Raw genomic sequence first — 119,867 nt, 5'->3', positions numbered from 1 at the left:
AAGAGAAAAAATTAAGCCAGAGCTCTTTTTTTTTTTTGTTTGTTTGGTTTTTTCTTTTTTTTTTCTTACTCAGTATAGTGCGTGCAATGGATTCATGTCATAGTATCTTATTGTGGCTAAACTGACTTTCACAGGTTCATGTCTCTGTTTAATCCCAGGCCCTCAGTCTGAGCCTTCACCTCTGCACCGCCACTCTGTGGTGGCATCTCAATGAAAACCACATCATGCTATCTCATCCCCTCACAGGTTCCTCTGGCTCCAGAGCTCTAACCACAGCGTGACAGCCCCCTCCCTCTCTCTTTAAACTATCTCCGTCCCTTTCTCTCCAGCTACAATCTGATTTCAGTCCTTTTCCTCAAGTTTAACTGCACGCAGGAGTGGCCGACCGAATCTCACCAACCTCTCGGCTGGCCCCAACTGCAGCCACCAGATAGGGGCCGAGTGTGAACACAATGAATGATTTACTGGACACTGATGACCGCAGCACAGTTCTTCTTTCACACACGGGGGCCACAAATGCCATTTATTTCATGCCCACTCTCATTTCAAATCGTGTCATCCTGCAGCAGTAGTTTGTGTCTGTGTTTCTGTACATTGATTTGATTTATGTTAATGGTGTACTTGTTAGGATGTTTATTCTGATCTAACCCTGACTATTGTTGTACGATCACGTCGCCTAAAGATTCTCAAAACTTGGGCCCAGAGTCAGAACAGCAACGATTTCCAAGAAAAAAAGCTTGAAAGTGTGAAAAACGGAAGAAAGTCTCACTTTACACTAAACAAATGCTTTGATTTATGCTATAAACACTCCACAAATCACCTCCATCATCCATCACTGTGATCAGCAGCTCCCCTTGTTTGCAACCAGCCCATTTCTGGTTGTAAATTTCCTTCTCAGATACTGAGAATCTCTCTGGGCATGTCGGTGTATGGGTGTGAAGAAACCTGCCTGGTGCTTCCTGGTCATTGTGTGTCTGTGCATGTCTGTGGGGGTGAAGCAGCAGTTGGAAAGGTCAGAGGTCAACAGTCAACAAATTAAGTCTAGATAAGCCTGCAGTTCATGTGTGTGTCGATGCTTTTATTTATTTCCTCTGGTGGATGTTTGTGATGCTTTTTGTATCTTTTACGCTGCTTTCAATGGGAGAAATATCTCATTATTTTTACAAATGTAACCCCTGAATGAACCCAGTTTCTCACCCATTCCTGCACTGCTACCAGTTCTTTTAGCTGATGCTGCGAAATCTATAATTTGTCATTTGTCATATTTTCACACTGAAAACACCTCTCATGGGATGTACAACTCTGGGTGGAGAGAAATGGTGGGCTGGGCTTTCACACAGTAACTTCATCACTGCACCATCTCTGCTGAAATATTCTGTCTGGTGTTAAAGTTAGCAGAACTTAATTTAGCTTCTGCAGAACTGATTTGGTTTTGCTGAGTACTCAGTATGTGTGACTCCGTCATGCAGCACAAAGGACTTAACTGTACAGTGCGTCCATATTCTAACTCGTGTGGGAAGTCAAAAAATCGTGATAGGTCAATGAAGTATATTCATGATGCAAGTATAATGTTTCTTGCTCTTCAAAATGTCTCTTCATGCAAATTAAAATGAAAGCAATCAGCAGTGAGAAAAAAAGGAAAGACATGAGTGTGTTGCTTGCTAACAGACTGCAGTCTTCTTATCTGTGGTGTGCCTGTCAACACATTTGTTGAGGTGTGACTTTCTGCAAGTCATTTCTTGTCCACTGTAACCTCAAGGTCATCTTGTTTCAATTTTATTTTGTGACTTTTCAGATGAAAACACAAATCGGCAGCACACAAAACAAACACTGGCTGAGCTCCTTGTGGATATTATGTCAGTTCCTGAAGCAAAAAAGATTTTTTAGGAGAGGGCGGCTTAATCTAGAGTGGACAAAGGTTGTACCAGTACTAGCCCTCTGTGTGACCACCACACCCTCCGCCTCCACTGTTAACCCTTATTAACTGCTGACCACTCCTGCCTACGGATGACTGGACAGTTGCTTTCTTTGTTGTGAAATCAGTTTTGCAGAAACACAGCTTAAACGGCTCTGCGGAAGCTGTCCACAAGAGTGACTTTGACTTTTCTTATCTTAAGCTGAGAACATCTGCACCGAGAGTGACAGTGAGGGATATTTCACTCGAACTGAAAAGCAGAAGATCCTCGTTCCTTTTTCAGTGGTTGTTCGTAGAAGTGACAGATAGACTGATGCACATCATTTGACAGAGCAATCGTTAAAGGATTTTTTTTCTACGCCACAAAACGTGTCAAATGGACCGTTAAACATTTCATAAAGCAGACTGAAGACGCTGAATGACAAACGTGTCGGTGAGACGCAGCCCTGCTTAAACTGGTCTTACTCAAACAAAACACATCATATCACACAATAGTATGAACTCCTAATTACACCCTGTCGTCCTCAAAAAAAGAAGAAAGAAATCAATGGTTTTAAAATCAGTGGTGACATACAGATAAGATATAACAATTAATTTGTAATGAATTAATAAAAACAATAAAAACTGGACTGTAGAAGTATAAATAATCATATATAGTGTTTTCTTTTCACAGTACAGATGAACAACCCAGAAAGTCAAGTTGCTTTGCTTTGATTTGATTTGCATCATGTTGCTCGTGGTGTCAGGTGTTCATTTTCTGGAAATTCTCTGATAGTATGTTTCTGATGTCTCTTATCTGTGCAGTCCTGTGTCATACATACATACAATGCATTCCTGTCCATGCACATGACCTCTGGGGCCTGTGGAGTAACACTGAGCCCTCTGAATGACACCACCAGTGTGAGGCTCACCGCTCGTATTCACGGCACGGCTTCAAGGGTGGGTCAGCAGCAGCACCAGTCCGCTGCCTGGAAATAGGTGGATCCACAGTGTAAAACACATATTTCTTTTACTGTTTATTTTTGTTACTCATGACGCTCTTACTAACTGCTGCTGAATGTCTGCTCACTTGAAACATGCTGTCATCTTATTAGTCATGCTGGTACATCATGGTAGTTTTCCAGTTTGTGCTTGTGCTATGATTGTGTTAGAAATAGAGATGTGTGACTGGATGTGGAAAATATAGCTGCTATTGTCATTGTTGTATCATATTCTACATTTCCCCTTGTATAACTCTATGTACTCTATGTGTCAGTTCTCTCTTTCTCTCTCGTGTCAATCTTCATTGCAGCATCTCAGTCTGACAAGACTTAATTTTGACTCACAGTTTTGTATTCATATAGGATCATCCCTGAAAGAAAAAAATGCCTGGCGCAGGCAGTAGGCCCTGAACATTATTAGGTTGTCTTTGCTGGCTTGCCACCTCAGTTTTATGAGGAGGACTGGGACAGTACCTGTGGCGTGGCAGAGCAGGGTGGTGCTTCACATTTTCAGAAAGGAGGACTGCAGGGTTTGCTCAAATTACCGGGGTATCACACCACTCAGCCTCCCTGAGACCCCAAATAAGTGGAAGAAAATTAATGAATGGAACACAAACAATTGTTGGCAAACCATTCTCACCAGAAGATGATTTGAGAGAAGGTGCACCTTGTAAATCGTAGGTGGAAAAATCTCACCACAGGGTTCATTTAGTAGTTTTCTGGAGCTTTTGACCATATCACACTTGTGTCAGCAACAACAATGCAAAGAGAAGCAGGGCCGCAACAACTCTACAGTGTGACATCATCAGGTTATATCTGTGTAAGTATGTCTGTATTGGTGATCATAGGTTTTTCCCAGCCTGTACATGGAGCCAAAATCATCTCAGGTACACATGCAAGAGAGTAAGAAGCAGAAAGAGGAGGAGGAGGAGGAGGAGGAGGAGCAGGAGAAAAAACATGGCTGGGCTGAGGGTGTCAATGTGTTGGTCATATCTAATTTGCAGACTTTTACATTAAAGTACCACAGATGAGCTGAGTCTGATGACAGTAATATATTCACTGTTGGACTGTTAACTCAAGAAGTGAACTCTAAAGACCCCGAGTAATCTTTACAGTTTAATGAATTACAGTGTTAAGCAAGGTACAAATATGTGTGCTTCCGTGCGTAGGTGGGCAGCTAACTCAGACAGAAATCTGTGTCAGATTCTGATTCAGTCATCAAACATTGTGACCTCTCTGTATTCAAAATCCACCCAAGCTTCAGGCGTTTCATCTCTAACACCTTTCCAGCTAAAATCATCATCATTTTGTTGAGTAGCTTTTGCGACAGGCAGGGGTGATACATCAACCGAGCTGACCTCTGAAACTATCACAGAGGTTGTCAAAGGACTTCATCGTCACTGTGCTACTGACATGTTTGACATGAGAGAATCCTCTTAGTTCATCTCTTAGTTTTGTTTCACTAACTATTGTTAAAGTAGTATCTTTACCTTAAAGTCCCTACAATGGCTTCCAGTTAGTTTTGTAATGGATTTTAAATTCTTATCGTTCTTGTTTATTTTAATTGTTTAGTGCTGTTATTATGTCCACATTTGTTGTCTGCTCTTATCGTTATTTTATTTGACTACTTATTAACTTTAATATTTGAGAATTTAACTCTAGAAGTGTAGCTGCTCTAAAGGAAACATTTCCTGTCAGCACTGTAAACATTTGTAGAGCACTTTGAGCTGCATTTCTTGTATAAATAGTTAATTGTTGATATTTCAGTACAGAATATAAACGTTATCAATAGAGAATTCAGCTCTAGATATACAGAAACTCTAAAGGAAAACATATTTTGTCAACATTTTCTTCATTGGGACAATTTCTGAACAGCTTGTTCCACGTCCTTTTTCCTTCCACCGGTATCAGCATTTCATCAAGATGAATAACAATGTGCATTATATCGCATTATATTGTAATAACAGTCACTGAATGAGTAAATCACTGTTGAAAAGACGAGCGAACCCTTGCTGTGTCTGCGTTGTTGCTGCCCCCTGGTGGTCCATGTGTCCGTGTCGTCCTCCGGTGCAGCAGGGGGCGCTGCTGCTCACGGACGTCCCGCTGGAGAAAATTCACAAAGTCAGCTTTCCGGTCCCTAGAGAGAGATCGTGATTCCAGGAGGAAGAGGAGCAAAATACCTTGAAAATGGTGAGTAAAATGTAGCGATATACATCCACTGCAGAGCATATGGGTGTTTAGAGATGTATTTGACAGGAGAAAAGTGTTTCCAGCGGTTTGAGAGATAGATGTTCGTGGATGTTTGCGGCTGCTCGGCCGGTGAACCGCTGAGGTCTAACGTGGCGTTTCAGCCATGGGGCTGATGAAACCTCAGCTGACCTGTATCACAGGACACTCTCACCGAGCGTTCAGTAACCTACAAAAATCTCCTTATATGACACTGTCAACACTGTGAAGCGAAGCGAAACAGCCTTCTCTGTTCTGGCTAGCAGGGTAACATCTTGACTCTGTTTTCCTCTCAGGGCTTCGTCAAAGTGGTGAAGAACAAGGCCTACTTCAAGAGATATGAAGTCAAATTCAGGAGAAGAAGAGGTGAGATCATGAGCTTTATACAACAGCTTCACAGGCTTCATAATGAGCACGGGACATTAAGCTAAACCTTTTAATTTGTTCAAACAGTGCTTCATTAATCATTGGCTTTTACAAACTCTTCAGAGGGGAAAACTGACTTCTACGCCCGTAAGCGGCTGGTTGTGCAGGACAAGAACAAGTACAACACGCCCAAGTACCGAATGATCGTCAGGTTCTCCAACAGGGACATCTGCTGCCAGGTCAGTGACTGAGAGACTGAGCCGAACTCATGTGGCAGCATGCTGAAAATACCCAGACTCACCTCTCTCTGTCTGTCTTGTCCAGATTGCCTATGCAAAGATCGAAGGAGACCAGATTGTGTGTGCTGCTTACTCTCACGAGCTGCCCAAATACGGTATCACTGTAGGCCTTACTAACTATGCTGCGGCCTACTGCACCGGGCTGCTGCTGGCTCGCAGGGTAAGGGCGCGCACACTCAAAGATACCAGCAGGCCACACATTTAAAAGGAAATAACAATTTCAGATTTGTTGAGTGCTTTTGTAATTTCCTCCTCCTTTGCTTCCTCCTTCACCTCTTCTTAGCTGCTGCACAAGTTTGGCATGGACCAGGTGTACGAGGGCCAGGTGGAGGTGACAGGAGATGAGTTCAATGTAGAGAGCGTCGACGGACAGCCGGGCGCTTTCACGTGTTACCTCGATGCAGGCCTGGCCAGAACCACCACAGGCAACAAGGTGTTTGGAGCGCTGAAGGGGGCAGTCGACGGAGGCCTGGCCATTCCTCACAGGTGAGCATCATATCAGTGTGAACGTAGCACCCACTGACTGGTTGGAGGAGGACATTACTTATCCAGTCATACTCTTTGCACAGTTGCTGGTCCTTCTTTGCTTCTTGATGATGATACAAAGCACGCTGAGCAAAATGTAGTTGGTCCTTCATTTGCATTAGCTGATGTTCACTGTCCTTTCAAGACGGGGCTGAGAGAAGCAAGATGAGTGTGTGTGTGTGTGTGTGTGTGTGTGTGTGTGTGTGTGTGTGTGTGTGTGTGTGTGTGTGTGTGTGTGTGTGTGTGTGTGTGTGTGTGTGTAAAAATGCTGGATAATCTCACTTAACCTGACTCTGGTCTTCGTTGTTCCCAGTATAAAACGCTTCCCGGGTTATGACGCAGAGAGTAAAGAGTTCAACGCGGAGGTGCATCGGAAACACATCATGGGCATGAACGTGGCCGACTACATGTCTTACCTGATGGAGGAAGACGAGGAGGCCTACAAAAAACAGTTCTCTCGCTTCATCAAGAACGGAATCACGCCAGACACAGTAAGATAGAGGCTCTTCACCATAAAAACACACCACACCAAGCACTTTAAACTACAGCGAAGCATCATGGTCATAGGTGCACATGCGGCCTCATCGTCCCATCTGTCGACCAGATTTGCCCAATATGAAATTCTCTAAATTTATGTAAAGCCAGTATCAGAATTGAAACTACTGCACTGTTTGTCCTTTGAAACACTTCCTCTCTTCAAGTGGGAGAGTGTTGAGTAATGGGAGGCAATGGAAGACGACAGCAGTCATGGATTAGTATGATGTTGTACTAATTAATTTAATTAAAAAGTTACTTGTAGTCAGGACAGAAATCTCAACTGGAAAAATGTTTGTTACATTTCCACATGCCTCCTTCCTGCTTCATTTAGAACTGAAAAGTTGTAATCTTTGAAACCCAATCGATAAATTTACGGCTGCCTGGTGTTTAGTTTATTACAAATGATTGCAAATGTTTGAGATAATTTACAAGAAGTGGCTCCATTTGTGGTCCCAACAAACACACACACACACACACACACACACACACACACACACAAATAGGCCGCGGTGGAGACAGTGCAGCGTATGAAGTGAAGTTAATGTTTACCAGACGATAACAGGACTAAAAAGTGTGGACAAGATAAGCTGTGAATTGTGAAAAAGTACAACCTGTGATTTTAATGGTGGACAATGCTTCACTTTGTCCACCAGAGAGCACTGACAAGTTCATTTAGAAACAAACATGTTCTGCTCAGAGCTCGTCTTGATCACATATGTAGTTTAAAGGAGCCTTACTGAAAACGTTTCTCATAGATTTATGTAGAGAAAAAGAAAAAAATATCAGTATTACAGTATTTATTTTAACTCTACAACACTGGTTGGTTCAGTATTATTGCAGTAGTAAAGGTTACACCTGCATGGTTCAAACACTGAGGCCCAGTGCTCAAAGCACGTTACGACTCCGCTGCAGCTGCATCCTTAGCACGCATTTCCCTAACCACAAGGACGATTAAAGAAGGCAAATGCCTCAGAATAATTTGTTTGGTTCTCTGCTTCTTGATGATGATACAAAGCACGCTGAGCAAAATGTAGTTGGTCCTTCATTTGCATTGGCTGATGTTCACTGTCCTTTCAAGACGGGGCTGAGAGAAGCAAGACCACAAGAACCGTCGTGCTCGGTGAAATGCAGAGATGTGGTGCATCAACATGCTGTCTTTGTTGTTCTTTTCAGGTCGAAGAAATGTACAAAAAGGCACACGCCAGCATCAGAGCAAATCCTGTACACGAAAAGAAACCCAAAAAAGACGTCAAGAAGAAGAGGTGGGTTCCTACTGTCTGTATCTTCCCCTCCTCCTTCTCTAAGCCAGTACTGATGAAGCTGGATCACAACATGAAACTCTTCTGGTTCTTTGGACCAGATTGTGACGTGTAACCCTTAAAGTACCCATGTCACATTATTGATATCTGACACTAACCATAAACCCGAGGGAATAATTGTCCTCATTCAACGACGCTTCCTTTCTAAGCACTGAAAAGCTGTACTGGGAAGATCCCAGTGCCGAGCGGACAAACATTGTGCTGAATGTTAATGGAGCCGTTGTTGTCGTCTCTTTTTCGGGCAGGTGGAATCGCGCCAAGTTATCTCTGGCACAGAGGAAGGACCGCGTCGCCCAGAAAAAGGCCAGCTTCTTACGAGCACAAGAACAAGAAGCAGGGGACGGTTAGGGGCCCGGCCCTGCGCTCTGCGGCCACAGCACAACACACAACACACACAAATAAATTTATTTCAAACTCAAGCTTGAGTCTCTGCGTCCGTACTTTCTTCAATGAGTTTTAGATACATACATAAATGACTCAAAGGTTGATGACGTGTTGGGTAAAGAATAGACGTGAAGCCATTTTTACAAGTTACAGTGAAGTGGTGTGTAGTTTATTTGTGCAAAATCATGCTGGTCTCTTCAAGAAGTAAACATTTTTTACATTTTTCAAAAATCAAACAGCAGCATTGACCACAAGCCCGACATGCTTTACAGGTCATGTCTGCTCTGAAATGCATTTAAAGTGGTTTAACAAGTCAGGTCGTCGACTCGGTCACAGTAAGTTCACAACACGCCTGGGAGGGACCATGGAAAGTACTCTTACACAGCATTCAAATATGACCACAAGATTCAGTAAAAGATTTCCACCGTCAGCGGCGGTAAACATTCAGACGAGTTCAGCATGATCTCTATGGCACTGAGACAAGATCCAAAAACAATGTGATACAGCACATTACCACGAATGCTCTTATCAGTGAGAAGTGCATGAAGACATTCACAAACCAAATTAAATACACTAATATTTCTCTTCATGTCGATGATGCAGCATTGACGACGTCACTAGCGTTACAGGTGGAGGATGTCCAGCAGGGTGAAGTACACTGACACAGTATCATCATCATCACTTTGTCCACTGGAGCTCATGAACAGCCTCGCTTTACCATGCAGATAAGTGACAGTTAAAGGAAAAGCTACCAGAGAGAGCTTTAAAGCTCCTTAATTCTCCAAGTCTCTGGATCCTGTGCAGCATTTTCACTTCTTAAAACTTCACTGATTTATTCAAGTTTTTTCCATTTAATCTGTCACTAACCTGCAGTGGTTAAAGGTGAAGTTCAGCGATGCTCTATATGTTTCCCATTGTCAACTATATGCCCAAAATACACCCAAATGAACAATGAATTCAGCTTTTTCATTTGATTTGCTGGAAATAGACAGACACAACATCACCAGCCTTTTCCTTCAAAGGAACACTTCCTTGGTTATGTTTCGCTGCTCTGTAGCAACCTTAAAGGACCAGTGTGTAGGATCTATTGGCAGAAATGAGACATAATAACCATACTTATGTTTGTGCACAATTACCAAAAATAAGAACAGCTGTGTTTCTGTTGACCTAGAACGGGTTCTTCACAGCTACAGAGAACAGGTCCTCTTGCACAGAGTCCAACATGTTGCCTCGCCATGTTTCTCCAGAAGCCCAGAACAAACAAACGCTGACTCTGACCCTGTGAGGCGAGAGCTTTTCACTTGACTGAAATCTGCAGCCTCGCCTGCAAATGCCACCAAATCCGACACACTGGTCCTTTAACATAAAATTAAGGAGCAGAGCTTAAAATAGTGCAGCTTCATTACACTTTAAACTGAAGTGTTGTACGTCATCGTCCCTAACAGAACAAACATCATGATGTGGTAAAAACAGCAATGTGGTCTCTCAGCTCTGGAGACTTCTTTCCTTTAGTGTTCTGGGAACATTCCTCTGGAGTGGACAATACAATACAATGTGGCTGCATGAGCTGTTTTAAGAGTGACTGATGGCAACATGCAATCATTCATTTTATTTTATTTTCTGTTTCAAAGTACTCGGATGTGTGTTCCAGGCCCCCGAGCGTCTGAAGCTTGGATAAGGGAGGTAGAGTCTCCTTCAGTCTGGCCGGTCTGATTAGTGTTAAGAGCTGGTAAAAACTGCTTCATCAAATCTGCAATTTCTATAATCACAGCATCTGTAACATTCAGCTCCCTGTGAGGAACCGACTGGCATGATTTGAGGACGTCCTCTCCTCGTCACGAGTCCTTGGTGTGTGAGATCTGTCTCCACAGCAGAGCTTTCAGGTTGTTGAGGATTAGTGAGTGCTCCATGTTCATCTGTCCGGCGTTACCCTTCAGAGCCATGCAAGCGTACAACTGCCTCTCCAGCTCCTCTCTCAGCCCTGACGGCGCCCCGCGCAGGAGGTAGTCCTTCAGTGTACTGCACGCCTTTGCCAAGTTTGGCTGAACCGGTTCCTCTTTGCACCGTTTCACTGACACATCACATGACGTCTGGCAGTCCGTCCCGTACACGCAGTCGGCATCCGTTTCGCACTTAAGCGCCCGCATAGTGCGCCTGAACTCGTCCTCAGGTACCACGGCTCGGGTGTTAGTCAGGCGGAGTTCGTGGCGGTCGGTGTAACCGAAGTGTGCCGCGGCGAGATCGCAGATCAGAAAGCTGCCGTAGGTGCCGTGGAAGATGTCCTCCACCAGCTCCAGCAGGCCCATGGAGATCTTCGCTTTGCGGGGCCATGAAGGGGTGAACCACTGGTCCATAGTGCGCTGCACGCCGCTGGGCACCCAGGACACCAGCGGCCACGGTAGGGACAAACCATACAGGGGCCCATAGGCGACTCGCTCCGTCATGTACAGGTCCCCGCAGTAGCCGAGGAGGCGGGGAGTGTGTCCACGGTCCTGGAGCAGCAGGCCCAGCAGCACCTCAAACAACAAAGCACAAATCTGAATGAATTGGCTGTGAGAGCATGAAAGTCACTTTATGTTTGCAAACAACAACACATTTTGTGCCACAGATAACTAATCAAAACTCTTTTTAATTTTCTTGTTCAGTGGCTTATTATACCTCGTCCATCTGCAGGAGGGCCCATGTGGAGCGGGCTTCTGGCAGGGACACCCGTCCATCTTTGTTGCCATCCGCAACAGAGAGGATCTGGCTGACGAGGCTGGCGAGGTTAGCCTGCTCTCCGAGCTTGGACTGGTGGAAAGAACGGGACAGAGGCTCATGCCAGGATCAGACTATACAACTTTTTTTGTCTTTGACGATGGTCACTGTGTCAGCTCTAATCAAAGTGCCATAAACTCTTGCCGTGTCTCGGCCGCGTGACTGGCAAGACTACACGTATGACCCCGGCTAATCAGAGCACATCTTATTTCACGACCACGCACGAGTTCAGAGGTCACTGGGGAGGGGAGGGATGCAGCTGTCAATCAAACTGACAGAGGCATGTGTGATGCTGGATGTCTTGTGTACCAAAAAAAAGAAAAGAAAGAGAAACCAGCTGTAGATGCTCTATAACATTAAAAGCAAATGCGAGAGACGGTGTGAACTTCGGCTCAATCTGTCATTATTTCTACATCTCCTGGGCAGCATCCAGGTAACGATTACAACAGAACAAGTTTCACATATTGTAATTTTATTTCCAGTTATTTATTCTACAAGGAGCAGGCTCGGCTGTGTTGGCCACATCAAACAGGCTACTTTAATGTTTGATCTGGAATTCGTAATGACAAGCATGTTCCTGCAGTCAGGACTGGAGATGATGTTATGACAGCACAGCAGCTACTCGCCAGGCTGATGAAGAGCTTCCGCTATTTCTCGACAATATTTGTCTTCTTTTGACTCGGTCCTCCTCCTTTGACGAAGCGTCAAATAGACAGGGGTACTGTTTCCACAGCTCAATGAATTTTTCCTCTCTTTTGTTGTCCCACCTGACAGCAGCAACCTCAGTATCCCTCCTCCTTCTCCTCCTCCTCCTTGTCACCATGGTTACCTGACTAAGCTCTGGAGAGAGCACCTGATTGGTCAACACTCAGGAACATGTCGTGGGAGATGGCACAATAGACAAGTGAAGTCAAAAAATTCTAACATGCTAGTTTTGGCGTCAGGGTGTGACGCTGCCCGACAGGTTGTTCAGCATGTCACACTACAGGAGTACAGACGCCCGACTGTCGTTCGCGATCAGCCACAACGTTGGTAATTGGTCAGCCATGAAAAAATTGTCTCAAACAGGGCTACAATCATGTATCTGATCCGGGCATTAAAGGGGGTCATTGTCGGCTTCAGTCCGTCATGTCATGGCTGTTCTGTGTGAACCTCTCTGACTCAGGTGCTTTACCTTGAGGTGATTAAAGACCATCTCTCTGAACTTCTCCACCGACGTGCCTCTGGTGGGTTTGTCGAACACGGGAGCTTCTCTCCTCGGCTCCGGCTCCTCACCCAGCTCATAGTGCACGACCTCCCCCAGCTTACAGCGGATGATCCCATCACGGTCTCCCCAGCTTCCCGTGTACACCTGCCCAACAGAAAGGCCAAACAAACACTGAACCACCTGAACGTTGTGAGTAGTTACACGTTTAACAGACATTAAGCTCTGTTCCCTGCCTGGTTATTGGGGAGTGTTGACAGACATCTGCTCATGTAGAGTGTTTCTTTGTCACACAGGCTGCTGCAGGCAGAGCCATCGATGATCCCCTTCCTGTATTTATCACACTAGGAGAAAACGCAGAGAAATGTGATTAAATGTTAAAACTCTTCATAATCATATTCATATGAGGTCTGATGTTCAGAACAAAGCAGGAATTTTACTTTTCAGAACACACAGAAATCAGATTATATCCTGATACACCCACAGGCCAGGTATTCGCCACACAGCAGCAATGTACAAAATAAAAATTCATTCCAAAAATCATTCAAAACAACAGGGTCAAAACAAATACACGAAATGAGTGAGGAAAACCAGTACTCACAATGGCGTTGGTGCACTCATGTCCTCTGCACAGCTCGGTGTAGGCTGAGTATTGCACATAGAGCACCCAGCTCCCCACCAGCACAGTCAGCCATGTAAGGAACAGGTACTTCACCCGCACAAAGGAGATCCGAGCCTACGAACGCACATTCATGATGTTATTAATTCAATAAAATTATGATTAATCTAATCCAGACTGATGTGCCTATATTTACATGCTATACAGTGCACCAAAAGGGTGTTAATCCAAGCAAGACATCTGCACTCCCTAATCAAAGCTCATCACATAATAGGTTACCATGGTGACAGCATGGGGGGGGGGTGTCCCATAACAAGGTACTGTCTGGCTGATTAGTCACCAGCCGTAGCTCAGTGTGCTGGAAGACTGTTTGGGGGTTGCAGATCCAGTTGTTCCAGCATGCCATTCTGGTCGTGGCCATGACTGTCAGTGTCACAAGATGCCCGCATCACATGCCTCTCAATGCACCTTTGAACAGAGCTCCTGTTGTCTGTGATTTCTTCATGCCTTCAGGAGAAACTTTATATAGGTGACACTCTGGGCACCAGAATGAAGTGAATTGAAAAGAAAAAAACAAGATATACACAATTATTATGATTTTTTTCCAGCCTGTTTATTCCACTTTTTAATTTAGTTAACAGGCATTTAGTCCACAGTGGCAAAAAAGATTGAAGTCTTCCACTTGTGTGACCAAACAGAAAAGCAAGCAAGTCTTGAAATGATGAAAGTGCACAACATTTGTGTCTGTTATCCTTGTAAAAGACTGACAAATCAGTTAATTAAATGATCTATTCAGCAATAAGTGACTACTGCTCTGCACACAAGTGAAAACCATGAAGAAAAGTCAGTTGTTGGAGGGTGCAGTGGAGCAGCAAAAAAGAATTTGGGTCAGATTTGCTCTGTAAGCCACAGTATGTGACTTCTGCAGCTAGTTTTTCTCCAGGGACTGTAACTGTACTTGGGAGGATAAAGTGAATTTGATTCTCACTCTGATCACATGGCAGGAACAGCTTATGTTGTGTGTATTTTGGCAGCATGCTGTTCCTCTCATTTCAGCTGCGGCACCGTTTCCAAATCCCAACAAAGTATGCACCCAGCGAGGCAGGGACCAAACACAAGCCTTTTTATCTTTGATGTACTGTGATTATTGTACTTGGTAAACAGCGCTGATCCGGACTGACGGTCTCTCTGTTTTGTCTCCAGACAAACTGCAGCAGAAATTAAAGCATCAGATCCACATTCATGTACACACGGGTCTAATTACTGTCATAAATTCTGATTCTTTGTGGGTTTTGAACATGATAAAAACCCTAATGAGGTGCGGGGCTCTTTTTGTGGAATTTGTTCACACAAAAATATGCAACAAAGCCCCACTGTGAGCTAAAGACTTCACAGGAAAGCAAAGGCAGCATACAGAACAACCTCCCATTCCCTTTGGTGCACTGACAGCAGCATCGTGTGGAGACGTTTCCCCTGCAGAGCAGAGATGAACAAACAGATAGTGGGCCCCCGGGGAAGGAACAGGGGGCACCATGGGAGTGCAAAGCAACTATGCATGTATGTAGGCGATGGATGTAGAAGTTGCTACGTGCATGAAACCCCCACAGACAACACAGCGGGGTAAAAGAGTCATGTGTGCGCTTGACGTCTGTCTGGTGGTGTGTCTCAACGCCTCTGTGTGAACAAATGACGAAGCCTCAAAGTTTAAGAAGTGAAACCTGAGCAGCAAAGAGTTTTATCCTTCACTCCTTCCCTGTTGTCCTCAGCACTGTCTCCTCTTCCATGCAGTGTTTGTCTTAGCTAAGATAACTTAAGACAACTGTGAATAAAGGAGATGAAATCGGCGCATAATACAAAGCATGGTATAGAGGTAATGTACATGTGGTAGTAGTAAGCGTACTGTGAATACCGTAACACTAATCTGCACATGGAAAGGTACAAAGATGTTGAACTGAGGGAGAAAAGTTCAGTAAAGCAAAGAAACACTAATATTACACATGAAGAAGAGCAAATAAAATAAGAAAAAAACAATGCACCAAAATGAAAAGGCACAACATGTCCTTAAAATATATGTAGTAATTCAGTTCAGCTGAGGTGGCAGCAGATAATGCAAATACTGATGAAAAAGAAGCTGATGATGTTTAGCGCCCGCAGGAAAACTGCTCAAACTGCAAAGACACATAATATAGAAACCCTGTGGTGCAAACTGTAGGGTTACCAGCTGTCAACGGTTAGATTCAGTTACCGACCATTAGCCCTCATGAAGCAGGGACAAAAGCCCTGCAGCGTCACATCTTCATGTACTGTGGACAGAGCAGCCTGGAGCTGTCCTCGGGGTCTCAAAGGAGGACTCGGAGGTGTTGCCCATTCCCTGTCGCTCCCATTTTCACTATGGAGTCCACAGAACTCCTCCGGAAAAACTGGCTGTCCTCATTGTGTCTTCCTGTCTGCAGTTGAGATGTCACTGCACAGAAACATGGCTGACACCATCCCAGAGAGGAAAATATCTGTATAGGCTGACTAATGCATTCCTGTGATCAACAGTAAGTCCCAGACAGGGCAAGGGTACTAAAGAACTGCAATGTTGGTTATCAAAGAGGCCCAACAATCTGATTCTGGCTTTCACGTGGCTTTCTGAACACGGGTGCTTCAAAAAGCTTTGAAATTCAAAAGTCAGGCAGAAGTTTAGATGTTATGTGGCTGCAGGGTTTAGACCAGGACTGCACCACATGGGATGTGATGGGATTGTGCTCCACGAAACATGTTTACAGAGGTAACTGGATAAGTCTGGTAAAGCAAAAACCTGGCCCACCTTCAGATCTGGGATGTGGACTGTTGGATTTTACTCTGCAAAGTGATCCAGATCACCTTGTAAACTTGCTTCTTGGAACAGCTCTGAGCACCTTGGTGCAAACCAGACACCATGTCCTGTAACAGACCTGGACGACATGCGTCTGCCAGCACATTTTGGTGTGTTGCCTCAAACCAGCAGGTCCCCTAACAAGACTCTTTTTAGATTCATTATCAGCCGGACTTGCATTACATTGATGTGTTGACATTTTACCTAATTATAAAAAGGTATTAATTGCTTTGGGAGCAAACTCAGCAAGCTACAAAATGCACAAATTTACAAAAATATCACACCAGCACTGAATGTACTTGCTAAAATCATCCCTCTCCTTACACAAATGAACTCTGTACCACAACAGGAACAGCACGTAACCTTGCAAATGACACGATGCAGTACACAAACACATTACAAGACCAGCACGGCCAAAAATGTGAGTAAAGTTTGTTCAACTCATGATAAAAAAAACAACAAAAAAAACCCCTGATTCTGCACAGTGTTGTGCGTGTGTGTGTGTGTGTGTGTGTGTGTGTGTGTGTGTGTGTGCGTGCGAGTGTAAAGTGACATGGGTCAGGAACCTTTCCATAAATGAAGGGGTGTGAGACAGACACTATCCTGACAAGTACAGGGTGAAACGTAGCCTACCATAACTGTGTCTGGTCTTATTCCATTAACCAGCCCGTGAGGCCAAACTCTGGCTCGTGTCGTTAAATACTGACTGAAGCCAGGCACGATCAGCTCTGTCAACACGTTTCACACCCTTGAGCGCATGTCTCAGCACTCAGATTGTGATCTGTGCCCAAAGTTGTGATAAACTGGCTGTATTGTATGCGGTCATGTGTTTACTCTAACAAAAGCAACCCTGTAATCCTCTTGCTTAAGGTCTTAACTGTACTGGAGGAAGATGCTGGCACCCGGCCACTGGTACCCAAATCAGAAGATTCAACCTGATCACAAAACTGAGCAGACCACTGGTGCTCTGGTACTACAGAGGGTGATGAAAACTTAAAATGAAGTGAGATGAGATGATATACCCGCACAGATTCCTCCCTGGGTGATCAGCCCTGGCATGGATGATCAATTTCTCTCACATATTATTCACACTCACTGTGGTGGGCCTGCACTCTGCTCTGCTCTAGATCAGCAGAAACACCGTCAGCGTGATTTTTCACGAGCACTCACATTCCTCAGGTCTTTGGAAACGATCCATTAAAGCATATCAAGGCAGCCCGGGCAGGTTCCTGTTTACTGGCAGCTGTCAGTCTGATGTGACACCACGACAAGCCCATTTTAGACAGGCTCACAGGCAATCTAAACCCGCAGTTTATAACGCTGATCCGCTTTACAGAGCATTCATCGAAGCGTGACATTACCTGGAAGTAGAAAGACTTTTTCACCCAGGCCCGTGGAAACAGACCCTTCGCCATCACAAAAATAGATCATCTCAATACGTGGACCTGGCTGTGGGAGATCATCCAGAATACACAGGAGAGCGTCTTCCACATGAAACGACTCGCCTCGTTTACGAAGCAGACAGGAATAACTGCATAATGTCCGATTTGAGCCCCTCTGTGATCCACGAGCCCAGGCTGTCGTTTCGATTTGTCCACGAGAATCGCTTTGATATTGCACTTTGCCTCTGCTCTTTGCAGCCGCTGCTGGTCTTCAACCAATGCAACATACCTCAAGCAGGGGGGGGGGACACAAAACGGATGTTCACAGCGCATGCGCAACATGCTTGCGAACACATAACACGTTTAAAAGTTTTTAGGCCATTCACCGAATTGACCCACATGTGTGTTAAAGCGAATTCACACAGTTTGCGTTAGTATTATGTGGTCATTCTTAGTGTTGAGTGACTGCTAAACGATGAAGCTGCCTACAGGTCAAGTTAGCGAACATGAGTAAAATAATCTTCCGCAACGGCTTTCATAATAAAAGCCTTATTGTTTAAGCGCTAGGCCAACACCTAACCCAACTTCCGGTTATAACATCCAAAATTAAACGTTAAATGACAACACATGATGTTGTAGCGCCAGCGAGTGGCCACAATTAGTACAAGTCTAAGTCCTCTTTGAAAGTTTTGAAAAAACATATCTGCGGAAATGTATGACTGCTAATTACTACTGCTGACAACGTTGCTTCGTATATTCACACCAACTCCGCAGAAAAGATGCTGTGCTCGACAACAAAAGTACATCTTATGGTACTTTAAAGGGCGGATGTGCTCTGCTTGGTAAATGCCCTGCCTACAATTTCAAATCTTTGAAAAAAAAGATGAACGTAGCTGCGACAAACAACCAGCAGTGGTGTAAGCGCTTCCCAGAATGCACTCCCCGGTCATCAGCGGGAAACCAAAATGGCGAACGTGTTGGGGGAAAATGAGCCGTTTGTTATTTTCTGAGGAAGGCACGAGCCCCGCAAGTTTTCGAGATACATTCCCGAAATAAATTAAACTTCAGAAAGAGCGGGACAAGAGCGGTCTCACGTATCCTGTTATTTTGTCTTACGAGTCGTTTGTCGAAGCGGAGGTGACCGAATGAGGTATTGTTGTCATGTTTTCCTCCTGTGGGGGGTGTGGGTCCGACGGTCAGCGACCTGTCGGGGGTTACGGCTCTGCATGTGGATTATTCACGCTAACAATCAGGCCTGGCTGCGAGCTATTTTATATACGACTCACTTCAGCATGCAGTATTATCTCAAACTGGCCATTTATTTGCTCCAGTGGCTCATATTGACCATGTTTCTCTCGGTATCCGAACAAAGGGAGTCTCGGACTGACGGACAGTGGGCAAAAGAAAATATAAAAATGAAATGTACGATTTTTAACATAGTGGATACTGTTTTACAGCAGATGGTTTTAAAATAGTCAAGCGCTCCAGACTTTAATTTAGACTGTCTCTGGCAATCAATTGTCAGTTAATATTTAATTGCTAAAAATTGATAATGAGCTTCTTTTTCTTTAGCGTGAAATGGTATAGAAATCCTCAGCAGTGTCCTGCAGCCATCTTACTGACTGCGTGGTCGTGGTTAATTACCAATTAGCACTAATGAGTCCAATCACCTGTTGTTTGTAGCCACTGGAGGGGAAATGGCATGTGTTTCATTTTCAGCCACGTTTTGTGAGCGCTTCTGTAACCACACACTATCTGCTCGTATTTCCATTAAAACTACACACACAGTAGCGTATTTTAGTCGGGTTTCAGATTAATCTGCCTACAGTTCCTGTTGGTTGACACAAAGAAATCTCACAGATGGTCCAAATTACAGTGTTCATTGCATGACTGCTATTTTCAGGTTTTTATTATTAAAAAACCCCAAACTCTGTGTGAAAAACCCATCTTGTATTTGCATTTTTACACTGACTCATGATGTGTTCCTGGTCCTTGAATGTGTCATTGTCGGCTGGTAATTGAATGAACTCCCTGTTGAAAATGCGTCTCCCTCCCTCTTCCACCCCTTCCCTTTGCAGAGACTCAGGGGTTGTGGATCACCTGTCTGTCCATCACAGAGCTCTCCCCCAGCGGCAGCAGCAGGCTGTGTCCTTGTCCCCCACAAGCCTTTCTGCTCGGGGGGAGTATGGAGAAGACGACATGTCTAACAGGTTTACAGAGGGACAGGACGTCTTGGCCCGCTGGTCAGATGGCTTGTTCTACTTGGGGACAATCAACAAGGTTAGTGTGAGGGAAGCACTCCTCTTGGTATGACAATGAGTTTTCTGTCACAGTTTTACCACATACTCCAGTACACCAGATACTCAAACTTGTGAAATTTAGCACCCTTGTTGCATTTTGGGCACATGGGAACAGCCCAGTGGAATAGTACCCTAAGGAGGCCTTCAGGTGCACATTTTCTGGCCACTTTATTTCACCTAATTGTAATGTTACTTAAATTATATAAAGCAGATTTTGTCATAGGACGCATAAAGTCAGCCTGATAAAATTAGGTGGATGTCACACTCATAACTTCTGGACTAGTGTCCCGTTGTGTCCCAAGTGTTGCCTGCAGCGTTATCTTGTATCTGTATCTCAGTGTGGTGTTTGGAAAGACATAAATATATTTTTGCTTCCTCCTTCAGATCGATCGGGACAAGCAGCGATGCTTTGTGGTCTTTGAGGATCAGTCAAAGTCTTGGGTTCTCTGGAAGGATATTCAGACAGGTAACTTCTTTCAACTTCAGGCTTTACATGTCTGTTAAATATTCAATAATTACTATTGCATAAAAATGCAATTGATGATAATTTACAAGTTTTTTTTATTGCCTGGTAGCATCTGTGCTTTAGATTCTGTCCAGGTTAATAGTTGTTTTGCTTGAGTTCTAGCAATTCTAGCACTTTGTCTTCTGTCTTACTTATCTCAGTACTCATGTTGCTGACAGTTAACTGTCCATGGTGTCTGGCATCAGCACAGCAGCAGTACACTGCCAGCGTGTGATGAGCACAGGGGAGGTGTACACTGGGGTCTATCTTCTTCCACATCAGTCAGTTAAAATGCAAATCTGACCCTCATATGCTTTGTATACAGATTAATGTGATTTGTGATGCATTAAAAATGTCAAATTTTGTCGAGTATCCACCATTTTGTCTGTTACTTTTTTCAGTCTTGACTTATTCCAAATTAATTTGCTCCACATGTTGCTGCACAGCTGTACGCACATAGTGTCACAAAGCTGACTTGAAATGTGAACGTAAGTCTTGTTTTCTGCTGACCTCCAGTGGTTGAAGTTCTCACTTTGCTGCAGTGATTGGTGATAGTGATGCAGTGTTTCACTACACCCTGACCTCATGGTTCATTGCCACCCCGGTAACATGATGTAATGGAACGGTTTTAATTACATTCGAAAATTGAAATTTGTGTTCACAATAATCCACAGACCTCACGGCAAATGGTTTCTGTTGGAACTACTTTCAAGCTAAGAAATAGTCAGTCAACTTAAAACACCATTTAAGGTCCTTGGCTAGTCTCCTCTCTTTCACAACTAGCCTGCATAACAGCTGCTGATGATAGAGTTGTGATTATTTACTCTGACTTCTTTTGTCCTTTTCAGGGGATGAAGATGATGAGGATGATGAGGACGATGACATTGTGTGCTCCATATGTCAGGATGAAACTTCAGAGGAGCCCAATGAGATTGTCATTTGTGACAAGTGTGGGCAAGGTACGGTTCATTGTCTTTCTGTTTTTCGTTCACCTACCATTTATTGAATCTCTGGTCGTCAGTGGAATTTGTCCTTCTTCAAGGAATGATCCAGTAGATGGCAGCTGCATGTAAATGTGCTCATTGTCTTTTAGGCTACCATCAGCTGTGCCACACCCCCATCATCGATGCCTCTGTTATTGACTCAGACGACAAGTGGCTTTGCTCAGAGTGTGAGCTCACTTCTATGCCTAAGGTACAGCTTTTTTTTTTTTGAGTGTGGATACACTCAAACTCTAGTTGAATGTTTAAGTTGTTTGATAAGATGCACATGTTTTTATATGACAAACCACTATTTTGTGAGACTGTTTGCTCTGCTTTAACTGTAAAATAAACTTAATATAAAAGACTGTGGAGGGCAGCTACAAGATAATCTATGGAGTAAAGTGTACACGTCGTTTTATGTTGGGGTAACCATACTTTTGTCTGTGGTTTACAGAGGGGGGTTGTGCACAGGAGGGGAGCGTCTGCTAAAGGCTTCCTGCAGCATGAGCAGCAGCAGCAGCACCAGCACAGGGAGCTGCATCTGTCCTTCCCATACGCTTTGGACGAACTCGTGTGGGACCAGGGCCACAAGACGAACATCCAGCAGTGCTACTGCTACTGTGGGGGTCCAGGAGAGTGAGTAACGCTTAGAATCTATCTATATTCTGTATATATAAATTATTATGCTATAATTATACCACCTAATGTGGTACAACTAAGCTCTGTATCCCCCCTCTCCTGGTAGTTGGTTCCTGAAGATGCTGCAGTGTAACAGGTGTCAGCAGTGGTTCCATGAGGCCTGTCTCCATTGCTTACAGATGCCCATGCTCTACGGAGATAGGTGCAAATACACTATGTGTATATATATGTCATACTTGTATGTATTTATACCACGGCTGTGGAAAAGAGTTCTGATTGGCTGGAAGGAATGACTTGACTCTTTGCTTGACTTTAGGTTTTACCTGTTTATTTGTTCTGTTTGCAATGGTGGACCCGAGTACCTCAGCCGACTGCCTCTCAGATGGTAAGCGAATCTCAACATGTAATTTCAACTTTGGCACAGACACTTAAAACACTGTGTCATTTAATAAAATACATAAGCATATGATTGCCCTTCTTTCCAAAGTAGTGTCCCTGTTATGGCTAATGCTAGCATGATGATAAAGTTCCAGCCTTACATGTATTCATTTATTTATTTTTTATACTTAAACAGTGCCACTGAGCCTAAACAACACATTTGTTTTTCTTCTTATGATATTCATTTGGACCCAGACAAAGTGAAGAAACACAACTTTTACTAAAATGTTTCAGGGGGGATGTCACACACCTGAGTCTGTACAACCTGAGTGTGATCCACAAGAAGAAATACTTTGACTCTGAGATGCACCTGATGACTTACATCAATGATAACTGGGAGCTGCTGCAGCTGGGGGAGGTCAGGACACTACCTACCAGCTCACATTTAACTATTTACGGATTTTCATTTGTAATGCACCAGTGCCCAGCTCTGGACACACACACACACACACACACACACACACACACACACACACACACACACACACACAGAACATTCTGTGTTCTACGGAGAGTTTCTACTGAACATAAAGACACACTGTGTTTGTGTAGCCTGATATTGGCATGTTTTGGATTTGGCACAGGATGTTTGGAATTGGCAACCTGTTACACGTTAGTGGTTTCATTAGTATGTAGCTGCTCAATGCACCAATACATCTCAAGTTGAGTGGAGACCAGAAAACCACATTGTTAGCCTGTCCTAGAGGGTTAATTATTTTGAAATTATCCCTGGCTGCCAGATTGGGGTTTTGAAACCATGTGGTGTTGATTATCTGAAATCGTACCTTTTTTTCCCTCTGCACCCTGTCTTTCCTGTTTGGTGACTCCCCTCCCCCGTGTCTGCAGCTCACCAACACTCCGAGATCAGAGCGATATGAATGTGTTCTGGAGGCATTAAACAGCAACAAGAGCATGTAAGTCATTCCTTTACTGATTAAGCTTTTTTTTTTTTAACCCTTTGTCTTTTTCTTAACTCCTGTCTGTCCCAGTGTTTGCTCTTAATGTTTCTACCTGTCACTACACTCTGTTCTTCCTTTCTCTTCCAGGTTCATGTCGGGGAAGGAGGTCAAGAAAAAGAAGCACTTGTTCGGGCTGAGGATCCGTTTCCCTCCTGCTCCCCCCAACTCTGATGAGCCAAGTAGCAAAGGGATGGAGAGGGCTTCTCACGAGATCACTATTAAGGGATGCAAGTCCACCAAAGCCCTACCTGGAATGAGGTAATACGACAGACTTACATTTGAGGTTATGAAGTTAAAGGGTTTGGTGTTTCTGGGTGGGACAAAATGGGTGGGAAAAGCTGTTTTGGACCAACATCTTTTAACCAGTTAACTTTGAGCTAAGGAGCACGCTGGATTATCTGTGATTATGGACCCTGTTTTCCCATGTTTTTGTGTCTAAATGATGAATTGGGACAACAGTTTTTGCAGTTGGTCCAGTATTGGTACCTTGTAATGAGTCTCGTAATGCTTGCCTGCTTAACTCTAAAGCGTTATTAATGCACAACTGTCGTTACTTGTGAAACTGTTGTGAAAGGTTGTTGTTATTGTTGCACTAGAACTTGCAGTACTCTAACCAATGGCACAGAGAAGAAGAAGAAGAAGAAAAAGAAGAAAAAGAGGAAGCAAGGAGCACGGTCTCTGGAGACTCTGGCTAAACGACAACGCTCCAGTGAACTCTTATCCCAGGTGTGTGTGCATGCGTTTGTATGCACGTATATCTTAGTGGGTGTGAGCGGGGCGTGCACATAGTTGTAGAAAGGGGTGTGTATTTTTGCATTATTCAGTATAGGCGCACACACAAACTCTCAAACTGTAACTTTTTCTGGGGCTATTGAGAAACTGTTAGATTAAAAGGAAACCCACTGAGAAGTGCTAACCATTATTTTCTTATCTTGGACAGGAAATAAGAAAGCCTCTACCACTAGAGACCCATACATTGGATCACTTAGCCTCCATCAAGTAAGTGAGCGATTGTGGTATTCCTAAACAATCATGAAGATACTGTACTGTTAGGGTTGCAATTAACAATTCTTTTTCTTTTCAATTAATCTATAGAGGAGAAAACATGAAAAAATAATGAGCATGAACATCTTCAAAGTGCTTGTTTTGTCCAACCAGCAGTCTAAAACTCAAAAGATTTTGAATCTACTATGATCTAACAAAGAAAAGCGCCAAATCCTCACATTTGAGAAGCTGAAACCAGATGATTATTTGAGTGTTTTTGCTTGATTATCGACTTAAACGATAATTGTTTTGCAGATTAATTTTCTCTTGATTGACTGATAGATGAATTGACTAATTGTTTGAGAACTATGTACAGTCACTATAACTGTGTCTGCTGCATTTTTTTTTAAATTCTGTGTCTAATTTTTTCATCCTCTGGTCTCTGTTTTCCTTTCACCATCCCCACACCATCAGGAGTGACAGGTCTCTGCTGTCCTCAGATGTGGAATCCATAGGAGCCCTGAGCACCACAGAAACTACCTCAACTAGCATTTCAAGACAGTCAAGGTATGCCTGCTATTCAGCTGCAACATCTACCACTTTCTCATTTTGACATCTACAACCCTGATTCCAAAAGAGTTGGGACGCTGTGTGAAACATAAATACAACAGAATGTGATCATTTGCTAATGACTTCTTACATACACTCACTTATTCACACTTATTCTGAATTGAAATTGATTTTATTAACCATTTTATCAACACATGCATAGTGCTTTGAAGGTGCAAAATAGTTGTTGTTGTGCCAAAAACAGTAATTGAAACAAAAAAGTCTGCTGGATGTGGAAAAGTCTCAGGAAAGTGAATACTTGTGTAAGGCACTTTGCCTGCATGACATCAGCATGTTGGCAATGCCACTATGATTATGTTAATGTGCTGAAGGTAGCATTTAGCCAGGGTTTCCACATGTCCTTAAAGACCTTGAAATGTAGAGACCTGGAAATTGATTGGAAATAATCTCAGTTGTCCTGGAAAATGTTCCTTGTATTCCTCACTCAGATCACCTATGTAAACCTAGGTGGGTATTTTGTTCGAAAAGCCCCCTTTTCATTGTGGCTCTCATGTCATTCAATCTTGCTGTTACACCAGACACAGAGCAGAGTGGACCTGCAGTGATCTTTTCAGTGTTGAGTCCTTTTTTTCTGGAGCTTTGAGCAGAACTCTCAGAGAAACCCAAATCCCAAAATTGGCCAGCTAGTTAGCTGATTAATGTTATGCTGGCACGCTTCCATTTGGTTTCATTTGGGCAAAATAGTTCACTGAAATTGGATTAATGGGCCAAATATGTGACTTCCTGACACTTAACTAGGCAGCGGAGGGAAAGAATAGTGTTGACCAGCATCATCAACATAAAGTAGCAAGTGGCTGCGGTGGCCAGGTGTGCTTAGAACAGCTTGATGCAGAGGAGTGAATTTTACAGTTGCTAGCAGCTAGCCGCAGAATGAATCGAGGTCGGACCTGGACTAGGGCAACATAGTACATTGTATTTGGTCAGAGGACCTGCTTCAAGACCTTCTTCCTGTGTTTACGTTCTTGCTCCCGCCCCTGACACATCTAACCAATGAGTGTTCTCACGTGGCTTGTAGTGCTCCATTTAGGCTTGCTTGGATTTGTGAAAAGAAACTGAACCAAGGGGCAAATGCACCAGATTTACCAAACTATAGGCAGGACAAGACCTTAGTCGTATTTTTTATTTGTTTTTATTTATTTTTTGTTATTGCCCTCAGAATTAAAATCAGTTGCTTGACTTCTTCTTTTCCCATCAAACACCATCCAGCCTCTGTAGCTCCAGCAAGACGCGCACGGCAGCCTGCATCATGCCTGTTTCCTCCCCACCCTTAAAAAGGAAACGTGGGCGGCCGCGACGAGCCCTGCAGCCCCCCAACCCAGAGATCCCTCCTCCCAGCCACGCAGACCCAAACCCCTCAGCTACAGAGGTGCTGAGCCCACTCCCAGGGCTTCACTCCACAGACATAGTTCACAGCATGGACCCCAACAGCCAGCTCTCCCACCTCAAGAGCTCAATCAGCAGCTATTTCGGAGCAGCAGGGCGGCTGGCTTGTGGGGAAAAGTACAAAGTCCTGGCACGACGGGTCACCCTCGATGGCAAGGTGCAGTACCTGGTGGAGTGGGAGGGAGTCACTGCCTCCTAGACTTGTCTTTGTCATCATCACTTCTAACCAGCACCTACAAGAGGTTTATGGCTGTGTTAAGGACATTGTGTACACAGCCTGTATTCAGAGCATTAATTGATATATGCCTTTGTTTAGTTTAGCCAGGAGCAAGTTTTGCCTGTTAAGCTTACTGTAAAGCCTACTGGTTCAGTGCTATCCAGTGTGATTACAGCACATTTAAACATGTCAGGTCCTCATGTTTAAAGACAAGGAGTTGTCATTATACCACACCATATTTGTGTTATTCTGCTTTTAACTTTCATTATCTGCTTTGAATGTTTACAGAATCCCCATTTATTCAGGGGCAAACAATTGATAAGTGCACTGCACCTGTAGGCTTTCAGTGAGTTGTTATTGTGCTTGATTTTTAATCCAGTGATATGCTTTTCATTTCCAGACCATTTAAATATGAAACTGTATTTTTTTTGTTTGACAGACTGTAGTTGGTCAGACATTAAATGGTGAATCTTGGAGGATAAGAGAAGAGGGGAAGTTTTGTTCAAACCTTCATGAGTTTCACTACCATTATCATGCAGTGAACATTTATTTTCTTTCCAGATTTGGTAAATAAATGCTTGTCCCTTTACAGCCATGTCCCCTCCTTCTCTAGTCCCAGCTAGAGAGTACCTCTCATTGCCTTGGGCAGACATATCCTAAAGTTGCATTTTGGAAAGTGTGCTCATTTGTGAGCAGTTCAGGAGGAACTCAAAAGAGATGTGCTGCTGCAAATGTTTATTATTTTATATAGACTTATGCTACATTTATTATTCCCTTTTCCACTAGTACTTTCTCATATGCCTTTTTCTGCTTTGCAGGGCAGATTTCTCTGATTTTCTTTTTTTTAATTATGGATTGCACATATCAGATTATGTCTGTTAGGTCATCATCTCATTTTGAACAGATAATTTGGCCTTTTTTTAGCTCATACCTGGCAGCATGTTTATCTATGGTAAAGTTCTTTAAATTCAGTTTTTGATGTTTGTTGTAAGTCTGGTTAAATTTAAATGTGAGCTTTTGAAAATAACATGCCCAAATAAAGTGTCATTTCAGTGCATAAATGATCAGAAGCCCAAACCCAGGAGGACTCCTAATAACCTTTAAAACATTTTGATTTGAAATTGATAAAGTGACTGTTGATGCTGAAATCTTTGAGGACCTATTTAGTTTTTACATTGCCTGATAGTTCAAGAAAAATAAAGTGGATGTTGTACACCCATTTCTCATACCAAGAGTTCAAAATTGTTCTGCTTTTTTTTCTGCAGCCTATGCAAGTAGTCCTGGATGAAGGTGTTCAGCCATATAGTTGGACAATGTAGCTTGACAAAGGGGAGCTCCAGCATTATTATTGTGATGATTTGACTTGGTCGTAAAGTTTTTCATGTGACAGGTCCAAAAACACACAAACGAATCAAAAGCTGCACTTGGATTGTTTGCTTTTACAGTCAAGATCACCTTGTAGTTAACACACTCAGGATATGCTCAGAAACTTCACTGTATTGTATAGGCTTGCATTTGCAGCTTGACAGGAGGTAAGGGTGTAAGTTATTCACATAGTGTTGTTGGTCAGTATTTTTATATCAGGTGCTCCTTTGTCACATTACTTTTGACAATATGTATGCATGTATGCTTTTTTTTTCTATGAGAAAAATAATTTGTGGTCTATTTCTACTGCTACACTCGCTTGTTTAGACTGAGTCAGAAAACAATCACTGGAAAACTAATATGCTGTATGTCATTGCAAGAGGTAAATATTCAGTTAGTATGGCTGTCTCTTTTTTTGAGATGTTTGTTTTTGTTGAAATGGACAGACCTTTTTGACATTGATACCTCTTCGTTGTGCAGATGTAGTCCGTGCATTTGAAGCTCCTCTCCTCTGTTCGGCCAGTGTCTCAGCCCACATGTTGCCACCACTGGCTTCCAGCAGGCTTCTGTAGCCAAAGAACATACATGTACCATCTGCTTTGTCTCTTGAGATTCTTCTTATTACATTTTTTATACATGATTATATAGGTTGACGTCTTACTTCTGAACTTGTTTAGTTAAATGATAAATAAAAGCTGATATTTTGAACTGTTGTGTTGCCTCTTCTGTCTTTAATTGCTGCCTGTAGTTGCTGCTTCATCTCAGCAACATCAGCCTCCTCAGTCAAAGCTAACACACTTTTGACAGTTTCAGTTCACGCGCCTGTGTTCGCGGCCACTGCCATGACAACCCTCTCTGCCAATCACGTCACAGACCGCTTTATCTTATCCAATCATAACACGCGTTGTTAGGATGTGGGTGGAGACTAAAATTACAAATTGGACTGCCACCATGTCTTTTACTAGGTCCACACTGGATAAGTAGGGAAGTTTTGTACAATTAGAAGTTCAAAATATATGTTTTTATGCTTTCATTGCGCGAGACGACAAAATTGATATTTCATTCAAAACGTAAACGTTGTCTGCCCGGTCGTTTGGTAGCGTTTGCTCTAAAAACAACGATAATGTTAACGTTAACTAGCTAGCCACCTGTTGATACAGCGAGCATCTTTGTTTACATGTAGCGAGCGTAACCATGCTAGCTAGTTTGCAGTGCTGTGCTGTAGTCAGAGTTTAAAAGGTAACGGTATAGCGATGAGTTAACTTAGTTCCGTGTTCTGTTTCTGTCCAAACATCCACACATGTTGGAAATGCTGGTTGAGCAACTTAAAGCTAACGTCAGCAAATCAAGACAAATTGCTGAAGTTAACACGTAGGTTAAGTTTGTCATCATAAGTTTAATGTTTGAGAACGAGAGGACATTGGTCGAAGATGTGGTCAGTTTAAGGAATCTACTTCGACTGACGGATATCAGAGTGCAGAGTGGGACAGAAGCTGAGGTGATCTAACGTTAATTGCATGATATGCATGATAATACGCAGTCTCCACCAGCTGTTGATAGCTACAACAGCAATCCTCATAACAGTTACTGCAGAGTTAACCTGCAGCCACCAGTTGAAGACATTACACAAAGTCAGTTGAATGCTGTATTTGACCCTTCATCCTCCTTTCCTGATTTCTTCTTCATTAACTTTCTTATGTCCACCTTCTACAGTCAGTCACAAGGACATGATGACATTGTTGAGAGTGAGCAGAAGAGACCCGATCACCTGACCTTACATGACCTGCAAGTACCTGATGTTTCTCCATCCCACTCAGGCTGCTTTGTCAGGAGAAGCCTCTCAGTGGAGCGGCTGAGAGACGTGTTGTTGATGGTAGTGTTAGCCCACCCTCCTCCAACTCTATGGTGAGCAACAAAAATGTGTGTCCTCTTGCGTAAAAAAAGTTAAGGGACAGCCAGTCAGGTTTGCTCGCTGTGTTTGTCTCATGCTACAGACTGTTATTTGTATTTGAGCCAGGGTACCATCATAGCTGAAATGTAAATAACAGACTACACCCCCCACTGCAAATGCACACCCCTTGTCCACACGTGTCCCACTGTCATATTCAGTCAGCCTCAGTCAAGGCTAGGTCAGTAGAGATGGAAGCTGTTTCTTCAAGGAGGAAGGCGGGCTGTGTGCGTCAGGAGAACGCCCGTCTGACCATGCAGGATGAGCAGCTCATCAGTGATGCTATGCAGTATGAATTGTCCACCTTCAAGTCTCAGGTATGACATCCCTACACAGGTGATGTGTGTGAACAAAGGTGCTGTAATCTTTAAGTACTGTATCTTGTGCCTCATCTTTGTGTGCTGCAAATGAGTATAATGTGAATTAAGTGCTTATTTCAGTGTTTTGTTGAGACTTGGGGCATTAGAGATTTTCTCACAACAATAAAATGATAATAGAAACTTAAGATATTTGATATAAACTGGGAGAAACTGCACTGGATGCATATGCTGTTTTTTCAATTTTTAGGTTGACCTCAGAGGCCCTAAGGTTGGCGTTAAGAGCAATGTGACAGTCATGAGTGAGCAGATTCATCAGCTTCAAGCAGACCTGGAGGCTCAAGCCGAAGAACTAAAGTAACCTCATGACCTGAACTTATGCCTCTGCAGATGTCAGGATTTGTGGATAAATAGTATATAAATTTGATACTAAATTGGTGTGAAGATGTTCTGTGCTATGGGGTACATTAGTAAACCTTTGCTGCTATTTCTCTTTCAGTGCTCCTACAGGGGAAGGCTTGTTTGGGGTTTTTAGTGATTTGCCTTTGACCTTTTTTTGCTTTAAACTTACACTAACTTCTATTTAACCTAGTGTTAATATCCTAACAACTTGTCATTGTCTGTTTGCCAGGGCAGCAGAGCTGAGGGCAGAGTGTAGCCGGGAAGCAGCAGCTCACAGTGACATTGTGGTGGCGACTCTCACTGAGGAGCTGAGCAGACTCAGAGATGAGCTGGACACTAAAACAGCACTGGGCAAACGGTGATGTCTTTATCTGGGTTTGACTTCCTCTCTTGATTTCATTTAATAACAGTACAGTTGTAAACTGTACTAACATTTTGAGAAACTGAAACTGAAATTCACCAACAGTGTCTTTTGTCGTATAATTGCATTTATTACCTGTCATGTTTAAATATTTTTAATTTAACCAAATGAAGGGATTGACTCAAGTTGAAACATAAATAGATATTTTATGTCTAATTTACTTTTACAACATGATGGAGCTATTGTTTGAGTACTAATGTTCTACCTCATCTCTTACAGGGCTGAGCAACAAAGAAATCAAGCACTTCAAAATGCAGAGAAACTCAAAGAAGCCTTCAAAGACTATAAGACTACCATTTCCATTAAACTTTCCAGGGTAGATGTAATTACATTATGTAATTTCATTATTTGAGTATATGTATATCCATTTTCTATAGCTCCTTTTTAGTTACATGTTGATGCCAAAAATGTGTAATTTGTGTTTTTAAGGTGATGGAGAGTGAGAGCAAACTCAAGGAGAGTCTTATTGAGTGTGACAGAGAAAAAGAAGAGTTGGAAATGAAGTGCACTGTGCTGGAGAGAGAAAAGGCTGAACAGAGCCAAACAATTCGGTAAGTGTCTGAGTTTGTCTCATTCCATGTTTTCTGGCCATGATTTCTTCATATTTGTATGTAGAAACAGAAATAAATTGGAGGATTCTTATTTATCATTTTCCATCAGATTTTTCAGAAGAAAAAGCTTTGATCTGCTGGTTAACACATTTTATCTCTGATCTCCCCCCTCGTCTGCCACCCAGCCAACTAAAGGAGGAGGTGAGCCAGGCCAAGTGTGCAGCTGCTGGTCTCCAGGGTCCGCTGGAGGAGGCTGGACGAAAGGCCTTACATCTGGAACGGCAGCTTATGGAGCGGGCAGCAGAGTGCAGGGAGCTGGCCTCTCTGCGCAAGGAGCTGGAAGACCTGCGAACTCTGACCCAGAGCCAGGAGCTGAGGCTCACCCAGAGCCACAGCGAGGCTCAGCAGAGCCAGGCGGAGCTCGCCAGCCTGGAGGCCATACTGGCCCTGCTCCATCTACGAGAGGTGGAGAGGAATATACACACACACAATCATGCTGCTGTTTGTGTTCCCACAGTTTTGTCAAGTCTCCCACCATGTCTTTACCCAGGGGATTGTTACATCATCAGTCTACTTTCCAAAACAAGTTACTATATTTATCACTCATCATGCATAGGGGATGACTTGTTTACTGTTGTCATATTTAATTTTTTTAATTTCAGGGTGCCTCGTCGTCACTGTGTGTCAGGCCCTGCATGTTGCCCCTTGTGGACTATTCAGGAACTGCACACCTACTGAAGCTAAAGCCAGGTGTGCTGACAAACTGTGCACTTCATTACAGCCTGTGTTATCTGTGCCTATTTGCAGAGATGTTCATGTTTGCTCTTGTTTGATATATAATAGAGGTATTCTTGCCCTCTCTTTACCTGTTGCTCAATCGTCCTCCTTGCCTTAAGGCGAAGGCTACCAGCAGCTGCTGCGAGTGCTGCAGTCGATGGAGGCTGAGCGGAGCAAACAGAACAGCCTGGTGGAGCGGCTTCAGGAGCATCTTAGCAGAGCCCAGGAGGAGATCTCCTCCCTGCAGAGCTCCATGGCCCAGAGAGCCTCCCACTACCAGAGCCTCCACACGGAGCTCCTAGACAAAGTCAGCCAAGCCACTGACACAGAGAAAGAGGTCACTGATCAGATCTTCTCCTCCATCATTCCCTTTCTTAAGTCTCTCTGTCTTTGTCTGTTTTGTTTTAACTTTTGCACATATCCTGATTTTCTGCTTGAAGTAGATTAACATTCCTTCTTTGCACTGAGCTGTTGTACTGTTTGGATCAAGCTGCACAAATCAAAATCAGATTTTCTTTTTGTTTACAGAGCATTGATAATTTATATAGCAGTTTCATGTTCAAGTGTATGTTTCTCAGCCATCAAAGGTGAAGATATATGTTGTAATTTTTGTAAAGGTTCTTGCTCCTGTATGAATATTTTTTTTTACCAAGCTTGAGGCTTTATTGATTCTTACAGACTGATGCACTTACAAGCTGTTTGGGCTTTTTAAAATCCCTGTTTCCCTTCAGTTGAAAAGAAAAAGTGCCCGTGTGGCTTCTCTGGAGAAACAGTTACAGGAGAAAACCTCGGCCTACAGTCAGGCTGCACTGACCAACACTGAGCTGGAGAATCAGCTGCTGGTACAACACACACAGACGCTCTCTTTTGGTTTTTTATCTTTTTGTCATGTTTCTTATTTGTTTCCTGATGGCATCAAGCCACTGACATGAAGAGCGGCGAGGTCATGATTCACAACTGCTTTGGACATGGCTCATAATTTATATGTACATTCTGAACATTGTCCTCTGTTTACTAACTGTTGCCTGCAAAGGCACAAATTACTTACAGAGTCCTTTTTCATTTTTTGTTTTCTTTTTACTAATTGCAGGAGAAAAACAGCACCATTCAGCATTACCAGTCACTGATGAGCAAAAAGCAAAGAGAGTACCAGCAGTCTCTGGAGAAGTGTAAAAAATCTCAATCTCAGCAACTCACAGAGCAACAGCACAGAATGGAAATGGTGATCTACTACTTCATCTTCATCTTGTTCACGTTCTGTCCACTGAACATCCACAGTCAAATTCTACCACACCTCCATGTTACAGTTCATTTCAATTCTATTCAACCAATCATTGTTTCCTCAGCTATAATGTACTTCATGTCCAGTATTGTTAAAGTCTATTTGCACCTAGAAATTGCTGTAGAAGAAGCTGGAGAGATTTTGTGCCCAGTGCTGTCAACTGTGATGTATGTTTAAAATGGCAAAAGTGATATTACCTGTAGTAAGTAACAGTTGTTCCTTTCTTCTGCAGTTGCAGTTGTCTCTGCAGGAGGCTCAGTCTCAGATGTTGGAGATGGAGCAGGAGCTGAGCTTGCTCCGCACAGAGCGAGACGAGGCTCAGAAAGCAGCTGTTGAGCTGCAGAGCTCTGTGGACCAACTCACACAGGTCAGGACACTTCTTGCAGTATGAAGGACTATATTAGTGTATCTTATTACCCTCACTGAGTAAAGCACAGGAAGCATTTCAGACCGAAAAGGTACAACAACTATAATTTAACCCAGGTATATACTGACTATTTGATTTTTGATTTAATTTCAGCAGACACAGGTTGAAGTAAGACACAGCGAGGAGTTGCTGCAGAGTTTCAAGGAACAAGTGGCTCAGTCTGCCACAAAGGTTTGTACAAGGACCTGGTTACCATAGAGAAACACAAATAAACGAGATTTACCTGGACAAAAACATCTGTCAGAATTCAGGAATTTCATCATAACCATTAGTCTGCACCATCCGTGACTTGTGCTTGTATATCAGGTGTGTGAACTGGAGTCGTCTCTGTCGGCGTGCAGAGCGGAGCTGAACTCATGCCTGCAGCAGATGGAGGAGGTGCAGAAGAACTGTGAGAGTGAGCTGCAGAAGAAGAATGACAAGGTACAGCGTTACACACAGTGAGGCTGTCTCAGCTTGCAGGAAAAGTTGGGCGAGAGGCGCTCTTCTCAGCTCATCTCCTCCCCTGTTCCTCCCTCCTCAGGTGTCATCTCTGCAGGAGAAGCTCTGCAGTGCCAGTCTGGTTTGTCAGAGCTCCAACGAGCAGAACCTGCAGCTGCAGCTTTCCCTCCAGCAGCAGCAGACCATGCTGACCGAAAGTACTGCTCACATCTCTGAACTGGAGGAGAGTCAGAGCCAGCTGCAGACACGGGTAAGTTAGAGACGTCAGACATCTGAAAATATATACAACACCAAGTGAGTATTTGTATTTTAGCGCACAAACGAACTGCAGCAATAAACTGCACCAGTTCAATTCAAAGGAGCTTTATTGGCAAATGCAGCAGTATTTGTTGCCAGGGCAAAAGAACACATCTCCTCTAAGAGTATTTATTACTAAAGATACATGCGGTCATGTGATGTGTGTTTGAGTGATTACTCGAAGAGTCAGATTCATTCACAGAGGCATCCCAGAGAATAATATACTCTGGGTTCCTACTGATGGCTGTTTATTCCACTTTCTGTGTGTATTAGTTAGTAATTAACTTGTGGTAATTGTACCATTAATACATTTATTTAGGAAAATACACCACATAAGCACAGTATAAATTGAGATACTAAAGCTCTCTAAAGGTATATTATGTAAGATTTTTCTAAAAAACGATGTATAAACATCAGTCAGTCATCACTCATGACCCAGCAGGCGCTGCATGCGTCTGGTCAGACCCTGCCCTCTGTATTTTCTTATTTTCTGATGTTGCTGTGTGTGGGACATTTCCAGGTGTCATCCTTTGGGCAACTCACAGGATGAAGCATGTGCTTTGGTTGCATTCACACAAAATCCAGCACTGTGGCACTTTCCTGCTGGAAGGCTTGATTTGGTCATAATGCAGGTGTCACCTTAAGGCTGTTTGTGTCATGCTTCAGTGGTGCACACAATATTTCCAAACACATTTTTAGTTAAACAGTTACCACAAATTTAATTTCCTCGTGGTGAATTCGAGGCCTTGGGGCAGTTTCTGCTTAATTTGGCTGTTGTGTCTTCTCTGTCCTTTGCATCAATGGTTCTCTCTGTCTCAATTTAACTCACAGTGTTGAGCAGCAGGGAAACACTCCCCTTCATCATCTATGAGGGTTTGTCTGAGTTTAGGCTCACTCTCAATTTTGGCTTAATCAGTTTTCACTTTCTTCCAATAAGTCTGATACGTACCTTTCTGTTTGCTAATGGTTTGCTCAGCTTTCGAGCAGCTTCTGGACAAACTTTGTCAATGGTCTCTTTCTAGCATTAAAGGGTCTCATAATAGTGAGAGTCAGGCTTACTGGGTTTATGTGGCAATAGAAACTTTGAAATATTTTTAGAATTGCTTCATAAAGTGATTATTTCTAAAAAAATTAGAGTCCAATTTATCGGTGCTTGAAATCAAAGCCCTTCTGCTTCTCTCTTTTAGCTCAGTTACAGTCAGGCATACGTTTGCTGTTGCACTGATTTAAGTTCATTTGTGTTTGGTCTGTCAGTATCTGTTTTTTTTTTAGGGTTTATAGTCAGAGCCCACATCTAACATATGTGTGTGATGTGGCTTCCAGTAAGCTGTGTTTACAGGGTAGCAGGAGAACCATATCAGGAGGATATTCATCTGTTTTTATAACACAGTCCATCTTCCATCCATCCTCTGTGATGGACTTTACTCATTCTTAATGTTGCGTCGCAGCTTCACTATAAACCATTTCTGCATTTTATTCTGCCAAGAAAATCAGTCTCACTTTTTATGTGTCATAAATTGGGGAGTAGCTTCTGATTAGCAATAGCACTGCATTAGCAAGCAGAAGAGCATAAAGAGCAGAAGATGAACCGACTGATACACCCTGCACATCTCACAAACTTGCAGTAAATCTGCCTCACTGCTTCGGGGAAAGAGCTGAATGTACTTGTGATTTGTTTTATAATTCAGCACATTTTAGCAGCCGGTTGTACTTTCTGTCCCCCACAACAAACAGCACAATGGTCTCCATTGAGTAGAGGAGCCATACAGGGACAGCAACGTACAGCCTCTCTGTACAAGACGGACTGAGCAGGCTGCCTGTAGGGATGCGCTGTCGAGAACTCTCGTTTCATTGTTTTATTGTAGTCTGTCAGAAAAATTAAATATGTGTCCTGTTTGTTTACATTTAGGAGGAATATGAAGATGGATGTTTATGTTGTGTCTTCTGCAGGTGTCCAGTCTGGAGCAGCAGCTGGAACGAGCCCGGGCCTCTCTGCAGGACGAGGTAAGGAACAGAGAGCAGGATGCCCGGGAGAAAGACAAGGACCTGCAGGAGATGAACCAGCAGAACACGCAACTCTCCCAGTCTGTCAGGTAAGAACACCTGTCCACACAGGGACACTCATGTTAAACTGAGGAGCAAAGGAAACCAGAGTTAGGGCACAGAATCTTTTCATTATGAGTTGACTTTGGGAGTTTTTATGTTTTGGGACCACAGTTATTTACTTTTCACCATTTTAAGACACAACACTGAGTGCCAAATATTTTGAGATCACATTAGTTCACACTTTCTTGATAGCAATGCAATATTTTCCTCTAACTTGTAGTAATGCACAGTTGCACATATGTAATGCATTTTGTATGGGGCTTTTATTCATGACTATTTTCTGACACAACACGTCAAGAAGCATGCTGTTCTTCTTGACCTGCAGCAAAGACAATCAAGTCTGTAAGAGTCTTGTGATTAGACCACATCCCATTTTTCTGTAGGCATGAAGCAGCCCTTCTCTCCCCACCCCCTGTCGCCCATGGATATGTGTATATAAATGGGGATCTTGCTCATACGAGAGTGGGAGATAGCAGTGTGATGTGTTCAGAATCCTTTTATTCTGCAGACCAGCTGCTTAGTTTCATTTTGTGACATTTTAAAAAGCTCCAAAGCAAAAGCTTGTTGGTTGTTTGAATATGCCATCAAAAGGCACATTTGCATAGCTCAGTTTACCTACTCTAACAGCTCTGGAAGAATTTCTTTCTCTCGAAGTCCACAATGGGATCCCTGCTTACATTGAGGTGAGGAAATAGACATGTTCTTGCCCCCAAACAATATGATGTGTCCACAGTGTGTTTTTGGCGTAACATTGCTTTTTTCTGTTCTCTTTATTGCAGCACATTGTCTAAAAGCCTATTTGATTGGTTCGTGTAAGACTTTTAATTGCTGTACAAATGTACTGTTTATTGTTTTGTGTTTTTCTCTGTGTGCCTTCTGCAGCCATCTGACATCAGAGATGACAAAGTATCAAGGGGAGCTGCTGTCTAAAGAGCTGGAGCTGCAGCGTCTGAAGAGGGGCGTCGCCATCAAGACGTCTCAGATCAGCCGTTTGGAGGAAAGTCTGAAACACATGAAGAGCCAGCTCGACAGCAAGACTGACATGGGTATGTCGCACAGTTTGTGTTCTTTTACTTCTTTTTTGCAGTGAAGAGATGATTTACGCCGTTACCACACATCCATCACTTGCTCTCTTTCCTTTAACTTTTTGTTTTCCTTACCGTCTTGCCCATCCCAGTTGTGGATCTGGAGGAGACGCTCCATCGCTGTGAGGCCAACAGGCTCAACTGTGTCCAGCGGGTCCAGATCCTGGAGGGACAGCTTCAGGCGGTGCGGGGAGAGTTGGCTGACACTCTGGAGCAACTACAGGAACTCAGAGATGTTCTGCAGAGAACCCAAACCATTGCAGATGAACGGCAAACCTCAGTGGACAAACTGACTGACCAACTTAGGTGAGGACACGCCCTCATGTAAAATATCCTTCTGCACACAGGGACAAGGGACAAACTCCAGATGGAGACAACGTCCATGTGCTGCTGCTCAGATAAAATCCTCTGCTGTATTGGACTCAGCTGTGCTTGAGACAGTATCCACAGTGTATCACAGACACAGACACACACACACACACACACAGACACACACACACACACACACACACACACACACACACACACACACACACACAGAGTTATGGAGCCTGTTCCAGGGTCACACTAAACATCTCTCACTCGGACTGTGTGTCTTCTAGATAATGTCATGGCTAATCTTTGCTCTCAGATGAAATAATGACTTTGTGTACATTTGTGCTGAGGAAATCTTTTACTGTTGTAAAAAGCTGAATTTCTGATCATTATTTTTAAGTTATTATTCAAGGTGGATCTTGTGTCATGTCATTTCTTGTGCCTGTTTTACGTGTATGCTCTGATTTGTGATGTGATATTTTCTATTTAAAACATGCCACTGCCACAAATCTGTGTTACTTTGAATCACATATGTTGTTTAACACACTGTGTGCAGCATTTGTACATCAAGCACTCCCCCAAAGTGGACACCCTCATGAATGATTGAACCATTTTCTGTGTAAAATGGGGAAAAACAAAAAAAAAAGGATGCTGCATGTTTCAGTTCATTAACTCTTTGTCACTCCATCCACCCCTATTAGTGTGTGAGCACAGACATTACATGCTTGACACAGTAAACGCCCTTTAAAGAAGAACATAGCCGTTTTAGTAACAGCTCTAGGCTACGGTCATGAGCCTGGTCACACACAAACAGGCACCAAAATGAGTTACACCCACAGGCACGTTGTAAGTGCTCAGATCAAAGGTCAGCCTAAAAACGTTCAACAATAAACTCCTGTAAAAGTCAGCGAATCGTGTTCCCTGAAAGAATCGCACACAGTTAGAGCTGCTATTCAGAACACACTCTGGTCTGGTTTCCTAAAGTTACTCAGCGTTTTTGTTGAATTAATAGGTATATCTGTTCATCTGTTCAATAAAAGTGTGTGTGTGTGTGTTGGTGTGTGTGTGTGTGTGGCTTCAACGCAGCGAGACGCAGAGGGAGTTGGAGGAGAGAACTCACGAGGTCTTAGACATGGACAATGCACTGAAGGAAAGACAGGGGGAGCTCCAACAGAGAGCAAATCTGGTACAGCACGCACACAAACACACATTTTTCAGTATATTTCATTTCATTTGCAGAATATGTTTTGCCGCTGTCGCTTTCTGCATTTTTTTGTGTTCTTAATGTTCTCTCTTTCTTTCCCCGGCCGTCCTCGTCGCCCTCAGCTGGGCCAGCTGGAGGTGGCCATCAGAGAGCACAAGCAGGAGATGGAGAGGAAGGTGGAGTCTGTGCAGCAGAGCCTGGAAGCCCGGGAGAGCGAGCTGAGGGACGCGCAGCGGGAGCTGGCAGACAGAAACATGAAGGTCAGGAGCAGCCACAGAGTAAGAGGGCAAAACATGTGAGAAACTGGCCTTCATAGACTTTTCAAGAAGAGCCACTGAGGAAACAACAATCAACAGGATGAAGTTCTGTCATTCATTTTACACTGCGCAGTGTCGGGCTGCAAAATGGCTTTTCATGATTTCTGTTGGTAAATGAATGAAATAAACGATCAAAAATATTTTTCTATAAAGTAAAAGTAAAACATCTTTAATGCTTCATAATGTCCATCATGATGTTTGTTATGCAGACTTTCTCAAACAGACATTATATTCAAATATTACTCTTGACAACACACACAGTAAAAAGAGACATGTCTCCTGCTTTCCCATTGCCCTCCATCTTTCACTCCATCTCCCCCTGTCCACACTGCTTTATGACCTCATCGTCCAGTCTGTTTATTTTATTTGTGTTCAGTGTCTTGTTTTACTGTGACCGCAGCAGTTTCTCCTCAGAGCTTTTCTCAAAGCTGCTGTGACTGAGAGGAGAGAAAGATGACATCATGTTTCATGAATTCATTTACTCACTATGTGCACAGTGATTGGTTGACACGTTACCAGTCTGTGTCTGTGATATAATCCAGTCAATACTGATTGGATTAGATTTGATGAAATTAGATGAAATGAAAAAAGCTGAAATTACACTAAAATGGAATTTAAGTGAAATTTATATCAATACATTTGAAATAAAATTAAGTTAATTGAATATTAAATGTCATATTATATTTATTATTGAAATGTCAATTAATTATCCAATAAATACTTTCAAAAATGAATAAAATTAAATTCTATTTAAGATTGCATTCAATTAAATTCTGAATGAACTTACATTTAAGTTCCATTTTAGATTGTATTTATATTTAATAAGAAATTTATTAAATTAGATAAAATTCAAAGAGCTGGAGAGATATTGTAGTGTTTTACATATCTTATAAATTGTCACTTTTCTTAAATGATGCAAAGAAAAATTTTGATTCTCTCTTTTGACTGAACAAGTCTTCATTCTTTGATGGGCTGATTCTGTATTTTGCACATATAGTGAAATACATATTAGTTTGCCATCTAATTTTCATACTGCTGGAATCTACTAGAAGTCATTATCTGGTGTCATGAAGGCAGTTTTGAAAACTCACTTTTAAACCCAGTCTGGCAAATTGTGACACCAAACTTAAGTGTTGCAGTGTAGATGTTCAAGCCGTGTGCTGATATCTCTGCGTGTGTGTCTGTGTTCATGCTGTTAGGAGTCGCAGCAGCTCGGCGTCTATCAACAGAAACTTCAGACTTCACTGCAAGAGCTTGAAGAAACTCGACAGCAGTGTGAGGCTTTGACCAGAGAGCTGGACGCTGCCAAGCTGCACGCCCAGGACGAGGTGAAGTCAGAGCACACTTACTTATTATTTCATGTTAAAACTGTGTGTGTAAAAGTATGTGGGATAAGTTAGACTTCATTAGAAGGAGCAGGAAGCACTTCACTCCATTGGCAGAATTCTTTGGTGTTGAGGGTAAATAAAAGACTGAAAGACTTGTTGAGATTAAATAATTTTTGTGTGTGTGTGTGTGTTTGTTTGTTTGTTTGTTTGCTTGCAGGAGGTCCGGCTGTGCCGCGTGGAGGAGGAGCTGGCACTGAAGGAGGCACGCTGGCTGCAGTTGGAGGCCGGGCTGCAGAGCACGGTTGCCTCTTTAGAGCTGGAGCTGGAGCTGGAGAGGGAGCAGCACAGCAAGGAGGTACTCTTAGGCTTCAACACCGCTGTCATGATCTCCATCTAATGCATTCAGTGCATCTATTAAAACAGTTAAACAAGTCGAACTTCAGTTTGAACTCTGTAAAGTAGATTTATTTTTGATTTGACAAGAGGGAAGCTGTGATGCTGCAGTGCAGGTTTCAGCTGTTCTATCAGACCCGCCACAGCTGTATATCCAATTTCTGACCATTGTGTTAAGCTTGTTATTAGAGACGGTGAATGTTATCACAGGAGTTGTTGTTCTGCAGAATTCCCATCAGTCAGTATGTTTTCTGTTTGTCTGCGTCACGTAAAGGTCTTGTGGTTTTTGGTCTTGGATCAGCCTCTCTGCTCATCGCTGTCTTTCCCTCTTTGTGTCTGTTTCTGTCTAATTTCCTTTCCTCTTTTTTTTTCCCATACACCAACACTGTGTGAGTTCCTTATTTTATTAAATCTTCTGAATACCTCATCTCTCCCACACGCTGCTGATAATGTCTTAATTCCTGCTGATATTTTTGATGGTGCATCCTGCTACAACCTGTGGGTTTACCTGGTAACATCAAAAGGAGGTGGATCATATATCAGAGCAACATACCGAGCTGCACATCAGCATTTAAAATCCAAAGTTGTCTCATCTGTCTCTTTTCCCTCCCCTGCCAGCTGGAGTCCCTGCAGCAAACTCGAGGCCAGCTCCTCAAAGTCTCCGAGCAGATCTCCTCCACCATGCGCTCCTCCCAGGAGCAGCTCGCCATTAAACTTCAGCAGAGCCAGAACCAGCTCAAGCAGGCCAAAGCCCAGCTGGACCAAACTAAGACTGAGCTGGATTGCACCCAGAAACAAGTAAGTCACCTCCAGACTCAGAGAGACCAGACTCAGACGCAGCTCCTTCAGAGTAAAGCCCAGCTGGAGCAAAGCAGGATTCTGTATGAGCAGACCAGAGCCCAGAACAGCCACCTCCACGCCCAGCTGGAACAGCTCAGCGCCCAGTTAAACCAAGCCAGAGCCCAGGCCGCTGAGCTCCAGACTCAGCTCCAGGCCTCTGAGAAGTCCATGGAGACTTCCAACGAGTCCCTGCTCATCAAGGTAGAGTTCTTCAGAAGTGTGAGTGTAATGAAAGTTGCATCATGGAAGTGTGTTGCTGAGTTTCTTCTTAATATTTGTGTCAAAGCTTGTGTCCTGATCTCCGTGCAGGAGTCTGAGGTGACCCGTCTCCAAACCAGGATCTCCAGTCTGGAGCGAGCTGCGGACCGGCAGCATCTGTACAATCACACACTCTCCCTCCCTGCTCTGCACCAGTTCACACACTCTCCACAGTACTCCCCTCCTTCCTCACCCAGAAAACCTCAGACAGCTGTCTCAAACCACGCTCACTCGACTCACCTTTTCTCCCCAACACACACACAAACATGCTCATTATCCCCTGCTCACACACACCTTCAGCCTACCTCAGCCCCTCATCTGTGTGACCAAACTGAGAGCCACAGCATGTGTGACTGGCTGCAGAGCAGCAGTATGGACTCCTCTCTGCATCTCCCTCTGAGCCTAAAGGCCAAACTGAGGGAGCCCCTGAGCAAGCAGGCTTGCGACTCCTCCTCCTCCTCCGTCTCCTCTCTCCTGGAAGTGGTGGACCACAGCTGGCAGGGCCTCAGCGCCGTGGAGACCACAGCAACCTCTGACCTCTCCTTCAACCCCCTCACATACATGGCGGACAGGCAAGGTGACATAAACCTCCACATGGAAGCTACCTCGATGCAGGAGGTGGACGACAAGCAAACGAGTGAGTCGAGGAGGGAGTCTGTGTGCACTCTGGTGGGTCAGGAGGAGGACCAGGTGGATATGAGTTCACTCACAGGGATGCTGAGGTTTGTTAATCAGACGCTAGCCATGCAGGAGGACCCTTCTTTATGGAGCTCCACGGGAATATCAGAGACCGGACGCAGCCAGGTAACAACCCCACTCCTTCTGATAGATACAGTAAAAGTTAATCAGTAAGTCGATCGACAGGAAGCTAATCTGCATTTATTTTAATGATTGAGGATCCAATGCCTTAAAAAGTACATTTGTTTTTATGTGCTTGAGCTGAACACTTTCACTATAATGGTGGTTCAGCCTCTAATTTGGTTCCATTCTGTCTGCTTTTAACATTTCATGGACTTCATGTCCCAGTGCTTTAAATACTACTACTAATAATAATTTCCCTGTTAATGTCACTCTGTTGGCACAAACTGAACAAAGCATGCGGGAGCTAAATAGCATCCACCATCTCAGAACAGAGTCAGTCACCGGTGTGACTGAATTATTTTTCACGCTTTCATATTCACTCGCACATGCAGTGAAGTGCTCGCAGTGTCCGGCTGTGGTAAAGCAGTTCAGCACTGCAACACTGGACAGCTGAGGCGGACAAAACACAGTAACATACAGATTGGATTTTGACTAGGTTTAGTTTAGCCGATACCGATCCATTTAAATGTCTGGATTGATCCTGAAAGGGGATCACAGAACCACGTTCAGCAGCCTCTCAGTGAACATGTGCTGGATCTCTGTATACACACTTATCTTGCAGGCACAAATTAACTGAAACGTGGGAACAAATTTGATCTTTTATGCACGCAATAGCTTTTTGAGTGCTAAACATAGCAAAACGTGGCCTTGATATACATTTTTTTCTCTCTATGGCCACTCCAGGGCTCTGTAAGATGTTATTATATCAGGTGAAAACATGGTTTCAAGTATTCTCTATAACTATCTATTAAACATTCGGTTTAACACTGAACACATAAGAAAACGACCCCACAACTGTCATCACATTCGGATTCAAGTGTTGATTGATGCACAAAAATACACATCATCTTTTTTTCCCCAACTTAACTCCACCGATGTTCAAACTAACTTCTAAGTTGAGCAGCTGACTGCAGAGCCTTTAGCGCAGAGATCAGTATGGACCATGCAGTAGCTCAGGGGTTCTTGTAGAGATGGTAGTCCTGGTGCAACACTGATGATGTTTCCGTTTCCACTTTTAGAGGGACGTCAAGGAGACGTGACGCTGCGTTGCCGAGGAGACATCAGAGAGGAGCAGAGTTGTGTAAATTGGTGACATTTTTGTGTGTCAGAGTACATGAAACATGATCCTTCATTCATGTCCGTCCCTCATTAAGTGTGTCCCTTTGGTGTGTCTCATTGAAATCAAGCTGCGGGGAAATGATCTCTTCAGATGACCACTACTTCCAAGTCTGTAAAGGATCTACTGTGATGTGATTTGTAGCATGTGCATTTCAAGTTGTGTCTTTTCCTAAACATTATCTATATTTTTTTACACAATTTTAATAAGCTAAGTGAATAAAAGATGTTTTTATATATACACAGTAAGTATTTTCCTTCCTTATTGTGCGTTTTGCTTGCCCACCACTGTGATTGGTAGTTTCTCTCCAGAGAAATGTAAAGTCCTGCTTTCACAAACATCTGTTTGGATGTTCCCATGCTGTTGGTGAGTGAGGGGTCGTGTTACCAGAACAACTGGCAGTGTGCTCCCCAGAAGAGGAATGTTTGGCTCAGGACCGGGAAGGGGGTCATGCTGAATCTAGTACAGACTCAAGCTGGTTAAATTGGATTTGGCACACTCATGTAGGCTTACATAACAAGAACAGCAGAAATTTTTGCACTCTACTGAGTTTTAGGATGAGTTTTATTCCTTTAGGCTCTTTTTACCCATCAGATTAAGTGCTGGTATGACTCTGAGTTCACAAGGTTTAAAGATGTAAGGAAGTAAACCTGTTTTGCTTGAAATCTTTAAAGATATGTGCAGGAATTGCTACATATGTAGCAACAACATTCACACTTGGCCCCTCTTCTCTGGCTCTTTGCCTCCAGAAGTACACTGCTTGTACATACACTGCAAGCCACTATCATAGGAGCTCTTCATCCTCATCCTCTCCTGGCTCCAGTTTCTCTAACCCTCAGCAACACAGAAAACAAGCATTATTCCCAAACTATTCCTTTAATATTGAGTATTTTTGTTGATATTTTCCAGCATACTTTCCCCCATTCAGCTGTGCTGCTAAGTAGGAGGGATGGGTTTTTTTTATGTGTCTCTGCTCAGGGGCCCCTTGTCTCATAATCAGCCTATGCTCTCTCAAGATCAGAGCCTGCTTCACTTCTTAAATCCCATCATAATAAAAAAATATCAAAATAATGGCTGCTTATTCCAATCACCAGTCCAGCCCTGATGTGTAATCATTTGTTGCAGATCAGAGAAAGTGTTTGGTTTGGCAGGCAGACCATCAGATGGCTGACTGAAGGCTGTAAATGTCACAGAGTGATTTCCTGCCTACATGTGAGGGGCACTGTTCATATTTACATTTCCTCACCACAGGCCTCACGAGTTACCTGATGTTTTCTCTTGTGTGTGTGTGTGTGTGTGTGTGTGTGTGTGTGTGTGTGTGTGTGTGTGTGTGTGTGTGTGTGTGTGTGTGTGTGTGTGTGTGTGTGTGTGTGTGTGTGTGTGTTACCAATGGAGACTGCAATCATTCCTGTCATCAAACCATCCTGTGTGTCCTACACTCTCATGCAGTGGGGCGTGCTGAGTGGACATGTAGCTCTACAGTATTACAGTGAAGTCTTAGGACCGTCTCTGTCTCTTTGCTCTCTGTCTTTTGCTGTTCACTGGAGAGGATGTGGTTCAATCAGCGGTGCATTGCGTGCCATGTAGCTCGGCTCAAGTTCCTCCATAGAACTTCCTGAATACAATATGTCTCCACAGCAGTCTGCATCGTATAAGCATTTATGTATTTTTACGCAAAAAATAGCTGTTCTCACTTCTGTGTGGAAGCGGCCCATGAGACTTGAGGCTGATGATTGCTGTGTTGTAACCCACTTTCCCTCTGACTAGGCCTTCCTGGAGATAAAATAGAAGTGTTCACACCTCTCCAGTCTGATTTAAAGCATTATGCTTTAAATGAGACTCAGTGACTTTGCACTGCTCCATACAAAATGGTGCACCGATCATTTGAAAAAAGAACTACAACAAATACACAAATTCAGCAGTGTTCAAAATAGTATGTGTAGAAGTGCAGAAAATGAGTGCAAAAATAATTGCAGTGCCACTTTCCTAATAAGCAAAATGACCACGTTCACATTTAGGAGTCTTATATTCAAATGTGCGCATAAAATGTCTCAGTCAATGTGTGCAGTGTCTTACTGAGATGTTCAGTTTTCAGCCCTCAGTCCAAATGAACGCACTTAAACGCTTGGCAGGATGCCAGACATTACATTACATTCACTTTGAAGTCACCTTTAAAGTTCTGAAACGATACATCTTAGTCCTCACATATATTACTGCAGGTTTCCAGGAAGACTCTTAACCATCACACAACAATAACAGCCTCCATTACAAGGACGAGGCTGGAGGTAAAACAGTCTCACATTACTGGACAATGTCTCAAAACATGCTCGTATGCATCACTTTTTATGTTTATTGCTTGGTATATTGTGTAAAAGCAACGATTTATTGATATTTACAATTGATATTTACCCTCAGAAAATGTCCAGTGGTCCATCGATGATGATGTGAGTCAGCGCAGCTCTGAAAAAAATGGCTTCCCGTTTCCTAGCTGGGACTGCATCGTTCCTCTATATATCCTGCACTTATTTTAAAAAAATTTTGACTACTTTTGACTGTGAGTCTCTTTTAGCTCTGTTTTTGGTCTCTACCAACTCCTGAGGGAAACATCTGGCTTTCCATCAGCTAAATGTTCCACTATGCTAACCAGCTAGATCCTAACTTAGTCTGTGTGCTGTTTACTGCTGAGCCGGCAGTGTAGAGTGGGTTTATCGCAGCTTTTCCACCCAAAAAATGTAATTACATTTGTAATTAAAACTTGAGTTTGTTTACACTTTAGATAAACAAGATACAGCATATTAATTACTGAGCTTTAGAGGTGCTAGCAGGTTAGCTGTTTCCCCACTTCCAGTATTTGTGCTAAGCTAACCGAGTGAGGCCTCATATCTAACAGGTTTGAAAGTGGTATCAGTCTTCTTATTTAACTTTTAAGCATATTCCCAAAATGTTGAGCTATTCTTATAAGTTAAATGGAGACTGCAGGACTTGGAATGAAATATTTTTACATTGTAAAGGATTTGAATACATCTTCCAACAACAAAGACGTCCGACTGCCAGCTGATTTGGAAGAAGTGTGAAGAAGTTTGACTACAGAAATGATTTGCATGGTTTGCACAAACAACTCAAATGAAAGCTAGATACTAGAGTGAGGCGTGTGTGCGGGGCTTATTTCAGGTAGATCATAACCACACTGGTGCACACACACTAGAGCTGTTGGGGGTTAACGGGCTGCCTGCCTCACGAGTTAACCACAGCATTATACACAAGCTAACAGCGCTTATTTAGGCTACCATATGGGTGATGCACTGCACTACAAAGTGATAATGTCGTGATTAAAGGAGCAAGATCCTTGTTTGCTCATTGGAAGATCAGGATGTTGGTTCAGTGGGTCGTGCTGCTTTGCTGAATAAATGCAACAGAGCAGAACCACATCAGGTTCAGGCATGAGTTTGATTCCCTGTTTATTCTGTACTCACTAGCTAAACTCATCATGCTCCATCTACTGCAATAATTCCTACTAAATCATCTATTTTGGTTTGAAACGTGTACTTAACTGTCTCTGATGTGTTTATCCTGCTTGTCAGGCAAGTGTACAATATAGATTGTCTGCATTCAACCCCCTGAAAGCTTTCTTCAAGTGACAAATGCCTTTCTATACTGGTCACCAAGCAGTTGTGCAATCCTTATCTGACTGCCCACACACCCAAGAGAGCTAACAATGATTTTGATGTCGATTTCCTGGGAATATAATCCACAAGTCTATCCTTGTTTTTTCACTGTACAGTTGCAACCTGCACCACCAGTTAACCCAGCTCTGGTCTCTGCTATGCATACACAGTTTTTCCATTTTGAAGGCAGTCATGTAAGATGAAATGAAAAATTCACAACGCTCCACAATCCAGAGGCCAACTGCTACTTCAGAGAAGAAGCAGAGATGAATGAGAGCATCCACAGAGCAAACTGGTCAAACTCTCCTTCAGTCAGGTTTTCATGGGCTTCATGGAGTTGACGAGTTGGCCCAGGACGGACGGTGCAGTTTGACTCAGCACAAAACAACCATTAATGGGTGACATTGATAAAAGGTCATTGCTATCTCCTCCCGCAGCTTTCCACATTCACTAAGCTGCAGCTCACCACTTTTGACCTTTCCCTTGTTAAACTGAACCTTTATTCAGAATGAGTGGGAGTGGGTATCCTAGTTACCATTTTATGACTGTCTGTGCCTGGAGCAGCTTTGGTCTGACTGAGGCTTGTGGTCAGTGGTTAGTTGACCCCCACGCTTCCTTCAGTGTCATGTGTGACTGTTGACTCAAACTAGTTTTCACGTCTTTACTGCAGAACGATTCTGAAGATAACAGTGAAGGTCAAAGCTGCTTGAGCATTAGCTCTAATACTGCGAATGTGACACCTGAGCTTCAGTTGTCTAAAAACAAACAATCCTTCAAGAACTTTATCTGAATAAAATAATTCAAAATGACATTTTAAATCTATGGGAAAAGGAAAACCAGCAAATTTGATCAGATATTTTGGTATTTGACTGTTTTGGTGAACAAAAAAGTATTGAGTTTTAATATGAAGCCCTAGTGTTTGAAGTAGAAAGCTGAAGTATGTCAGACATTTTGCTGCCCCAACCTCACCATGTTAAAATTTGGTAGATGTCCTGTTATTAAGGTATCAAGGTTCATTTATTGTCATTTTACAACACTGGGTTGTGAAACCTAAGTTGCTTTCATGCTTCACAAACACAGAACACATATACATGGTGGCACAGCAGGTAGTGTGTGTGCCTCACAGCAAGACGGTTGCTGGTTTGATCCCCGGGTCGGGCCTTTCTGTGTGAAGTTTGCATGTTCTTCCCGTGCATGCGTGGGTTCTCTCCGGGCACTCTGGCTTCCTCCCACAGACCAAAAACATGCTCATTAGGTGCGAGTGTGAATGGTTGTTTGTCTTGTGTGTTGCCTGCGATCGACTGGCGACCGGTCCAGGGTGTACCCCGCCTGTCGCCCGTTGACAGCTGGGATAGGCTCCAGCCCCCCCACAACCCTGAAAGGGATAGGCGGTATAGAAAATGGATGGATAGAATGAAGTGAAAAACAAAAAATATGAAACTGCATCCATACTTCTATACACATATCTATACACCCAGTAAGTATGCAATGTCAGCGTCATGTCATTCATTTAGGTGGAGGATGAACTGAGAAAAGAAGCTGCTTTGTAGTCTAGTGGTACATCAGTGGATACTTCGGTATCGCTTGTCAGACGGCAGCAGGATGAACAGCTTGCTGCTGTTGAGCACAGAGACTTTAAGCAGGTAAAAACAGTTTTCCTACATCTGTCCAAAAGCAAAAAAGAAACATATCTGCACTGCTGAAGCTCACTAATCCACATGTAATGTTTCTCTTTTGTTAATTCTGCACAATTTAAATGTACAATTTATGGTTGTACTGGGATTTCCTAAGATATTTAATTGTTGGAGTGTAGCAGAAAAAAACTTGACATCCTGAAAATACACTGGAAAAGTGTGGGAACATTTCTGCTTCATTTGCATCAGTGAACTGGCATCATTCTCGGGGTGTAAGCCTCCGATTAAAAGAGTTTAATCCATTTTGGGTTGGTTGTATTGTCACTGAGGATGTGCATCAGTCAGCTGTCAGTGTGTGACACAAAGGGGCTCCGGCAGCCAGCCACACAGCCGCCATGTCACATCCCGTTTGATGATAAGACTCGACCGACCCCCAGTCTGGCACCAGCGCTGTCCCACTGCCCACAGAGACACAACTGAGCTCAGAGTGATGGTGGAGCCCTCGTACGTGTGAGAGAACGGAGACTAAATTAGATCTGCTTTTATAAACAAAATAGCTTATTTGCATGTAGTAATGGACGGAGGAAAACCAGCTCTGTGTTTGAAGAGTCAACACTGAACTTTGAGAATCTATATAAACCTGAAAGTCAGGGGCACAGAGGCTTCCTCTTTTTACAGATCTATTTGAATATTTCAGGTTTCTATAGAATGTCACATGTTTTTGGTTGTGATGTGTGAATACTTGATGGCCAGCTGTTGGGAGGCATCTATATTTGATGAATTCCAGACAGGGGGACCTTCACACTGATGTATATAAGCTGCCCCAGTGTGTTCTGCTGCATTATGGACAAAATGAAACTGCATACTCTCTACAGTTTTCAGAAGGTTTCTTTTTACAGCTGTTTCGCAAAACTGTCGTGATGAAATCGCACGAGAAATCAGTTTATCACCCTCACTCACTTCCTTTTCTTGTCCTTTTTCTAAACGTACAAACTCTTTCGTCAGAATCCCCGGCAGAGTGTGGACGGGCTGCTCTTTTCTCTCATGTGCTGCAGCGTGACGTGCTGAAGGTCACAGCATCTGTCAGATTATAGCAGAAGTGTGCAGCTGGAAGACTGAAAACAAAGCAGAGAGGAAGAGCCACTCATTCCCCACGGGCCAAACTCTAGAGAAGACATCCTGCGTTCAAGTGTGACCTGAAAGTCTGAACGAAACTGGATGAAGAATCCAGTCAGACATTTAACTGTGCTCTGTTGAGGCTCCTGCCTGTCTGTGGTTGTGTTTCTGCGAGACGTGTTCACACATTGTCATCCTTTGTGTGCTTAACATTTATGCATAAACAGCCATGTCGCTCCTCACCCCTGAGGCGGGAACGTGTCCACGTACAAATACGCCCAGCGTCTGCAGAGAGACAAAGGTTAGACGAGGTGGAGGCTGGATGTGACCTGTGTGGGACTGCCTTCAGGTTTGCAATGGTCTCTGTGGCGCTGCAGGTTGTGCGCAGGGCAGAGCTGCAGCAAATCATGTGTTTGGTGTGTGAGTGTAATGAGACAGTGTTTAGTCATATTAGTGGCGTCTGCTGTCTGCAGGGAAGGCTTTTGAAGCTGGAGAGGCTTTGAGGATCACTGAAATCTCCTTTACAATCAAAACCTCTTGACTAACCCACTCAGCTCTCTGTGCTGTGCCACTGTTTCCTGCACATATTTTTAAAAATCCTGTTAGCTCTGTATTCCAGGAAATCAAAGGGCGGCACCTCTCCCTCGCTGTCATGTTTTTGCTCACACCATCTCTTTAAGCCAGAAGGCAAACAGACAAGCTGTTGATTCAACTGCAGCTCCGTCAGGCCATTAGGACTTGACGAACTTTGTCCCCGTCAGTGTGAACACAGTGAACGACGAGCAGCGCAGAGTCGAGCTCACGAAATCTTCGCACACCGAGTCAGTTCCTCGTTTGTCTGAATACACTTTAAAGGCACCATTGAGGAAATCTTGTGCCTCGCAGGGTGACAGAAGCATCTTTATCTTTGCAGCTCCTGTCGACCAATCAGTGCGCTCTCTCCTGCACGACCTGAACCCTCCCTCCTCCTCCTCCTCCTTCTCCTCCTCCTCCTCCTCCTCCTCCTCCTCCTCCTCCTCCTCCTCTATTACTCCACATTAAAGCACAAAGACTCTCCGTACTCAGCCCACTCCCACATCTACAGCCTCTCTCTGCTCATCTCTCCCTGTGTGATTCATCCTGCAAACTGTGAGTTCGCTTCTTCTTCCACACATGCGTGCACATTATGTGAGTTTTCGGACTGATTTGTCTGTCGAGACTATTTTGTTTGATATAATCGTGCAGATTTTTAGCTCGCTTTGTGAACTGATTTGCTGGTCGCTGAGTTTTTTCTGTTTCTACTCTTGTTTTGTGTCCACGTCTGTAAAGTTGGACGCGATTGGATTTCCAGATGTGGAAAGTCTCCGTTCATGTCTCTTATGAGTCACAGCTGCCAGTGAAAGGGACGAAAACACAGGAACCAAAACCTTTCTGTTTGTTATGGATACACAGGCTGTTGCGTTGTTTGTTGTGGGGATGATACTCTTATTTTCTGCTGTTTTCTTGTGAATGACAGGGAGCGCAAAAACCTGCCTTAGAAGTGCAGGAAGTGGTAGTTTGGATGTTATGTAATACTCAAAAAAAAAAAAAAAAAGAAAAAAAAGATGGAGTTGGCACTAAGAGTAAATATTGCTCAATATGAAAGCGACGTGGATGAATTGTGGCTTCACTCTGTGTTACTCTGCGCACATGCACGTCCTCATTTAAATAAATACACAGAGGAACATCCTGTCAACCTGCAGCGCGAGCAGTCTGAGCTGCTGGAGGCTGCAGGTCAGAGATGCTCTTCCCAGAAGTACATCTGCATTTATCCTCACAGACCTGCACTACTAGGCTCAAAATCATGTCACAGCAGTGGTATTAACAGTGCGTCTGGCTCCAGACTGTAAACGTCCATTATCTTAAGTGATGTGAAGATTTGTCCATGATGCAGCATTTACTGGTCAGCCTGTTACAGGAAGTCCACTCACTGTTTTTCCTCTCTGTGGTGAAACCTGAGCTGCAGGCCACTCGTTTAACAGCTGAACAAACTCCACACTAATATGACTCCTTCAGGCGGTGGTGTTGATGATGCGTGATTGTTTGGATTATGCCAGATAATACACCGTTCACACTGAGCAGGAGCAGGGTGTGCTTACACTGTGGGTCACAGGCTATATGGACTGTAAGCTGGGACAGGGAAGTGGACATTGCCAGATCTTGTGTCATCGCAGTCCACGTCAGACTCACTACAGCAATAATCCCGCTGCCACACTGACTTGTAATCTGGCTCTTGTGTAATCGTGGCAAACATAAATCTGCATAATCTCTCAATATTAGTGGCGCTCGGATCATGATCCAAAGTTCATTTAAAAAATGAAACTAATTCCTTCAACTGTAAACGGCACGTAACAGTGCCACAGTTAGTTCATAAAAGTAAATTATTGAAGCAGCCTGCAGTCAAGTTACTGTGGTAGTCATACAGCCACAGTTATTTCTGTTTTCCCTCCATATAGGCTATAAAGACATAAAATATGTGAGTTAAAACAGGGTCGTGCACATCGTGCTGTATCTACAGTGGTTTTATCTCTCATGTTGGCTGATTATTTACAGATAAAAACTGTATCAGCTGATAACGATTCAAAGTTCCTGCATCAGTCTGGTTTCACTTACAAACACTCTGTATTTCAGAAGATGTTAAGTCTTTTATGGGCTTTATTTTCAGAAATGAAGATATCCTAAAAAGCTTTTTCTCTCTTCTGACACTTGTGTAGCAGTTTATGTTGACTTCAAGGTTCAAAACAACTTGAAGTATCTCTGAAATGATCTTGAAAATCAGTCTTGTTTAGGCTTTGTGTGATGGGTTTTATTGGCCCATGAAATAGAGTTTTCCCAATCCATAAAAGAGCATTTAATGCTGCACATAATGTCAAAACTTCAGTGTCATACAGCATCAGATACAATTATTCAAAGAAAATCACTCCATGGACAAATCATCTGAACAATTTACAGATGTGACAGCAGCACAAACAGGTAAATGATTACAGGTTTAAGAACTTGTTTGTCTGGTTTAGTCTAAACATTGAAAGCCGTGTATGGTAACAGGCCTCTTGTCAAGATAACACATGTATTAATATCCACTGTGGGTTCTCTCAGCTGTTACCCACAACTCTACAAAAGCATCGTGTTCAGGAAACAGACAATGATACTGATCCACAACACAGCTTCCGTATTTTCTGTTGATGTATTCTTTCTATTGTTCTCAGTATCCTCAGCTTGGGTTGGGGTTTCTAAGATTCCATTTGCAGCAAAGTTTTGCAAGGCAAAAAATATTAAAATCACTCCCTGTCTTTCTCCTGTCTCCCTCTGGCCTCCTACATCTCCATATTTGCTCTCTCCCTCCTTCTTTCTTCATCTCTGTCTTTCTCTCAGAGCCATCATGGTTTCCCATAAAGAGTTTGTGGGTGCGGGAAAGCAGCCGGGCCTGCAGGTGTGGCGTATCGAGAACTTGGACCTGAAGCCGGTTCCTAAGGCCCTGCATGGCAGCTTCTACACCGGGGACGCCTACCTGCTGCTCTTCACCACCCCAGCCCCTTCATACAACATACACATGTGGCTGGGTAAGACACAGACTCATTTTTTCTGAACTACATGGTGCTAATAGTAACTAGCTTCGTGTTTATCTTGCCTTATAAAAAGAATATTGTCAGGAACAGTATTGCATTTAATTTCTGAGAGATAATCAACAACACTCTTGGTAACAGAAGCCATTGTGCTGCAGCATGTTCACTAAATGCTATCACTTGTTTTTCCCCCATTATTTTGGTTTATTATTAAGGTTTTACAGTGTAACAATTTCATGGTTTCACACCCTTGTTTATTTCTCTGAGTTGTTTTATGATCCCGAACATACTGGGTGTGGCACTGCTATACGTACACTGATACAAGCAAACAAACACTAAAAAGCTGTAGGTATTATGAAACTAACGGAGTGATTGAAACTTCCTCATATGACTGTTTTACACTATCGCTGTGAAACATCCTCTGCTGTGTGAGTGGCTGAAAGAGTCATACCACTGTGTGAAATTCTTCTCTGCCACACAGTTCTGTCTGCTGTCTGCTGCAATTGTAGACTCAATTCAGGTCTGTGCAGAGCAAACAGTGACACACAACCTTGACAGCTTTAAATCCTAAACTGAATGCCAAGTCCTCCAGTGCTCAGTAAATTTTCAGTTACATAACAAAAACAGGAAAGAAACCGCTCCATGACTCACATATGGAATACCTCTGCAGGCCACACGAGAAGCACCAGTCCCTGCATGTTTTCAGTGTTTCTAGCCAATTCCCCTGCAGTAGCAGCACACAGTTACTTCTTTTAGTTCTCTGCAGCATCTGCAAGCATCTGTAAGATGTTGAAGAAGAAATAACACAAGGACATAATTAATCCCCGTGTTTGGGATCGATGTTAGTCATGTAAAATTATGGAATAGTTTTATCCATGTTGTGTGCCATCTGATGGTAATAGCAGGACAGAAAGCGCCTCTGCTGCAGATGTGGTTTATGTGATTCAAAGCCTCCAGTCCTGACTCAGAGGTCCCATAAGGTCACTGTGGAAACTAAAATGCTGCATTTGCTCTGCTAATGTAAAATAACTTCATGCTTTTGTGAGAAACTCGTTCCATGAGTATCGATGTGATGCAGTTAGAGTCTGAAAAGAACGTGGATAAAGACAATTTGACTACTAAAGTCTCTTTCCTGCAGGGGAAGAGTGCTCCCAGGACGAGAGTGGAGCGGCAGCCATCTTTGCCACACAACTGGATGACTTCTTGGGCGGTGGACCGGTGCAGTTCAGGGAGGTGCAGAACAATGAATCCAACGCCTTTCTGGGGTACTTCAAGTCAGGAATCAAGTACCAGGTAAGCTTCACTGTGCAGCAGAGACAGCTTCAGACAGCTGGTGCCACTATCTGAATGAAAATACTCTGTGTCCCAACCTGCAGAGGTGGAAGTAAGTGTAAAAGCAATAATACCACAACGTAGAAACACTTGTGTAAAAATCATGCATATTAATTTTTACTTTATTAAAAGTGCAAAAGTATTAGCATCAAAACACACTTAAAGGTCCCAAAGTATAAGTACTCATAATGCAGAATGGTATATATATATATATATATCAAAATGTATTTGTTGAGTATGTTTTGTATTTCAAAACTAAATCTGCAAAGTCACTAGTTACTAAAGTTGTCAAATAAATGTAGTGGAGTAAAAAGTACAGTATTTGCCACTGAATTGGAGTGTAGTAGAAGTATAAAGAAGCAGACAATGGCAATACTGGTAAAGTACAAGTACCTCAAAACTCTTTGTATTATGAGGACATCCTTACAAACATAAAGTGATTCCCATCAGCCTCAGCAGTGCTTTGTGAGTAGTTCTAATTAGCAAATGTAATCATACTAACACACTGAACTAAGATGGTGAACATGGTCAACATTGTACATGCTGAACATTGTCATTTTGAGCATGCCAGCATGCTGATGTGAGCATTTAGCTCAAAGGGCTGCTGTGCTTAAGTGCAGCCTCACAGAGCTGCTAGCATTTCTGTGTATTTGGGGATTAGGGACTATTGCTCTAAGTTAATGACTGCATGAATACGTAAACTTTTAAGCAATGTTTCTGCTGTGTTTTCATTCCGTGGTTCAAACATACACACTGTAAAATACAAAGTGAGCAATGAACAGTGACAATGACAGTGTTCAATACAGTGTATTTCTTACAGCGTGAACAGTCAAAGTTATGAGGGCACAAAATGTACAAATGAAGCAGAAATCTGGCTCCGAACTCTCAGACCTAAATATATCAACAGGGTTTAATGATTGCCAGCATCCCATGAACTTTGTCATGCAGTTAAGATGATGAGTCTGAAGTTCAGAGAAACACAATATTCCCCAGAACACATCCCAGGGTGTGTCTGCTTGCCTGCCTGCCTGCCTGCAGCCGAGGCAACCGCCCTGGTAAAAGGAGCGCATTTTGAAAGACTTCAGCTCGGCTACTTTTCTTTCTTTTTTTCTTTTTTTTCTTTTTTTTTTTTACAAGCCATCTGTTTCTTATTGCCATGAAAAGCATCCAAAGCCCCTTCTGGCTTCAGTTGGATGTAATTAGTCTTGTTTACTTATTTTGCCGAGTTGGAGGGTGGAAACTCTGCTCTGCACATGTGCAGAAACACAGCTCACACACACATACTTACACAGCGTTCTCCTGGAAAAGAGACAGAGACAGAACTAGACCTCATTATCTCTTCATAGTTTTGGTAACTCCACTGTAAGGACAGAATCCTCCCATTAGAATAAACAGAGCCTGCATTGTTGCCATGGAAAATTTTACTGCCTCTCTCTTGAGAAAGGCACAAAGATGAACGGCATGAATGTGGTTTCCATTTTGAGGCCTAAATAGCCACTCCTCCAGATGCTGACAAGACTGTGCCATTGTGGGTAAATACTAAGCCCTCAGTGGACATTATAGGAGCGAGGAAGTCCCTCTTTGTTTTTGTTCTCATGAAATGACTGGAGTAGATCGCAGCTTCAGTTTCTAAATGTTTAAAGGCCCATCGAACACCATCTGTGGTCAAAGCGGCCACATTGTTTTTGCTCCAGCAGAACGTGTGTCTGTACATTTGCAGCATTTCATTTGCATGTCTTGTAAATTCCTGTTTTGTTTAATGGCTTCACCAAGGACGGCACATTGCGGAACAAATCTGCCTCCCAGGTACGCCACTGTCCCACAGAACAGACATGATCCTCCTCTCCAGGCAGGCATCATGTTACTTTCATTTCCCTCATTTGATAAGGTTTATTGGCTTCATTAGCTGTGATTTATAGCACACGTTAATCTCATTGTTTGATGGCACAATTCACAGCCTTTTGTCCTTTGAGGTTTTATGTTTTTGTGTAAAACTCATGTCACCCTCACTGTACAGCAAATGTTGAGCCCCGTGTCTCATGAATTCCTCTGAGTCCACACATCTGCCTCAGACCCTCTCAGCAGTGCATTTGTGACTGTTTAGTTGGTTTGATGTGAGCTGAGATTTTTGGACAGATTTTCCTGAATATAACCTCACTTGAGTTATTATTTTCTGTTCACAGAAAGGGGGCGTGGCCTCAGGTTTTAATCATGTGGTGACCAATGACATGAACGTGAAGCGCCTGCTGCATATCAAGGGTCGGAGGACTATTAGAGCAACAGAGGTGGACTGGGCCTGGTCCAGCTTCAACAAGGGAGACTGCTTCATTATTGACTTGGGCAAGGTGAGCTGTTTTAGTGTGTGTGCGACCTGATTCCTAAAGTAACAATTCTCAAGATTTTCATGAAATCAAATGCCACACCGAATCCTATTTATGTTCTGCATTTTTCACCAATGTATTTGCATCCTGTAATTTCCTCTCTATACAGTCATTGTCACTATTAGTGGCGGACTCCGCCATTCCAGTCCTGAATTCCGATTGCTTACCCAAGCATGATGGATTGACAGGAAAAAATGTAGTGTATAATCTATGCTAGTTATTTTGCAAACCAAACATTTCCTACTGGTGCTAGTTCACTTCTAAACGTGATCAGCGCTGCTCGTGACATAATGTAAAGAGCACAAATAATGACTTTTCAAAAACAAAACAAGTTTGTTTGGCTGCACCATAAACGGCACTAACAGCTGTGTTTGCTGCCCCCAAAGCTCTTGGACCTGTGGTTACCAGCAGCAACCATGGTTGTCACCAAATCAACCATGACTGAAATCTTACGTTTTAAGCTTTAATCTCTATTTCCTGTCTTTCCTTGTCCTGCAGGACATCTTTCAATGGTGTGGCAGCGAGTGCAACCGTTATGAGAGGCTGAAGGCCTCTAACTTTGCCATCAGCATCAGAGATAATGAGAGAAACGGCAGAGCCAAATTGCAAATGGTGGAGGAAGGGGAAGAGCCGCAAGAAGTCATAGCGGTAATACACAATTCCACACACATACACACACATTGCTCATTTCTATTCCCTCTCCTGGTGAATCTCAGCTGTGCACTGAAGTTTTCACCCCACAGGTGATCACTTATGAGCAGAAACTAAATATTATTAACGCATTTCACGGCCGGTGAGTTAGGCAGCGTGGGAAAGAGTGGACACAATGCTGCCCTTTGTAATGTGTTGCTCATGTGCCAACTGTGCCACGGCGGCATTGTAAACACTTCCTTTACAACAAGAGAGGAGGGTAAACTCCAGAGAGGCCTAACGAGGGAGAGAGGAGCTTTACATGATCTGCTTTGAATTCATCAAGATATTTTTTAATCTGACAAAAGTCAGAACATAAAGCACAAAACAAACCACTGTGAAACTACTGATCTTTGTCTGTGCATAGAAAACACAATCGTAACTTTGAGTAGTAAAGTAAGTAGATGTAATAAATAACATTATCATAACAACATAAAGAGGAGCACAATGATTCATTCCTCTGGTTGTTCAGGCTTTGGGACCTAAAGGCACCATTTCCCCGGCCACTCCGGATGATGAGAAGGTGGATATCTCCAACAAGAAGAAGGGTGCCCTCTACATGGTGAGTAATAAAACTGACAGTTCAACTGAATGATCTATCTCTCTATCTATGTGAAAATATGCATTTCCAAAAAAAGTTTAATTTTAGTAACAAATAAAGATGTTTGGAGAATGTTGAAGGAATACATCCTCACTGAACTTCACACTTCGGTAACAGAGCTGGTAGCTGATGCTATCCCTTTGCCTTGTAGATCTCTGATGCCACTGGTTCGATGAAAGTGTCCGTTGTAGCTCCATCCAATCCCTTCAAGCAGGCCATGTTGTCTCCTGAGGAGTGCTACATCCTGGACAACGGCGTGGACGGGAACGTCTTTGTTTGGAAAGGTTCAGCATCACAGACTCTGACTTGTTTTTTCAAATGGTGGCAGTGATACTTTTGCATTCATTTACATACATTTTTGAGTCTCCTGGAGGTGTCATGGAATAAATTCAATAAAACATCTTCTGTGGGAGAAGCCCCACTAATAATCCCACAACACTCCTGCCTTCACTAACCTCTGTGCTCTAATATTACTACTAGGCAGTTTATTACGTAAAATAAGATAAAGTTAAAGTGCACCTTGTTTTTGAGAATTTCTTGTCATGTCTTTTCTGACTCTAACCAGGTCCCAAGGCCAACATGTCAGAGCGTAAGGCAGCCATGTCAACAGCTCAGCAGTTCATCAAAGACAAAGGGTACTCCAATAAGACACAGGTAAAATTGACATATGCCCAAACAGTCTGACAGAAAAGTCTTGCAGAAAAGCAGCATCTTGTTTCCATGTAATTAGTGTACATTTTCCCTCTGTTGGTAAAATTCAATAATATAATGCTATGACAAAAAAGATGCCAGTAATTAAAAACAAGCTGAAACCGCTCCGTGACTCGTGACTCGTGACTCGTGTCTCTTCCAGATCCAAGTGCTTCCTGCAGGAGGTGAGACGATGATGTTTAAGCAGTTCTTCGGTGACTGGAAGGACAAAGACGAGACTACTGGCCCCAGTAAGGCTTACACCATCGGCCGCATAGCCAAAGTGGAACAGGTGCCCTTCGATGCCTCAACCCTGCACACCAACAAGGCCATGGCAGCCCAGCATGGCATGGTGGATGATGGCAAAGGCAAAGTCCAGGTAAGAGTGCGCTAAAGGTTTTTTCAAAATAGAAAGATAAATCAATGTCATGTAGTGGGGCAAAACAGGTTGTGCTGTGGCCTTCAGATTTGGCGTGTTGAGAATGGCGAAAAGGTGGCTGTGGATCCCTCCTCCTATGGTCACTTCTATGGTGGAGACTGTTACCTCATCCTCTACAGCTACAGACTGGGAGGCCCGGAGAGGCACATCATATACACCTGGTGGGTAAAAAGAAAGATCCATACAAATGTGTATATTTTGACAGTGTCATTTCTGTGGTACGGTGTGAATTAAAACCTGTACTATAGCATGGAACACATTAGTGCACCACACCCACTCTAATACCACATCCACACCAGGAACTGACATTCAGTGTGTGTGTGTGTTGCTGAGTCAGGCAGGGCCTGAAGTGTACCCAGGATGAGCTGGCAGCATCGGCGTTCCTCACAGTGAAGCTCGATGACTCAATGGGAGGATCCCCGGTTCAGGTTAGAGCTTGACGCTGACGTCTGCTCATCTTCACATCACATGTAAAAACAAGCTCGGGTTCTGTACAGTCACAGTCAAATTCTCAACATCTAACAAAACAAACATCACACTTGGCTGTGACTCAGGAGGATTAAAGGAATAACACAACCCTGATTCTAAATAAGCTTGGATGCTGTGTGAAACAGAAATAAAGCAGAATGTGATCTTTTGTGACATATGCTCCAATGAAAACAATACAAAAAATATCTGCTTATTCTGAATTTGATGCAGTAGCATGTTTCAAACAAGTTGGCACAGGAGCAGCTAAAGACTGGGAAAGATGTGGAAAAAACACCTGTTTGGAACATTCCACAGGTAAACAGGTTGATTGGTAACAGGTGATAGTATCATGATTGGGTATGAAAGGGGCATCCCGGAAAGCTTCAGTCATTCAAGCAAAGATGGAGAGAGGTTCACAACTTTGTGAACACATGATTGGATAAAGGATGTTACTACATGAGCTCAGGAACACTTTGTAAAACTGTTGTCTATAAACAGTTTCTCTGCAAATGACTGCATTGTGTTTTTCCTTTGTTTTGCAGAGCATCTAATGCCATTAGTGTTCATAGTGATTGTGTAATCAGTTATTGTCCCTGGAAGCTGACATAAATTGAAGTTGCACTTGCTCGAGTTCTCTGAACATGAGGGTTGTGGAAGTTGAGTAAGAAGTTGCAGCTAAGGTGTCAAAATTGAAAACCAACGTGAGAGTTTTGCAATAACGTAATGTGTACCAGCTTATGAATTCTGTCTTTTGACTTTGTACTTAAAGTTGTTGGTGCTCTAAATGATGAGTTTAGCAGCTCATAGAGACAGAAGAGCAGTGCTGTAGAAAAACAAAGTGAAGCTGCCCTTTTAGTGCTAATGAGGGTTCAGCTTCTCGAATTTATTAAAGCTAATTATCACAGAGGATTAAGTGCTGCTGACCAAGACCAAACAGCTCAGTAATAACTGAACCCCTCTGCCGTGCAACACAACCAACCTCAGACAACCAGCAGAGGGCAGTGTCACTGTAATGTTCAGTTTGATACCACTCAAACTGCTGCACCACATACCACACATATTTCAGGATTTAAAACATCTTCATGGTCACATGGTGTGAAGCTTGAACTCAAAACTGGATCCATGACTTAAGAAATCATTTCAATTATTTATTTAATTTTTGATAATCTGGAGCCCAGTGATGTATGCATGAAAACAAACCCTCATCAGTAATGATGACATCAAAAACAGTTTCAGATATGTCTTAAAACACCACAATACCTTTCATCCATAGGTGAGAGTGACGCAGGGCCAGGAGCCTCCACACCTGATGAGCCTGTTCCAGGGCAAACCCATGATCATCCACAGCGGAGGAACGTCACGCAAAGGTGGACAGTCGCAGGCCGGCACCACTCGCCTCTTCCACATCCGGCAGAGCTCGTCCCGCGCCACCCGTGCTGTGGAGGTGAGCTGTCTGCCAGCACGTGGTGTTGATGTCATGCATAGGACGGTGATTTCACCCTCTCACCTGTCTGCATGTGTTTCCTCAGGTCGAGGCCAATGCGTCCAATCTCAACACCAACGACGTGTTTGTGCTGAAATCCCCAAATGCCATGTTTGTTTGGCGGGGCGTGGGTGCCAGTGATGAGGAGATGGGGGCTGCCAAGCATGTGACGAGCTTCCTGGGTGGCAGTGCTAACCAGGTGTCAGAGGGCAAGGAACCAGGTGGGTGTCATCTGAGGACCAAAATACTGTATGTAATACAAGAGAAAGAACGAATTATAAGGTTGGCAAGGTTGTTACTTAATACTTATTCCATTACCTCCCATGAAAAGAACCTGGGCTGCACGGTGGTGCAGCAGGTAGTGCGTGTGCCTCACAGCAAGAAGGTCGCCGGTTCGATTCTCGGGTCAGGCCTTTCTGTGTGAAGTTTGCATGTTCTTCCCGTGCATGCGTGGGTTCTCCCCAGATACTCTGGCTTCCTCCCACAGACCAAAAACATGCTCATTAGGTTGATTGGTGACTGTAAAATTGCCCCTATGTGTGAGTGTGAATGGTTGTATGTCTGTATATGTTGCCCTGCGATCGGCTGGCGACCGGTCCAGGGTGTACCCCGCCTCCTGCCCATTGACAGCCGAGATAGGCTCCGGCCCCCCCGCGACCCAGAAAGGGATAAGTGGCATAGAAAATGGATGGATGGAAAAGAACCTGCTATATATAGTATATTCCTTTATTTCTCTGCCAAAGGTGATATTTTAGGGGATATTTCAGACAATGCTGGTCTGATTTTGACTATTATGAAATAGTCAAAATCATCATGCCGTGTAAACATTATACTTGTGGCTGTGCAGTAATGTAAAGTCAAAAGTTGTATGTAAATTAGTTACACTTTACCAAAGTCATTAGTCTTATTTTGACATAACATTAAGGAAAAAAAGCAGCTCATTGGCCTAATGAGACATAACTGCTGCGTTTCTGGTCCGCTTTTGATTGAAGGATGATGCATGTTGTTGATGACTGGCCCAAAGAGTGACTGCATCATTCTTTGTGGAGGATGTGATTCACTTCCTGTTTACAAACCACCAAATATGGGACAAAATACTTGGAGCTGATGGCTGTTGTATTTTCTTCACCCTACCAGCTGACTTCTGGTCTGCTCTCGGCGGCAAGAAGGAATATCAGAGCTCCAAGAGTCTGCAGAACATGATCATTCCCCCACGTCTGTTTGGCTGCTCCAACAAAACTGGAAGACTTGCTGTAAGTCACTAATATGCTGCAGCTGTGGAACATTTTTTAAAAAGTTCTCTAAACAGAACAGTTTCTTCTGCACTGTCTGTTAGGTTGAGGAAGTACCAGGAGACTTCACTCAGTCAGACCTGGCCACTGATGATGTCATGCTCCTGGATACAGGGGACCAGGTAAGATGAGCTCTCTGTCAAAATGTCCTTCTGGAATTCAGAGACATCACAGACTAGATCGAGGCAGACACACTCCTAAAACTCTGCATAACTGGAGGCTGTTGGAGTGACTGAGTGTGTTTCTCTTCCCTGCAGATCTTCCTTTGGGTCGGCAATGATGCTAATGCAGAGGAAAAGACTGGAGCTCCCAAGATAGGTTTGTTACACAAAAACCCTTTAGGAATAACCAAAAGCACCTCTCAGATCATTCTGTCCTGCATCAAATACTTGCTGCCAGAAAGCAGCATAAAGTCATAGCTGCTGGCTTTAATTAAAGTAAATTTAGATTTCAAATGCAGCAGGATTACAATAAACTCCTTCACAAATTCTTTTTACTGTAATTACTCTAATTACTGTATTTCTGCAATAAGGTACAATAAGATTTGATGTAATTACAGACCATATTAATCCAAGTATTTTAAAAATTTGTTGAGAAAGAGCTCGTGGTAAGTTTTCTTGATCCTTTCACTGTGTAGTGAAGTGCCATAACATAGTTACCTTGGGTCTGTCAAACCTGGAGGTTAGGCATCTTAATTCAACTATGTTATATGCTCTTGTATGTTTATCAATCCTGAATGTCTTGTATGTTCTTTATTATTCCTGAATGAGGCTTTCAGATCATTTTGCGGCCTGGGTACATTTTTCCAGGTGTCCTCCTCAAGTTTTGAAATGTAGACAATGTTAGCCATGTAGAGCCAACGGTCTATTAATGAGGGAAGTTCAGAAAAAAGAGCATAGTAATAGGCCTTTAATGCCTACCGCACAGACAATGGCATGCATATATGTATTATTGGGCTGTACAAATCTATTTTCTTGTCATTAGCTACAAATTCAGCTACATGTCAAAGCTGCACTAATCAATATTCTTATATTAAGAACAGGAGAAAATGATCACCCAGCTCTGCAGCTCCCCTCAACTCTATGGAGCTTTTTAGCCTCTTTGGGCTTATTCTTTTGGTTTTAATCAACTTTGCTGTTATGATTCACTCTCATCAACCCCCTGTTAGTTGTGGCAGGCAGCTATTTTATGTGCTAATAACGCTACCTGACCAGCTCCTAACAGCAGACAAAATTCTCGACTGGCTGAAGAAACACTGGATCATTTAGCCGCTTAAGAGCCAAATATTTTCATCAGGAGAGGAAATATAGTTCCAATGGTAATGTGATATGATAATAATGAATTGTAATATTGCTCCGTATCTGCTGGATGTGTAACTGCTTTTAAAATTTATGTTTTATTTAAACTCGAGGGGGAAAAACAATTTCAGAGTCTGTTGTCAGCAAAGCTGTTGCGTTAGATTTTTCCATGTTCTCACTGCCTGTCTGCTGTCTCCGCCCCCCCCCCCCCCCCCCCCCCCCCCCCACTGTCTACTTCTTGTCATGCAGCAAAAGACTATGTGGACTCAGACCCGTCTGGTCGCAGAGGACTGCCCATCACCACCATCAAACAGGGAGCAGAGCCTCCGACTTTCACTGGCTGGTTCCAGGCTTGGGATGCTAAGATGTGGGACACAGACCCATTGGAGAGAATCCGCGCCCGTTTCTGAACACAAAACCGCAGCCGCTCTCAACCAATCTGAATCATTACCTGTCAAACACTTCCTATTGCCATTTTGTTTATCTTAACTCCAATCCCTAAGTGCCAAAACCAATGTTACCACTGTTATCAGGTAGAATGGCTGCCTCTATGCCTCGTTCACGGTGCAGTGCATCGGACTTTGTAAACAGGAACGCAAAACATCAGCAGTCAAATGGCTTCCCGTAGCAACATTATCTTGAATTGATAGAAGTGGTTTATTGATCTGTTGCATCCAACAGCTCGTGGCCTTCACGTCTTTATCTAAGCACGTAATATGAAGAGGAAATCAGGAAAGGAAGCCATCTTAGGCAGCTGTTTGTCTCTCTCACTGCCTCTCACTGTTCAGAGGACACCACCATGCTTCCCTTTCTGTCTGTCCTCACACTCCTTTATCATAATGCACTAGTATATCAGACAGAAACAGTTTACCCCGTTCCTACGCTGCGTCTCCATGTGTTCTGTTTGGTACTGCAATGCTGTACACTTAGTAGAAGTTGCATGCTGCATATTTTTTTTCATCATATTCTGTGTTTGTGAATTTTAACAGGCGTACGGCAGTATGTCCGTGTGTCCGCTCTTTATTACTTGACCCTGAAATGCTCACATGGATGGCTTTTAAATAAAACTCCCAGTATTTCAACCCCGTGTTTTGTATTTGAATATTTTCAGGGCTGATGAGTAAAGGAATCAGACTAATCCTGAACATGCGCTCAGATCCATCACCACCAGCATTTAGAATTTGAATCAAAGCTGCAGAGACTGTCAGACGGTTTATCAGGCACAGTTCCTCTCTCGGGGAGACAGAATGGGATGCTGCCGCAGCTCGTGGCATCTGTCTAAGTGGGAAGAAGACATGAAAGCTCAGTTCACAGCTGCGCAGACACACAGGTTCTTAGAGAAGAGGCAGCAGTGAGCATTACAACCTGGAAATGTCTAAATACTGCAGTGCTATTGTGAATGTGCATAAGTACAAACTCAGCTGAAGGAGACAGATGTACCACACACAGACAGAGGTCTGCAGCCAGGAAGCATCCAGATAAACTGTCTCAGTATTCGTAAAGGGATCCGTTTTAGGAAAGTTGGGGTGTCAACTGTTTTAGTGTTTTTAGGATTTTGGGAAATATGCAATAAACAAATTAAAAATAGGAACTACAAACTGGAGATCTCCATGACAACTGGACAGACTCAACCTGCTGATGAAGACCATGGCCTATGGTTGAAAGCAATGATGAAGCAGCTACTGAAAAACAGAAATTCTTGGTTCTTTTTTCCAATTATCTCCATCATCCGCTGCATCTTTTCACATGCACAAAGAAAAGTAAGACTCAAGCCTCAAACCCAGCTCACAGGACAGGTGTGCTGTCTACAGTGAGGACTGTAGGTCCATTTTTAAAACAACTGCACCAAACTCACCAAACTCTAAGGCTAAAAATCGTCCCATGCGCATCTATTCTCGATGTGCCTGAAGAATAGACTGTGAAGGACACCCTCTGATCTGTCTTTAAATAGCCCGCACAACAGGGGCGCTATGACAGGCATCCAATGACACGGTAACCTGCATTAGCAGCCTGTATTGCAATGCGGTGGCGCTCCACAGATCCTCCCGGTCTGGTGTTGGCTGCTCTGGGATAAAGCGGAGTGTCGTTCGGTCATGTGATTCCTCTTTTTTTTTTTTTCTTTCCTCCTTCGAAGTTGAAAGGCAGGAGCAGAGCGGTGGAGGGGGCCCAGCTCGCCTTCCTACTGGCCGTGGATGCAACGCTTTCGTCCCCTTTTCAGCCACATTATTGTTTGTTTCTCGCTCGGTGTGATATTTTCACTCCAAGCTTTCCTGCGCAATGGCGGGGGCTATTATTGAGAACATGAGCACCAAAAAGTTGGTGATAGTGGGAGTTACTCTGCTTTTGTTCCAGGCGTTTGCCTTCATGGTCGGCGGTTTAATTGGTAAGTTTCTGCTCATTTTCTCCTTCACTTTTCTTCACGTGCTTAGAAAACATTCGCCTCCGTGCGCGCGAGCCTGTTGAAATGCAAACGTTACCGTGTGGACGGTTAAAGTTTAAAGTTGGACTGGTCGTTTCATGCCTCCGCAGCAGCCTCGGTCACTGATTTAACAGCACAGAGAAAAAAACGTCCGGTGCTAACTTGGAGCTGTATTTCAGCCGTTTTGACCGAGTCGTGCTCAAACAATGCGGCGCTTTGACACCAAAGCTGCGAAGTGCTCCTCCAGATAAATCACTGCTTTGTGTCAAGGTGTTTGCTGCCTGCGCGCCACAAACACTGGCTTCATGTCTTCAGCTAAAAATAACACAGGACACCATCTTTAGTGGCTTAATTTCTGCTTTTCAACACGAGGAATGCGCAGAAATACATCCCAAGCTTTTGTGTTTTTTCACTTCTTTGATCCTCATACCTCCCCTCCTCCCCCTCTTCCTTCTCCTCCTCACCCCCACCTCTCATATATAATGTCTGTCTGCTGTTTGGGGCCCCAGGCACCATCTACCTTCCTCTTACTCCTTCTTCTCCCTCTGTGTGAAGCCTCTCCTACTCCCCAAATCCCTCTCGCCTGGCAGGCAGAGCATTCATGTTTCCTCCTCTCACTTCCCCCAGTTTCATTTGCATTGAGACAGACAGTGGTATACACACACACACACACACACACACACACACACACACACACACACGCACACACGCACACGGCTGTCAAAGTTGCATTTTTGCCTTGGAGACTGTATCAGAGTTGCTGTCAAGTTTCTTCAAATCCTTCCACCCACTCACTCACATGCACAGCAGCATCTCACACACACACGCACACACACGCACACACACACGTGAAAGACGTCTGTCTTTCTCTCGGGCTGAACCTGAAAACCATCCTCAGCCCCGTAAACCCCAGTCTGTCTCAGTGTCCCTGCACTGTCTCACTCACTACACGGCTGGCGATAAATTAGCTTGTGTGGTTCGTTTCTGGCTGAGATGGTTTTAATGAAGCCAGATTCCTTTGTGTTTGCTCGGTGGCCGGGGCGGCAGGGGTAATTGAGTAGAAAGGGGTTTTTCTCCCCTTGTTTCCTGACAAACCCGGGAACACGACATGGGGTCAGCCGGCTGAGGGGACGGCCATTATTCCGGACACACTGCGGTGGAGACTGGAGGAGCCGGTGTCCTTCTGGACTCACAGGGTCACCAGATAATTGAACGCCAAGGGGTTCCAGATAGAACTGGATTTAATTCAGTTTGGTGTGTCTTCTTTGTGTGTGTGTGAGTGCTTTTTACTTTGTTTTTCCACAAGTGTTAACACGCTCACACAGGCAAAGATCCTCGAAGATGGCCTTGAGTTTTATGAGTGTTTGTCATCCAAAGGTTGTGTGTGTTGTCCACCAGGTGAACAGATACGATGAGATGTTCAGATACGTAACAGGGTACAAACAACAGAAATATCCAGTCTGAAAGTATTACTCCTCACGAGTTGGTGACCTTTTCACGGTGATAGCAGCTTTGAATCTTCTTAGATATGTCGCTAATCTTTTTCATGAGCAGAGTCTGGAAAATCTGGGCTTTCATGTTCACCCCTCTGAGTCAGTACTTCCCACAAGCACCCTCGGCAGTAATTACAGCTTACGGGGGCTTCCTAGATTCGTCACAAATGGCTTGGCACATTCAGGACTGCAGTCTGTCTCTGGGTCTTTGTTGGAGGTTTGCTCAAACAAATTGGATGCATCTATGTCTTTAGACTTAGGTGGTTTCAAGGCTGGATGGATGACACTAGGACGTTCATGTTGTTGTTTTGCCTGTGTGATTAGGATCACTGCCCATCATTCAAATCATGGTATTTTGCAGGACAAATTGACTACATGTCCCAGCAGATGTTCAGTCTGGTGCAGTGGGAATGTGGTATGATGGAGGTGAGCTGTGAGACCTCAGTTCCTCAGACCAAATAATCTTTTGGCCTGGTTCTCTGGGTCTTGCATAACTCCAAGGTTTGTGTTGGTGTCCTGTTCAGACTTCAAACCTCTGCAGTGAGATGTCCCACCCTGCTTTGAGACCAGTCACATTGTTGTCTGTGCTCTCAGAGGTGTGTTGTGCCTGCTCGCTCGGTGTGCTGAGCTGACTCTGGGTAGTTCCATGCTTTTCTAATTATGAAACCTAACCTGCTCTTATGAACTTGCAGCCCTTTTCACATGATCAATACCAATAGCTTTGCTTTAGTGCCACAATTACCAATACCATTATTTTCACTATCCGTCAGACTAGAGGTTATTGTGTTCATGGTGGTGTTTCTGCTCAGATTAATGAAGTTTGAGGGACGTCGCACATGATAAAGTGAAGTAGTTGCAGACTCTTTGGAGGAAGTGTATATTGTTTAACTTATGGATGGTTTTCCTTGGAACAAGACTTGTCCCCATGTTGTTTGTTTTACCCGATGATAGAAAGTGAGGTGGAAATCCAGTCAAACAGCCTCTCGTCAAAATGTCCGTCATGATCATACAAAAAACCTCCAGGCTACACCTCCACTCTCAAACCTCTCCGATGTCGTTCACTTCAGACCTCCAGTTTTTACAACAGGAGACTCGAGTTTTTGTGGCTGCATGATAATGACACATTTTTTCCCAAGCGCCACTAAAATCCCGCGAGTAGAGACTACAAACACCAGTCTTGTCGAGCTCATGAATCTCAATGCGTAAACAGTGTAATTGGTGCCTGAGAGCTTTCGGGAATTTTCCCTCCCAATCACTTCAGAGGGAGGGAGCCTTGCTATCAGGCATTTTCTAAACAGTGTTCAAAGTAATTGCCAAAGTGTTTGGACTGGATTTGGCTCCAGTCCAACCTGTTGATTCTTCATAATGGTCGCTAAGATATTAATATCGTCCATGCACAGTTTAATCCAGAGGGCTCAAGTTTTATTTATTGATTTCTACTCAAACTTTTTGTGTGATTTATTAGTTTGGGGGGAAATTGCCTTGGCAGGACCTTGAAACACTTTGCTGCTGTATTTCAATATGACACCCAGCCTAACATCTCTCCCACATTGCATTTGTCTCACCAGCTCCCAGCCCCACCTCAGCCATCCACTATTTGGCCACCAAGTGTGTGGACACGGTCAAGCACCGGCAGGAGACAAAATGGTTCATGCCCTGGGGTCCGAACCAATGTGACAAGATCCGGACCTTCGACGAGGCCATGGCCAAGAAGATTGAGGCCAACAACATAGTTTTTGCCGTCCACATTCCTCTGCCTAACAAAGAGATGAGCCCCTGGTTCCAGTTCATGCTGGTCATCCTGCAGTTTGACATCGCATTTAAGATGTACAACCAGATAGGTGAGAACCATGACTTTGTTTTATTTGTCTCTCCTCCAGGACACGGCTTTCAAGATGAAGCCGAGGAAGAAAGTCTAACATAATGTGCACATGCTGGGTGTTAAAAGATTCTTAGGAGAACTGAAAGCCATTTAGGTGATAACGAACAAAGTAACCATTGCTTAATTGTGTTTCAGTGTGTGTGTGTGTGTGTGTGTTTTTTTTTTTTTTCCCGAGTTCAGTCAGCATGTCTTATTTCCATGCAATCTGAAGGCAAATATTCGCACAGGCGCAATGTGATCAAACCTCTGAAATATTCACCATTGTCACTTCCAATCAGTCACAAATCCAAGGGCAGTCGCTCCATCTTACCAGTGGTGCTTGTTCTTTCTTATTCCTGTGAGATGTGGTGCTTGGATGTTGTCTTGAGTTCTTATTTCAGTCTATTATGGCGAACGCTTGAGGAAACAACGGAAATGCCTTTTTTTTTTCTTTTTTTTCTTTTTTTTTTTAGTAGATTGGATTTCTGTTACGCTGAAAGGCAGCAAACAATGATAGATGTCCTGCTGGTTGGTCTCTATAGACACCCCCTTGGGGGTTTGGGCTTGTGAGACAGGTATAAAGAGAGATGGGGGTAATCTGGACCTGTTTCTTGTTGTTTGCCTCTGAGCAATGAGATGTCATATTATCCAATCCTGAGACCTACAGCCATATCCCAGTTTAGTGGACTTCACCCGTTTTCAACAACTGTCAAACGACACTGTTGTGAAATGTATCGCTGGATGGACAGACCCTCAGCATCGCAGTGCTCAAATGAGAGGGGGAGGGGGAGGGAGACAACTGGCATCTAGGAGGAGACAGGGTTTGGTATCCTGGTAGGGGGCTTTGGATCCTGAAAGAAGGGATTAGAGCTGATGATGTGAACGTCTAATAAGTGACTGCCTTACCAGGAAGGCCTGGGAAAGCAGTTTTGACTCTCACTGACATCTTTTGCTTCATGCCTCAGAATGTGCAGCTGTGATATTAAGTCATGTCTAAACTGGCAAATGCCAGTAAACCTTGATACACATCCACCTGAGGGCAGTTTGTAATCAACAGAACAGTAATGGGTGTAATTGTGTCACTCATGAAATGGCATCAAACTCAGAATAAGCCTATCTTTGCAGAAATGAACGAAGCTGGCGAGGTCAAACGTTAACATGTGTGTTGTGTTTGTGCTGTTTTCAATGAAGCATATGTCAGAAAGAATGAGCGACTTATCACATTGTTTTATTTCTGTTTCACGCAGTGGCCCAAATGTTTTGGAGTTGGGGTTATAATAATGTGGAGAACAAAAAGTTTGAAAGTTTGTGGTGTAATGTTGTATGACCCAGCCTTTCTGTAAAGGCCTGTCTAAACAGCCGTGTGACAGTGGTGGTCTGTTGATCAGCATCATTTGCTTGCTCACATTCTTGGCCTGAGCAGAAATGTGTTGGGGGGCTGTGAGCTGTTACTGCCTGGCTGCCAGAGAGACGAGTCGGTGAGTCAGCCTGGACCACAGACATGTCTTTCTGCCAGATGCCACAGACTCATTTTGATCTTTCTGAGCTACATGAGGTGCTGTGAGAACAAGTGGATGTCGAGGGAGCGGAGTGCTGTCGATGCTGCGTGCAGCAGAAACCAGCCAGTGCTACAGGAGAGGGATTCCTGCTTGAAACGGGCTATTTGGGATCTGTTCATCTTTGATTTTTCTGTATTATCCTGAGACAAGGTGTGCTACTAAAACATGCCAAAATCTACAAACTTCAGGTTGTTGGATAGTAAGAATAGAGGCAACAGTCTCACTGCATGCTTTCTAATTTCACGTGTCTTGCCCTCCAAAAGTGAGCAGGATATCTTCTCAGATTTAATTCTTAAATATGACTCTTCTTGCTGATTTGATGCAAAATGACATCCAGCAGTATATCGAAGGACCTCAAAGAAAAACCGGTTGTCTTTGCTATATATAACTTCTATTCACTCCATCTGTGAATAGCCAAACCTGAACAGATTGGATAGGATTCACATGCCTTGAACTGAGTTAATACCGGTTTCAGAAATGATAAATCTCTACTGAACTCCGGCCTCAAACACGATGAAGTCAGATCTTCCATAATGACCAAAATGGCGTCCTCTTCTGTGTCTAAATCCTGACCACAGTGCTCTTTGAAAAGACAGGCTGTTCTGCAGCCGTGTGACACATGAACACAAGGCCGTCTCTTCCTTGACTACCTTATCTGTGTAACAATGTACGTCGCAGGGAAGAGCTTCGCCCTTATTAACCACTCCACCCACCTGCCCCACTCCACCCCGGCACCAGGCACCTCTTGGCCTGCGTCCAGCAATAACACAGCTGTTGAGGAGGCTTAGTTTCCGTGGCGATGGCCGCTGGACTGGAGTGGAATGTTTGCACGAAGTGATCAGACATTCGAGGGCGTCAGGCTTGACCAATGGCAGAGCGGAGGGCATTACAGAGACAGTCTGCTGCCAGTTCTCATCTGGTTCCCTCTCCCCCTCCTTGACTACTTTTTTTTTTTTTCTTTCTCACAGCACAGGCCACTGGGTTTCTTTCTCTTCATTCCAGCTGGTTTCATAACGGTACAAGAGGCACTTTGGAGGGCTGGAGGAGAGAACACTTGGCTTTGTAATGTGATCTAAAGATGCAGTTTTAATAGCTTGGCTTTGGATGTTTTTGTTGGATTCTCTGGGCTGGGCTGTTGGAGGCCAGCTCAAGGTCTTGTTGGAGTTTGTCAAGTAGGAAGTAACCTAGATTTGGCTCTCTGTGGAAAGCAGACTGAGCCGCTGAATATGTTTACATGCTGAGAAATGATGCTGTTAATCACTGTTTCAGACTCATTCAAGGTGGCAAGACCTCATAATAACGCTCAGATAACTTAGCCTTTATAAACATGTTTTGTTTTAGGAAATAGAGCCATCTTGAATGAACAGGATGATCCCTTTGATGGACATCAGTGAGAAGTGAAGCTCCTCCATCCTCATTTTCCTGACATTGCACCACTCTAGAGTACATTAGCATGTGAAACACTAGCATGTTACCTGACGATGAGCCTTTCGGATTGTAGTGGGGAGTGTCAGCATGTCACTGCTGGTGGTGTTGTCACTTTGCCGGTCTTCTAGTTAAAAGGCCACGGCTGTCTGTCATCAAGACTTAATTTCATCTCGTCACTGGGATAATAGCAGCCAGCAGAGTTGTGAAGTGAGGACGTATAACGGGCGTAGAAATGAACATGAATGTCTTCTTCAGTGCTTTTCCCCATTTTAACATAACTTCTCTGTTCTGTGAGCACTGTGTAATTCTTAAAGATGTCATGATTTCTGGTCCCAGCTCAAGACTAAATCATAACACTGCTTTGATTCTGGGATGTTTATTGACATATGTGCATACTCAAAGTCTTTAACAGTGTCTAGTAAGTGTTTGCACTCACGTGAAAGTGAATTACTGCTTTGGTCATTCTTTGCAGCGGATGGAGCGATGGTCACCATCGATGTGGGCCTGGCCTACAGAGATGACACAGTCAGCGAATGGACAGAGATGGCTCACTCGTTTGAACAGAGGAAGCTCGCCTGCAACTTCACAACTACCAAGGTATGGAAATGACACTCACCATCACGCATTTTTCATGCATCTTCAGTATTATTACAGGCATTTAAAGTTGAATGCGTTTTAAACCAGATATTCTGTGTTTCTGGGTGTTTCCAGACCTTTGAAAACGAGGGACGTTACTACGAGTGTGACCTGCTGCCCTTTATGGAGGTCGGCAGCGTGGCCCATAAGTACTATCTTCTCAACATCCGCCTGCCTGTCAACGAGCGTAAGAAGATCAATGTGGGGATTGGAGAAATCAAAGACATTCGTCTCGTTGTAAGTTGGCTTCAGATTGGGACCTCTGTATTTCAAGTATTTTGGAGGTCCTATTTCAACTATGACAGAGACACGTTGGGCCACTGAGTGATATGGTGATGGCTTCAGCCCTTGTTTGCCAATAAGAAGATACACCAACGCAAATAGTTGACTGATGATGTTTCATTCTCCTCATAGGGCATCCATCAGAACGGAGGCTTCACCCAGGTGTGGTTTGCCATGAAGACATTCCTCACACCCAGCATCCTCATCATAATGATCTGGTACTGGAGACGAATCACCCTCATGAGCCGACCGCCTGTGCTGCTGGAGAAGTAAGGATTCATCTGGTGTGGTGTCTTGTGTTCACCACATTATTTTTAGAAAATTATACCTTTTGCCGTGAGTAACGCCTATAACTAAGAACTAAAGATTTACATTTATATGAATGCTGCTCGTTTGAAGACACATCCAGGAACGGCAGTAATGGTTTCATTAAAGGCTCTGCATCAGTGTTTCTACTGGGTGAAGGCACATATTAACTATGGATGAAATGTGCAAGTAGGGCATGCTAACTCAGTGCGGCGAAGGTCAAAGGCCTCTGAAGGTGTTTATCAAGCATCTGAGGAGGAATGTTATCTAGGACCATCAGCAGGTTGTAAATGCATGTTAAACTGTCAGTAAGTGGCGTAATCAAACAAATCTGTGAAAATGGGCCACATAGTTTCTGATTTCAAAACAGATTTCCTCTGAAATGTATGAATATATCAGGGTGGGGGGAGGGGGGTTCAAAACCTGAGATATTTGTGTTCATTCCATAACCAAACTCCATGAAGGTTAGAGCAGCAAATGCAGGTAGTTCGCCTGCAGCAGATCGTGTGAACGTCGTGCTGTGGAAAGCTAAAGCTGTGCTCAGAGCTCAGTGTTTGTCTAACCCCCCGCCGTGCTGGGAAGACAGATCAGTAAGAGGCGGCGTTCTGTGCCACAGGAAGCGCCTGGCGAAGCGTGAAACGCGTTACAAAATCTGCAAGCTAGCACTCAGCCGACACACACACACACACACACACACACACACACACACACACACACACACACACACACACACACACACACACACACACACACACACATACATTCAGGACAGCTCACCCACATGTGCGTGCGTGCATGCACACACACCAGACACACAGTCGATGTCTCTCTCCTTGCCTCTGTATCTTCCGGCTCACAGCTCTTATTCCCAAACGACCAGCAGGATCTGAGGAAGTGCGACTCGTACCCTATTTGTGGACAGCGGATGATTTTTTCATGCTGTAAAAGCTTCACCAGACTCTCCTGTCATGCTCGTCTACAGAGGTGTCAGAAAGGAAAACCTCAGACTTCCTCTAAACATAGAGGACAGATGTGAGTGGGAACTCTCTGTGTGGAAAATGGCCTCAGATTATATCATTCCTAAAATGGGGAAACCCTGAGATATTCCACGTACACATCCATCATCTTCGCTTCGTGACACCTGAAACTTCTGTTAAAACTGCAAAATGAGAAATGTTCTGCGCTCCGCAAAAGCAGCTTTGCAGCACACATTGACTTCACAGCAGGGAAAGCACATGTGGCATTAATAACCTTTGCGATGGCTCTGTTCAGTGAAACGTGTCGGTGAGTTAGCGTGCACAGTAACAGGACCCAGGAACTGGCTCACCCAAACAGGACACAGACATGATTAATGTTATTAGTTACACCTTTGCTTTTCCTGCCATCACATGTCAAAAGGTCGCATGCACGCAGCATCTGCATTAACTTCAGACGTTCAAACCAAGCCCTTTTTCCACACACACACACACACACACACACACACACATATACATGAAGATACGGGCCTCAGCTCTCCTGTCTGTGCTGGTGGTGCTCAGGACGCATTCCCTGCATACCAGTCAACGTGGTTTCAGTCTGTTCGCTGACGAGCTGTCTGCAGCGGAGCGGCTCAGAAGCTGTGTTACATTACTTCTGTTACAGCGTTTGCAAAGAATGATTGTCCCCAGTGTTTTCAGGCCACCTTTATTTTCTGCTTTTCTTTCCCTCTGTCTCTCTCACACACACATAACCTTTAGGGACATTACGTAGACTTACTTTCATTTCCTGGAGACTTAGCCTAACCATAGCCATAAGCACTACTTCCCTAACCCTAATCTTAACCCCAGTCTTCATCCTTAAATAATTTAATGATTTACATTATGGGGACCTGTATTTTATCCCCACAATGTGAGGAAAACACGGGCACACACACACACACACACATGCTCTGTAGCTCTGTTTTGCCCTCGTCGCTGTCTATTTACGATCCTCCTTTCATCTCCGGGCGGCATGCAGGGACCTGCTGCACACTCTTGGAAGACGAGCTCTGTTCCTGCTTTCTGTAGGCTGATTGTTCTTTACTCATTCACCTCTTGGGTCGAGGGAGGGGAGGCTGCAATGATGAGACTTGTTTGGAAAGGCAGTGAATTATGTAGAGTTGGATAGGTCAGCGGGGACACGCTGTGCTTGTAGCTGAACGGATAATCTAATCAATAATGTCCCAAGATCTAATGAGCCTGCTTCAGCACACACAGATGTAGCTTTGCTCTAAGACACACATTGTGTCTGTGTAAAGATTCAAGTGGAAAGCCTGCCAATTGAAGTGACCCTATGTTTTCATCTGCCAACAATGTTCAACATTGCATTTTCTGATATGCTAAAAAGCTTGTTTAGTCTCGTCCTTTTCTTTATTGGACATATCAACATGGCTGCTAATGCTGCAGGGGTTCTACTGCTGTAGTTATTCCTCTTAAAATAGAACAAATTCATCATCAGCATGCATTATTATTATTGTGTATTTAAACACGTGAGGTTGGCATTCATGATGACATGAATGTTGGTCATACTGTAGTTTTAAGACTGTATTTGCCCCCTCAGGGTAATCCTGGCTCTGGGCATCTCCATGACGTTCATTAACATCCCAGTGGAGTGGTTCTCCATTGGCTTCGACTGGACCTGGATGCTGCTTTTTGGAGACATCAGGCAGGGCATCTTCTACTCCATGTTGCTCTCCTTCTGGATTATCTTCTGCGGGGAGCACCTCATGGTACTGTACACGGCACCTTGTAACTTAATGCTTGACGTTTTGCTCACTGAACTGCAGGCTTGCCTACCAACTGCCATCTCACAGCCACGTAGTGCAGTGAACATGCACCTCTTCCTCTTCCTCACTCCATGTTGATATAAAACACAAAGCCTTTTACATCATTTGAGAGGATAATGGTGTATATATGTGCAGATACACTTTGCATCTCGATGCTCATCAATCTGCGAGCCAAATATCCAGTGCCTTTAAAAGTATTTAACCCTCCTTGGACTTTTTAATGTTCTGTTCTTTCATTTTGAGTGAGTGGATGTAAAATGTGACTCTCAAACAGAAAACTTGAGATCATGTGTCTGTATATGCGTCATTTAAATAAGAATACAAACTAAACATTACCAGTATGAGTTCCATGTTAAAACCTATAAATAGGAAAAAAAGATGTTTTCTGGAAAAAGGTTTTTGCACATGTCATCTCACTGTCATTTGTGTCCAGGAAACACTGTTCTTTGCAGGATTGGCTCTGGACAGAGGACACGTGAAGATGTGTGAGAGTTGTGTATCAGCCATCAAAATCTTCCCTGACCCTGAACTTCATCCCGCAAAAAACTCGCAGGTCATCCTCATGTGACGTCTGTTATTCAGCCTGGATTGGGGCAATCATGGAGATGGTCAGACATTTTTCTCACTGAACGGAGGGACCGTTAATTTGACGACCTCTTTGATGAGCTCCATGTCTGCCTCAGACAGGATGGCGGTCTCTTTGCTGCTCCTCTGGACGGCGGCGCGCTCTGCACAGAAGCCTGTTTCTCTCTTGTGGGCTGCAAGCTGAAACCCGCTTGCTTATGCAAAAATGATTTCATTTGTTTCTCGTTGTTGATTGATGGCTTGACTAGTAATGCTCTTTGCTTTATCGCTTCCTAAACCTCTGTGTTTTGGTCTCAAGGTCCAACCCCGGCTCACTCAAACTAGATAAAATCTTGTGTTTGTCTCATTGTGCACTCTTGTTTGTGGCACCTGCTTTTTAGTCACCCTGTCTCTGGATATGTAGTGCTGGTGGTGTAATGTTCCAGTCAGTTGTGCGTGACATCCGTTCATCAGTGCCTCACTCTTAGTCTCAGCTGCACTATAGTAGGTGTAGTCACAAATCCTTTACATTCAGTACAAGTAGGATTTCATTAATTGGCCTGTGTCGTGTGGGATAAGTCAACATTTAATAGACCTTTTGTAGCCTCTGTCACTTATCTCTTTGCATATCTGGGCTCTACAACGTTCCTCCATGCTTCTTTGCTTCACTGCTAAGCTTTGCTGTGTTGCATGGAGCGAACAAACTGAAGTCCTGCCACACATTCTCATGAGGCACTCATTTTTGTCCACCTCCACAAGAAATCCAGGGCCTAAACCAGAGAGCGTCTCTGTTATGACCTCATCTGACCATAAACCCATCGTCTGCATTGTTTCAGTGTTGTTTCCCAACACTGGCTGTTGAAAAGAGGGATTGGGGTCAGAGGCAGGTGAAGCACCAAGTCAGCCATTGCTATCTGCTGTCCTTCCCATCTCAGCTTTCAGAGTGGCCACTGTGGCCTCCCTCACTCGAGCCCTTGCACTGACTCATATTTGTATTTTTCATTTCAGTTTTTCTTTTTGTCTTGCTGTGTGTTGAAATGTCTATTATACAAGAATTGTCTGAAAAATCCAATGTATGTATGCTCTACGCCTGCTTAAACATAAAGATCGTCCAAGGGGCTGAATGCTTTCAAAGCCACTGTATATTTTGATGCTGTCATCAGTATCACTGAACAATGATGTTTAGAAGTCGACCCACAATTTATGGCTTTTTCTATCATATTTCTACCAATTTTTGTGTCTCCTCCGGTCACACCAGTTTGCAGGTGTGTTATCGGATCTTAACCGCACTACATTTCTAATCCGTACTTTGATACCCTGTGCGGTTTTAATGGATGCATCTGCGCCAAGAAGGATTTTGGTGATAGTGGACTTGTACCATCTGTGATCTATGAAATGCGATACAGTATCTTAAAGTCTGTTTTGTCCTCTTCTCTCAGGACCAGACAGAGAGGAACCGTTTCTCAGTCTACTGGAAGCAGGTTGGACCCATCGTGTTCGGCTCCTTCTGCCTCTTTATCTTTGACATGTGTGAGAGGTGAGACCACACTTCTGTCTGTATGCTGTGTGTACCATCTGCTTTTAGTCATGAAATGTGTCACACTCAGACGAGGAAACGTACAGATGTGTTGTTCCTGTTTTCACCAGAGGAGTCCAGCTGACAAACCCATTCTATAGCATCTGGGCATCTGATGTAGGAACTGAGCTTGCTGTATCCTTTTTTTAAACCATTTTTCACAACAGAATCAGAAACAGAGCGAACAGCTTGTCCTGACAGGATGTTAATAATATCCCTGTTTTGTTCCTGTTTTTGGTTTCATCTTCTCGCTCAGGTTATAATGACTGAATGCCATGTTTCTGGTTCTCGCAGTGCATGTATGAGGCAGTCCTCTCGATGGCTTTAGCGTGAACTGGAAACTGATGAGAAATAATTCAGTAATGCCATATGTGAAAGCATTGCCCAGGGTCTCGGGATGATGTGTTTATGTGTGTGTACCGGTGTGTTTGCCTTGCTTGCCAAGCTCAGCAATGCAAGATTCATCAGCACACCTCTTCAGAAACAACTGCCAAACAGTCTTTGCTCCCTTTTCCGAGTCCCATCAGAAGGAAACGCCTGCTCCGTGTTCCTGACGCTCGGCGGTCTGATGAAGACATTTGGTACAGTGTCTCCAACCAGAGTCATCAAAAGTTTATAAGGCCACTGCTGACATGTCTCTGCTGTGCCTCCTGCTGCAGTGAAGCCTGCTCAGGTTTTATTAATGGCACACAGGCTTACAATTGAAGTTATTACATCTTCCACGTTTTCTGTACAGTGTGCACTACCTCTCTGCAGGCACACTCTTTAAGGAGCGTGTTGTTGGGTTGTTTCTTTGACTGTTGTCGCCTCAGATGGCATTCATAATTGTGGCAGGGATCTGTGCCTGTCTCTACTTCCTCTTCCTCTGCTTCATGGTGTTTCAAGTCTTCCGCAACATCAGTGGTAAGAGGATGTCCCTGCCTGCCATGTCCAAGGCCAGACGCCTGCACTATGAGGTGTGTTTTCATCTGCCAACCTTGTGTTTCTAATTCTTCTCGTTATTACCAATGAAACCCAGTAAAGAAGGATTTCTCTGCTACAAGAAGGATGTGTTTTTGTTACTAACCCATCCCCTTTATTGCCCTTTAGGGTCTGATTTTCAGGTTCAAGTTCCTCATGCTGGTCACTCTGACCTGCGCTGCGATGACCGTCATCTTCTTCATCATCAGTCAGGTGAGTGACATAAAACAGACGTTATGTCCTCCAGAGGAAGGACTATTAAGGGGATAATTGGCGACATTTTTTTTTAACAGTAAACATAAAAGCATTTGTATTTCATCTGCGCCCAGGTGAATGAGGGCCACTGGCACTGGGGAGACCACACAGTGCAGGTGAACAGCGCCTTCTTCACCGGCATCTACGGCATGTGGAACCTGTACGTCTTCGCCATCATGTTCCTCTACGCGCCGTCTCACAAACGCTATGGAGATGAGCAGTCAAGTGGCCAGTGCATCACCGGTAACTACATATTTCTATTAAGCTTTCTAAAGAAATGCGATGGCTGGGAGTGTCTGTTAGAAATGCTCTCTGTCTGTCTGTAGTGAGTTAGGATGAAACTTCAGAGCTCAGCCACTGCAGCAGTTAAGTCTTTGATGTAAGCTGGACACAGAAATGAATATAAGATATTATAAAAATAGATATGTTTTGGTTTTATTTCTGCTTGAAATTGTCCTAATGTCTTAATATATTAGTTGGTTAGATAGGTCTGTTTGTTACTTGTTAATGTCTGGGAATGTAAAAATCCAGCAGGCTCAATATTGCTCTTATTATAGTAATGATTTAATAATAATTAAAGTTTTTTTTTTTTTTTGCATTAGTTGCCTCTAAGTGTTGCATGAATAAACGTTCTCCTTCTGTTAAAGTTATTGGATAAATTTCAGTTGCTCTCACTTCACTCTGATGAGAGAGTAAGTGGCTGTAAAGCTGCCTATTCATGCAAAGTTTGTTTTTGGAGGAAGGGGTGGTGGTGATTCAGAAGGACCCAGATTCCCAGGGGAAAGAAGTGTCTCTTTGGCCTGAGACTGATTCTAATGGACACCAGGCTTCCTTCCAGACAGAAGGGAAAGGAACAGTGAAGAGAGGGTGGGGGAGGGGAGGGGGCGGCGAGCGGGGAAGTAATGAAAACCATCCATCCATCTCCTGACGTCAGTGACACCAAGAGAGAAAAAGAGGGTTTGAAGTTCTGGAAGCTTTCCCTGAAGTGCGTCAGCCGGTCTCATGGGAGGGGCGCCCCTCTCCAAGTTTCAGTCTGTGTGTTGATTTACTTTATCAGAGTTTCACTTCTGTTTCGAACAAGCTGAAAGTACTCATGTTAATGAAATTCAGCTAAACCAATTGGATGCGCAGTGGATCATTGTAATGCAAAGGAATGTGCACAGTGAGAACTCGAACAGTGAGATGCAGGCTCTCAACGTTTTGTATTCACGTTATATTAGTGGTCATTTTGGTGGTGATGATGATGCGTTTGTGTGCAGGAGATGCTGGTGGAAACAGTGGGGAGGACATCCAGCTGACTACTACCATCACCCATGTTGATGGCCCCTCTGAGATCTATAAGATGACTGGAAAAGAGGCCCAGGAGTAGATTTCACACTGTAAGACTGTAAGCCTCCCTCTACTACCTGCTGCCCCAGCGATCCCCTCCGTCGTGTGTGTAATCAAACAGGCTTCTCTCTTTACGCCTCCTCCAGCTCCAGACCCCCCCCCAGCTGTGTGGCTTGTTACGTGCCACCCTGCTCCCAATTCTGTGTGTCAAGCCTGAATGTTATCAACACTCCTATCAGTCCTTTTTATTTCATGGTGGAATTTTTTCTTACATTTCATACTTTATGTAAACTATGTTGTGTTTGTAGATGTTGCACAACACTTTTGACACCAAAAAAAGAGATTAGAGTGTAAAGAAAAGCATTTCTGGTGGTCAGAAGTTGGATGTGGCAGCCATCACACTCCTGTTTTCAAAGTCCAGCGTGGTGAAACTGAACGGTTCGTAAAGACCTGAGCTTTTGACAAAGATGGACAGCAAGAGTTTGTGGATACATTTTAGCCACTGTGCTTTGTTTTCTGCTTAATTACCTGTTATATACTCAGTGAAGGCCGTAGAGCTTGTCACATACATAATCTTCCATAGAAAGTAGATCATGTTGAGTACTGCTGTCATAGTCTTTCAAGTGATGGAGATCTTTTTTTTTTATATCACTGTGGGAAATGTACAGACCACATAGCCACTTTGGGAAATGCATACTTGTATGTTCATCATGTTACAATGTAGATATCTATTTTTTATAAAGTGCTTGTTTTCAACTTCACAAAATATATGCATCATGCTCTATCAATGTTTTTGAAGTTGACTGTAGCCTGTTATACATTGTTCTTAGTTTGTTTTTGCTTTTTATGCTAATTTAAATAAAAAAGCCTTTTACTTAATACCCCTGTGTATTGTCATCATGTTTGCTCTTCATGACTTAATCATATATTCTTTATAAAAGTCCCAATGTGTTTAGTCTTATTTGTCAGTAATATAAAGAGAAATTAAACCACGGAAAGGGAGTGCCACTTCAGTAAATCTCCAATGATTCGATTCAATTCAATACAATTCAATTCAGTTTAATATTCCTTTATTAGTCCCGCAAGGGGAAATTCCTGAAAGAAATGAAATGATTCATACTTCACTGAAATACAATTAAAAGATGAGACTGTGTGTGTTTTTTACTATAGACAGTTTAAACAACCCTGCTGCAAAGCTCAGGTTTTTGGGTCGTAAGTTCTTCATGCCTGAAAACGAACACGTATTCATGTAGGGAGAGAGCGCCCCCACAAGGCTCATAGCAGAACTGCAAACCTGCTTTCACGTTTCTCATCTGTCAAGCTAGCCAGAGAGAGGTAGTGTCAGACAGGAAGTTGTGTTTTTGTTGCTTTTCAGTAACATTCTGAGAGGGATATATGAAAGATTACCTGCATTTATAATGTTTCCTCAAGGGAAATCCACCGCATGTATTACACAACTGCATATTCCTGTCATCTGCATCTTGCACTTTAACCATAAACATGAAATCAGCGCATACAGTATATCACACGTAGTACTGCTTTTGTGAAGTTAAAAACAAATTCAGGAAGCTCCACAGGAGTTCTTGCCTTGTGTCAGGTTTCTGTTTGACAGTACAGTGCATACAAAACTATTATATAATAATTCGTTATTTTGCACTTTTAACTTACGTCAATAACCTAACAATATATAGTTTAGTGTAGATGCTCTGCTCATTATTACTTGCACCAAGTTTTTTTTATACCCTCCGCGACGGCCTTATTTTGAAAACTTGTCTCGGAAGTAGTATTGTCAAAGCATCTCGCTTGACGCTGGCAAACATCCGCCAGTGTTTCGGTTGGTCCGCCTCCCTCCTCCCGACTCAGTTCGGCTGTTCTCGTCGCGAAGCGTCCGAGCAGTGGAGGAAAAGGAAAGGAGGGGGGAGACTGGTCGTACTGGGAAGGGGGAGAAAAAGTCAACGACAATTCAACATTAACACAAACAGTCAGCGGAAAGTGAACGCGGCACGAATCGGCAGCTTTGAAGTCTCCAGTGAGGTCCGCGTACAGCTGCTTTTCCTCCGTCTCTGGTGTAAACACATTAGTGTAGTTGTGACATTGCGCCGTGAGCGACAGAGCAGAGGGAAAGGTCTCCTCCCAGTCTGTTGACGGATACAGTTTGGCTTCAGTGAAAGGAGACACGGCTAGACCTCACTGTACATTACCCCGGCCAGGTAAGACTGCCATGTGTCGATAAAGTGTCACATTAACAGCGGGCGTAGCGCGCTTTTACCTGAAGCAACAGTTGGTCTCGGTCCGTATTCGCTGTCATGACTGCCAGCTTTCACAGTCTTCATCCGTTTATGCAACAATTAGGCGGCACAACAGCGAATTAATACCTATCAACGATTCATTCTCCTCATCTGTGACTCCACTGACCACACACACATGAATGTGAGATCATTGCTTCATGGACGTGGTGTTCAACAGGTGATCGCCTGAGCTCAGGGCTTCCTCAGCTCTGTGCTGTCTGGGCCTCCTGCCCTCATTATTCCCCACAGGCCCCACCTTCTGTGTTTGCCACATAATGACTTATTTTGGAAAGCAAATAGATTATTCCAGAACAGGCTAGCACTTTTATAGACGAATAAACCATCCACTTCCTTCACGTTAGTCGTTCATGCAACAGGTAATCGCTTGCTACATTGCCACTGCAGTCCAACCTGAACCAATTAGATTATGAATCCGGTGAGATGGTGGAAGTGGCTGAGATGTTTACATGGAGCATCAACAGCTCTGTTGATGTCCCCTGGCCATTAGGAGGACAGAACACAGACTCGCCATTGATAAGGCCAACTCATTAGTACCCCATTCACCACCATCAAAGCCTCCTCTCAACGCCCATCAACATGAGTGGGTCACACCACACGCTGGAAGCTGAGGATCGCACACTTCCTGCCTTCGAGCTGGGGGGGGTGGTTCGGTGTAACGTGCTTAAGTTTTCAGCACGGAGGAAGGCACACCGGCCAAGAGAAACCGGATTCAGACAGTGACAGACATGCAGATGTGGAGATCCGTGTCAGCGTCTTTCTCGTGACAGCACGTGCGCGTGCGCCCACAGGTGTCACCGGCAGTAGCAGCCTTATGTGTTGTTTTATTAGAAATGAAGATGGTGGCGTCCATGAACAGCGGCCTTGTCTAACGCCGCCTCCTTCAGTTCCTCGGAACAAACACTGGCCCCCCTGTGCTGTCAGGATCTGCAGACCCACAAGAATTTTTCATTTCCTCCTCTTTCTTGAACGGACGGAACCATCCGGGTCCTCAGCTCATGCTCATTGAGACGCGTGTTTAATGTGGAGGTAAACACGAGAGACCAGTTTTCCGACTCATCGCCTCTCTAACAGCTCTGATGGCCCGGCCTGCATTGGGAGTTGAGACTGAGTGGGTTAACCCCGGGTCGCTGGCAGGCTTTGACGTGACGTGTGATGCATGTAAATTGATTAGTTACAGGAGGAGGGGGCTAGGTGGTCGAGATGGGGAACAATGTCTTGCCTAATGCAAGGATTAGGTTTTTTTTTTAAAAAAAAGGGTAGGGTTCGGGAACTGAGGATGGATTTGAATGTCCTCCTTCTGTCTCCGTTTGAGTTGAACTTGAGGAACAATGGACGAACTGTTGGGATCATGTGGGAAGTGGCTCACGCAGCTGTAACCAATGCTGTAATACCTTATCGGCTGGAAGCGGCGCGCATCTCCTCCGACTCAGAATGCTGCCAGACTCGATCGGCAGCTCTTTTGGCAAACAGCCAGTCAGGCGCAGGAGGAAGACGCGGCGGCGGCCGTCGTCTGAGCCTCCCGTCAGCCAGGATCTGTTTCCTCATAGCGCTGTCTGCGGACTCCCCGCGGCGCTTTGGTTGCACACAGTTTGTTGAAGTAGGAGTCGGTGTGTGTACGTGCCTGTGCGTGCTAGCTCCTGCGTCTTTTGAGGGATCTTGCTATACTTCCTCAGCGGGCTGATTCACAGATCTTCTCAACATGCGGACACAGGGAGCTGAAGTCTGTTTCTGCCTCATCATGAGCACAGTCACACTGTTCCTCCTCTCGGCCTCTGACACCTGATACTACACATGCTGAACTGATGTTTCTGTCGTGGACATATTGTTGGGTTGTGTTTGAATCTGTTCAGAGCTGCAGAGACTCATCACATTAGTTGATTAACAGGAAGTCAGTCAGGAACTATTTTGATTCATCACCGGAGTGATGCTCCTGGGATGATAGTAAACTGATCGTAAACAGTCTTTGGCCTGTTGCTTGAAGATCTTGTGCTCTGAGAAATTGTGACATAATATTCTCACACACTAAGAGTGTTACTTGCAGTCCACCATTTTTCTAATATTAATGCAGTATTAGTTGTTTTCAAACAGTATTTTGATCAGCATTTAAGAAATTTGGTAATTCTTCAAAAATACATGCCATTTATTACACTCCTTTTTTTTTTATCATATTCAACTGAATATCTTTGGATTTTCAACTGTAGATCAGTCAAAACATGAAAAGACATCACCTTGGGCTCTGTCTCTGATGGACATTTTTTAAATTATTTTGAACATTTTCTCGACAAAGCAACAAGAAACCATTGACAGAGTGCGAGATAATGAAAATAATCATTAGTTTCAACCCTAAACATGATTTTCCAAAGTGTTTCTTCCCTCAATATGTTTTGTTCATTTAACAAAAGAAGCCAGTGTTCTAAAATGTTAGATATCATCTTAAAACAAGCAGATGTGCAACGGCTCCATGAAATGTCTAAAGAGTGAAACTAGAACGGCAACGTTTCTCTTTCAATCAACAATATGATCAAAGAATAAGTAGATTACAAATCCCAATGAGGTCTGGCACCATGACGATGCAACTTTGAGAGCGTGGTCGCCGTCTCATTATTATCTCTGTTCGTATTGGACCATTGAAGACAGTCAGTGATCAGGAATGCGTCATGGCAGCATTGTTGTTGTTGTTGTTGTTGTTGTGTTTTACGGTTTGGTTTGTCCATTTGTCAGCAGCATTATGGAAAAACTTCTGGCCTGATGTTCATGAAACGGTGGAATAATGGGCATGGGTCAAGAAAACACGTCTTAAATATCCAGTAGATGGTTGTTAAGTTCAGGAGTGACAAAATATATCCCACTGTAGAAACAAGATGACTTTACATCACGGTCCACATTCATGGGTACCAGTGACCCTCTGGGGCAGCTGACACATGTTGCCGCTCACCCTTCATACTGACAGCAGTCGTTATGGGAGAACTGGTACAGTTAGAACATGGCCACAGCTACAACAACGCTTTTTCCTCAGACTAAGGTGTGGCTATGCAAACAGCATTTCTGGTTTTCGCAACCATATTTTGACATAGTTTTGGAAATATATGCAGACACACTGTCGCAGATTTGCACATTATAGAAGAGTGGACTGCTGACCTTGGCGACGGTCTGTGCTCTGTGGGCACCCTTTGAAGTCTGTGATTTTTGCACCAATGTGATTAAGCACCTTGAGTTATCAGACGTTTAATTGGCAGACGTCCCTGTCTGGTTGCTGTGATAATACTGTATATGTGATGGAACTAAACAGCTCTGTAGCTCAGAGAAATAGAAACATGTTCTGTAGCCCTGTGAGGCTCGCCGGTGTGTGTGCGCACATGCTGCTTGTGTGTTAGTAGTCACAAGGCCTAGCCTGCAGTGGTTTGCTTGAATTCCACCCTACCCAGGAGCAGATGTACTGAGAGGAGTGGTGGTGACACTGTGGATATACAGTCACACCCATGTATTGGTTTGGCAGCAGAATTACTTGCTTTTGTGAAATACCAAGCATTACTGGATCCTTATATTACTGGCTCAAAATAGACCAACTCAGCAACAAATCTGCTTTAAAGCAGAAACATTTTTTAAGATGTTGCTTTATTTATCTGCTTGTAAATGAAAAGAGTGAATGTCACAGCAGAGCAAGGATGGATGGTAGATGTTGTCACCGCTGGCTTCAGGAAGTGAGGCGCTGTCAGTGCTCACGTTCTAATCAGGTCGACATCAAACTCAGATGTATGCGCTTGCCAACCAAGCAGGAAGTGTTGTCATAGCAACCATCTCAGATAGGTAAGAAAGGTAGCGTAATTTCTCCACGTTCGGGATTCTGATTCACGGTTATGGTTCTCACTCTCTGTCTGTGCCTTTGCACTGAAGCTGTAATCGTTTTCACTGTGCAGAGCTTCTGTAGTCATTAGTCTGCATCAGAGGAGACAAAGGACTGACGGAGAGGTAGAAATCGCCATCTCCACCCAAACAAGAAGCACCTAAAAGCCATGTCAGAGGAGAAACACCTTCCTCCTTGCTGCTACCTTTGGCATTCAGTTTTCAGGATTATATTCTCAAGTCAGCGTGCCGTGGCTCAGGATAGAAACAGTTTTCTCCACGATGTTCTGCAAATAAATAAATAAAAAGTCTTGAAAGTTTGGAAAATGCTTAATTTTAACCGTTATTTTTGGTGCTTGAATTTGAATATACTCCCGGAAAAATGCTCCATTTTCAACATAATCTGGTGTCTCATGTCCACCATCGCACATGTAAACCAAAAAGATTAGAATTTTTCAAATGAAACGAGCCTGTCGTTGTCTTTGTTTGTTGTCTCCTGAAATTAGCATTGATACTAGTAAGCAATACATAATCACCATCAATCAAACAAAGTTAATATGAGCAGCTGGTAAAATAAGCCAAGTGACACATTGTTTTCTGTGGATGTGAAGGAATTCTGATTTAGATGTGTTGATAAAGGCTTGGAGAGTTTGGACATTTTTTTTGTTCTTGAATCTTACTCTTAAAAAAACTGTGCAAACCCTGTACTTTCCTATATGATTGAAAGAAAAGCAGCAGATCGTGAGGAAATGCAATTAAGACCGGTTTCAGTCGTGATGTGTTCACTGGCCTTTAGGAAAAAAAGGACATTTAAGCAATAACTCATGACAGCCTACGTGTGGTATGTTGTGACTTGCCGTCGCCTACCCAAATGCTGAGGCCTGTGTTAGCATGTTTGGAGCTAACACTGAAGTCCAAAATGTCTCTACAAAGGAGCAAAGCAAAAGGTAATAATGAGTTAACAAGTCAACTCAACGACGCCATCTTGAGTCTGTCTGTCTGTAGTTTTAGCAGGTCGATTTCCCTCTTTGTTTTTTGCTGAAGTGTTATGGAATTAATAAGACACTGCATTAAATAGCTAAATTGTACACATGAATAAAAGGAGTGTAGCAGTGGCTTCACAGAAATACATTAAATTAAGGTAAATTAATAATAAATCTTTAGAACCTTTTCCCTAGTTACAAACCCAATGGGGAAACACACGCTGACATTTGAAGACTTCTTTTTGTGTTCAGGAGGCCTCAGTTCGCCACCCGTGCTGTACACAGCTGCTCATCCTCAGCTCTGATTGGACAGAGGGAAGGAAGCAGATAAGACTGGCGTGTTTAGAGTGTCAACTCTGTCCAAGGTTGAAGTTCCTCGTAGACACTGATCTGAGGTTAGATCTGCAACTGTCCCTCAAACTGTCAAGGTTAGGAAATGGGGCGAGAAGCCGACTGCTCGTCAGCGTTCAACGAGGACGAGAGCGTAACGCTTGCTCTGGTTTCATTGCTGTCAGTGAGAGAGTGACTGCGGTTATCACATCTTAGACGTATCAGTTTTGTTTAAATCAAAAAGCAAAAACACCTGTGCTTATTTTTTGTTTGGCTTGACTTACGAGTATATGATAAAACTGAGATGATGGCGAGCATGAAATTATATAATTATTTGTAAATTAGAGTGTTTACTTATAATTATGTATTGTGAGGTTTACAGGTGTTTTCCACAATAAAAAGGATCCGTCTGTGTTTCTGAAAGAATCACCAGCTTGAAACCAGCTGCTGTTAAAGACACAATGATTCATTACAGAATCATTGAACAGGAAGTTCAACCTATCAGTTAACCCTTTGCCATTGAACAGGCTAAAGGCTAAAGTTTGCTTTTATCTTTAGAAAAGTTATTGAGAAAGTCTATTTTTAGGCTCTTTGTCATGCTCAAACTGCCACATGCAGGTCTGTCTCTCCGTCGTCCGCCTGCTGTTCACCTTTACTTTGTGATTGGACAGATAGGAGGAGAGCACCTGCCACAAACTGACAGGTCAGGATTTAAAGGAAAGAGCTGGCGTTGTTACCAAATCATAACAAGCTGTTTTGAATGAAACACGTGTCTAGCTTTGCTCTGCGTCCTGCGCTGTGGTCATGTCACAGGATGGATGATGCTCGGAAAGATGTCTTAACACCCGTCAGCTGTCTAGGAACAAATGAATAGTGTCTCCTTCACACAACATCAGGCCTTAGAGCGCATTTTGTGGGTTCTGCTCTGAGTGTGTGTGCATGTGTGTGTGTGTGTTTCAGATTACATAATGTGAGTCAGCCCCTGGAGTAGTGGTGAGGAAACCCTGGTGCTCTTTGTGATATGTTTTCAATATATTTGAGTTAAATAACAGCAATTATAATCCACAAATGAACAGTACCCTCTTTCTGCCACATGGTGGTGCACTCTGACTGCCTCCAGTAGCTGACTGCTTAAAAACGCGACAGTGGTCCTGCTCTCAGCTTTGGGTGTGACTCTAAGTGAGTGTGTGCCTTTGTCCCAGTGCCCACATGACGCCGAGATGAAAGGCAGCGTTCCTGTGTCACCCATTTAATCCCTTTATCTGTCTTCTGCTTGTTAACACACACTCTCTCTCTCTCTCACACACGTCCACCATCTGTCAGCTTGGCACTGCCAGCTGGCCCAAACATATTGTAAGCCTTTATTAAACTTATCCATTGCACTCAGTCACTTCTGTTTATTCATGTGAGATAGATATAATGTGTCATTGCGTGTGCAAGAGGCCTTTTCCTGCATGTTGTGTGTATGTGTGTGCGAGTGTGTGCGCGTTACACCTGTGACGTGAGTCAGTTTTGAGTTATTTGCCCTGTCAAACAGCTCAGACAGTGTGTGTGTGGCCCTGTGGATCATGTTACTGTCAGGACTATGTTAGCCAGCACAGGCACAGTGTCGTTAAGGTGCAGGTCTGACAGGTTGAGGTTCACCTGTACTTCAACGCTACCAATAATTACATGCTTTTCAACATTTCACACACAACCAAGTGCTCCATAGAGAGGAGGAATTAAGATACAATCAGACAACAAGACCCCAGCACAGCAATAAAGCCAAATGCAATTACATAATATCTGACTGAACACCTGTTAAAGCTAATGTAATCCGTTAAGGTCACGTCTGTAATACGGTTCAAGCTCAAGCTCATTTTTGCCAAACATTAGTACACACATAGCACATGATGTCTTGGCTGATGCAATATTAAATCATTTACAGAATGAAACTTTTACATTTTGGAAATCAAAAGTTTCTCAAAATTCTTATTTTTATTATTATTATTTACCCGTTTTTTCTCCAGGTGCTGCGGCCTCCACCCACAGTCCAAAGACGTGCAGGCTAGACTTAATTTGTGCCTCTAAATTGGCCGTAGGTGTGGATGTGAGCATGAATGGTTGTCTGTCTCCGTCAGCCCTGTGACAGACTGACTGCTGGTCCAGGTTGTACCCCAGCCAATGTCAGCTGGGACCGCCTCCAGCCCCCTGTGACTATATATAGATATAAAGTTCAGTGCATAACTTTAAGCCTTAATGTAATAAAAAATTGTCATTAACTTGGAAATTAGCTACAGTAACCAAAACCAGGCTGTAAATGTGCTTTTTCTTCTGTATAGTTATGCATTGTAACATGGTTGTCAATGAGAACTGACTCGGAGGCAGTCTCAAGTGGCCATTTAAGGAACTGCAGCTTTTGGTACTTGTGTGTTGGCGTCATTTTTCAGCCCTGGAGGTTGCTGCTTGGCGGTTGCAGATAATTGTGGATCACTTCTATGAAAGGCTTTGCTCTATTCAGTGAATACTTGAATAATTGCACATGTGATTCCCTCGTGTTTCCTTCCTTTTCAGTTGCAATTGTAAAAATGTTGACGTAAAGCTGTTCCTTCTGTAAAGCTTGACTTGGGGGAAATGCTTTGAAGTACTCCCACACACAGGAAGACACACCTTTTTGTGACTTGTGACTCTGCTCCCTTAAGTTATTTCATAAGGGCGTAGGGCAAATATAGGCATATCCTTTCAGAGGGGGAGACAGTCCAGCCGGCATAAACACGCTTCCTGTCAGACAGGTGAAGAGGAATAGAAATATAATCTGACCGTGTGCGGCGCTGTTTCAGCAGCATGGGCTGGAGGAAAGTTCAGATGTAGCAGCATCTCATCGTGAAGGCTCCACTGACAAATGTATCATTGATTATAGTAGAATCAGCGTGCGTGTGTGTGAGCGGGCTGGAGAAACAGTGTCACTGTGATGGATTCTTTCATTTCTTTAGCACCCTTCATGAGTCTCAGGGAACTTTGCTGGCACCCTAAACAAAGGCCAGTGTGTGTGCTTCCTCGCTGAGGCCTGGCCGGGATGCTGGAGAGGAGCTCGACACCTGCGGCGAAGGGGTTCTCATCCACAAGTGTCTGCGCTCGCACATGTTGGTGCTTGGGAGGAGACACCACACCCCTTTTTTGCCGCCTTAAAGGGGGCCCCAAAGTTTTTGTCCGACGCCACACTAAGTTGCTCTGTCTAAAACAAGCAGACACAGGTGTCAAAGAGATGCACAATCGCTCCCTGTCCTCCTTCCCCACAGCCTGAGCTGTGTCTCCTCAGTTGCTGAGATCTGGCGCCTCATCCACCCTCAGGTTTAAAGAGCTCCCAGGCTTTACATGACTTTGACTTTTGGAGTCACTTTGTTTCGGTGTGAGGAACAAGGCCTCACATTTTGTCCAGGATTGGTTGCCGTACAGTGGCTCCTTGTGCAGTTACCTCTCTGAACACTAACAAATAGGCAATGTTCCCTCTCACAGGCCTCTTTTTTGGAAAACTAGACAGTTATCTGATTATATGGAGCATTTTTTTTCTCACCAGTAGCCATCAGGCGCAAAATCTGCAATGCAGACATTTCATACCATTGGTGCCATTTGGAAAAAAATGATTGCATCTCTGTGTACACACATGCCGGTGCTGTATGTTGAAGCTTGACCACAGTAGAGTTTTGTTTGAGATTTTCTTCTTTCTCTTTTGGAGTGCGACCTTGTGGCACAGGCAGCTTTCTGTGCGTTATTCTCCATTGACTGCTGTTCCTTCCTCTGCAGAGACTGTGGATATGAACTTGATTTTAACTCCAAAGCAGTTTCTAAGTGTCCGCTGTTGAAACAAACAGAATGACTTGTATGAATGAGACAGGTGGACTGAGTGACCTCAAAGGAATAGAGCACAAAGAGGAAGTAAAGGGAGACGCCGGGAGGATGAGGAGGAGGCAAGCATCATTTTTGAAGGCAGTCGGGGTGGGCTGCAGAGGAAGTGGCCTCTGTGTGACCCACAGTGTGAGCTTCTTCCTCCACCCGACATGCCTTTGAAAGTGCTAGATGAACGGAGTCGCAGTGGTTGGAGGGAGGAGCAGCCATTCATGTGGTTTCTGATTAATAGTAACTCAGACCCCTTTGTGTGTGTGTGTGTGTGTGTGTGTGTGTGTGTGTGTGTGTGTGTGTGTGTGTGTGTGTGTGTGTGTAAAGGGGAGGGGGTTTGTAAATCAATCTGGCTGTGTGTAAGTCAATGCGTCTGACTGAGAGTCTGTCTGCCTCCATTCATGATGTGTTTTAACTCATCATTTCAACGTTCATGCCTCAGTGTCTTAAATGTCTTGTATCTGCGCCGACTCGACTTAATTTATCAAACTGAGCACGTTTTTTACATGACTGGCTCTGGAAATTTCAGTTCGCCTTCACTTTCCCTCCCTGCATCCTCTCTCTGTAAATGTGCTCATGTTTAAAAAACAAAAGCAAAAGTACTTTTGACTGTAAGTCTCTTAGCTGGTAATTGGTGCCCTGTTGTCACATTGGACGCCCTATCATGCAACATCTTGAGTGTCGTCAGGGTTGGTTCCTCTTCCTTTGGGGGATTTTTACTGGGATTTTATGCAGTGAAGACATTCTTTCATGCATTTTTCCTCTTCATGTTCTTAAAGGGCCGCTCCACCAGTATTACACATTGAGTTCAGTTTAGTCGTCACAGGAAGTGCTACACGGCATGTGAACACAGATCTGTAGCTTCCAAAGAAAAAACCTCGATCATGTCATCAGGTTTTTTCCGCCTGGGCTTGACACATTTGTCATTGGTCAGTTGGTCCAACACTTCAGAAATATCTCTACCAGTACTAAATGGATTGCCATGAAACTGCACAGACATTCATGGTCCACAGAGGATGGACCCCAATGACTTTGGTGATCTTCTGACTTCCTCTTGCGTCACCAGCAAGTCAAAGTTGTCACTTATCCTGAGAAATACCTCAACATCTACTGACGAGATTTGAATTGGAAATCAATAATTACTCTGAATCTTTCAGGGAAAACTGAAATTATGCAACTCCCATTGAACCCGGTGGTCAGCCTCGCTTTATGAAAATGATGGTAATGATGGATCTTATATGTGTCAGTGCAAACGTAAATGAGTCAACAAATGACTAACAGTTCCTGCAAGTCCAGTCTCTTCCCAGTCTACACAGACAGGTGGGATTTTCCACACAGGACAATACAATGAATGCTTGAAAGTTTCAACCAAAACAGGAAAATCAGTTCTATTCGCCTTCTTGTTCTCCTGTTTAGAGTCTCATTCTTTCTGGTTTTGGCCTTTTGTCCCGACCCCGTCCCTCTTCCCGCTCAGCACTGGGCAAGGCCTTCAGCTCATAAATCTCTGTCGTAAGGTGTTCATAAAGTCATTCACCTGGCCTCGGAAACTGTAGCACTGTAAATGCTTGTAGAGGTTAATGTGATAATGTCGTTGTGACCTGCTAATCAGTTAGGAAAGTCAGTGCATATTGATTTTAATAACACTTTCATGTTTGCATCCATGTCAGTACTCCAGTCATGACATAGATGTGCATTTATCTCAATGACTTGCATTTTTCTAACTGTAACTCAAGGAATTTGGCATCAGCACTGCTGTTTCCACCAGCTTGGTCCTGTTTTTCTAGTGTGTGTGCATGCATGTGTGCACATGGGTTACTCTTCATGCAGCTTCTCCTGAGTGAGTCACATGCAGTCGTTTCACTCCTTGTTTGCCCTTGTTTGTTCAGAAATGTCTCTTCTTGGTTGGAGATAATGTAGACCATTGAGTCCTGAACTGTCCACGCTGCTTGCAGGCTGAAGGAGGGCTCAGGTGTTTTAGAGCTGCTTCTTTTCAGCACTGTGTGGCTTGTTTAAGACATAAGAAAGTAAGAGTGACAGTACTACTGACCATCTACAGGATGTCTAGGAGTGTCATGTTGTTCAGAATAGACCAATGCTCTGTCTTAGGGCAAGTTTATGACTCTGTCTTCAGTTCAGGACAGAGATGACACACAAGCCAGGAAAGCTGCTCAGACTGAGGAAAGAGAAACCATACCCACACAGTCCCGGCCAGCGTTTTGAACTCTGACCTGTGAGGACAAAGGTCAGCACTTTGTAGACAAGGAAATTTCACTGTCAGAGCGACACACTAGAGTAGGCACAGCTTCTCAAATGTCCACAGATTTAACGAGAGGGTGCAGGAACACTGACTAATGTCTCGTGCAACAGGAGACACGAGTGCTCTGATATGTGGATGCAGTTTCATGCTTTATTTGCAGTTATATGCGGTTGCTGTTGTTTCAATAGCAAACATCTGACAAAGTGTGATAATAAGAGAGAATAGATGTGTGTATGAAAGCACAAACCTGCTCATACACACACATGCATTTATATATATGTGTGTGTGTGTGTGTGTGTGTGTGTGTGCATTTATATATTCAGCTACTGCCTGCAACCAGCAGGCCACAAAGTGCTTTTTCTAAACTTGCTGGAAAGCAGAAGCCTTTCCTCCATGTGCTTAATGCTGCTTTCATTCTCAGCAGCTTGCACAGGCATCCGAAACCAAGACGACCAATCATAGTTCTTACGCTTTCCACACGGTGTCTCTGTAGTCGCTGTCGGCCTGACATATATTCAGATTTTTGAAGAGGTACACGTCAGCTATGTCTCCACGTAAGCTCTAATCTGTGCTGTGATTCCTTAAAGCACAAATGCAAAGTTTTTCTTAGTGTGAGTCTGTCTCACCATGAGTCAGTAGACTCACAGCTTTGTGTCTCTGCTCTGTTGGCAGCAGGTCGGGGATCCTCTGAGGTCAGCCCTACGTCTTCTGTTTGGGACATTCCTGTGGATGTCTCAAACAGGACTTTTAGTGAGGTCAATGTGGAAATGAAAAGTGAATGTCTGTTGTACATTTCTGATGCATAGAAAGTTCTTCCCCCCCCCCCCGAAAGAGTGTTTTTCTTATTAATGTCTTTTTGTGTCGCAGTACAAGCCTGACTGTTGCAGGATTTAATTCATTGATTCCACAGAAGAAATTTAGCATACTTAGCACGTTCAGTTGGCAAAGACTTGAACCTTCCATCATCAGCTTTAAACAATACACTATGTGTGTACCTAAAACACACATGCAGATGTCCACTCACTGAAATGGACTTTGCACTTTCTGACACACACTCACACATGCACAATCTTTGTCTCAGACATGCACACACAGCCAGTCCTCATTTATGTCACCCTCTGACTAATCCCATTTCCTCTTCACCTGAAAAACAAACTCTGCTTTACGACCTTTATGTTGTCTTCTAATGAGCTGCGATGACGTCCGAGCCCTTATCAGTTATTCCATCCATGCACACTGTCGTATAACCCTTCCCACTCCAGCTCCAGCAGGGAGGAGGGCAGGTTGCATGATGGCCAACTAGCACCGTTGCGAACCTTTGGCCTTCTCTGTTCCCCCTTCCCTGCAGCAGTAACATACATGTGTTCAGACCAGCTCAGGGTGGAGGCTGGAAAGACTGAATACCTTTGTTTATTGTTCCATATAGGCAGGGCAGTGTTGGCTGAGAGATGGAGATCCATTGTGTAGTATCTCCCTGCCTTCGTCATGAATAGTAGCTTTCAGAGGCAAGAGGGACTGAGACGAAAGGCAGGGCACTCACAATAGCTTTAAGTTTTATGGCGTTCCTGTCGCCGGCAGCATTTTTTTGGCGTGCACCCAAATGCAACATACACACAGCTGTGCAGCTTGCTTTCTCCAGCTGAACTCTCTCTCTCCCCCTCACACACACACACACACACACACACACACACACACACACACACACACACACACACACACACACACACACACACACACACACACAAACTCTTATCTCTCTCTCGGTCTCAGCCACAAGCACACGTCTTTCTCTGCAGCCCTCTGCCCCACCATTCATTCATTCCTTCCCTGCATCCTTTTCCAGCAAACTCCACTCCGCTTGCACTAAGCTTTCTTTTGTGCAGTCTTTTTTTTTTTTTTTTGGACAACAATGCTGTTTGTTTTCCGAGGGGCAGAGCAGAGAGACGCTGCCCGGCAGCCTCTCTGCCTAGGTCGCCCGTGTCTCCTGCATGTCAGCCTCTGTGCGTCTGCAGTGACGTCTGAGGGACATTATCTGCCACAGGCCTCTGTTTGTTTTGGGCTGCACAGGGCTTGATAATGGCCCATTACTGGGGAACCAGAGGCTCACAGGCACCTCAGTGGAAACTGCAGAAACCTCGCTAATCTGGATGGTACCCAGCTGGCATTCAGCTTTGTAAATGTTAGCTACAGTGAGCAGTTTTTAGCAGAAACTGGCTCCACTGCAGCCAGCAACAACACAGACCTGCTGGCTATTTTTAGTGCATACTCTAGTGGCTAATGATATCACTGAGGCGCTGGCTGACCTCTTTGTCTGTTTTTGTGTTGCTCGTAGATGTTTGGCATCCCGTGTGTAGAGCCACGAGCTGTGTATGAATACTTGTTGAGCATCAACAAAGACTTCTACACAACTGGCTCATTAGCGCCGCACCTTTCCATGGAAGGAATGCAAGAAGTGACATCAATGAAAGGAGAAACATGTCATTGTCATTTTTTCCCCCTTTGTTCTCATTTTCTCTCTTTGTGCCTCTTGCAGCTTCTCCTTACCCCCCCACCCCCCACCCCAACACACACACTCACACTTACGCACACACCTCCTGCAGGTATCCATTAGACCTTCACTTGCATACACTGCACTTACTGTACATTCCCCATAACATTTAAACCACACTGCACCCACATTTAGGATTACACAGCTGATAATTTGCAATCTCAACAATAGGCTAACAGGATGGCTGACCCTGCTAGCCTAAAAGTCCTACTCAGCAGTTCAGGAGCCATATTTCACCACCCAACTCATTGGTGTTTAAGAGAGAGGTGAAATAAGTCAAGGATGGAATTCTGGCTGTTGTTTTAATGGTGTGAAAGTGCGTCCATAATTCCTCTCCAAAAGCAAGTGACTGTTTGTTCGTCCATAAATTAAAGTAAATACTACCTCTTGAGAAGGATAAAGGGACAACTGTCAAGTTTCTTATAAAGCTCAATAAATCTCTGCTGCACCAAAACTCTGCAGGTCTAAATTAGGCAACATTAGTGGAGTAGATGAGTGTGTGAATTGTGTTCTGTGTCGAGTGTAAAGAGCCTAATTAGAGGTTGCCCGCCTGGAGACTGTCTTATTTCTGCATGTGAATTCTCCTCCTGCTTAATCCTCACATACCAGAGTGTTACTTGTCCCCTCCGTTATCACAGTTATCTGTCATTATGTCAGAGTCCCTGACACACATGCTGCTCCTCCTCAGTAACAGTCACTGTATGTGCAGCCACTTATGTTCAGACAATCCTGTTCTGAATATCATCATGTTCAAGGACACAGATTAGCTTCCTTGGCTTGCTATGTGCTTACCTTATCTAACTTGACATGCACAGCTTGTTGTTCTGTAATTGAGTTCATAATAAACTGGGTTGGCTGGCTTGTAATTCCCGCAGCGTAACTCATCAGCCATCTAGTCTGTGCATGAAACAAGGAATCGTTCATAGTTTATTTGGACAGGAATGAGCCTCATGTAATTGCACATGAATTTAGGATTTAGAAATCCTGCAGAAATGAGTCCAGTCTAGTCTCCTGTCTAGACACTGTGTGACTGTGTTACAGTATGCCGGATTGTTTTTTTTTTTTTATCCTGTCAAACCACAGAGTTTGCAGGATTGTGCTGTTTGCCAGAGTCTGTGAAGCTGCTGTATGTTAGTTTAACTGAAATCTTTTCATGGTGAGACAGACAAAACACAAAATGTGGTATTTGTAGCGCCACATGTTTAATCTCGACAGCTTTTCCTTGACCTTTGCACAGTCCTGTAGCTTTTCCTGGAAATGTCTGCTTACACAGGAGTAATGGTCACGCTTCAGCCAGTCACAACCAAGCAGCCTTGCAGATGGCGCTGAATTTCCCAGTATTCCCTTACTGAGTGTGCAGCCAGTGTCCTGGGCGGGGTCCTGTCAGCTTTACTTATCTCAGTGGCCATACCTGCAGCTCTGGGGTGGTGCTGCAGCTCTGCGTCCCGTCATCAGTCCCATTAAAGCACACGGTCTAGCTTTCTGCCTCAGCTGTATGCTCCTCACTGTGGGCTGCACGTACATGCAGCCGGTAAAGCTGATGCTCTTATATACATTGCCTTTACTGCCCATCCATTGTTTTCTTTATTGCTTGATATGTGGATTTTGTTTCCAGGGTGACGTCTTCAAATGTCTTGTTTTGTCCAAAATACTGCCCAAAACGCAAAAATATTTAGGTTAAAACAGAAAAACTGCAAATCGTCACATTGGTGAAGCTGCAACTGGCAAATATTTGGCATTTTTGCCTATTTGACATGATTAATCCATCATCAAAATAGTTGCTGTTTTTAGTTTTCTGTTGATTGACCTATCGATTTGTTATTTCAGCATGTTCTTTCCACACATTAAACTGCACTTTATTGTGCAAACTGGGGAGAATAAAGTGTGTTAAAAGAACGTTTTTGGGACTCTATTTTGTAGAGAGTGTGGTGGAGAGGACATGTGGTGCCCTGTCTTCAGGGTCTTCTTGTCTCTATCGTTTCTGTTTATCCTGGTAAACAAACTCATTTTCAGTGTCGACTGCACGACAGTGGCTGCCAAAGAAAGCAGGGCCTTTCAGCTTCTTTCTCTGCTCTGGTGGGAAAGTGGTGATGTCACTCTGGTGGTTCTCACAGAACGAACAAGTGCGAGCCCTCACCATCTCCTCCCAGCCTCGCCCTTTCTCTTTCACAGTCCAACACACTCAGCAGGCAGAGTCTGTCCCTGTGGCTCATAAACACAATCCCACTTTACTCAGCAGCAGGACTGATGACTGAGTGTTATTAAGTCTGATAAGCATGGTAACCGAGTGGGAACAGGCCATTGTTTGTAGTGAAGCAGGAGGGGAACTTCGCAGTGATCTGATCTGATCAGCAACGAACTCCAGTGCGAGTCATGTTTTAGGTGGAGCAGGAGACCTTTTTTCATTCAGCTGGAAAAGTGCTGACTGGCAGCAGGAGAGAATGAGAAGGCTACTTTTAGCTTTGCCTGCAGACTGGAGAACTAATGCTTGCAGAGAGAGGAGAGTACATGGGGGGAGGGGTGTACATGAGAGAAGTGACAGAATTTTGTGTGTGTGTGTGTGCGTGTGTGTGTGTGTGTGTGTGTGTGTGTGTGTGTGTGTGTGTGTGTGTGTGTGTGTGTGTGTGTGTGTGTGTGTGTGTGTGTGTGTGTGTGTGTGTGTTTGTGTGAGTACACAAGGGATAACAACCAATATACTGACTTGTGGCTGTGGCCCAAGTCTTTGAACTGTCTTTTGTTCAAAGTGGCAGACATCTGTCTAGACTCCAAATATTGCCTTTCCACAATTCACTGTTCTTCGCTTCTCAGCTGGTGATATAAAGTCAGAGAGACGCCAGGCAGGACGCATTTCAGGGACTTTTTAACGTGATCACCAGAAGTGTTACTGCCATTAAACTTTCAACTTTGATTTGGAGTTTGGCAGCTAAGAAAGTAAAGCTGTCATGCACAGTCACTCACATCTTCAGTATGTGCACGCTGCAATAGAATATTAAGAGAAAGCTGCATTTCATAGTTACATGCATTGTTAGAATAATTACATAATAGACGCAAAATCATTTTATTTCATGAATTTTTTTCCATTCTTTGTAAACAATACAACATCACCATAGCAGCATATCACCATGTGTTTCATTTAGCCGTCCTGCCCTGGGATGCTTTGTTCGGCTGTCTATTGTCTGCCTGAGTCCATGAATGCAGCGCAAGAGTCTGCAGCCATGCTGGCCAATCAGTGAGGCTGAGCTAAAGAGAAGTGGTGATGCTTTGAGCTAAATGCTAACATGTGCACAGTGACAAAAGCTAACATGCTGATGTTAAGCAGGTGTAATGTTGAGTTTAGCATGTTAGCATGCTTGATAATTAGCACTGCAAACAAAGCGCAGCTGAGGCTGATGAGAAACTCAGCAGTTTTACAGCTTTTTGTCATGTTTTTTAAGATTGGGTTATGAGCATCTCTGATCCCCTGTCACATGCTCCTCTGTGACCTGTGGTTACCCATAATGCCCTTGTCTGTGTAGGTCTGCAGACACATCTAAGTGTATCCTCAGAGAAACGTTAATTCAGCGTCAGTCTACATAAACTCTCCAAAAACCACTCCAAGTTATTGAAGTTGATGAAGCCAGCTGTTACATCTGCAGCCAAATACTCTACAATGTCTATTATAATTTCTCCTCAAATAATCAACTGTGGTGCTCACTCATAGATGTAGAAGCCACAAAAGAGAGGGTAGAAAATGACTGACTTGTCATTTTGGGGTGAATAAATAGAAGATGTGGCTGTGGAAAAAGCATGATCACTTCACATCAAGTGCGAAGTGCAGCCGGCAATACTTAAAGCCCCAAAGCAGTTTATTTCCAGCAGTGTTATTTTATTACAAAAGCTACTCCAGTGTGAAAAGCCTCAGACACTCGCTGAAGGGACCACACATACTGTACAGCTGACAGGGCCGACTCTTCTTTCAGCCTTTAATGCATGTTGTTTGTATTCATCAGCAGCAAATTTAAGAGTTTTCTTTGGCTCTGAGCTGCAGCGTCGTCACAGTGTAAGACACACACACCGTTTTTCATCTCTGAGTGTTGCTGTTAATGGCGCTGAGTCATAATAGTTCCCTGTTCTTGGCACTTTGAACTCCGTGCTAATGAATCGCATGTGTGTGGGTGGATTTGTGTGTGTAAGGTAGAGCAGGGCGGGGGGGTCGTGCTGCTCTGTGCAGTAGGTGGTCCTGGCTACTGTGTGTGTGTGTGTATTGTGATAGGGTGGGCTTTGAAGGGGGTGGTCTCTTTCTGATCCTTGGAGGTAACTTTTTTTGCAGGCTCCTGTATGTACGTGGTAGTGCTTAATGCCACACACACTCTTGCACACACACATCTGTGCCCTCCCATAGAGTTTCAGTCAGACTGGTGCTGCTGGTAGTCGCTGGCATCACTTCACAGGGGCCTCACAGTTTGACTGAGGTGACTCAGTCGGGATGGTTTCCCTGCAAAAATCACTTCTGAATGCCAGTGGGTTTGAAGTGCCCATTCCTGCCTCATCCTTCCTCATTTACCTGCCTCCTCCTTCCACTATGCATGCCGGTTGAACTGATATTTTGGCGCCAGAGCGCCGTAGACTATTAATTCTGTCTACACTTCATCTTAAATTACAGCTGTGGATGTGTCTTTTGTTCCCTGCATGTCACGCCCTATCACATGACACATGGAGAGACGAGATGAGAAGGCTACTTGGACCAATGGTTACCCATAATGCTTTCCCTGTGTCAACTCTGGTCTGTGCTGGAAAAGCAGTGTTACATTCAAGTGTTGGATTATTAGCCCTCAAGTTTGTACAGGGATGGTTTTCAAGCGGAAGGAGTTCTCCAAGTGTCAGTGTGGCTGCAGCCCTGGCGTGTGAAGGCTGTTTGCCTTTCTTCTGTTATCTCTTCAGTCATTGTGGTTCTTGATCAGCAGCTTCTGCACTGTGTTTGCATATTACGCAATTTATACATAATGGAATCTGGTTTGCATGTTTTTGCCGGGTAGCAGCAAATTATCTGCTCAGAAAAGCCTTTGAAGCAGAGCACAAGGAAGTTGGTAACTGAACCAGGGCTCCTGTTTGGGGATTGGCACCAAATATTTGTTATGCTGACTGCTGTTCAGCCAAGAATGTCACTGAGTTCATTATTGTTACAAATGATTGACCTTGTCACTGGAATGATTACTTGAAGTGATACCATCAGAAATCTGTCTGTAGAGTCTGAAAGTCGGCTCCTGTAGACTTTGGCAGGTGGCTGTAAAAAGTTTATTTGCTTCTTCGCAGAGTATGCATTCACATCACTTCCAGTAGAGATTTTTACTTCCTGACATTATGTTTTTATGGTTGAAAAAAGTATGAAAATGTTCAAAGTGGCATAATTTACTCTTGAAGTGTGATGAAAATTTTGGCATTTTCTGGTATTGCAACAGGTCGTTTAAAGCTTAAGTGCTGTTTGTCAGAGAAGCAAACATGTGGCGCTCAGCTTACTTTTGTTCCATGTAAAGACCTGCAGACTGCAGATATAAATGCCCTCACTCATCATGTATGGATGAAAACATTCTTTACCTTCCTCACCTATGCTGCCTCACCTTTATGACTAAGCTGAGAATGTTTCCTCACCGTAATTGTTTGCTGTGCGTCGTAATGCATGGCCCTTTCATGTCTCACCTTCATGTTATCAGTAACATTTTCGCTCTTTGAGTCATCTCGGGCTGCGTTTCCTTTGAAGTGATTGGATCGAAATAAAACTCTCATCAGGCGCTCCCCAGCAGAAGTCCAAAAATGGAGATCCCTCCCTTCCCATTTCCTGTTTTTTTGTCTTCATTCTTCCCTCCCTCTTTGTTTACAGAGCAGCTTCAGCATCAGAGGCTGTCTGGAAGGACACATCCTGCAGGCTGCAGACAGGGCAAAACAAACATGAAGTCAAATATGTTGTGCTTTGCTGTAAGAAGTTGGCTGGAATTTATTCACCCGAATATTGAAGTTAAACATATTTGTGATTCCAGGAAACATTATGACAATGTGCAGATGGAACAGAATGAGTGGATTTAAGTGCTGAGGCATATATTCTCACTTTTTAAGAGAAATCAACTTTGAGCCTGAAGAAGCTTTTTCTCGTCAATTTCACAATAAATTTCTGAGAAACTGCACTTGAAGCTTCCTGTTCCCTGCTGAGAAAGCGAGGCGTGTCACAAGCAGGCATGCGTGTGTTGTGCAAAAAGGTTAAAGGAAACGAGTGTGTGTGTGTGTGTGTGTGTGTGTGTGTGTGTGTGTGTGTGTGTGTGTGTGTGTGTGTGTGTGTGTGTGTGTGTTTGTCTTAGAAAAACAGACAAATAGCAGTAAAAGGAAGTGAGAGGCAGGGGGGAGCCTCTGGAGCCAGAGCTCCCACATGGACTGAAGGATGTGCCCAGGCTTGTTCCCATCCAGTCTGTCAATGATTAGCAGGAAGTAGAATCACAACTCCGACCCGCTGCAGCGCTCGAGCCCTTCGCTCCCACACATCAGCCCCTCACTCACATCCACTTTTCAACTCTGAAATCTTTGCATTTCTCTAGCTTTTTGTTTAAATATAGATATCTTGTAGTGTCAGACTCTCAGCTATTGTTATAGTTCAGCAGCTATCAGCCGAGTTCATAGTGCACACATTGAAACGGCGTGGTGTTATTGTGCCATGTCTGGCAGCAGGGGCGCCGTGTTTCCTGAAGGCTTGCACTCTTGAAACCAAAGAAAACGAAAGAAAACTCTCAATCTACTGGAATTTCTTACTACATGTTAAAGGAGTGGCAGAGCTCTGTGTGCAGTTGTTGATGCAAAGACCTTGCCGGTGATACCACTTTCAGGGAACAACCCTGCAGAGGAAGAGGAAGCATGGAAGAGGAGTCGTTGGGCCTTATTAAAACAGCGCATGTTATTGGCATGCGCTGTATTTTCTGCATAGTCATTCTGTTGACTATCTGATACACAAGGTGGTTTTTGCACATAGCTGCTCTGTCATCTGTCAGGTCACTACCATCATCACAACCAGCCTTTCTGCAACCTGAAACAAGCGTGATCTTTTGGAGACCATCTTCTCATTTTTTATTGTCTGCCTCTGACTTCACCTGGAAGGTGCAGGAACTGCAAAGTAAACAAAGCTGCGTCATACATCCATGTTTTATCTGTTCTTAAGGACCATACTTCTCATCCTGTCCAGTGTTATCAAGCTTTTCTTTGTCTTTCTTCATTACAGCGTTGATTTGCCCAGGATGTCTTCGAAGGCTCACAGCTCCAATAACATCGCCCATGCCCGGCGGACGGTGCAGCAGCTGAGAATAGAGGCGAGCATTGAGAGGATAAAGGTACAGTGCGACAGTAAATTGACCAGTGCATCCACTTCCCATGCATCTTCTTTGTCCGCACTACAGTGTGGCTCTGGCTACATTTCTCTGTCCCAACTGGACAGCGGTAACCAAACCCAACCCAAACCCAACAGGCACTGTGTTTTCCAGCAGCAGAATTTCATCCCTGCTGTTTTTTTTTCTTACATTTCAACCAATTTCCTACTATTTCATCCCTATTAATACATTATAAATATGCCAAAATGTTGTAAATGTCACATACTTGATGCTGCTGGAGGTATTAAAGAGTTCTTACAAATAAAATCCACTTTTTTAAAGAGATAAAAGTATTTATGCTTTTACAGAATAATATCATTGGCTGATGGGTGTAAATATCGCCACTAAATTCCCTCTTTTATTTTGTAGGTATCCAAGGCCTCTGCGGACCTTATGAACTACTGCAGTGAGCATGCCAGAAATGACCCTCTCCTTATGGGCATCCCTGCTTCAGACAATCCCTTCAAGGACAAAAAACCCTGCACTATATTGTAGTGGTTCCACTTAGCCTTTAAGGTTTTTTTTTTTTTGTTTTTTTTTTTTGTTTTTTGCTTATTAATGTTGCTGTATTCTTTTTTGTTGGGAGGAGTGAGGGGTTGGACTGTGATCGCATCATTACCATGTGTTGACCTGTTCTTTTAACAGTTCAGCAATTCAACCATCAAAAACAGCAGTTCATAATGAGCAAAGAAAGCCCCACATGTCTGTACTATTCTCTGAAACTGTTGACCCCGGCAGAGCCACCGTTCAGTTTGAGCTCTGACCACAAGCAAGACTTTGGCTGTATGAGTCGGGATGGCATCAGGTACTCAATGTTGCTGAATGATAATCAACAGCAGATCTCTGAATATTGTAGATTCATGCAGCCAAAGTTTCCCTTCAGCCTTTAGAAGTGTGTTAGTTTTAAGATGGATAATAATGACTCTCATCATGTGGCTTCAGACTTCATTCCCACCAGTGTTTTACAGATTTAGTGCAGTTTGGATCACTGGATTCAGGGTTTACCCTGAGCTTCTACTCAAATATTACCATTATGTATTTTTGATCGGGGCAGTAAATTCAAATACTCAAAGTATTCTGCAACCTATCACAACTACACTGGCTCTGACTGGTCCGTGACAATCCACATGCCATGTAATCCACCGTTCCCCTGTCTGGTATTTGCAGGTATGATTACCAAAATTCAGTGTTGCCTTTAGCCGATTGAATGAACCATCATGTTGAGATAAGTTCCATAGAAACATCTTTCATTTGCTCAGATTGAAGCCATTGGGATGAAATGTAAAATACAGAGATGATGAAGCAAAAATGAAAATACTTTACGACATTTGTGTAGTGCAGGAATTCCTTTTCCTCTTCTTTCTTTCTTTTGTTTTTTAACTGAAAACGTCAGCTGACTTTGTGTGTAGGGCAACACTGTGTAATGAAGGCCCTGGGACAAAGCCAAACCGACGATACTACGATAATGATCTAAATATGCGTCTGCATGAGACTATTGTTAGCCATTCCTTCTGAAAACTTACTGTGGTACGTTATTTTTAGGACGCTGACGGCCCAAAGTACGCCAACAAGCGTTACGCAACACTGTGAGCCACGCCAGTTCGCTCATCACAACAAGTGTCTTAGTTGAGTGCTTGTGCACATTGTTTGTTGTCTTTAAGTATTTTTGGCACAAGGGTTGTAGGTACGGGTGCAAATGGTAGTGTGCATCGATGATTAAAACCACTCTCCTGAGACTGCTCGCAAATCTTTCATGTTTTTCAGTTGAGACTAAACTTTTGTGTCGGTGGGGGTCTTCAGTCTAACATGTCTTCATGTTGTGATTCTCGGGGGGGAACATGTCTGCTATGGTAAAGTTTAAGAAAAGACCGACGAGATAAATCTCTTCTTTCACTCTAAAGCCTTACGTTTGTTTGCTTTGTATCATGAAGAACTCTTAATGTGAGAAATCCGATGTTTCTATCCGATGTTTTTATCTGTGGGATGAACGTGATTTGTAACAATATTGTGCCATTTGTTTTCGTCCACACGTCACTAACAGAACATGGTAAATCGTGTTTCACTTACCTGGTGCTCTCCACTTTTCGGCAGTTTTGGTATTGTTGCCTTCTCCGAAGGGTACGTTCAGGTCTTCGAATCAGCAAGATCTGGTGTTATTATCCAATTGTGTTTTTCATGATTGTCTCTAACAGTCAGTTCTTCTTACTTGCAATAAATCATTCCTATATGCCTCTTAAGGACAAGTCCAGATTGCCACTGCCATGTCTTGATTTCTGTCCATTCAGCAACTCTGTAACGGCCTTATTGTACCATTGAAAGATTAATTTAACTGTCAGAATCTGCATTTTGATAAATGTCTTTATTAATATACCAACCTTTGTATGAAGACTTAACTAAGATTAATAAAGTGAAGCATTCCTGCGGTACAGTACTGTACTAATATCTAATAAAGACGTGTTGTGCTGCACAGTCAGACGTTTTGAGCTTGTGATGGCCGCTGCTGTCTTGACACCACCTCTTAGCCATCCTCAGATTAGCAGCATTGCATATAGGAGCCTGATTTTGCTCTTTTGTCATTTGGACGGAGCCTGGACAGAGAGATGTGCCCACAGCCACGGATCTGGGGCCATTTCCTCTCATTAGTCGTTTGTTTATATCTCTCTCAGGATAGGAGAGACCTCGGGCCTCTCGCCATGGCTGTCAGAAACCAGAGAACACAAGAGGGCTAAATATAGAAAGAACCAAACCCTGATTTCCGCTCTTGGAGAGTAGGGGAACTATTTTGGGAAAATGCCTGCTTAGCCTGAGTCTGTTTTCATTCTCCGTCTGTGGCCACTCGGGTCTCTCTGACCTTGCTTCTGGCCAGCTGGAGGTTAAACAGCTTGTTCAGCTTTCTCCTGCACACAATAGGAAGATCAGACAGGAATAATACTCATTGTCACCTATTGTAACTACCGCAAAAATACCTAACTGGATGTGAGAACTCCCACACTTAAAACTGACGAATGATGAAATAACATTGTCACCTATTATTTAGGGACTGCCTGAAATATGAATAGACTGTATTTCTCACAGATTGTGCTGTTTTCCTTGAAACATCAAATGTCGCTGCAGGAAATGCCAGGTGCATTCACATTGTGTAGACTGAAGAATACCTTCATTGATTGCCAAAGATAGCACACACAGTGAAATACCTCATAATGCATGCTTTTTAGCTAACCTTTTACTTTGTAGAGGTCTTCCTGTCATGCACGAATATGATACAGACTGTCTGGATATTCTCTGTAAGCATGAATGCCCCTGAAGGCCTGAAGCATGTCCCATACCAGAGCTCAGCCTCTGCAGTAATCCCAGGTTGTCATTGTGCAACAATGTGAGAATCACACGGGGGCATGTGGCCAGCGGCTGGCAGGCCCGCTCACTGACCATGTGCCTCACTGTGAAAATCTGCCCTGGCAGTTACAGTGTCAGTGTGTTGGAATGTGCTGATGTGGGGGAGAGGAAGGGGAGGGAGGAAGGACCGGAGGGTGAGGGTGGTGGGTGGAGGGTGTGGGCTGCAGTGGCACCTCTGCTCCTCTGGTAGGCTCAGACATTTGAGCCCATTTTAACTTTGTAACTGCCTTTGCAGCCAATTCTACCATAGAAGTTCATGATCCACTCATAAGTAAGTAGTAACTAAGTACTCAGGTATTTAAGTACAATTTAAAGGTATTTGTAATTTAATATTTCCTATTTATGCTACTTTATACTTCTACCCCACATTACACAGGCAAATATTGCTCTTTTTACTTCATCTACTTTGATTTTGCATTTTAAACATGATGCATTCCTTTATATTATACCCACTTAGGTCTTGCTGATTATGCTTTTAATTAAGCTGATTAGACATAATCAGGTCAGAGCTGTGCAAAGCTATGTTGTATTTAAGTGAGGTCAACATGTGCTAATCAGAATTATGCATTTTTAACTTGTCCTGCAATAAAACTCACATAAAATCTAAAAAGTAAAGGATGTGGATCCCTCCTCCACCTGTGCCCATATATGATCTGTTTGCAGCGACGAATCACAACCTTTAAGGGAAATTCCACCCTAAAATGGAATGTGAGTCATACATCTACAATATCATTTAATAAGCCCCGCCTTTACCCCGCCTCTCGCCCGTTGACAGCTGGGATAGGCTCCAGCCCCCCCGCAACCCCAAAAAGGATAGGCAGTATAGAAAATGGATGGATGGATGGATGGATGGATGGATGGATGGATAATTAGATTAAGACTGTGTCCCAATCAACACAATTTGGATGGAATATCCCAAACAATACATTTTTGACCTATAATTAATAGAGCAATTCCAAAATGCCACCTCATGAATTCAGTTCAGGGTTTGATGCTTTGATTTGCAGCTCAGTAAGACAGATGTCTTCATGTTGAATATCACACAGGATACCTTCAGTTTTGTGGTGGATTTCCCCTTTATGCTGCAATGCTGTTATCTTACCCTGACATTTACCTTTCCCCTCACACCAAGTGTAGTACTTAGATTTCTTTATGTTCTTAATCTTTGGTGCAATGGAGTCTTATACAACTCTGCATGCATTATACCACTGAATCAGGTTATACAATATGTTCCCCTCTTGCACCGTGACTTATCAGGTCATCAAACTCTGCTCTATTTTAGAAACAAATAGATAATGCTACACCTGAACATTGACCCACAGTACATCACAGCCAGCAGGCACTAACACTGGTATGCAGACCGCAACCTTTTTTGGACTGGCTTCACTGGTAGGCCGAAGTGGCATTTTAACACTTACATCAGCCCTCCACGGCTCCCATCTTAAAATATCCTTTTCCCTTCAATTACAACAAAGCCACGACATCAGTCAGCGTCACACTCTGCAGCCACACACCAGATAACCTTTTACACAGTGCTGATTGAAACCACTGGGACTGAAAAGCTTTTTCTAGGGCAAAAGAGCACTTCAGGTGACAGCGATTGCTTGTTTCAGGCACATTTTTACATCATCTCACAAAGTAATGGTGAACTTGAATCTGTGAATTTTAACTCTGTGCATGAAGTGTGCATCCTTAATTCTTTGCTGTATACAGACTTCATTAGTACTGCATATGTGTTACTATGTTGACCTCACACAGTACACCTAATTAACCTGGTTATGAACTTTAAGTGTAATAACAAATAATAATAATGTCTGCAGATGGGTGTTTCTGGGTCATGTAGTGAGTCAGGAGACCAACCTGCTCAAGGACACAGAATACCAGTTTCTGGTTCACCTAACCTGCATGTGTTTGAAAAAATATCCCACGTAATGGAAAAACACAGTGTACTGTGACCAGATTAACACAAAATAATACTGATGACAGTCAAGCCAACTGCAATGAATTAACAACAGGGGCACAGTTAAAATATATGGTGCTATAACGTATAATCACTTTTACTACTGATGCTATCTGCCAGATTTTCTAAAGGATTTAATTTAGAAATGTCAAATAAAATCACATGACCTCTCTCACATGACAAGCTGAACTGGGTTGTGCAACTCAAGGACAGCCTCTGCCTTCTCGTGATTATGACTCTGCACTTCTGGAGGGGATTGCCTGCCTTACATCAGCCCAGTGACATCACTGACTTTCAACTCTCGAGAGATCACCTGTGAGTGCGTGTGTGTACGGAGAAGGAAAGGAGCGGGGGAGTAGAAGGAGCAGTTCAGACCAGCTTGCACAACAGAGTGTATACCAGTGCCTCCTTAAGCAGTTCCAGTCATGTGCTCTTCAGTATGCCACATATTCTGGTCCCGTGGGCAGAGACACAAATAACATGAGAACACCTGATGAATCCTCACTTGTCTTATGAATATTTTGTGTGATGCAATATGTGAAATATGGGTATTGTGTGCCCATATTCTCTCTTTCACTGTGCCAAGTGCAGCTGTCACATGCTCTCAGTTGCCACATGACTCTGGGAAGTCAGCTGGTGAAAAGGCAAACCAAACTGTCCAACAAATCACTGAGAATCGGTGAAAAGGGAACCTGTTTGGATGAATGAACATGGTCCTGCTGACCGAGGCAGAAGCCTGTGCAGAGAGAGCGCTGAGGATTATTGTTCTCTTCAGCTCAGAGATGGCAGTGAGGCCACAGAGGCCAACATGACCCCTGTGATCCGCACGTGACTCCTCTTTACAACTGCAACTGCTAAAGGTCATAATTCAGCTCGGCTTTGCTAAAATTTCCAGAAATGAAAAAGGAAAACACGTGCAGTTCTGGCTCCAAGGAAAAAACACTTTTTATTGACAGCAACACATTTGTATTCAGATCTTGCAAATAGTTAAGGTATAAAATGAAACATAAATACACTTAAATATCATTAGAAATAACTTAAATTGTAACAAATGAATTATTTTACTTGTGGCAAAAAACCCAGCTGGCATAGGAAACACTAAATACACAGAATGTCTTCACTGGATGTGTAGCCCTTCCCTTTTTAAATTATGACAATAGCAACGTCAACATTAACTATTTAAATCAAATAAGTGAAGTTGAAAAAGGTCCAGTGTTTCAACAAGTGCTTTGTTTCTGCAGAGAGAGGCCGAGGCCTTGGTCCACTCAACAGCTCCATTTTCTGCTCGGTCCCCACTTGACTGACTCGTCACAGAGGCCTTACCACACATACATGATAGAATCCTTCTGTACAGTGTCCAGCTTCACATTAAAAAGCATACAAGTGCTTTTTTTGTTTTGTTTTTTTGAATTTCCACAGCATGACGATACAAGTGCCTCGCCATCTCATCTTGGTTGCCAAGGCTGACAGACGCAACTCCAAACAGTCCTGTCCAGCGTGGAAATCCAACCCCCTGCGCTTTTTTTTCTCTTTTAAATACACCCTATGTAGAGACCGGGGTTGCTTTTTTCTCCCAAATTTTTCTTTTCAGCAGTGCTTTGGAATTTGATCTCTGGGAGGTAATGTGTCCATCAGGGTTCACACCACTCTTCCTGTGCAGATACCAGTCCTTTCACAGGTTGTTGCAGCTTGACCTTCATCGTTCAGGCAGGTTGATGATGGGTACCCACTGGTCCATACAGCGGCTCTCTCTGCAAAATCGGTTCACTTTGCTCAAAGCAGGGTCCTTCCATGATGTAGAATGTGGACTCTGAAAATATGAACATACACAGAATAAATGATCTAAATGCATATATATCCACTTATATAGATTGCATTGCTCTCAGTTACAAATTATCCCGGTGTGTACAAATGCAACTTATTTCCCTCTGCTGGAATTCCTGAGAAGTCATATGAGGGAGGAGTCATATTCATGTTTACCAAATGCACAAGAACAAGTCCTGGCAAGTTACTCCCCGAACAACAGTTTCACTCACAGGCACATGTCTGGACATCTTGAATAAAATCATAATTATTTTGGCATAAAACATACTGGTTGATGAGAAAAGATACTTACTGTGACCAGGACACAGTGTAGGTCCATAGGTTCGCCCCCACTCTGTTTTCCTCCTCCTCCACCCAGTATTTCTGCAAGGCGTCGGGTGTTGTTGACTCTCAGGATGTTGATGTCATTCTCACAGCAGAAAGCCTGAATGAGGGTAAAGTGGATCTGCAGGGCTACATCTTTCACATCTTCATCATCAGTGGCCAGGATACACAAAACCACATTATCGGGGTCTCTGAGGAGGAAAGGGAAAAAAACATACATGCTTAGACTATCTATTCTTTAAGACATTTAAGTAAATGTCCTGCTAGAGGTGAGAGGTCTCCAACAACTGTCAGTAACTCAGTGAGCAGATATGACTTTGTACTTACACATTGAGCGATTTCGCAGCCTCGTAGACTCCGACTGTAATGCAGCCCTGTGGTAACGCAGAGGTGAGGACTTCTTCCAGAGCTTTCGCCACTGAATCCATTCTGCGACACAGATGCAAACAATTTGATGTTAGCATCGTTACAACTGTACAACAGAAACTTTCCACCGTCCGTTTTCTGGCTAACGTTAGCTGGACTGTTAGCTAACTACCCGGCATCGCTTTAAGCGACGTGCACAACTTTGTCTCGCCGCTAAAAGACAACTGTTAATCGTTTTTGACAGCTGTGGGATAGTGAAACGGCGTGTTTAAGACTGCTCTGTCAGGTGTTCCGATACTGTTTTATTTACCTTTCACCGGTGCGCAGCGTCGTGTTAACAAGCTAGCGCTAGTTATCGAAACGTAGAGAGTGTCTCGCGACAAGCTCTCAAAGAAGAGCAGTTAGCCGATCAGCCGCTGCAGCGTTACTTTAATATCTCCATCAGCTGTAAAGACGCTGTACATTAGTAATTAGGATAAAAATCACCGTGGTCGTGCATCAGTCTATTTAACGCATGTAATGTTGCTGCAAACAAGCAGCTGTACCATAGCAGATTAATATAAAATATGCATCGATGTTATATGAGAATAAATGTAGTTCGTCATAATCCATAGGATTTACCTTTCTTGAGAATAATCCCCATTTAGTTCCTCAAATGTCATGTTGTACATAAAATCCAAATCCACCTCAGGCCAAAGAGTACAGTAATCTAGTGGTAATCCTGGTATCTTCTCGACTCTGTCTACAGTCCACTGTGTTGCAACTGGGAGATGAATCTGGCAACTTCACATTAAAGCTGCTGCGAAGTGGAACATTTGCATAACTGTGACCATTGGCCACAGTTATGTTTCGGGCGTGCTCTCAAACGTTATTGGAGAGACACACAGCAACAGGCGTGTCTGTCTCCAGCCGACTTATTACCGTAACTACAGCTGCCTGCTGGCCTCGAACATTTGGACTGAAATAAAAAACCTGTTCAGTGGCGTCTTCTAATAACTTGTGCACATCTGTAACGTTCATCTAACTAGCATCTCCATACCTTGCACAAAGACGCAGCTAATTTGACAACATGAATGATTTCTGCCCAGAACAACCGGAAAACAAACAATAAACATACACCTTTGGACTCTATCGCTCAAAGTGAATCCATCTTTTCACACAAAAAGCATTAAATAACGTTGTGAGCAAAGAACTTGTTGCAGAACTCACCCTCTCTGCCGGACAGGAAAGACCAGGTTTCAGGACGACTGCATAGCAACGGGACGCTTCGGGGGAGAAACTGATCTCTGATTGGCCCGCTGTGAGCGTGCGAAAGGCCCCCGAAACCCCGCGCGACATCCAAAGGACTGGCGCGAGAAAGACAGACGCACGGTGCCAAGCACAAACAAATTCCAGTAACACACCTGATCTGTGTCTGCTTGGCACGGTCAGTATCATCTCTGGCTGTTCTTTTCCATTAAATACCTCCTCGATCCTTTCTTGTTTTGTTTTAATTGCAGTTTACATTTGAATACTGAAGTAAAGTGAATATTACATTTCTTCCTGATCTGAATATGTCCGTGAATATGTCCAGGGCCTATGGTCACCTGGGGGATGGGGAACTTGCTCAGATGGGATAACATAAGGTAAAAATTTAAATATAAAAAACTCACTTGAGGGAATTAAATTGGGAGTGGGAAAATTGCTTAAACGGTTAATACATGATCAAAAAGTTGTAGATTAAATAATCACTTTCAACTCTGGTTAGATGAGTTCAGCAAGTTCATGTCACTTTCATACAAAGAAAAGAAACAGGAAAGTGTGGACGTTATGGGATGTTATGCTGCCCCTTTGTGGCTGCAGTCAAAACTCACTGAGAAAAGGCTGCACACTCATCTGCACAGGACATCAGTAATGCAGTGTGCAGAGCATTAAACATGACAGGAATGTTCTATTTGTGCACAGGGTTTGTTGTTTGGGCCCTTTGATTCTAATACAACCTCACCCACGCTCACAGACGCTCACAGACGCTTAATGGATTTTAATTACGCATGTGGGCGTCGGGGGCGTGTCCTCCACCATGCCTTCGGTGCCTTCTGCTCGAGGAATGGGGCCTTCCTGTGTGGAGTTTGCATGTTCTCTCCGTGTTCACCTGGGGTATCCTCCATAAAATATACCCCCACTAAACACATGCAAGAAGATCACCACCTGACCAATGGTGATAGGAGGGAATTGGGTCCCCGGGGCCGCTGTCGGCTGGCAGCCCACCGCTCCTGGTCTGCCGCGGAGGAAGGACGGACTAGGATGGGTTAAATGCGGAGGAAACAATTTCACAGAAGCGTGGCACGTGCATGTAGTGTTGTTGTGTTTACCAAGGCATGGCCTATGCATGTGATGTATTGAGTGACTAATAAAGTCTTCTTCTTCTTCTTCTTCTTCTTCTTCTTCTTCTTCTTCTTCTTCTTCTTCTTCTCATGGTAAGAGATGATGAAACTGAATGAAAAAAATGTTCCATCTATTCCACAGCTGTCCAGTAGGAGGCAGCACCACTACACCTAACACACATGAACTACGCGACTTCTTCCTCCCATGTTTTCCCCTCTTATTGCACTAGATTATTAATTGATCATGTGCTGCTTTGCCACATGTAAACTCATGTCCATCTCTGAACAACCATCAGCACAAGTTCTTTCAATTTTGTTCATCACATTGTATTTCTATTGAAGCACAGCAGTCAGGGGCGGTGCCAGAGAAATTTGATTGCAGGTATTAAGAGTGTGCTCCAACATTGACTGGGGGTGCTCCTAGAAATACAGTATGTGCACAAGCACACACATAAACAGTAGTAACTATACAACGTTAATATAGTTTTGCAAGTATTCCAGAACTGTATTATTATGCCACTGTCTGACATTCACTTCATTCAAAAGCCAAAGGTTATGCACAGATCGAGAAACAATGGGATTTCAATAACATTATTTTTTTTTATTGAAGTGCAATCTCTTGTGTGTCTCCCCTGGTGTCTGCTTCTGGTGTCACACCTAAACAGGTCTGTGTGACACGATTACTATTGACACACTAATTAGGTAACTGTCTCAAATCAGAACTGCATGAAAGTGGAAACATCCACGTGTACTCATCAAATAATGTTTAAAACCATCGTGCCATGAGAGACAAAAACATCAAAATGCAAACACAATAGATAACATACTTGCAAAGAGCATATCAAAACAGCAACCCATCACCATGAGAAATTAAAAAAAAAACACTTCCCATCTGACATACAGTATCACAGGAGGACTATGCGATGGTTGTTATGGCTGAGGGCGAATGCATCGATGATCTTGTCGACGTTCAGGGCTCGTGCCCTTTTAATGGTATATTGAATTGAATTGAATTGAATTGAATTGAATTGAATTGAATTGAATTGAATTGAATTGAATTGAATTGAACTGAATTGAATATTGATAGCCAGTGCATTGTCAGTGATGTCATAATTCTGTGCCATAGTCAATAAAAAAGATCTGTGCTTTGGGTTTAGGGCTGAGACCCCTGATGTGTTTGGAAGAGAACGTGCAGCGCGCGCATGTGCGTGACGTCACGGAGCACCAAAGCGCGACTTTAGACTGTAGAGACATCAAAGCCACTCAGCCTATAAGAGTCAGGATCAGGTCTCACAGCACAGAGCGCTGAACGATCGACACCAGTACGAATCAAAGGCAACTTTAGAAGCAGAAACTCGTGAGGTATTTGAACACAATCCACCACAGACACTACAAGACATGGAGAACATTTCTGAGGACAGAACATTTTCTGAGGTCACCATGGTCGAGCCTTCTGAGAGCCCTCCAGCCTCTGTTGGGGGGTCCACATCCGAGGAGGCACGGGAGCCCCAGCCCCCCGCCGGAGAGGCCACACCCGCCACGCCCCCATCCTCCGCCGGAGAGACCACTCCCGAGGAGGAGGGAAAGGAGCTCAGGCTCAGCTTCTTCGTCACCCTGCTGACGGCCAGAGCGTTGTGCAAGTGCGGCGCCTTGGAGGGACTCAGCGATGAGGAGAGGGCCACGCACATCAAGAGACTCCGAGACAAAACGATGGAGGGTCTGTCCCACATCACAGACTTCGCCTGTCCGGGTCTCAAGACCACCAAGAAGCTGTGCAAGACTGTGATCAAAGAGCTGAAGAAGAAGTTCGGCAGCGGGCGGCAGCTGGGGGCTCTTATCAAATCAGAGGATCCAGCTGCGGACGCGGCCGTCGTCCGGACTCTGCAGGACTGCATCCTGGATTTCACTGCGAGGAAAGCGAAGAAGAGAAGCGCCAGCGGTTCCTGTGAAGCTGCACTGAAGTATCTGCTCATGGGCATCGTCTTTCTTCTGGGATGGTTTGCCGTTTCCATCCTGTTTGCCCTTTCTATTCTTATTCTCTAAGGCTTTGCTGGGGGGTGGGGTGTTCTGACAGGGGATGACACGCAGCACAGGTCCGGGCTGGAGTCCAGCTTGGGCCGGCAAAGCTGCTGCAGAGGTCCCTGTCAGAAGAAGATGGGAGCGCACAGAGACGCAGTGATCAACACTGTGTCCTCTAAAGAGTCACTGCGACAAGACTCTTGAGGCTGCGCGCGCCTCCCGCTGTCATACGGGTTTTCTCCGGGTGCTCCGGTTTCTCCCACACTATAATTTATACAATAAATTTGTAAATTGTATTTTTCATGTTTCAGGAACTTCTTCCAGTTCTAATACTTACAACTAGTCAATGTTTACACAGGTTATATTCAACTTCTCTGGCCCAACAAGGTCTAAACATACGAATGCAGAATTGACCAAAAAATAAGAAATGCTGAGCTCGCTTACAGGACTGGGTCCTTCATCCCAGCAGCTGTCACACCAACATGTCACTAGGAGCTTTTTTCCTAACAATACTGGCAATAGTACTTTTTATGGGCAGTAGTATTTTTATAATGTGTACATAATGTACATATAGTTGTTTTTCAGTTTTGTATCCTGCGCACTTTTTTATCTGGACCCTTTTGTGCGACTGTTTTTGCTTTTTCTAACACTTGCTGGCTGTAAAGATTTAACTTCCCCACCGTGGGATCAATAAAGTCTGATCTTAGAGGAGTGAAAAGTTCAATATGATGTAGTGGAGTAGAAGGATAAAATAGCATAAAATGGAAATTTTAAACAAAGTATATCCAACTTGTGCTACTTTATGCTTCTGCTCCACCATGTGCCACTATTGAACTTTTACTCCACTACATTCATTTCGCAACTGTTGAAACTTTCCCATAGTTTACCAGAAAACTCAAAGATTAGAGAAACAAAAAACAACTTACCCCATTAATCATCTCCCGATGTAGTTTTATGTATACAATATACACTAAAACTAGTCATATACAATATAATGATATACCAGTACTGTTATTTTGATACCATGAGCACATTTTACAGTCAGGGGCGGCGCCAGAGAAATTTGATTGCAGGTGCTAGAGGTGTGCTCCAGCATTGACTGGGGGTGCTCCTAGAAATACAGTATGTGCACAAGCACACACATAAACAGTAGTAACTACACAACGTTAATATAGTTTTGCAAGTATTCCAGAACTGTATTATTATGCCACTGTCTGACATTCACTTCATTCAAAAGCCAAAGGTTATGCACAGATCGAGAAACAATGGGATTTCAATGACATTATTTTTTTTTATTGAAGTGCAATCTCTGGTGTGTCTCCCCTGGTGTCTCCTTCCGGTGTCACACCTAAACAGGTCTGTGTGACACGATTACTATTGACACACTAATTAGGTAACTGTCTCAAATCAGAACTGCATGAAAGTGGAAACATCCACGTGTACTCATCAAATAATGTTTAAAACCATCGTGCCATGAGAGACAAAA

The 119,867-nt window shown here is 43.7% G+C and overlaps 8 protein-coding genes across 8 annotated transcripts; 6 read left to right on the top strand and 2 right to left on the bottom strand.

Moving 5' to 3' along the window:
* Window positions 1-5,003: 5,003 nt before the first annotated feature.
* rpl5a (ribosomal protein L5a) lies at window positions 5,004-8,586 on the top strand. Its single transcript, XM_070973901.1, has 8 exons — window positions 5,004-5,085; window positions 5,418-5,487; window positions 5,611-5,726; window positions 5,812-5,946; window positions 6,070-6,272; window positions 6,625-6,802; window positions 8,022-8,110; window positions 8,413-8,586. Exons 1-8 carry the CDS (start codon window positions 5,083-5,085, stop codon window positions 8,513-8,515), a joined length of 897 nt encoding a protein of 298 aa, XP_070830002.1. The 5' UTR covers window positions 5,004-5,082; the 3' UTR covers window positions 8,516-8,586.
* Window positions 8,587-8,692: 106 nt separating this feature from the next.
* Window positions 8,693-17,731, bottom strand: dipk1aa (divergent protein kinase domain 1Aa). Its single transcript, XM_070973880.1, has 6 exons — window positions 17,353-17,731; window positions 13,114-13,248; window positions 12,749-12,856; window positions 12,483-12,659; window positions 11,210-11,341; window positions 8,693-11,067 (listed from the first exon to the last, which is right to left on the bottom strand). Exons 1-6 carry the CDS (start codon window positions 17,404-17,406, stop codon window positions 10,387-10,389), a joined length of 1,287 nt encoding a protein of 428 aa, XP_070829981.1. The 5' UTR covers window positions 17,407-17,731; the 3' UTR covers window positions 8,693-10,386.
* Window positions 17,732-18,321: 590 nt separating this feature from the next.
* mtf2 (metal response element binding transcription factor 2) lies at window positions 18,322-27,810 on the top strand. The gene is made up of 15 exons (XM_070974844.1): window positions 18,322-18,523; window positions 19,452-19,653; window positions 20,058-20,139; window positions 21,027-21,137; window positions 21,272-21,372; window positions 21,616-21,797; window positions 21,907-22,002; window positions 22,117-22,185; window positions 22,473-22,596; window positions 23,085-23,152; window positions 23,285-23,455; window positions 23,794-23,923; window positions 24,138-24,196; window positions 24,656-24,748; window positions 26,018-27,810. Exons 1-15 carry the CDS (start codon window positions 18,519-18,521, stop codon window positions 26,391-26,393), a joined length of 1,869 nt encoding a protein of 622 aa, XP_070830945.1. The 5' UTR covers window positions 18,322-18,518; the 3' UTR covers window positions 26,394-27,810.
* Window positions 27,811-29,206: 1,396 nt separating this feature from the next.
* On the top strand, window positions 29,207-44,654 carry ccdc18 (coiled-coil domain containing 18). Its single transcript, XM_070974085.1, is given in 27 exon segments — window positions 29,207-29,211; window positions 29,490-29,596; window positions 29,599-29,681; window positions 29,886-30,041; window positions 30,292-30,398; window positions 30,673-30,801; window positions 31,084-31,180; window positions 31,294-31,415; window positions 31,601-31,880; window positions 32,078-32,165; window positions 32,312-32,529; window positions 32,924-33,034; window positions 33,283-33,414; window positions 33,707-33,841; window positions 33,995-34,072; window positions 34,208-34,324; window positions 34,425-34,592; window positions 36,590-36,732; window positions 37,628-37,791; window positions 37,923-38,136; window positions 39,232-39,331; window positions 39,472-39,609; window positions 40,866-40,994; window positions 41,212-41,349; window positions 42,006-42,428; window positions 42,537-43,289; window positions 44,366-44,654. Coding segments are annotated over 27 exon segments (4,356 nt in total). The 3' UTR covers window positions 44,387-44,654.
* A 7,275-nt stretch (window positions 44,655-51,929) lies between these two features.
* scinlb (scinderin like b) lies at window positions 51,930-66,215 on the top strand. The gene is made up of 17 exons (XM_070974338.1): window positions 51,930-52,006; window positions 54,269-54,456; window positions 55,598-55,752; window positions 57,975-58,136; window positions 58,671-58,820; window positions 59,335-59,424; window positions 59,615-59,747; window positions 60,029-60,117; window positions 60,317-60,532; window positions 60,620-60,753; window positions 60,930-61,020; window positions 62,334-62,504; window positions 62,590-62,764; window positions 63,681-63,796; window positions 63,880-63,957; window positions 64,093-64,153; window positions 65,383-66,215. Exons 2-17 carry the CDS (start codon window positions 54,276-54,278, stop codon window positions 65,541-65,543), a joined length of 2,163 nt encoding a protein of 720 aa, XP_070830439.1. The 5' UTR covers window positions 51,930-52,006; window positions 54,269-54,275; the 3' UTR covers window positions 65,544-66,215.
* An 893-nt stretch (window positions 66,216-67,108) lies between these two features.
* Window positions 67,109-83,484, top strand: wls (Wnt ligand secretion mediator). The gene is made up of 12 exons (XM_070974804.1): window positions 67,109-67,516; window positions 70,614-70,886; window positions 74,366-74,490; window positions 74,605-74,766; window positions 74,944-75,080; window positions 77,695-77,863; window positions 79,924-80,021; window positions 80,132-80,195; window positions 80,873-81,016; window positions 81,150-81,233; window positions 81,350-81,518; window positions 82,535-83,484. Exons 1-12 carry the CDS (start codon window positions 67,411-67,413, stop codon window positions 82,642-82,644), a joined length of 1,641 nt encoding a protein of 546 aa, XP_070830905.1. The 5' UTR covers window positions 67,109-67,410; the 3' UTR covers window positions 82,645-83,484.
* Window positions 83,485-84,492: 1,008 nt separating this feature from the next.
* gng12a (guanine nucleotide binding protein (G protein), gamma 12a) lies at window positions 84,493-108,605 on the top strand. The gene is made up of 3 exons (XM_070975010.1): window positions 84,493-84,814; window positions 105,988-106,096; window positions 106,502-108,605. The coding sequence occupies exons 2-3, from the start codon at window positions 106,004-106,006 to the stop codon at window positions 106,625-106,627; spliced, it is 219 nt and encodes a 72-aa protein (XP_070831111.1). The 5' UTR covers window positions 84,493-84,814; window positions 105,988-106,003; the 3' UTR covers window positions 106,628-108,605.
* Window positions 108,606-112,407: 3,802 nt separating this feature from the next.
* On the bottom strand, window positions 112,408-114,769 carry gadd45aa (growth arrest and DNA-damage-inducible, alpha, a). Its single transcript, XM_070974033.1, has 4 exons — window positions 114,621-114,769; window positions 113,961-114,062; window positions 113,602-113,824; window positions 112,408-113,295 (listed from the first exon to the last, which is right to left on the bottom strand). The coding sequence occupies exons 1-4, from the start codon at window positions 114,668-114,670 to the stop codon at window positions 113,182-113,184; spliced, it is 489 nt and encodes a 162-aa protein (XP_070830134.1). The 5' UTR covers window positions 114,671-114,769; the 3' UTR covers window positions 112,408-113,181.
* Between the last annotated feature and the right edge of the window lie 5,098 nt (window positions 114,770-119,867).

Source organism: Chaetodon trifascialis, chromosome 11, assembly GCF_039877785.1.
Source record: "Chaetodon trifascialis isolate fChaTrf1 chromosome 11, fChaTrf1.hap1, whole genome shotgun sequence".
Lineage (NCBI taxonomy): Eukaryota > Metazoa > Chordata > Actinopteri > Chaetodontiformes > Chaetodontidae > Chaetodon > Chaetodon trifascialis.
This window is presented reverse-complemented; position numbering and strand designations above follow the sequence as displayed.

Coding starts and splice junctions, on each gene's coding strand:
- mtf2 (XM_070974844.1), top strand. Junction 21,798..21,906: donor TACTGTGGGGGTCCAGGAGA/GTGAGTAACGCT, acceptor CTCTCCTGGTAG/TTGGTTCCTGAAGATGCTGC. Junction 24,197..24,655: donor GATCACTTAGCCTCCATCAA/GTAAGTGAGCGA, acceptor CCACACCATCAG/GAGTGACAGGTCTCTGCTGT.
- dipk1aa (XM_070973880.1), bottom strand. CDS start 17,406: ATGGCGAAGGGTCTGTTTCCACGGGCCTGGGTGAAAAAGTCTTTCTAC. Junction 12,857..13,113: donor ATGAGTGCACCAACGCCATT/GTGAGTACTGGT, acceptor GTTTTCTCCTAG/TGTGATAAATACAGGAAGGG. Junction 11,068..11,209: donor CCCTCCTGCAGATGGACGAG/GTATAATAAGCC, acceptor TTGTTGTTTGAG/GTGCTGCTGGGCCTGCTGCT.
- scinlb (XM_070974338.1), top strand. CDS start 54,276: ATGGTTTCCCATAAAGAGTTTGTGGGTGCGGGAAAGCAGCCGGGCCTG. Junction 59,425..59,614: donor AGAAGGGTGCCCTCTACATG/GTGAGTAATAAA, acceptor TTTGCCTTGTAG/ATCTCTGATGCCACTGGTTC. Junction 62,505..62,589: donor GCGCCACCCGTGCTGTGGAG/GTGAGCTGTCTG, acceptor GTGTTTCCTCAG/GTCGAGGCCAATGCGTCCAA.
- wls (XM_070974804.1), top strand. CDS start 67,411: ATGGCGGGGGCTATTATTGAGAACATGAGCACCAAAAAGTTGGTGATA. Junction 74,491..74,604: donor GCAACTTCACAACTACCAAG/GTATGGAAATGA, acceptor GGGTGTTTCCAG/ACCTTTGAAAACGAGGGACG. Junction 74,767..74,943: donor TCAAAGACATTCGTCTCGTT/GTAAGTTGGCTT, acceptor TTCTCCTCATAG/GGCATCCATCAGAACGGAGG.
- gng12a (XM_070975010.1), top strand. CDS start 106,004: ATGTCTTCGAAGGCTCACAGCTCCAATAACATCGCCCATGCCCGGCGG. Junction 106,097..106,501: donor CGAGCATTGAGAGGATAAAG/GTACAGTGCGAC, acceptor TTTATTTTGTAG/GTATCCAAGGCCTCTGCGGA.
- rpl5a (XM_070973901.1), top strand. Junction 5,947..6,069: donor GGCTGCTGCTGGCTCGCAGG/GTAAGGGCGCGC, acceptor ACCTCTTCTTAG/CTGCTGCACAAGTTTGGCAT. Junction 6,273..6,624: donor GGCCTGGCCATTCCTCACAG/GTGAGCATCATA, acceptor CGTTGTTCCCAG/TATAAAACGCTTCCCGGGTT.
- gadd45aa (XM_070974033.1), bottom strand. CDS start 114,670: ATGTACAACATGACATTTGAGGAACTAAATGGGGATTATTCTCAAGAA. Junction 114,063..114,620: donor GGGGATTATTCTCAAGAAAG/GTAAATCCTATG, acceptor TCTGTGTCGCAG/AATGGATTCAGTGGCGAAAG. Junction 113,296..113,601: donor TACACTGTGTCCTGGTCACA/GTAAGTATCTTT, acceptor TCATATTTTCAG/AGTCCACATTCTACATCATG.